We start from the raw sequence: 132,282 nt of genomic DNA, 5'->3' as shown, positions 1-132,282 counted from the left end.
GGAGGAGGCTGTAAAATAGTGGCATACGCAGACGATGTCGCTATCATCTTTAATGGTAAGTATCCACAAACGTTATGCGATCTTATGACCGCAAAACTAAAAACACTATCGGAATGGACTACAAAGAACGGACAAAGAACAAAATCCCAAAACTTAACCCACCCACTTTAAACAACCGGAGGACGGCTACTCAACCGACTCGTCGCTGAGAAGAGAGATGCGAGCGCTGGGACCAGCAATCGATGAAGTGGACCTGAGCGATTCGGAGGCCGACGTTACTGTGGTGGAGGTTGCAGCTGGGGATGTCGCTAAGACTCCTGCAGATCAACCTACATCACAGTAAAGCAGCGTCCGCTGCTCTTTTGCTTCGCCTGGCCAAAGGCGAAGCCGACGTGGTCTTAGTTCAGGAACCCTGGGTAGCAGGAGGCAGGGTTGCTGGACTAGGAACAAAAGATTACAAGCTTAAGCTTGACCCCAAACAAGGTAAAATTCGAACCTGCATTATAGCCAAACGGCATTTTAGTACATTTCTGCTTCGCAATTACAGCAACGGAGACAACACAGCAATAAGCCTGGAGCTGCAAAGCGGCTCTATTAGGATGCGCTAGTCAGAGGACTGGTACAGGAATGTGAAGAGCTTAAGAAAGGTTTGGTGATAGGATGCGATGCAAATGCCCACCATACTCAGTGGGGCTGCCCTATCAACAACGACAGAGGTGAGTCTTTATTTGATTTCATTCTAAATTCGAACTTATTTCTTTGTAACAGGGGCAATACCCCTACTTTTATAACAAAAACGTGCCAAACGATCATAGATCTAACCCTGGCATCAGATTCACTCATAAACACAGTCACAAACTGGGCTGTCTCCGACGAGCACTCATTTTCAGATCATAGGTTTATAGAGACAACTTTGTCCCTAGTGTCAGCTGCACCGGTCAGTTTTGCCAACCCCAGGCGGGCAAACTGGAATAAATACAAAGAAATTATATCGAGCTTCCTCCTAAGGGAGCCACCAGAAAGCACTCTTTGCACTCAGGAGCTAGAAAATATAGTAAACAAATTCACAGAACGCGGCATTTACAACTGCATGCCCGTTAGGGAAACCAAGAGGAAAGAAAAAATCCTCAGAGCCAAATGCAGAAACCTGTTCAACACAGCGAAAGCTACAAATGAGGACATAAACTGGCAAAGCTACAAAAAGGAACTAGCCACATACAAAAAGGCCATCAGAAAAGAGAAGAGAACTGCGTGGCAGAACTTCTGCTCGGATATTGAAAAGACAACTGATGCCGCAAGGGTCAGAAAAATACTTTCTAAGATAGCCGTATCCTTGGGCTATCTCCAAAAGGCTGACGGATCATGGTCGGACTCTAGTGAAGAATCCCTAAACCTACTCCTAGACGCTCACTTCCCAGGGAGCCTGCAAACAGGACATCCCCCAGGAAGACACACTGGAGAAGGAATAAAATTAAATCTCCTACTATCACTACCGTAATATAAACTGGTCCATTCATAGTTTTAAACCATACAAATCGCCGGGACCGGACAATATAACACCGGCACATATTCAGCAAGCAGGAGAGCTAGCTACAAACTGGCTGAGAAAAACTTCCCAGACCATTTTTGCAGTAGGTAGTTCTCCACCTACAGCATGGCGGGAAACGAAAGTCGTTTTCATCCCTAAGGCAGGGAAGGCCACCCATACTACAGCGAAGGATTTCAGACCGATAAGTCTGACATCATTCCTGCTAAAAATCCTAGAAAGACTGATAGGTCTACACATTAGAGACATCATTGACCCGACGCAGATATCAGAGGCGCAACACGCATACACCAAAGGTAAGTCGACCGAATCGGCGCTACACTTGGTAGTAAGCAACATCGAGAAATCACTCAGTATAGTACAAGAATACACCTTGATCGCCTTCCTTGACATAGAAGGAGCTTTCAACAACGTGCTTCCCACGGCAATAACAGAATCCCTCACTGAACTAGGGGTTGAGCCACCGCTGGTGGGGCTGATCCACAAATTGCTGATAAGCAGACTGGTCACGGCCACACTAGGGACCTCGACCCAGACTAGATTAGTGAATAGAGGCACTCCGCAAGGAGGTGTACTATCACCCCTCTTATGGAATATCGCGGTAAATAAACTACTGCGGATTCTTGAAGGAGGAGGCTGTAAAATAGTGGCATACGCAGACGATGTCGCTATCATCTTTAATGGTAAGTATCCACAAACGTTATGCGATCTTATGACCGCAAAACTAAAAACACTATCGGAATGGACTACAAAGAACGGACAAAGAACAAAATCCCAAAACTTAACCCACCCACTTTAAACAACTGTAATCTCTCTTTTAGCGGGCACGCAAGATACTTGGGGTTAGTATTAGATAAGCGTCTTAAATGGGGCTTAAACAACCAAGAGAGAACCAAGAAAGCGACCATTGCACTTTACTCTTGTAAAAAAGGAATCGGGCTAAGATGGGGTATGTCCCCTAAAATCGTCAATTGGATATACACAGCGGTAGTCAAGCCAATCCTACTATATGGAGTGGCTCTGTGGTGTACCGCTTTACACAAACAATGTATCTTAACTCCCCTTAACAAAGTGCAGCGCATGGCGGCTTTTTGTATTAGTGGAGCCCTTCGAACTACCCCAAACGAATCGCTGAATGCGATCTTGAACCTCCAGAGCCTGGACTTAGCAGGCATGGAAAGGGCGAAATCGGCAGCGATTCGACTAAGGGATACGGGGCAATGGAAAGCCCAACTGTATGGCACGCTAAGATTCTTCAGCATGACAAATTGATCCCGCCAAAAACGGATCTATGTAAAACCCGTGAATATAGTCACACGCCCTTCGAAGCTCTGATCCCAGGCAGGGAAGTATGGGATCGGGGCCGACCGGGCTCAATAGACGCAATCTGTTTATATACAGACGGCTCCAAACTAGACGGACACGTAGGTGGAGGCATATACTCCGAGCAATTAGAGATCAGGCAGTCATTCAGACTTCCCGACCACTGCAGTGTCTTCCAAGCGGAAGTGTATGCTATAATGGAAGCACTTGTCTTTTTAAGGGACTTAAACACCCAGAACAGACACATAAACATATATAGTGATAGCCAAGCGGCTATTAAATAAATCTACTCGACGAATACAAACTCCCGAACAATAGCAGACTGTCGCAAATCTCTCCACGAGATGGCTAGTCAGTTTACTGTCAGCCTTATATGGGTTCCGGGTCACCGGGATATCGTAGGCAACTGTATAGCAGACGAGCTAGCCAGGCAAGGCTACTTGCAAGCTAATTATTAAAAACCATTTCAGCAAATTAGCCAACACTCATTGGCAAAACACACCGCAATGCCGAATCTCTCACCAGACATGGCCTGCAATAAGCAATAAGAAAACATCAGAACTACTCAATTTCAGCCGCACTGAGAGCGGCATGCTAATTCGAGTACTCACAGGCCACTGGCTCGTTGGCGCACACGCCGGCAGGCTAAAAGCCCCAAAAAATGATTTTTGTAGAAGCTGCAGGGATGACGAAGAAGAGGGAACGGTGGAACACCTACTCTGTTCATGCCCAGCCCTATGCAGGCTTAGACTGAAACACTTAGGATATCCTTTCATAAATGACCTGACCGAAATATCGCAGATTAACCTGAAGAGTCTAAGCTCTTTTATTAAATCCTCCGGATGGGGGACTTGCTGATCGACCAACCTACAGGCTGACTCTTAACGGATAGGGGACCCAAAAATATAGAGATCATACGGTATCAAAATGGACCCATAGAGGTCTAAGTGTGCCAGGCTATAGTCTGGCAGCCGTCCTAACCTAACCTAACCTAACTTATATCAAGGGATCAGCTTGCTATACTACTGGAAGAACTTTAAAGCCAAAAGGAAGTCATCAAAGATCTTCAGCAACAGCTGAGCATCGCAAAAGCCAATTCAAACATCAATCCATTTGCGATAGAAGAGAACAACAACAATCAACACTTTCCTACTTTGGAATCATCCTTGAGCCATCCACAACTGAAGAAGACATCGATTTTCAAAATAATCTGAAAAACCTCCCAGTCATCGTCCTGTACAACGAAAGTCCTAAGAAAATTAAAGGTATTCTTTCTAACAAATATACTCTTAATTTAGTAAATAACAAGAGAGAACGCTATAATCGAGTGCCTCGACTATTAGATACCCGTTACTCAGCTAAACAACTTAATATAAATATGCCTTCTTGAATGTTTTTCGCCGCTCGAATAAGCTCCCGATTTTTATGTTAAAATCGGTACCCAGGGAACACCACGTGGAGGCCGTTGATTTGCAACGGGGTCTTTCAAACCAAAATAAAATTTGGGGACCTACGAGTCGACTTGAGTTGCCAAACATTATTCAAGTTTGGAATCTCCATGTTCCCCAAAATTTTGTTTATCCGTAAGATACGGAAGGCATACTTATGTACTTACTACTAATACCTTTTTGACCTTACTAATTAGTTTTTTTTTTTGGGTTTTTGCGTTTTTTTTTAATAAAAAAAAAAATTAGTTTTTTAAGTATATACATACTATACAAAAATTTTGCATTTAATTTTTTTTTTGGGGTTTTTTGTTTTATTTAATTTACTATAAAATTTAATTTAGTTACTTTAAAAAAAATTTAGCATGCAACTATTTATTTTTTTTTGTTTTTACTATACTATAAAAAAATTGTGCATGCAACTATTTAATTTTTTTGGGTCTTTTGTTTAATTTAAATATATTCATACTATAAATATAATATATACAATTTTCCCTACCTATTCAGCCTCCCTAACACTAACTAATATACCACTGTGGTAGCTATATGTGGTCTCAAATGTGCGCGCAGTGGCCCTACTATCGAAAATATTTGAAAACGCCCAATCAATATGCGTATTGCAATTGGTTGTCGACGAGTCCAAATCTAGCAACGAACTAAACCCTTTTACATCTGCTAGAAAATCGAAAACTCTCCTACAGCAGCCAGAGATGGAGTGAAGGCATAAATACAAATCTCCTAACACTAAACTATTACTATTTAAAAATGTGTGCCGCTGAAATAACTCCTTAAACTCTGTTTCAAACTTTAACAACGGATAGGTCGGATAGGTCACCTAAAGATGGCAAACTCGAACACTGGAGAGGCTAAATTTGAGGAATTAGCCAGAAAGCGACCACTTGAACAAAGACTGACATTCTCAAAGAGTTCGTTTCTAACGAATACGAGAATGCCTCTTTTTGGTCGAGCTCCGTTAGCTACTGACTGGCAATCTAGTCGCACTGCTGTGGCGAAGCTAGGAATGTCGTATGCTTCATTTAATTATGTGGAAGCCTCAACGAAGCACAGAATGGAAGACATAAGCATTAGCTGATCGGAACACACATCGCTAATGTGGCAGTGCAAGCTTTCCGTATTATGGAAAAAGACATGAAGTTTCGGACTATTGAGTAAACAATCGAAATGGGTACTCACTAACTTAGCGGAACGCAGTTCTCGGAGCTCTTCCTAGGAAGGCGATCCCTGGGCGGATCTTGGGGGGACGAAAGGTCCAATAATATAGAGACCTGCTGCACTTGTGGCTCTGCTACAGGCTACGTACAGCGCAGCTCTCTGCATGCTAGGACTAGTGTGAACCACCACTTTGCTGTACGTAGCGCCTTAACTTTTGTGAATAGTTATTGCTTCTGCAGGTACCACTGGAAACTGCTTTCGATCAATGGTTGTGGCCTGGTTAGAATTAATCTGAAAGCTTTTTATGATCTTAACTACTGGGGTCCATGAAGCCTCTTGGCGATGACTGCACTTTGATCGTGCAGCTACTCCTATACTATCTAAAAATTGTATCCAAAGAATGTTTGGAGAGTTGTACGTGTTGAAACCTATCTCCCTAAGGACACCAGTGGCTCCGTTTACGAGACCATCTGATGTGTCTACATTGACCGTCATCATGTATTTAGCAGTGGTTTTTAAAATGAGTGAGTTACACAAACCTTGTTTCTCAGATGTTTTTAATGCCCTAGCTTGTTCCAGACATCTGTTCCCCTGCTCTGAGCTAATATGTGCAGATTTTACAGAGTCAATGGCTTCCGAAATGAACTGATCAGTGGGAATCGAGTTGATCTTCTCCCTATTGTATCGGTCTGTGTCCTGATTGCTTGAAAAAAGGTGAATGGAGTCATTTGGAATCTGACTTTCTACGGAAGTGCGGCCTCTAAGTAGGACAATATCTTCAGACGACATTTGGCCGGAGGCCATGTTGTTGAGTGCTATTGCAAACGGCTGGTCATCTCGCTGTCGCATTATCTCTGTGAGCTCGAAAAACCTAAAAGGACTCCAGAGGTGGGATCCAAATATAGCGCTGTATGGATCATGCGACGGCGGCTGGAAAATCCAACGATCACAAACTGGCCGCAATTGCCTAAGATCGCCGAACACGATGACCGAAATGCCTCCGAAGGGAGTATCAACGTTAGAGAAAATTTGCTTAAGGCGAGAGTCCAGATGGGAAAACATGGTTGCGCCGGCCATAGAAATTTCGTCTATTATAAGAACTTTAAGATCAATAAATCTTGAACGCAGGGTATTTAACAGATCAGGGCTTAAACTCCTAAATGCAGACCCAGCCTGATTTACAGGGAGAGAGAACATGGAATGGAGAGTGGAGCCTCCGATTCCAAAAGCAGCTTTGCCTGTGGGAGCACACAGCAGTATTTTAACAGAAGTTGGGTCGCATCCTACTCTACCATTATACTCCTTTGAAAAAGACTGGAATAAGGTGGATATAAGTCTACTCTTGCCGACACCTGCTCCGCCTCCTACGAACTCATGGAAACTAGCATTTCTCCTTGCATTGTGCAAGACATGCGTAAGGAAAGTTTTTTGCTCTAAATTAAGAGACCTAACTAAGGTGGCTAAATTTTCAGGGGATCCGAGGGGAACTTTATTATGCGGAGATTGCTATCCGGATCTACTTCCTGAACACCGTCGTCTAAGTTTAAAACATTGATTTGAGAAGATATTTCTGGAAAAGCTAAGGCCCTAAACTCCTCATTAACTGCGGCCTCCTCATCTACATTTTGCTCGCTACTTTCCTCAGCCTCCATGGCCCTTCTGAGCGCGTCTTCTAAGCTGTCTATGGCATTGTACCTATCAAAGTTGGCTTTAATAGCCTCCTCGTGCTTATGATAAAAATCCTCACAATTTTTCTGAAACAATTCTACCTGTTCATCTCTCCATGGAGAATATAGCATACCTAATGTTCTAAAATAGTTGGGCCTATCAGAATTAATATTAAAGGGGCTATACCTAATGATACTCGGCTGGTTTCTTTCCCTAATAAATCCACTACCATCGCGAAGTGCGAAAAAAACTGTTCCTAAGACCTCATTTTCTTCTTGAGCCTCATTGTTACTATTTTCCCCTTGGTGTGCTCTACCACGGGTTTAAGAATACTCGTAATTTGCAGCAAAATCGGCTAAACACAGGCCGTCATGGGAATCTGGTCTTAGTTCGTATCTGTCCAGCAAACCTTTCTGAAAGATGTCAGTGGAATCCTGAGGCATATTTTGCAGGACACTTGTAGGTCTAAGCATACGAACTCGTTGTTCAGTGCCCGAAATAAACTTGTGACCGAGATACTGTAGCTTTTGACGAATGCTTGAGTTGCCTCTTCGAATGTCATTAGCTGATTTGCGCATTAACTTCGAAATACCCCTTTGGGACTTGTTAATGTAATTAATTATATAGCTACAGCACGCAAAAGGGTCAAAAATTAACTGGATATCCATATTTGCCCTTTGCATTGAAAGAATGCGTTTATTATAGGCGTTAACTTGAATTTCTGCAAATGTTCTCTTCAAAAAAAATCTGTGTTTTTTTCAAAGTAGACCTAATAGCATATATATAGTCCTCGTAACTGAGGCTCACCTCATCGTGAGAAAGAAAATTTTCGAATATGCTAAGATGGCTAATCAAATCCTCGGATTGATCCCGAAGTAAAAGACTGCGAATTTTCTGATAGTTTTCGTGATGAAGAGACAAATTGGGAGTTTCTTCGGGAAGTGGCTTCAATATTTCCGTGCGGGGCATTGGGGGGTATGGAATACCGAATCGACAAACGGATTCGCGCACCTTTTTAAGGCACGAATGCCCGTGCTTATGCTTTTGGTATTCAATGTACCGAGCCATAGAGTAAGAAACTATATAGAGGTTTCATTTGCTCTGCCCGGGCCTCTGCCAAAGCTCTGCTGAGAGCCATGTTCGAAGCTAACTTCTTCTAACTTCGGCTTCTCACCACTTCTAACATGTGCGAAGCACAAGCAATAGTATGGGGAGTTTTCGCACCAATCCTTAGCAATAAGAGCGACCAGTGCAGCACTAAGAATTCACCATGGGCATGGAATGAAGCTCGATTCGAACAAATGAAAAACTCTCTTTTTTTCCGTTTTTCCCCTACGTGGCATCACTGGCAAAGTCACTCGAGAGCGCGGGCAGAGCAAATGAAACCTCTATATAGTTTCTTACTCTATGACCGAGCCAAATCTGTGTTTGTAACATCCACAGTTACAAACTGATCAATGAAGGCTACTACACTAGCAATAGATTCTTCACTGTTGAAATCCACTTCCGGGGCGTCTTTCAGCCAAAACATGCCGTGAATGTGAGGGGAACCCCTCTGTTGAAACTCAACACTGGGTCAGTTCTGATCAGCCGCGCCTTTTCTCTAAACTGTAAGTTCAAAGCTTCCTCCTCACTAATGTCAATCCTATCTTCATTTCGCTTGAGCAGTACTAGCAGCTCTGGCCACATAGTTTCTGCGGCCGTCAGAGTTATAAAGAAAGTTGTCAAACCAAATTGGCGAATCATAGCCATGACTTTCTTCTTCTCATCTTCCCAGTGAGCAGGAGACGTGCTAATGTCCTTAAGAATTCGATATCCGTCATCATGGGAAAGTTTCCCATGAAAGCTTCATCGAGTACGTTGGCGGCAGTTATCGCGCTAGAAGCGCTCCGCTTACGTAGGCAAGTTGAAATATTGTTTCCAATTTTTAACAATTCCAACTTCTCATAATTGAAGAACAACTTGTCAGTTCTACAACCTCTTCTATCTACGTTCCTAAGCTCTGATCTAACTATGGTTGCATAACTTTCCGAAGATGGTCTCTTGACGCCAGCATAAATGCTTGGGAACGCCAATTCTTCGGAGTCGACATCGAGAATCACGTCGAGAGGCTTTTGGCCCTCACCTGGAGCCATTGTGATTCTCGGAATTCCTACATTGTGTGCCTGGTTATTCTCAAGCTGAGTTTCCTGTCCTCCAGGATTTATCTCTTCGGCATCTTCACTCTCTTCGGAATTTCCCGCCTCCAAGTTTACATCCTCCTGCTGGATGGCTAGTTGTCCCTCTACATAGGAAATCAGAGATCCACTGCTCGTTCACTGACACATTGTGCTTTCTGTAAAGCTCTATACTAACTAAGTACCTGATGGTGTCAGCAATTTTGGAAGGCCTAATGGTCTCTGCCGTAAAATCATGTCCGTACTCCATTCTTCGCTTGAGGTGGAGCTGTACAACCTCTGCCTCGTGGAAAGCTCGTGGAAGGGATGTCACGATGTTGCTAACCGGAATGGGGACATTTACAACAGCTCCTTTTATTGCACTCTGACGCTCATGACCTATCGACTTAATTATCATAAATGGAAGGCGAGGTGAAATCAGTCGCTCCTCCAAGGGAGTAAGCCCCCACAAGGAAGGAGGAATTTATGGGGAGGCCAGGCCGTTGGAAATGGCACCTTTGGGCTTTCTCCCGGCTTTTATATTGCCGTGGCATGTGCCACAGAACTAAAAGGATTCCCCAGTGAAAGCAAGCTGGCTTGCATTCTGGTAAATCTCTTCCTTAAACTCGCGATTTTCTTCCAAATAGGCTCTAGAAAGCTTACGTATTTGCTTGGGGAACCACAATCCTTTGCAGCAGAAGCAAATCTGATCATGGCCAAGTTTTACTAACCTATTGAATTTGGCTATGTGAGCATCCAATTCAAAAGGTATATTTCTAGGAGTCCTATTCACTGGGATAAATCAAGTCGAATCTCCAGACTTCGGTTCGCGTTCCGAAGGTTTTCTGCATCCCTATTGCCACTGAGGCTTCTATACTGACTAACTCTCTGACTAATATTTCGAATGGCATCGATAGTTGCTTGTCGAGCAGCTATACGAGCACTTCGTCGAGCCAGTGTATTTCTCGCCTGCTCGACGGCCATACGTTCCCTAAAACTCCTAGCCGTAGCTCTCCTAAACCTATCCTGCGCTCTTTGCAATAAGCGATCCTGAGTTGATCTTGCCTGCGCTCGTTGCAGGGTATTTGGTTCTTGCTCACCCGCACGATACGTAGCATCCAATCGCCTCAGAGAACGCCGCCGAGCATCGGCTGCTTGTTCACCCGCACGGAAATCAGGATCCAAGCGCCTTTCCGAACGGTCAGCAGTATTTCGGACCTGCTCTGTAGTTCGGACTGCTTGCTGACTCGCACGCAGAACGGGATCCAAGCGCCTTAACCGATGGTATGCCGTATTACTAACTTGCTCGGTAGCTCGGACTTCTCTAACTTGTCGCCTTATAGCGCGACGCCGAGTATCTGCTGCCTGTTGACTCGCACGGAAAGCGGGATCCAAGCGCCTTAACCGATGGTCAGCGGTATTAACAACCTGCTCTGTAGCTCTTTCATCGGTGTTTCTTCGCCCAATAAAGCGACGCCGAGTGTCGGCTGCTTGCTCTCCGGCACGAAGAACGGGATCCAAGCGAATTTCCCTACGTCTTGCAGTATCTGCTTCTTGCTCACCCGCCCGAAGAACGGGGTTCGAGCGAATTTCCCTACGTCTTGCAGTATTTGCTATCTGCTCACCCGCACGAGTGTGCGGATTCAAGCGTCTTGACCTACGAGACGCTGTATTTACACCCTGCTCTGAATTCCTGGCTACTGCATTTTCCCTTCTCCTACGCTGAGATTCAGAATTTTCTACCCTCTCCATCTCTTCATACTCTGGATTTTCCCTATTGGCCCTTTTTTTTCAACAATTGGTTCCTAGCCCGCTGCGATGCAGTGGGTCTATTCAAACGAGGCATTTTTGAAAATCTTAAATTTATATGACTACTACGATTATATACGCTGAGAAATATAAGAATAAGGCTTTAAAAAAGCTAAATTCTTATATTTATATAATATAAATTTTATAATATAATATAGTTAATATAAATTATATAAATAATAGAATTATAAGTGTAAGTCTTAAAAAAGACTTAGACTTATAGTACTATTACTAAGATAAATACGTAAATGTATAGAAATATAAGAATAAGCCTTAAAAAAGGCTGAATTATTTTCTTTATATACGGGTAAAGGGGCAGAGCGATTGAAAATGAATTACGTTAATAATTTGCAAAATTGTTTTTGCGCCATCTACCCCAAGACATTGGTACCACGGGCCATGAAAGGCGGAAATGTAGGCGCTAGCCATGCTTAAGCGTTTAATGGGTTTTTGGGCGTTAGAGTGGACGTGGCAAACTTTTATTAGGCCAATCGATAGGTATTGACGAAACAAATAAATATCAATTAAAATTTTCATAATAGCATCAAAACTGTGGCCACAGCTTGTGGCTTGTGGGCGTCAGAGGGGGCGTGGCACCATTTTGAAACAAACTTGCGCTGCGTAGGAACTCCTAAAATCTACATGCAAAATGACAATCTTCTAGCTTTTATAGTTTCCGAGATCTCAGCGTTCATACGGACGGACAGACAGACGGACAGATGGACATGGCTAAATCGACTCGGCTAATGATCCTGAACAATAATATATATACTTTATAGGGTCGGAAACGCTTCCTTCTACCTGTTACATACTTTTGCACGAATAAAATATACCCTTTTACTCTACGAGTAACGGGTATAAAATTGTAATGCACATTAAACTATACACGCTAGATCCCTTTCACACTAAAAATATTCTCATGCAAAATAAAATGTTATTCTTTACATACACCCCAAAACAACTAAAACCCCATAATATTATATTAAGAAAATACCACCCACAGCTTTTGATCAATCTGACCTAAAAACAGCTCTTACTGAGGCCGTCCCTGAGCTAGAAATCATATCTATCGAGCCATAAAAACCAAACACTGGCTAATAGTAATTAAAAAATCAACCCAAATTAAAAACATTTTTAAATTAAAGACGCTACTAAACTGTAGGATAGATGTGAAAGCTTTTAGGCCCCACCCAGGACATATAAAACAATGCCGTAAATGTCAACGTTTTCAGCACGTAGCATCTAACTGTAACATGCCATACCGTTGTGTAAAATGTACAGAAGAACACGCTCCTGGGAATTGCAAAATTAAGAAACCAGAAAACAACGATGAAAATCAACCAAACATCAATCAACCAAAGGTCCAAAGGACCTTCTAACCTGTTACGAAATAATGAAATCAATAGTAGAGAGGTACCCAGCTGTGAATAAAAGCGACCAAAAAACGAAACAAACTTTAATCCTGGATTTCCAAATAAAAATTGCGGTCAACTGAAGATGAAAATAGTTTTCCAAAATGTCAACGGAATCGTTCTTCTCAGAAAGAAAATCGAACTTAACCAATTTCTGAAAAAACACAAGCCAGAAATTTTAATTATTGCACAACATAACCTAAATAGCACACACGCTCCAATGTTGGATACACACCATTTTATAATCCAAACAACTATATCGGTGGCATCAGCCTTAAAAACTCAAAATAGAAAAAAAAGAATCGGGAAAACAAGTAGCCATTTGCCAAAAAAAACACCAATCCATCAGCCCAGCTGATGGCCTAGTCTACAACATAAGTCAATAAAAGAACATACATAAATACCTAAATCATAAACAATATCACGAAATCTCAATATAATTTAGTTGATCCACTCAACTTATATTCCTTGTACATATTCCCCACCTGTAAATATCCACTTTACCCTCACCCGTAGTATATAACAAAGATTTAAGTCTCAAACGAAACAATCAAAACTAATGAACTCAGGGTTTTTATAAAAAAACTTTTACCCGGAACATACCAAATCAAATGAAATTGAACTATTTTTAAGATACAATAATATACTCACATTAACAGAAATCATAAGATCAAGATTAAAAGACTAAAGACCAGATAAGCTTGAAGCGCAGGGTTAAACTTTAATTTTCTAAATAGTCATTAAGCACGAACCTTGTCAATCATGTTGTACTATTGCAGAGGCTTCTCGACTGGCCCACTACAACAAAGGGTCGACCATCACCAGTCGGGAAATCCAAACGTCTGTTCGCCAGCTTCGGCGCGGAGAGTTGGCCAAGCACGCCGTCAGTGAGGGAACCAAGGCTGTCACCAAGTACACCAGCTCCAAGTAAATTTTCAGATTCAGACATTTTTGATCACTTAAATCAAAGACCAATATAATCTCTAAGATGCGTAACGCCATACGATTTTTTTTGCACACGAATTTTTTGTGCTGGCTTTTCAACTGGCTTTTCGCTCTCCTGCCCAAAAGCAAGCGAGAGAACGCTCTAAAACCAGCCGCTCTCTTGCACGCATACTGCGACAGCCGACGACTGTATGTGTGCACATGTATTCACAAGCGGAGAAATTCGCTGCAGCGCGCTTTCGAAATATACTCCTTTTTTTAAAATTCTAACATTATTAAAAATACTTATTTTGTATTGCCTTTATATTTACTTTATTTATTAATTATTCGAATGTATAATATTTTTTAGTAATGACCAAATATATCTAAGTATAAAAAAAAACATAATTTATTTCATACATGACTTTACATTGGAATAATTGTCATTAGGGTATTCAGTATGCGACGTGTGAACGATTTTTAGGGGCCTCACAAATTTGGAAATGGCACCTTTGGGCTTTCTCCCGGCTTTTATATTGCCGTGGCATGTGCCACAGAACTTAAAGGATTCCCCAGTGAAAGCAAGCTGGCTTGCATTCTGGTAAATCTCTTCCTTAAACTCGCAATTTTCTTCCAAATAGGCTCTAGAAAGCTTACGTATTTGCTTGGGGAACCACAATCCTTTGCAGCAGAAGCAAATCTGATCATGGCCAAGTTTTACTAACCTATTGAATTTGGCTATGTGAGCATCCAATTCAAAAGGTATATTTCTAGGAGTCCTATTTCCCTGGGATAAATCAAGTCGAATCTCCAGACTTCGGTTCGCGTTCCGAAGGTTTTCTGCATCCCTATTGCCACTGAGGCTTCTATACTGACTAACTCTCTGACTAATATTTCGAATGGCATCGATAGTTGCTTGTCGAGCAGCTATACGAGCACTTCGTCGAGCCAGTGTATTTCTCGCCTGCTCGACGGCCATACGTTCCCTAAAACTCCTAGCCGTAGCTCTCCTAAACCTATCCTGCGCTCTTTGCAATAAGCGATCCTGAGTTGATCTTGCCTGCGCTCGTTGCAGGGTATTTGGTTCTTGCTCACCCGCACGATACGTAGCATCCAACCGCCTCAGAGAACGCCGCCGAGCATCGGCTGCTTGTTCACCCGCACGGAAATCAGGATCCAAGCGCCTTTCCGAACGGTCAGCAGTATTTCGGACCTGCTCTGTAGTTCGGACTGCTTGCTGACTCGCACGCAGAACGGGATCCAAGCGCCTTAACCGATGGTATGCCGTATTACTAACTTGCTCGGTAGCTCGGACTTCTCTAACTTGTCGCCTTATAGCGCGACGCCGAGTATCTGCTGCCTGTTGACTCGCACGGAAAGCGGGATCCAAGCGCCTTAACCGATGGTCAGCGGTATTAACAACCTGCTCTGTAGCTCTTTCATCGGTGTTTCTTCGCCCAATAAAGCGACGCCGAGTGTCGGCTGCTTGCTCTCCGGCACGAAGAACGGGATCCAAGCGAATTTCCCTACGTCTTGCAGTATCTGCTTCTTGCTCACCCGCCCGAAGAACGGGGTTCGAGCGAATTTCCCTACGTCTTGCAGTATTTGCTATCTGCTCACCCGCACGAGTGTGCGGATTCAAGCGTCTTGACCTACGAGACGCTGTATTTACACCCTGCTCTGAATTCCTGGCTACTGCATTTTCCCTTCTCCTACGCTGAGATTCAGAATTTTCTACCCTCTCCATCTCTTCATACTCTGGATTTTCCCTATTGGCCCTTTTTTTTCAACAATTGGTTCCTAGCCCGCTGCGATGCAGTGGGTCTATTCAAACGAGGCATTTTTGAAAATCTTAAATTTATATGACTACTACGATTATATACGCTGAGAAATATAAGAATAAGGCTTTAAAAAAGCTAAATTCTTATATTTATATAATATAAATTTTATAATATAATATAGTTAATATAAATTATATAAATAATAGAATTATAAGTGTAAGTCTTAAAAAAGACTTAGACTTATAGTACTATTACTAAGATAAATACGTAAATGTATAGAAATATAAGAATAAGCCTTAAAAAAGGCTGAATTATTTTCTTTATATACGGGTAAAGGGGCAGAGCGATTGAAAATGAATTACGTTAATAATTTGCAAAATTGTTTTTGCGCCATCTACCCCAAGACATTGGTACCACGGGCCATGAAAGGCGGAAATGTAGGCGCTAGCCATGCTTAAGCGTTTAATGGGTTTTTGGGCGTTAGAGTGGACGTGGCAAACTTTTATTAGGCCAATCGATAGGTATTGACGAAACAAATAAATATCAATTAAAATTTTCATAATAGCATCAAAACTGTGGCCACAGCTTGTGGCTTGTGGGCGTCAGAGGGGGCGTGGCACCATTTTGAAACAAACTTGCGCTGCGTAGGAACTCCTAAAATCTACATGCAAAATGACAATCTTCTAGCTTTTATAGTTTCCGAGATCTCAGCGTTCATACGGACGGACAGACAGACGGACAGATGGACATGGCTAAATCGACTCGGCTAATGATCCTGAACAATAATATATATACTTTATAGGGTCGGAAACGCTTCCTTCTACCTGTTACATACTTTTGCACGAATAAAATATACCCTTTTACTCTACGAGTAACGGGTATAAAATTGTAATGCACATTAAACTATACACGCTAGATCCCTTTCACACTAAAAATATTCTCATGCAAAATAAAATGTTATTCTTTACATACACCCCAAAACAACTAAAACCCCATAATATTATATTAAGAAAATACCACCCACAGCTTTTGATCAATCTGACCTAAAAACAGCTCTTACTGAGGCCGTCCCTGAGCTAGAAATCATATCTATCGAGCCATAAAAACCAAACACTGGCTAATAGTAATTAAAAAATCAACCCAAATTAAAAACATTTTTAAATTAAAGACGCTACTAAACTGTAGGATAGATGTGAAAGCTTTTAGGCCCCACCCAGGACATATAAAACAATGCCGTAAATGTCAACGTTTTCAGCACGTAGCATCTAACTGTAACATGCCATACCGTTGTGTAAAATGTACAGAAGAACACGCTCCTGGGGATTGCAAAATTAAGAAACCAGAAAACAACGATGAAAATCAACCAAACATCAATCAACCAAAGGTCCAAAGGACCTTCTAACCTGTTACGAAATAATGAAATCAATAGTAGAGAGGTACCCAGCTGTGAATAAAAGCGACCAAAAAACGAAACAAACTTTAATCCTGGATTTCCAAATAAAAATTGCGGTCAACTGAAGATGAAAATAGTTTTCCAAAATGTCAACGGAATCGTTCTTCTCAGAAAGAAAATCGAACTTAACCAATTTCTGAAAAAACACAAGCCAGAAATTTTAATTATTGCACAACATAACCTAAATAGCACACACGCTCCAATGTTGGATACACACCATTTTATAATCCAAACAACTATATCGGTGGCATCAGCCTTAAAAACTCAAAATAGAAAAAAAAGAATCGGGAAAACAAGTAGCCATTTGCCAAAAAAAACACCAATCCATCAGCCCAGCTGATGGCCTAGTCTACAACATAAGTCAATAAAAGAACATACATAAATACCTAAATCATAAACAATATCACGAAATCTCAATATAATTTAGTTGATCCACTCAACTTATATTCCTTGTACATATTCCCCACCTGTAAATATCCACTTTACCCTCACCCGTAGTATATAACAAAGATTTAAGTCTCAAACGAAACAATCAAAACTAATGAACTCAGGGTTTTTATAAAAAAACTTTTACCCGGAACATACCAAATCAAATGAAATTGAACTATTTTTAAGATACAATAATATACTCACATTAACAGAAATCATAAGATCAAGATTAAAAGACTAAAGACCAGATAAGCTTGAAGCGCAGGGTTAAACTTTAATTTTCTAAATAGTCATTAAGCACGAACCTTGTCAATCATGTTGTACTATTGCAGAGGCTTCTCGACTGGCCCACTACAACAAAGGGTCGACCATCACCAGTCGGGAAATCCAAACGGCTGTTCGCCTGCTTCGGCGCGGAGAGTTGGCCAAGCATGCCGTCAGTGAGGGAACCAAGGCTGTCACCAAGTACACCAGCTCCAAGTAAATTTTCAGATTCAGACATTTTTGATCACTTAAATCAAAGACCAATATAATCTCTAAGATGCGTAACGCCATACGATTTTTTTTGCACACGAATTTTTTGTGCTGGCTTTTCAACTGGCTTTTCGCTCTCCTGCCCAAAAGCAAGCGAGAGAACGCTCTAAAACCAGCCGCTCTCTTGCACGCATACTGCGACAGCCGACGACTGTATGTGTGCACATGTATTCACAAGCGGAGAAATTCGCTGCAGCGCGCTTTCGAAATATACTCCTTTTTTTAAAATTCTAACATTATTAAAAATACTTATTTTGTATTGCCTTTATATTTACTTTATTTATTAATTATTCGAATGTATAATATTTTTTAGTAATGACCAAATATATCTAAGTATAAAAAAAACATAATTTATTTCATACATGACTTTACATTGGAATAATTGTCATTAGGGTATTCAGTATGCGACGTGTGAACGATTTTTAGGGGCCTCACAAATTTAGCGATTGAACAGGATGAATATTTTTATATTTATTGTCTTTTAAATATATGGATTTAAAAATATTAAATTTTATTACAAATTTTATTATTAAATTTTACATTATACGTATTATAATAACATTATATAATATTATTATCTATGTTGGTTTCGTATCGACCTTGTAAAACAATAATTGTAGTGTTATTGAATTACTCGAGGTAGATAGCTGATGAGTCTGAGGTGACTTGCAGACGAAACTAGCTAGTCCTATCATAGTCGGGTTCACTCCCCAGGGAGTGTAAGTGTGATGAAAGTTAAGTGGAATAAATCGTTGTGTTATAGAAGAAATTAAAATATAACCAACGTATGACCTCGAGTAATTCAATAACACTACTAAAATTATTATCATAATATAAATTAAATTTATATAAGTATTTGTATATTAACTATTTTAGTTTTTTAGAAAAAAGAGAAACCCAAAGGGGAAACAAAAAGGTTTGCGCGCTTTTTTTTCCAAACATAGGCGCGCGCTTTTGGGTGAAAACTTTTTGTTTCTCCTTTGGGTTTCTCTTTTGCTTAAATAGTGAAACTTTAAGTTTGTTTAAGGGCTTATCCGGGTCTTGACACTTCAAAATATTAATTTTTTCAAACTTTTTTATATAATAGTACAAAGTTTCAGGAATGTTGTCTGAAAATTTCAAGTCGATCGAAGCAAAACTAGGAATGGGAGAAATATAAAGCCCAGCGCGTCGAATGAGTCACAACAGGCAATTCGGGCTCTGGCGTCGGGCAGATGCGGCACTTTAAACGCGTTTTTCTCAAAACCACTTTTTTGAAGTCGGTAGCTACGTTTTCTTAAAAACTATTGCACCGATCGACTTCTACTTTTGCACACTTCTTTTAGACATGTTTTTCTTGTCCTTAACGGAGGGATTTTTTTTATTTTCAATTACAACTCATTTTATAACCCAAAATATGGCCAAAATGTATGTAAAAAATTAAACTTTTTATGAAAAGAGCTACAAAAAATTGTAACGGCCAGAATTGGCCGCACAATTTAAATATCTAATATATAATATATAATCAACCACTTTAAATAAGCATAAGTTAAAACATAAGCACGATAGTTTAATGGCTCCTCTCTAGGAAGTGGGAGGGATAGAGACAATAAGTAGGTCGTTACAAGTGCGCAGTAGCAAAGGAAGCAAAGGAAGCGAAGCAGCGAGAATCAAGCCGGAGATGCAATGGAAATTTCCACCGAACACGTGAGAATCACCAGAAAGCGAGAGTACGCGACGGCAGCATCGGAGCAGAAGAGCGAGAGCGAGCTTACGCCAGCGTCACCAGCAATAGAACCCGACGTCGTGAGAGCAAGACAACTCGATCATGCAGAAAAACCGAAGCAGCGAGAAAGATGGAATGCCAAAGAACTTGGCTGCATGAGTTCTGGAGTGCGTATAAAAAGTCGAGTTCTGAACTGCGAAAGGGAGTCGAGTTCTGGATGGCGAACGGAAAAGTCGAGTGCGGGAGTAGACCTGGGATTATTTTAACTTCGCGAGCGGTAACCTTGCGGTAGTACCACGTGCACCAGCCGAGCCAGGACCTGCAGCCACACCCTCCAACGGATACCAACACCACGCTTGCCGGGATCCACTGAGTCTGTCCGAATGAGTAACGTTAAGACAAGGAGTGCGGTATAGGCAGGGAAAATCATTCACATGTAGAACCAGCATATTATTACTAAAAAGAAAACCCAAAACCCCTGTACACGAAACGATCCCACGTGCTTAAGTAGTATTTCCGTGCCTACAGTGTATTCGCCACAGCCAACCAAGCCCACCCCAAAGTTCCACCTACCCGATCCTCACGTGCATTTTCGGTGACTGCTGCAAGGTGCCCAGCCTCCGCTCCCGAATGGTACGATCACCCGCTCCCCACATGCATTTTCGGTGACTGCTGCAAGGCGCCCAGCCTCCGCTCCCGAATGGTACGATCACCCGCTCCCCACGTTCATTTTCGGTGACTGCTGCAAGGCGCCCAGCCTCCGCTCCACTTCAGAAAGCCACCTGGAAGGAATTTACGTGTGAGTTTCTGGATTTCTTTTTGCCGCCACGCTATTTTCAAACTCTAGAAGATGAGATCCACGCCAGGCTGCAGCGGCCAGGTGAAAGCTTCAAAGATTTCGCCCTCAACTTACGCTTGATGATGCGCCGAGCCCACTACGACGGGAACCAGGAATTGAATCGGATCTACGAAAATCTCCGCCCAGAGTACCAACTTTTCACGAGACGACATGAATTTGAGACGCTGACGCAATTGACCCAGCTGGTGACGAACTTCGAAGTTACCCGGGATCGGGGTCAACACAGATATGCCCAGCTGATGACGACATCGAGAGCCCGTCCCACTTTTCTGGCAAGGAACCCAACTGCCGCGAACCAGGCGTCAGACGACCAGCCCACCGAAAGGCCCAGGACATCCAACGCCCTGGTACCCATGTCACCCGAAGTCACCCATCGCTGCCTCGACGACTTGCCCAGAATCGACGTCAGAATTGCTTGCGGAAACTGCTCACAAGGTGGACATTTAAGCAGGGAATGCCGGAACCCACGGGTCTTGTTCTGCTGGGACTGCGGCCGTCAAGGGATACGAACTATCCACTGCTGCCGAGCCACGCCCTCGGGAAACGAAGAGCGCTTCCGCCCACCCAGGGAACGGACGGAGACAGCGCTCAATACCCCCGCCAGCAATAGAACCCACTCTTCGATGTGAAGGGAGCCGGATACTGGCGACGGTGTCCATCGAAGATCAGCCTCTCTGTGCTACCATCGACACCGGAGCCACGCGCACTTTCATCAGTGAAAGGGTCGCCGAGTTGGTCAGAACCGAGCAAAATCCGCGCGCAGTCATCACTCAACTCAGCCTCGCCGACGGAAGCAGAAGGGAAGTCACCCAAGCACTCAGCGTTACCATTCGTTTGGGAGGCCAGCAAGTAGTCATGTCAGTTCTGGTGTTACCCATTACAATCGATGACGTGCTCTTGGGAATGGATTTCCTCAGCAAGACAGAAGCCTCTCTGGAAATAAGCCAGGTGAGACTTAAGTTACGACAGGATCAACCAGCACTACAGGCGCAGCGGCGACCAGCCCCGCCAACCTCGTCGAATCCAACCCTGGCGAACCCAGCACTACAGGCGCAGCGGCGACCAGCCCCGCCAACCTTATCGAATCCAGCCCTGCAGGCGCAGCGGCGACCAGCCCCGCCAACCCTGCCGAATCCAGTCCAGCCGAGATACGAAGAACAGCAGAATCCCGCTGTGCACACCCGGACGGCCCCGCGTACCCGAACGCTACCATCGGATCCTGCAACAAGACCGGCGGAGGACTCCACTATACCAACACCAACCAGCGCCACCGAGGCACAGAGGACCAGCCCGAGAGATATTCTACCTGCACCATGCCCCGAAGCCATACGGCGTAACCCATTTCGACGATCTGCAGGAGCGGCAGCAGTGGCCATAGCCGCTACAGATGAACCATTAGACAGAGACACCTCAATCGTGGACGAGGCAGACCTGCAAACAGCTGAGACGGAGGTGCAAAAGTGCACCTGAATAACCAAGATGCTGACGAGGATAGCCGCGGAGCCCGCTAACTACCCAGAGTACGCCCAAGAGAACGACCAGCTGTATCGGCGATTCGGGAATCGCCCGGAAGAAGAAGACTATATTCCCTGGAAACTGTGCGTACCACACCACCTTCGAGGGCGTATCTTACAGGAGTGTCATGACCAACCCGCCGCCGGACACCTGGGAATCCGGAAAACGACCAAACGGATCATGCAGAGGTACTACTGGCCCGGACTCCGCGATGTCGTCAGGTACGTTCGCAAGTGCGAAACTTGCCAGAAATATAAGGCCAGCCAACTGAAGCCCCCGGGACAGATGCATACTCGGATCGTGGCGGAACCATTCGACACATTGTGTGCCGACTTCGTAGGACCGTTGCCCCGATCTACCCACGGCAATACTATGCTGCTGGTCTTCTTCGACTTGTTCAGTAAGTGGGTGGAACTCGTTCCGCTTCGCAAGGCGACAACGGCCCACCTATCTCGGTCGTTTCGCGAACGAATCTTGGCCAGATTCGGGGTGCCCAAGACTTTTGTATGCGATAATGGGACACAGTTTACTAGCCGGGCTTAGCCCCGCTTACCTCCTACAAGGTCGGAGGCGAGACTGCCGGGCTCACTTTATCACGAAGTCACCCTACACTCGGGCGGAGGACCCGTGACCCCCACCGCCAAGGCAACCCATCTCCAAGAGGTTTTCAAGGTAGCCTTGGAAAATATGCAACGGGCCAGCGAGAACCAAAGCAAGCACTACAATCTGAGAAGACGCACATGGCAGCCAGCCATTGGGGATCTGGTTCTCGTGATTTGCGGCCAAATTAGCTCCACGCTATGACGGGCCATTTAAGGTCCTAAACTTCGCCGCCCAAAACATCATCCGACTCCAAGACCCGAGCGCCGACGAACAGCTGGCCTGGCAGAGCTTTAGGCGTTCCATGAAGACGACATCAACAGTGAGTCCGAAGACGCCGATGGCATCTCAACAATTGAGGGTCTGGTAGAGTAGATATAATAGATTAACCTGAACATTGTAACCTTAGCCTGTAAGCTTAACCTGAACATTGTAAACCGCACTCCCAAGATAGCTAGGCAGGACTAGGTGGTAATTTTAATATTTCACAGTACCAGGAGCAGACATGCCAGGACACCACAGACGCCGCCGTTCCACCAGGAACGCTCGGCATACTCGACCTCGCACCCGCGAACGACTGGAGGACAGCGAGACGGAGGCAAACCCAATGGTGCCTGCCGTAGTAATACTCCCAGAGTCGCCCCTCACCATAAGCGACGAGCTCAGCCCTGCAACCATCGAGTATCTGGAGCACTATTTGGAGGGCTTCGATGACAATGGTGAACCATGGGCTCTAGAGGAGCAGGCGAACACTGGAGCCATGGACGTAGAGGAAGAGGAGGTACCACTTCGGACTGACAGGTTCCCACAGCTGAATATGCGCGCGATCAGCCCCATGCTAGAAGTGACCGAGCACACCCCAGTGGCCGGCCAGCTCGTGACCAGTGACGACAGAGCCACGCCTCCCCGCCAGCCGTATACGATCGAGGTGGTCGACATAAGCGACGACGACGAGCCATAGCCGCCACCAGTCACCGGACCTGCAGAGGAGGACGAAGACCCACCGCCAGCTTACGGGTCTTGGGAGGGCTTTCAGGAGCCCGCCACCTGGACAACCCCAGCAGCAACCTCAACGCCTGAGACTGGACCTTCGGGGGAAAATCGAGTGCCAGTAGGAGGGGCACGCATCGACAATTCGCTGGCCGGATGCATTGCCCAGGTGGTTTACGACTACGTGACACGAATGCCAGGTGGCGGAAGCACGCAGATGAGCGGCGGATGCGGTCCCCAGTTGGCAACACCTGTTGGCGAGCCGGTTCGCTGTTTCCACATGGACGTGGATATAGACGACGACTGCCCCAGCACCTCAGCCGACGCCCTGCGTCGTCAACAAAGCCACCAGTCACGGCAGGCCAACACCGCAGGCGGAACCCACGACGAGCGAGAGACAATAAGTAGGTCGTTACAAGTGCGCAGTAGCAAAGGAAGCAATGGAAATTTCCACCGAACACGTGAGGATCACCAGAAAGCGAGAGTACGCGACGGCAGTATCGGAGCAGAAGAGCGAGAGTACGCGACGGCAGCATCGGAGCAGAAGAGCGAGAGCGAGCTTACGCCAGCGTCACCAGCAATAGAACCCGACGTCGTGAGAGCAAGACAACTCGATCATGCAGAAAAACCGAAGCAGCGAGAAAGATGGAATGCCAAAGAACTTGGCTGCATGGGTTCTGGAGTGCGTATAAAAAGTCGAGTTCTGGACTGCGAAAGGGAATCGAGTTCTGGATGGAAACGGAAAAGTCGAGTGCGGGAGTAGACCTGGGATTATTTTAACTTCGCGACCGGTAACCTTGCGGTAGTACCACGTGCACCAGCCGACCCAGGACCTGCAGCCACACCCTCCAACGGAGTGAGTAACGTTAAGACAAGGAGTATAGGCAGGGAAAATCATTCACATGTAGAACCAGCATATTATTACTAAAAATAAAACCCAAAACCCCTGTACACGAAACGATCCCTCGTGCTTAAGGCAGGCTTGCACCTTGTTGGCGCCCAAAACCTGTTTTTTTTCTGGAATTTATTTCTTGGAAAGTATGGTAGGTGTGGGAATAAAATTTTAGCCAGTTGTAGGGTACAGTTTATTGAAGCTACACAATTTTTTTGAGTGCGATCCAAGCGAAGGGGGGAGGGGGAGTACCGAACAATGGCGGCATGTCCGCGAAAAACTCGTCCTCATGGCGAATTTTTTGGAATTCTAAGAAATAATCTGAAACGCAAAAAACGAATATATTCTTAATCTGTACACTTGCTCGCATGGCTTGAACTAGAATAATTGAAAAAACATAAAAAATGCAAAAATTATGAGCTTTTGAAAAAAAAATCGGTTTTTTCCTCATTTTTTCGTTACTCATTATTTTTTTAAATAAACAATTTTTAATATTTTCAAAAGATCCTAGTCTATACCATGCACATACTTCTGAGGAACATGTATAAAAAATTTCATGACGATTGCTCAATTTTTGCGGCTTGTACGACTTCCGCCCACTCGGAAAACATGGTTTCGAGAAAAACGCGTTTGAAAATTTTCACTATAATGGCAACGCGCTTGACACCGGTCCACCAAACGGCCGATAACTTTCGTAATTCAAGAAATTTCGACTTGAAATTTTAGGAAAGTAAAATTAAAACATGTATGTATCCGAAACTGCAAAAAAAAAAAATTTGATTTTTTTGACTTCACAAGGTGCAAGCCTGCCTTAAGTAGTACTTCCGTGCCTAAAGTGTATTCGCCACAGCCGACCAAGCCCACCCCAAAGTTCCACCGCCCAGCCTCCGCTCCCGAATGGTACGATCACCCGCTCCCCACGTGCATTAAGAATAAGAATGCATCATATAAATAATTTTGGAGAATATAATTTACAGAGTATTCTGCAAGGGTATATCAACTTCGGCTCCGCCCGAAGTTAGCTTTCCTTTCTTGTTTTCTCTGCCATAGCCATTCGAATTTGGCAATTAGAAATTTCTAGAGATAATATTTATATTGGAAAACAAACCTGTGAAAATAGCAGCACCAGCAGCACGTAAAATTCGCGCTCAAAATTACAAAACAATGTAAGCGATTTTAAATTTCTTTTTTTTCACTATTTTGCACAGCGTTTAAACTTTCAAAATAATTGCAAATGGACTGTGATAGCTGATAGACAAAAAAGGCAAGCTAAACTCAGTATTCTATCTCATAAGTAAAAGAACGACTAAAGCGATTTGTAAAAGATACAAATTATACCTTAATGTAAAAATTTAATCAATACAAATTAAGTAAGTAAATAGTAAATAAAATAAATAATACAAAACAAATGTAAGCAATTAAGCAATAGTTAGAAAACTAGCTTTTTTGGGGAACATGGAAATGTAGATTTAAATGCAGGTTGATAATATTAGATACGAATAACAGTATATAGTTTAAATATTTTAAGTCATTAGATAAAATTTTAATATATTTGAATAAAAATTAAATGTAATATTTCCATTTTAAAGTTAATAAAAAACAGCCATGGATTAAAAAATAAAGCGAAATATATATAATTAAATATCCTTTAAATATATTTGAAAAACTTTAATACTGTTTTGTATTAATAACGCGAAACTTGTGACTGCAGGGAAAAATTCGACTTTATTTTTTTGACGACAAAGCGACGAAAGGGAGTTTGCTTGATGAGGTTCATTTGACAATTGACTTTAATTTCAATATATATGTCATTAAAATCGCTTTGCACCAAGATCTTATTATAATTTACATAAAATACCCTATTATTACCGATCGTTGTAAAATTTACAATTCAAGATCCATTTCACATAAAGATGGAAAATTATTAATCGACAATCACGTCGCAAAATGTAAAAACAAGTATTATGTAATGTCTAATTTTAAGAAAGAATTGTTTAATAATTACTGCACAATAAATCCAGAAGGATCGTGTTTTACAAATTTATTAAATGGAGAAAAAACAAAATGTAAAAAAATCAGAGAAAACAAGAGAGAACGCTATAGTCGGGTGCCCCGACTATCAGATACCCGTTACTCAGGTAAAGGGAGTGCGAGGGAGATGGTGATAGAAACTTTGATCACGCATAACTTTTTAACGAATGGTCCGATTTGAAAAATTTCTTCTACATTTCGATAGGTATTGATAAACACAATAAAACTGCATTTTTACTTTTCCGAAATATTCAAATTTTTAAAATCGTATATAAGCGATTGTGGGCGTTAAAGGGGGCGTGGCACCAGTTTGAAACAAACTTGCGCTGCGTAGGAACTCCTAAAATCTACATGCAAAATGCCAATCTTCTAGCTTTTATAGTTTCCGAGATCTCAGCGTTCATACGGACGGACAGACAGACGGACAGACAGACGGACAGACGGACAGACGGACAGACGGACATGGCTATATCGACTCGGCTAGTGACCTTGATCAAGAATATATATACTTTATAGGGTCGGAAACGCTTCCTTCTAGCTGTTACATACTTTTGCACGAATACAATATACCCTTTTACTCTACGAGTAACGGGTATAAAAATAAAAATGTAGATGTAATCCAAGAAGGAGCCATTTTTGTAAATGGAAAAAATGTTATCAATGACACCCATTTAGAAGGGTCGTATTTAGTAACTTTTAATGGCACTTCTATAATTAATAATGTAACATCATCACATCAATACATCACTGCTCGTAAACATACCGATTTTTTAGTAACCGAATATATAATGTCAAATAATTCGGAACTTTCATTCGATAATATTAACATATTAAATCCTTTTATTCAAATCAAACAAACTCAAATACCAATTTCGTTAATATTGGTCATACTTACATTTATATATTTAATGATTATGCTTATAATTAAATACAGAAAATTTATAGTATTCCAATCACGGGAAATCCATATAGAAATTAATGAAGAAAATAATATACCCGAAAATGAAAATATCAATATTCCCGACAATGAAAACAGCCTAGAAGAAAATATCATTGTCGAACTGACTAATCAATTACAGTCAATATACCCTTCAGTTCCAATGAATGAATAACGATTCAATTTAGGATGGGGGGAGTTATATAACACATTACTTAGGGCCACTTACCCGTTTTATAAACAACTTTGAGCCCAGCCCAATTTCCAAATAATTCAAAATTGACTCCGAGATAAACCCGTAGTCAGCTATTTCATTCAACTACGCCTTCGACTACGCCTTCCTCAGCCGATATTCCAAACATCGGTGTTGCTGCTTATTTTCACAGGTTTGTTTTCCAATATAAATATTATCTCTAGAAATTTCTAATTGCCAAATTCGAATGGCTATGACAGAGAAAAAAAGACCAAAGATTAGTGGAAACAAGTTCTGCCTGTCCCACTGCCAAAAATCAAGGCGCGATTTTCCCGACCTTAAATTGTTTAAGTTTCCCGAAAAGGATCCAACAATTTTAAAGAAATGGGCGGAAAAGTGTCAATTTTTTTGTGGCGAATATGAAATGAAAGTAGTGATTACTCATTATGGTTCGATACGAATAATGAATGTTATGTGCATAAGATAGATCTCTTATGGGGTTATCCGGGTCTTAGAGCACGAAAAAAGCCTATTTTCGTGAATTTTTTTTTAAAGATCTTACGACAATTTCACAAATTGTTTATGGTTTGACCAACATTGTGTAAAAATTTGAACCAAAAATTTTAAAAATTGAGCCGTTGAGGCAGGCTTGAACTTGACCTCATAAAAAATTGTGTCCTTGCGCTAGGCAAAATATATCCTTCAATTTTTATCTGAAATCAAAAAACCAAAGTTATTCTGATAGTGTATGTGTCTGGCTTGTCCTCTACGAGCCATTTTTTTTAAAATTAAAAATGGAATTTTTTGTAGTTTTATCATAAAAAATTTAATTTTTTACGAAAATTTTGGCCATATTTTGCCTTATAAAATGAGTTGTAATTGAAAATAAAAAAATCCCTCCGTTAAGGACAAGAAAAACATGTCTAAAAGAAGTGTGCAAAAGTAGAAGTCGATCGGTGCAATAGTTTTTAAGAAAACGTAACTACCGACTTCAAAAAAGTGGTTTTGAGAAAAACGCGTTTAAAGTGCCGCATCTGCCCGACGCCAGAGCCCGAATTGCCTGTTGTGACTCATTCGACGCGCTGGGCTTTATATTTCTCCCATTCCTAGTTTTGCTTCGATCGACTTGAAATTTTCAGACAACATTCCTGAAACTTTCTACTATTATATAAAAAAGTTTGAAAAAAATTAATTTTTTGAAGTGTCAAGACTCGGATAAGCCCTTAAACAAACTTATTAAAGTTTCACTATTTAAGCAAAAGAGAAACCCAAAGGAGAAACAAAAAGTTTTCACCCAAAAGCGCTCGCCTATGTTTGGAAAAAAAAGCGCGCAAACCTTTTTGTTTCCCCTTTGGGTTTCTCTTTTTTTTAAAAAACTAAAATAGTTAATATACAAATACTTATATAAATTTAATTTATATTATGATAATAATTTTAGTAGTGTTATTGAATTACTCGAGGTCATACGTTGGTTATATTTTAATTTCTTCTATAACACAACGATTTATTCCACTTAACTTTCATCACACTTACACTCCCTGGGGAGTGAACCCGACTATGATAGGACTAGCTAGTTTCGTCTGCAAGTCACCTCAGACTCATCAGCTATCTACCTCGAGTAATTCAATAACACTACAATTATTGTTTTACAAGGTCGATACGAAACCAACATAGATAATAATATTATATAATGTTATTATAATACGTATAATGTAAAAACACCACATATTTTTAAATCCATATATTTAAAAGACAATAAATATAAAAATATCCATCCTGTTCAATCGCTAAATTTGTGAGGCCCCTAAAAATCGTTCACACGTCTCATGCTGAATACCCTAATGACAATTATTCCAATGTAAAGTCATGTATGAAATAAATTATGTTTTTTTTTTATACTTAGATATATTTGGTCATTACTAAAAAATATTATACATTCGAATAATTAATAAATAAAGTAAATATAAAGGCAATACAAAATAAGTATTTTTAATAATGTTAGAATTTAAAAAAAAGGAGTATATTTCGACAGCGCGCTGCAGCGAATTTCTTCGCTTGTGAATACATGTGCACACATACAGTCGTCGGCTGTCGCAGTATGCGTGCAAGAGAGCGGCTGGTTTTAGAGCGTTCTCTCGCTTGCTTTTGGGCAGGAGAGCGAAAAGCCAGTTGAAAAGCCAGCACAAAAAATTCGTGTGCAAAAAAATCGTATGGCGTTACGCATCTTAGAGATTATATTGGTCTTTGGTCTGACATCAGTCATTTGCTGTGCTGATGTCTGCTTGAAGTGCAAACTTATTTTCTTGTTTTTAGTGTTTAAGGCCTTTAATCGAAACAATGTTGTGATTCTATACGAACTTAAATGTTTCATGAAGCACTTTGCATTTATGAAAATGTAATATCTTGTTTCGTTGGGCTTTTATCGCTGAATAAACTTGAACATTGTCATTTGTAATTTGAGCAATTTATTTAAAAACCTATTTTAAAATTAGAAATCTAACAAATATTTGTACGATTCTTAATACAAAATGAAATTTGAACTTTTTACTTTAGGAAATATTGAAAATTTAATGCGTTTTCATTAATTAAGATATTTTATTACTTGTTCCAAGTTGATCCCAGTCGACATAAAAAGTTTGCTTCCAGGGTACATTCGGTTTAGTTTTCGAGATAAAAAAAATATAAAAGTTTTAAAATGTTATAGTTATTTAAGATTTTCTTAAACAAATCATTTGCATGCTTGGTCGACTTAATTTTTTAGTAATGTTTATGATAGTTTGTCTAAAATAGGCAAATTTGGCTTGACTATTCCCATACAATCTTGCTCCTATTACAAATCGTACCAAGTCCCAATCAAAAGAAAAATATAAATTGCATTGTTTTTATTTTGTTTAATAGTTATGGGATTCCCCAACACTGCTGACTTATTTTCAGAGTGTGTTTTATAGTTTTTCGATTTTTTAATGAGATTTGAATATGCCATGTGGGTTGGACTTGTCCCATACAACCTTGTGCCTGATAAAAGTCCCACCAAATACCAATCGAAAAAAAATACAAATTTGCTCTTTTTCGAGATAGGTTTAGTTTTGTTTGATAAATAAGGGATTCGTTATCGTTGCTAAACTATTTTCAAGTTGAGTTTAATAGTTTTTCGATTTTTTAATGAGATTTGAATGGCTTGGCTATTCCCTTACAATCTAGATTTTCAACATATTTGCAAACTTATTTTTAGAGTGTGTTTTGCAGTTTTTCTATTTTTCAAAGAGATTTAAATACGCCATGTGGGTTGTGCTTGTCCCCTACAACCTTGTGCCTGATAATAGTCCCACCAAATACCAATCGAAAAAAAATACGAATTCGAACTTTTTCGAGATAGGTTTAGTTTTATTTGATAAATAAGGGATTCGTTTTCGTTGCTAAACTATTTTAAAGTTGAGTTTAATAGTTTTTCGATTTTTTAATGAGATTTGAATGGCTTGGCTATTCCCTTAAAATCTAGCTCTTATTTAAAATCGTACCAAGTCCCAATCAAAAAAAAAATATAAATTGTATTGATTTTTGACATATTTTTGATTTGTTTAATAGTTAAGAGATTCCTAAACGTTGCCAACTTATTTTCAGAGTGTGTTTTGCAGTTTTTTCGATTTTTTAAACAGATTTGAATATGCCATGTGGGTTGTGCTTGTCCCAAACAACCTTGTGCCTAATAAAAGTCCCACCGAATACCAATCGAAAAAATACAAATTTGAACTTTTTCGAGATAGGTTTTGTTTATAGGTTACTTATGTTAAAGTTAAAGTGATATTCCCTTAAAACCTTGCACTTTGTTCACATCCCAATGCCATACCCCTAAAGCGAATTACGAGCCATTTTGGTACAAGCCATTTTCGATTTCTATGTTGATATTTATATTCACTGATGTTCACTTCGCGTTTGAAAACACAATAAACGGTTGCCGCGTTCGCTGCCTGCTTAGATAGCAAAATGTGGAGGATTGGAAAGAGAAAGAGGTAGAGGCCATCTCGTTTGACGAGCGAAGAGCGAGACGAATATATCGCTCGGATAGAGCTGCAAAAACATCGATGGTGGCACTATCGATAGTTTTGATTTTTTGCAGAGTAAAGCCTAGTATCCACTTCGACGTAAACCGTACGCCACTCATGAGAGAGAGCGAGAGGCAAACAGCTGGCGTTCACTTTTCGTCGGGCCTTTTTTTCACTTCGGTCTCCTGATTGACGAAAAAAATACCAGAAAATTCCATAGCGTTGCCAGTCTGCGGAAACGTGAACCCTAGCGAAAAGATTAAAAAATTTAATCTTTTGGCGAGCGCTTCTCACTGAACATTATAAGAAATGGAGTGAAAAACTCAAAAAACTCACAAAAGTCGATTGCAGGTGTTTATATGTGAGGACAAAATAACATTAATACTATCTGGGGTGCCTCTTGTCAGAGCAAAATGTTTTTTAGGTCCAGAATGTACGAAAAAACACAATAAAAGTGCAGCTATGAACTTTTGAGTTTTTCCCTCAATTTCTTATAATGTTCAGTGAGAAGCGCTCGCCAAAAGATTAAATTTTTTAATCTTTTCGCTAGGGTTCACCCAAAGTTTATTTCCGCAGACTGGCAACGCTATGGAATTTTCTGGTATTTTTCGTCGATCGATGGACCGACGTGAAAAAAGGCCCGACGAAAGTGAACGCCAGCTGTTGCCTCGCTCTCTCCATGACTGGCGTACGGTTTACGTCGAAGTGGATACTAGGCTTTAAAGCCTAGTATCCCTAGCGAACCCTAGGCTTTAAAGCCTAGTATCCACTTCCACGTAAACAGTACGCCAGTCATGAGAGAGAGCGAGAGGCAAACAGCTGGCGTTCACTTTTCGTCGGGCCTTTTTTTCACTTCGGTCTCCTGATCGACGAAAAAAATACCAGAAAATTCCATAGCGTTGCCAGTCTGCGGAAATAAACTTTGGGTGAACCCTAGCGAAAAGATTAAAAAATTTAATCTTTTGGCGTGCGCTTCTCACTGAACATTATAAGAAATGGAGGGAAAAACTCAAAAAACTCACAAAAGTCGATTGCAGGTGTTTACATGTGAGGACAAAATAACATTAATACTATCTGGGGTGCCTCTTGTCAGAGCAAAATGTTTTTTAGGTCCAGAATGTACGAAAAAACACAATAAAAGTGCAGCTATGAACTTTAAATTAGCAAATAATTATCAGTAAATTAAAAAAAAAGAACTGTTAATTTTAAATTGTATTGTTTTTTAATTTCTTTGTACAGCGGTAGACTTTTCTTGCCAAGGTATTTGATAATATCTTTTAAAGGCTCTTTCCCGCAAATACGATATTTGAATTTTAACTGCTTGTCAACAAACCCAGCTGATTGACAGTACGACCGTAGCACGCTTAAATCTGATGAACTCTCAAACTTTTGGTCACACTGGAAAGATTAAAGTTTTTACGGTAGCGTAATCGTTTGTCGATCTGGATACTAGGCTTAAGTCATGTCGACGGTCAAACATTGTGATCGATAGGTAGAATAAGTATTGTGAGAGAAATCTAGTATTTGTTAATTTATCCGAATTTGTATGGATTTCGTGGCCCTTGAAATGTGGGCTTACTAATCTCGGTAACATGGATGCCGCCATAAATTGTGCTTCTCATTGTCTTGTGAATTGTAGGAGGGCACACTGCGGTAAGCTTAAGTTAGTTTGAAATGTATAAGTCTGATTTGAATTGTTAACAGAATAAAACCCAGCGCCCCAGCGCAACGCCACACACAACATCGGCGCACGTCGCCTTCTGAAGTCACCCTCTCTTCGGACCTACGCGTGTGGGGTAGCCGTTAAAAAGGCAACTCCGTATGATGCAAGACAACTCCTTTTATTCGCAGTCCTAGGGAGACTGTGGAGGGCAACTTGCGCTGGAGGACGGCTTGACGACCAGCTAGAGAGTTGCCAGGAGCAATACCCGTACCAGTAGAGGAGTCGCAGACAGCGACATAGAGGGGCGCAGACAGCGCCGAACACTGGGTACGGAGGGAGACGCAGGCAGCGTCAGTTAAGGAGACCACAGGCAGCGGTCAGGAGGCGCAAGGAGCGCCAAGCATCGGCGACCGCAGACAGCGGTCAGGAGGCGCAAGGAGCGCCAAGCAACGGCAGCCGCAGCAGCGGCCAGAAGGCATAGGTGCCGCCATTTTGGAGAGCGCCATATTTGGACCTTGGGATGCAGCATTCCCCCAAGAGGAGTACGCGGCTGAAAGGAGGGGAAGCCACCCCTACAGCAGCGCGAGCGGATCAGCAGCCAGTGAGTAGTGGAGCAGAAAACCGGCCGCGAGTGAAAATAACCTCGGCGGCGGCCATTTCGAGCCCAGCCACTACGGTGACTACAGTCGCGTCCCAACCCGGAGGCACTGCTGTCACAGCTGCGGAGATGAGCCAGTCCCTCACGTCGGACCTGTTGAAGAGGATCGCGGCGTTGGAGGAGGAGCTGAAGCAGGTTAGAACCCTGAGCAGTACGAGCACCGCCAATTGCGCGCCAATCGCAGTTGGCCCAAGCGCAGACGGCGCCGACAGTGGAGCGTCGGAGCGGCCGCCATCTTGGAGCGGGCCGCCATTAGCCACATCTAACGGTGAGGCCCCAACTAACGGGGTCGGGCCGGTCCCACATAGCGGTGTCGGTGCGAGCAGTGCGGCCTGCACGCTGCCGCCATCTTGGAGTGGACCGCCATTGCTAACGACTAGCAGTCATCATGTGGAGCCACTGTGTGCTACGAGTGTTGCGCAGACAGCGCATGGATTCGTGCTACCGGGCGGGAGCATCCACAACGTGGCAACAGCATCGCCATTTGTCGGATCCTACGCCTCGATGACGCCGAATGGAATCCAAGGATCGTATGGGCCAAGGAGGCTCCCGGACCTGCCTGTATTTGGAGGGCAGCCCGAGGAGTGGCCGATTTTCAACTGTGCGTTTGTGGAGACGACCCAAGCATACAACTGCACAGACTTGGAGAACAACCAGAGGTTGTTGAAGGCGCTGAAGGATGAAGCACGCGAGACAGTGAAGTCGCTGCTAATTCACCCTGGGAACGTCAGCGCTGTAATGGAGCAGCTGCGCTTTAGGTTTGGCCGACCGGAGCAGCTTATACGCAGCCAGCTGAACAGTGTGCGAGAGGTGCCGCCGATTTCGGAGCAGCACCTGGCGAGGATCGTTCCCTTCGCCACCCGAGTGAGTAACCTCACGGCCTTCTTGCAGTCAGCGAAGGCGGAGCAGCGCCTGTGGAACCCAACGCTAATGGAGGAGCTTGTGGCAAAGCTACCTACGAGCAAGCGAGTGGACTGGGCCAGGCATGCTGCATCGATCGAGCCCTTTCCCACTGTAGCGCACTTCAGCGCGTGGCTACAGGAGTACGCAAACGTTGTGTGTACGGTTTTGGACGTCGAGGGAAAGGAGCCGAGGCGACGAGTTCTGCATGCGAGCGTCGACCATAACGGATGCGATCAACAGGATGATCGGCATGGAGGTTGTCCAATTTGTGGAGGGCAAGAGACATCGGCTCTGCTTCACATGCTTACAGAGCGGACATACGACCGGATCCTGCGATGCATATGGCGAGTGCCAGATCAACGGATGTCGTAGATTGCATCACCGTCTGCTACATGGCACAGACGAGGAGCGAAGATGGCCGGCGCGAGGTGGCTTTAGGCGCCACAACGGAGGAAACCAGCAGTCAGCAGTTTCCAGACGCGGCCCGGATAGGAGAGCTTCGCCACGAGGTGGTTACAGGGACCACGAAGGGAGCCAGCAGTCGGCTGTCCCTAGAAACAGCCTGGAGAGAAGGGCCCCGCAGCCAGCGAAGGCGCCTGTGCAGAGGAATTTAAGCTGCATTGACGCCGAAGGAGGCCGACTTTTGTTCCGTATACTGCCAGTAACGCTGTACGGAGCTGGTCGCCAGGTGGACACATACGCGCTCTTGGACGAGGGATCCTCCGTCACGATGATCGATGACGAGCTACGGAGGGATCTGGGAGTGCGAGGCGAGCGTCGACAGCTGAACATTCAATGGTTCGGAGGAAGGGCTAGTAGAGAGCCCAGTAACGTGGTGAGTCTAGAGATAAGTGGTGCTGGGAAGCCCACTCGCCACGCTTTGAGGAACGTGTACTCCGTTTCCAGCCTGAGTCTGCCGATGCAGACGTTAGGCCGACGAGATGTCCAAGGCGTGCATAAGGATGCGCGTCTGCCGATGAAGCCCTATACCAATGTGGTGCCCAAGTTGCTCATCGGACTGGATAATGGACATTTAGGATTGCCACTTAGGACGAGGCGGTTTGCCAGAGAGGGACCGTATGCGGCCGCAACCGAGCTGGGATGGGTTGTGTTTGGGCCAGTAAGTGGACAATCGACTACGCCGTCACCGAGGTCCTGCCTACTTGCCGTGTCAATGGACGACACGATGGAACAGATGGTGGAGGACTACTTCGAGATGGAAAGCTTTGGTGTGAAGCTCGCGCCACAGGTCGCAGGCAGCGATGACGCGCGGGCACAAAGGATCCTCGAAGACACCACGGTGAAAGTAGGGCGTCGCTACCAGACGGGATTACTCTGGAAGGATGACCACGCTGTGCTGCCACGGAGCTACGAGATGGCGCACAGACGGCTGATCAACGTCGAGAAGAAGTTGAAGCGCAACAGGCAGTTGGCGCTGGAATACGATCGCATCATCAGGGATTACGTAGCCAAAGGATATGCGAGGAAGCTGCAGCATGATGAGGTCGCGGTGAAGAGCGACCGGCTATGGTATTTGCCACATTTTGGTGTCGAAAACCCGAACAAGCCCGGTAAGGTCCGGCTTGTGTTCGATGCTGCAGCCAAGGTTGGAGGAACCTCTCTAAATTCGGCGCTGGACAAGGGGCCTCAGCATTACAAGCCCTTGCCAGCCGTGCTCTTCCACTTCAGGGAAGGAGCAGTCGGAGTCTGCGGTGACATCAAGGAGATGTTCCACCAGGTGCTGATCCGACCCGAGGACCGATGTTCCCAACGATTCCTTTGGAGAGATGGCAATGAAGATCGAGACCCGGATGTGTACGAGATGAACGTAATGACGTTTGGAGCAGCCTGCTCGCCGAGCGCTGCGCATTACGTGAAGACGGTGAATGCCCTGAAGTTTCGGGATTCAGATCCGAGGGCAGTTAAGGCCATCATCGACCACCATTACGTCGATGACTATGTGGACAGTTTCGCTACAGAGAGCGAAGCTATCAGTGTATCTACCCGAGTGAAAGAGATACATGCGGAGGCTGGATTCGAGTTATGCCAGTTTTCATACAGCTCACCCATCGTGGAAGCGGCGTTGGGACCACCTGGACGAGTCAAGAGCGTCGGATGGGGTGAGGCTGAGCAGAAGATCCTTGGAATGCGATGGCAGGTAGCCACGGACGACTTCAGGTTCAACGTGGAGTATCACCGAGTGCCAAGTAGCGTTCTAAGTGGAGATCGAGTCCCTACAAAGAGGGAGTATTTGAGCCTGCTGATGTCAACGTTCGACCCATTGGGATTCCTGTGCTGCCTGATGATTACAGCGAAGCTGCTGTTGAGAGAGATCTGGAGGCAGAAGATCCAGTGGGACGAACCACTACCAGAGGAAATAGGCAAAGCCTTTGCAGCCTGGCGCAGGGAGATGGACGCCGTGGGACAGTTCCGATGTCCACGCCAATATTTTGGTCATGGAGCGGTTCGGACCATCGAGTTGCACGTGTTCGTGGATGCAAGTCAATCTGCATTCGCGGCGGTGGCCTATTGGAGGGTCACGTACGAGGATGGAAACGTGCTGGTTAGCTTCGTGTGCGCAAAGACGAAGTGCGCGCCCATGAGGACGATGTCGATCCCAAGGCTAGAGCTGCAGGCAGCGGTTCTTGGAACCAGACTGATGAACACTGTCAAGGAGGAGCACAGTGTGGACACCAGCGAGACGGTGTTATGGACGGACTCAAAAACGGTGCTGAGATGGATCGGCAGCACCCACCGCCGGTACAAGCAGTTTGTTGGCAACCGAGTGGCGGAGATTTTGGAGTCGTCGAAGGTTTCCCAGTGGCGATGGGTACCTACAGCTGACAACGCAGCGGATGATGCGACGCGGTCGCAGAATAAGGCGGACCTTAGCCCGGAATCACGGTGGCTAAGGGGACCAGCATTTTTGAGGCAGCCTGAGAGCGGCTGGCCGGCGCCTGAGGAGGGAACTAAGGGTGTTCCAGATGCGCCTGATGAAGAGGAGATGCCCAGTGAGTTTGCACTGGTGGCCACAAATGAATTTGTCATTCCGTTTCAGAGATACTCGAGCTTCAGTCGCCTGGTGAGGACCACAGCCTGGGTCTTAAGGTTTGCGCGCTGGTGCCGCAAGCAGAGAAGCGAGCTCGAGGAGTACGGACTCACTGCAAAGGAGTGTGAGAACGCGGAGAACCTGTTAGTCAGACAGGCCCAATTGGAGTCGTTCCCCGACGAGATGAGGTCGGTGGAATGCGGAAAGAACGTCGCCAGCTCGAGTGAGATTCGAGGTCTGACGCCTTACGTGGATGAACACGGAGTTCTGCGAACTTATGGCAGAGTTGATGCCGCGCTGTGCATGCCGTACAGTGCGAGGAGGCCAGTAATACTGTCACACAGGCACAGTCTTACGGAATTAATTGTGAGGCATTTTCACGCCCAGATGAAGCATCAAAATGTGGATGCGACGATTGCTCAGATCCGGACGAGATTCTGGGTAACGAAGATGAGACGAGTGATGAAGGAAGTAATCTCGTCGTGCAACGAGTGCAAGTTGCAGCGAACGCGGCCGATGCCGCCGATAATGGGACCCCTTCCAGAGGATCGATTGGAAGCGGGGGTTGGCCATTCAAGTACACCGGATTGGACTACTTTGGACCACTGCTGGTGACTGTATCCCGTCACAGAGAGAAACGTTGGGTCGCCTTGTTTACGTGCCTGACGACAAGGGCGATTCATCTAGAGTTGGCGCATGACCTGTCGACGGATTCCTGCATAATAGCGATCAGGAACTTCGTCTGCCGTAGAGGACCAGTACAAAGACTGCGGAGTGATAACGGCAAGAACTTTGTGGGAGCTGACAGGGAGGCCAGACGATTTGGAGACGTGTTCGAGACGGAGAGGATACAGAGTGAGTTGTCCAGCAGAAGCATTGAATGGGTTTTCAATTGCCCATCGAACCCGTCTGCGGGCGGAGTATGGGAGCGGATGGTGCAGTGCGTCAAGCGAGTGCTGCGCCATACCCTGAAGGAAGTCGCGCCGAGGGATCATGTGTTGGAAAGTTTACTGATCGAGGCGGAGAATGTGGTCAACTCGCGCCCGCTCACCCACTTGCCGGTGGATGCGGACCAAGAGGCGCCGTTGACGCCAAACGACCTGCTCAAGGGAGCAGCTAATCTACCGAATACGCCTGGATTGGATGCGGAGCTACCCAAGGAGGGTTCTACACGAAAGCAGTGGAGGATTGCCCGCATGCTGCGAGACCGTTTCTGGAGGAGGTGGGTCTTGGAGTACCTGCCTACGCTTGTGCGCCGCGAGAAGTGGTGCCGAAGAACGGAGCCCATCCGCCAGGGCGATATGGTCTTCGTCTGCGATCCTGCCTTGCCCAGACGAGAGTGGCGCAAGGGCATCGTGGAGGAGATATACAGCGGAGCTGATGGAGTCGTCAGACGCGCTACAGTGCGCGTGAACGACAATGGCCTATCTCGGACAATGTTGCGGCCCGTCTCAAAACTCGCGGTTTTGGATTTGAGTGAAGCGGTTCTTCACGGGGTCGGGGATGTCGACGGTCAAACATTGTGATCGATAGGTAGAATAAGTATTGTGAGAGAAATCTAGTATTTGTTAATTTATCCGAATTTGTATGGATTTCGTGGCCCTTGAAATGTGGGCTTACTAATCTCGGTAACATGGATGCCGCCATAAATTGTGCTTCTCATTGTCTTGTGAATTGTAGGAGGGCACACTGCGGTAAGCTTAAGTTAGTTTGAAATGTATAAGTCTGATTTGAATTGTTAACAGAATAAAACCCAGCGCCCCAGCGCAACGCCACACACAACATCGGCGCACGTCGCCTTCTGAAGTCACCCTCTCTTCGGACCTACGCGTGTGGGGTAGCCGTTAAAAAGGCAACTCCGTATGATGCAAGACAAGTCATAAAACAATTAAATAGGGATGTCGAAAATATATCAAAATATCGATATATCGATGATATTTAAAAAAAAATATTATCATATTATATCATTATTTGTAAATGATATTTTGGTCCTTTCTAATGGTTGGTCACTTTAAAGCCTTAGCCCACGCCGACAAAACTTAAACTTCAACTCAAAACTCAAAATGAGCGCAAAAAAGTATTTCACTGAATTCAAATCAAACTCAGCAAAATTAATTAAAACAAGTGGAAACACAACTAACCTAGCATCGCACTTAAAAAATAGGCACATGGATGCTTTTCAAAAATGTTCAAAGGTAAGTAAATGCAAAAAGCCGGAATGAATAAAAGGCGACACACACAAACACGAATATAGCGGTTTAACTTTTTGTGGTACATGCACATGTGCCGGAAGTGCAACATTTTTTTATCAAGAATGTGAAAAATATTAATTGTATAATTTTGTATATTTTAGAGCACCACAAGAGGAGTACGTGAAAGTCAACCCAGTATTCAAGCTTCGTTCTTGGCAGAAAATCAGAAAGGTAAACAAATTTAAATATAAGTAATTTATTATATTCAATATTTTAACCAGCAAAAGAAAAAAACAAAACTGACTCCTTAATACAAATGATTTGTAAAGACAATATGCCTGTTAGAAGTGTTGAAAAAGAGGGCCTGAAAGGCATTGCTAAAACATGAGTTCCGAACTACAAACTACCAAGTCGATCGAAGGTATATAACCATATAACCGAGCGAGTCCTTTTAAAGTCATTAAGTACAGATTTCTTTTCCTAGCATTTCATATCATTTTATTTGTATTTTACTTAATATGCCTACTTTAAAAATGTATAATTAGATTTAAGTCGACGGCTTAATGAATGTTTATTTTACTTCAATTTCTTTATATTATTAGTTTAAAAGTACTTAAATAAAAGCTTAGTTCAAAAATTTCTGCTTCTCGTTTTCTTGAATTTCTTCACATTTTGTTTGCTAAAGCAAAATATTAAGGGTGCTGTGCGCTGTGAATTTTAAATGAGCAGCCTGTGATGTCCTCTCCCATTAAAATTTATATATTTTGAAAAAAATGAAATATAATCTATATATCGATATTTGAAAATATCAATTTATGATACTTTTTTAAAAACCAAATATCATCGATACGATATTTTTAAAAAATTCGACAACCCTACAATTAAATCACTAAACCCAAACTTACATACACAAGATCAACTGTCACCTGACATTGACCTTTCAAACGATGAAGCTACATCAATTGATATTGATCTCAATCTTAACAACTCTTGAGAAATAATATCAACTTTTGATAAGGTCATAAAAGAGACGATAAAACATTTTACAATAGCTTATATCTAAGGACCTTCTCCAAATACTCAAAACTAAAAAAAACTAACTAAAAATAATAAAAAAAACAAGAGAGAACGTTATAGTCGGGTGCCCCGACTATCAGATACCCGTTACTCAGGTAAAGGGAGTGCGAGGGAGATGGAGATAGAAACTTTGATCACGCATAACTTTTTAACGAATGGTCCGATTTGAAAAATTTCTTCTACATTTCGATAGGTATTGATAAACACAATAAAACTACATTTTTACTTTTCCGAAATATTTAAATTTTTAAAATCGTATATAAGCGATTGTGGGCGTTAAAGGGGGCGTGGCACCATTTTGAAACAAACTTGCGCTGCGTAGGAACTTCTAAAATCTACATGCAAAATGTCAATCTTCTAGCTTTTATAGTTTCCGAGATCTCAGCGTTCATACGGACAGACAGACGGACAGACGGACAGACAGACGGACAGACGGACATGCCTAGATCGACTCGGCTAGTGATCCTGATCATGAATATATATACTTTATAGGGTCGGAAACGCTTCCTTCTAGCTGTTACATACTTTTGCACGAATACAATATACCCTTTTACTCTACGATTAACGGGTATAACTATGGGCCCAGATGGCACAAGTAACTTTCAATTATAACATAGCAATTATATTTAATCACTGCCTCAATACAGGATATTTTCCATCTGAATGGAAACACAGCAAAGTCATCCTAATCCCAAAAACAAGCCTAACAGCTTGCGATCTTTTAGACCAATTGCAATACTATCCGCAATAAGTTTACTGTTAGAAAAAGTAATAGCATCAGAAATTAAACGACACCTGAATTCCAACAGAATATTAAAAGAAAATCAGTGCGGGTTCAAAGACGGACTATCAACTAATCAGGCATCTGCTGCAGCCAATGATTTCATTTACGGAAATCTGGCCTGCTGGACTCATCTACAAAATGAGCCAACATTTTAATTTTAGACCAGAAACCATTAAAATAATACAAAACAAGGACGGAAGCTAACTTCGGCAAGCCGAAGTTTTAATACCCTTGCAGACCTGTCGACGGACTGAAAAAGTAGCAAAAGGAATAAGGTATACATAAGTAAACTAGATTTGCATCGTTTCATGTCAATTGCTTTTATACTGCAACAATGTCATATAAAAATAGAAAATTTATGTCAGTAGCTTACACACTGCGCGAAATATTCTGATAATCATAAAATTTGGACCGATTTCACCCTATGGTTCCTATGGGAGCTATAAGATATAGACGTCCTGATCAACGTATGCATTAAAAAATACGATTTGGAATGATTCATGACAGTTGCTTATATACTGCGCGAAATATCCTAAAAATCATTAAATTTCAACCGATTTCATCCTATTGTTCCTATGGGAGCTATAGGATATAGACATCCGATGGGGGCGGTTTTAACTGATTTTAAGACGACTGTGAAAGTTTCAGATCGCTAGCTTTTAAACTGAGCTCGCAATCGGTATTGAAACAGACGGGCAGAACGTCTCCTTCACTGCGTTACAAACTTCTGACGAAATATCCGCAGGATATAAGTCGAGTGCACAGAATGACATTAATACATACCTAGACATGCTATGCAATTACTTTACCAAATTAAACTGAATGCTAAACAAGAGAGAACGCTATAGTCGGGTGCCCCGACTATCAGATACCCGTTACTCAAGTAAAGGGAGTGCGAGGGAGATGGAGATAGAAACTTTGATCACGCATAACTTTTTAACGAATGGTCCGATTTGAAAAATTTCTTCTACATTTCGATAGGTATATATAAACACAATAAAACTGCATTTTTACTTTTCCGAAATATTTAAATTTTTAAAATCGTATATAAGCGATTGTGGGCGTTAAAGAGGGCGTGGCACCTTTTTGAAACAAACTTGCGCTGCGTAGGAACTCCTAGAATCTGCATGCAAAATGCCAATCTTCTAGCTTTTATAGTTTCCGAGATCTCAGCGTTCATACGGACAGACAGACGGACAGACAGACGGACAGACGGACATTGCTATATCGACTCGGATAGTGACCCTGATCAAGAATATATATACTTTATAGGGCCGGAAACGCTTCCTTCTAGCTGTTACATACTTTTGCACGAATACAATATACCCTTTTACTCTACGAGAAACGGGTATAAAAATGCATAAGCTCCATTTTCAAAAGATCATGCCTCACTGGAATTTACAAAAACGATCGAAAATTTGTACCTAAAGTGTACATATACGGCAACCAAGAAGTAAAATATGACGAGGAACTGAAATACCTGGGAGTAATATACGATGAAAAAGTTAACTTTAAAAAACACTTAGAGTACTGCAAAAAGAATGCATACACTATATTAAATTTAATTAATCATATTTATAAGCCGTTTGCGACCGCACAAAGAAATGAAATAAACTCTATAATTAAATGTCCACACTTGCTTACAAAAAACTAATTTAACCAGTTCTCACTTATGGCTGTATTGCATGGATGAATATAAGCACCAATATAATGGAGGAACTTCGTCGCCTTGAACGTAAAATACTTCGAATATCTATTGGTCCTCAAAGCAGGGATATATTTACACATCACTATAAACCAAATAAAACCACACAATAACTAAAACTACAAGATTAGATAGACAAATGATTCTCATCTTAGATTAATTCATCATCACAAACAACATATCACAAACTCAAATCCCTCCATACTTACCAACTGAACTGAATCACCATACACCATAGAAATGATCTCATGGAAAAAGGAATTCTGTACGACGAGGTCGGAAATCTTATTTTCTACCATAGAGGCCTAGTCTACAAAATAAGTCAATAAAAGAACATACATAAATACCTAAATCATAAACAATATCATGAAATCTCAATATAATTTAGTTGATCCACCCACTTCCTTATACATATTCCCCACCTGTAAATATCCACTTTACCCTCACCCATAGTATATAACATAGATTTAAGTCTCAAACAAAACAATCAAAACTAATGTACTCAGGGCTTTTATAAAAAACTTTTTCCCGGAACATACCAAATCAAATGAAATTGAACTATTTTTAAGATACAATAATATACTCACATTAGCAGAAATCATAAGATCAAGATTAAAAGACTAAAGCCCAGATTAGCTTGAAGCGCAGGATTAAACTATAATTTTCTAAATAGTCAGTAAGCACGAACCTTGTCAATCATGTTGTACTATTGTTTAAGAATAACTGTATATCTGAACTAAAATTTTTACAATAAATGAATGAATGAAAATGCTCCGTTATGATCAGTGAATTGTGTTTGTGAAATTAAAAGTGAACTGAAATAATGCCGCCGAAAACTAGTGGAAAGGCAGCTTCTGAGAAAAGCTCAATTTCTTAGAATTTCGAAATTCTCAATAATACAGATAGTGACTGAAAAATATATAAAAGAAATAAGAAAAGTGAATCAAACGGACAAAAACAATATAACACCGACGGTTGCATATGCAGCACTGGCGTCGGTCACCCAAAAATGCAAAACCAATAAAAGCCCTCGTAAACTGAGAATCATGCCATATGACAAAAAAACAATCATCAGTGCCTTAATGGCAAAGAGTCCCGGTACATCATCCACGCAGTTAGTTCCTGAAGCAACAGCGAACATACCAACAAATATTACCAAAACAATAACAGAACCAACGGTAAAGCAAATACCTAATACACATGAAAGCAGCCTTAATTCCGATAACAATGAAATGGACTTCGAAAGCGAAAATAATAAGCGTAAATACACAACATCATCTGAAGAAGAATCTGAATCCAGCTTCGACGAATCCAATGAAGAAGAAGAAGAAGACGATGAAGATGAATCACCTTCGAAAATCACCAACGCAGAGCTCCATGGACTACTTCAGGAGCTACAAAAATTAAGAGAGCAGAACAAACTTCTCATGCTACAACAAAACATCAAAACCGCCGAAACACCAATTGTCGACAACTTTCCGCGTCCAACGAATGGAAATAACAACAAAGACGTCATGTTTCCGCCCCTGGAAGCATCTACAACGATTAAGAAAAACAAAGCTACAAAAGCTACAATTGCCAAGACAACTCCTACCCAGAAGACCGCAGGCTCAAAGGATTCGACTTCTGAACCAGACCTTAATATAAAGAACCTACCGGTCATAGTACTCTACAACGAAAATCCTTCAAAACTAAAAGGTATATTTAACTATAAGTTTAATTTAAACATCTTAAATAAAAATGTTACCCATATTAAGACTTTCTCCCTCGAAACTCTCGAAAAAACCAAAACAATACTGTCAAAAAATAATATGAATTTCTTTACATACACACCTAAACAAATAAAGCCACATAACATAATAATAAAAAAAATTCCTCCTTTATTATTTAATAAAGAGGAAGTAAAAAACGCACTCAAAGAGGCTGTTCCAGAATTGGAAATTATCTCACTAGAACCCTTTAAAATAAAACACTGGCACGCCGTGTTAAAAAAATCAAAAGACATTAAAAAAATTTTCAATATACGATATCTATTAAACTGTAAGGTAGACATAGAGACTTATAAGCCCCACCCAAAAGAAATCAAACAGTGCCACAAGTGCCAACGATTTCTACACGTCGCCTCGAACTGTAACATGCCATACCGTTGTGTAAAATGTACAGAAGAACACGCTCCTGGGAATTGCAAAATTAAAAAACCAGAAAACAACGATGAAAATCAACCAATCATGACACAATGCGTGAACTGCAAAGGACAACACACAGCCAACGCTAGAATATGCCCGGTACGCATAAAATATATAAAAAACATTACAGACAGACGCCAAATACAAGCTGCAAAACTCAATAAAAAAATAAACCCAATAAAATATTCCCAAAACCAAAAAACAAATCAAATAAAAGAAGGCTTAAGCTTTGCGGCCGCAGTTAAATCCAACAATACAGCAACAACAAGAAAACAGTACCAACCTCGAGGTAATAACCAGTCCCTATCTTTAGAAAAATTAGATAATGTTTCAATCGAAGCCTTTGGAAAGGACCTTCTAACCTGTTATGAAATAATGAAATCGGTAGTAGAGAGGTACCCAGCTGTGAATGAAAGCGACCAAAAAACGAAACAAACTTTAATCCTGGATTTCCTAATACAAATTGCGGTCAACTGAAGATGAAAATAGTTTTCCAAAATGTCAACGGAATCGTTCTTCTCAGAAAGAGAATCGAACTTAACCAATTCCTGAAAAAACACAAGCCAGAAATTTTAATTATTGCAGAACATAACCTAAATAGCTCACACGCTCCAATGTTGGATACACATCATTTTATAAACCAAACAACTATATCGGTGGCATCAGCCTTAAAAACTCAAAATAGAAAAAAAGAATCGGGAAAACAAGTAGCCATTTGCCTAAAAAACGGCTTAAAACACGAACATATTAATATTGAACAAATGGAGTTTATTGAAGCAGTAGGTATTAAAATACACTATACCGACATGAATAATAGACCCTTAACATGCGTGCTTATATCACTATATAAAAGACCCCAGCATGCACTTTTAAGCTCTGATCTAAATAAACTGATGAACTCAATATTAAAAATTAAAAATTACGATCAGATAATTATCGGATGCGACCTAAACGCCAAGCACCCTTCTTGGAACAAACCAAATCATAACAATCGCCATGTAAATCAGTCAGGAAAGGTTCTCGATCAATGGTTATCTGGCCAGCCTTCACTTACTATCATTCCCAGCCAAGAACCAACCCGCCCAAATCTAATACAAGACTCATCAATAGATTTTTTCATTACTTCCAACTCAATTAAAATAGACAACCACACATTTATGTACGGGTGCAAAGTAATAAAAGATTTTGCCTCAGACCATCACGGCATAGAACTAACAATAAACCAGAGGAGTAATCTCATCTATAACCAACCCAAAACAATATACAATTTTAATAAAATAAACAGCATTTCTTGGAACACATTAATTCTACAAAATTTGAGAAATATACCAAACAAAGAAAACATAAACTCTAACGAAATAGACAACCATGTTCAAATCCTAACAAATGCCATATCAACAGCCTTAAATTCTGAAAACGCCATTCCCAAAATAACAATAGACCCAACCAAACCTCACCAAAAAATTAATCTCAGCAATCAATGTATCAAATTAATTCAAATCAAAAGGAAACTAAGACGATCCCTTTTCCGCCACCGCCATAGCTTAACACAAACTCAACTAATACAAATCCAAAATACCATTAAAGAACTAAATATCCAAATTACAAACTACATAGAAATAACCAAAATCAAATCCATAACATTTAAACTCGGAAAATTCAACAATAACAAATTAAGTCATAAAACAATTAAATCACTAAACCCAAACTTACATACACAAGATCAACTGTCACCTGACATTTACCTTTCAAACGATGAAGCTACATCAATTGATATTGATCTCAATATTAACAACTCTCGAAAAATAACATCAACTTTTGAAAAGGTCAATGCTTTAGCATGGGCGTTCGAGAAAATTCATAAAAGAGACGACAAAACATTTTACAATAGCTTATATCTAAGGACGCACTCAAATAATATAAAACAAACCGCCAACCAAATAAGATCAATAGCATCAAACACAAATAGAATAACATTCGACAACCTACACACAGCTGATGGAAATTGGACAGGAGCCACAATTATGGGATTCACAAACGCAGAAGACCTTCTCCAAATACTCAAAACTAAAAATAATATATAAACTATGGGCCCAGATGGCACAAGTAACTTTCTTCTCAAAAACTGCAATAAACCAGTCCTGAACCACATAGCAATTATATTTAATCACTGCCTCAATATAGGATATTATCCATCTGAGTGGAAACACAGCAAAGTCATCCCAATCCCAAAAACAAACTGCAAGCCTAACAGCTTGCAATCTTTTAGACCAATTGCAATACTATCCGCAATAAGTTTACTGTTAGAAAAAGTAATAACATCAGAAATTAAACGCCATCTGAATTCCAACAGAATATTAAAAGAAAATCAGTACGGGTTCAAAGACGGACTATCAACTAATCACGCATTTGCTGCAGCCAATGATTTCATCTATGGAAATCTGGCCCACAGGCGTGCAACAATCGCCTGCGCTCTTGACTTCGAAAAGGCATTTGATACGGTCTGGATTGATGGACTCATCTACAAAATGAGCAAACATTTTAATTTTAGACCAGAAACCATTAAAATAATACAAAATTACCTATTAAATCGATCATTTCAAGTACATAGTCCCTCTGAAGACGAAATCTCAATAATAAGAACAGTTCCAGCAGGTGTTCCCCAAGGATCCCTACTAGCACCAATACTCTATAACATATATCTTGCAGATCTCCCCGACTATACACCGAATACAGCTACATCTACGCAAATAAAAACACTCATATATGCAGACGACATTCTATTACTCGCAACCGCAGGATATGTGTCGAGTGCACAGAATGACATTAATACATACCTAGACATGCTATGCAATTACTTTACCAAATGGCACATTAAACTAAATGCTAAAAAATGCATAAGCTCCATTTTCAAAGGACCGTGCCTCACTGGAATTTACAAAAACGCCCGAAAATTTGTACCTAAAGTGTACATATACGGCAAACAAGAACTAAAATATGACGACCAACTGAAATATCTTGGAGTAATCTACGATGAAAAACTTAACTTTAAGAAACACTTAGAGTACTGCAAAAAGAATGCCTATACTATATTAAATCTAATTAATCATATTTATAAGCCGTTAGCGACCGCACAAATAAATGAAATAAACTCTATTATTAAAATGTCCACACTTGCTTACAAAAAACTAATTCAACCAGTACTCACTTATGGCTGTATTGCTTGGATGAATATAAGCAGCAATATAATGGAGGAACTTCGTCGCCTTGAACGTGTTATGGAACTGCATTTGGTCCTGGGACGGCGCCGGCTAGCTCCCGAATCCCCAGGGCGGAGTATCCCCGATGTCCCTACAGATTCCACAACATAAACATCGATATACGCGCGTCTCACTTCACAAAAACTATCGCCATCACTAACAAACAAAACAAACCAAAATGTAAACAATGCAAACAATTAGGAGTGACGGGAAATATATGGTGTTTTGGTGGCTATTGGTGACCTAGCCAAGCACGCCCACCCAACCAAGGATGCCCCGGATAATTCTGAGGAGGCATCACCCATTATCAGCTGGTCGAAGTCACTCCTCGCGACTAGGACAGCTCCATCTCCCCCACAGCGACAACTCACTCGCACATTTCAGTCTTCATATACATTTAATATCCACAGTAAGTACTAAAGTTAACATAACTTGTTCTCCTAGTAATTAATTTATCATTCCTTAGCCTTTACGACCAAACTTGGCCGCCGTCTACAAATCTACGCGGTCAAAGCGGAAGATTACCTTCCTTTGGCAAAGGCTACAGGCGCCGCGGAAATAATGTTCCACCAGACATGTATTGGTGGAACTCGCAGTGGAACGGGGCGCAAAAAAGGGCACACACTAGGTATGTGTCGGGTCACCTAATCCTGAGGAGCTCCTAGGGAAAAGAAGGGACAGGCCAAACGGTAAGTATTACGCGCTGTAAACAATCCCGCCGAAAACTAATAATCGCGACCCTTTTTTACAGGCAACAACGAGGACAAGAATTGAGGTTTTCGGGTCTAAGTCCGGATAAATTTACAGGTCAACAGGTAAGTACAGAAATTTAATAAAGTGCACAGTTAAATTAACGTTAATAATTTCAGCCACTTCTGGGCTAGGCGCCGGGCTAAATATGTCCCGACTGCAGCGTACTCTGCCGGAGGCCAGCACCAATAAGGGCCTGGAACACCCGGGGGAACGGTGGTTAAGGAAGGGATAGATGGCGGTGCCTTTCAACGCCGCGCGAAATGGCCAGCCAGTTACTCCAAGGCGACTTAACAGCCAGGAACGGACTCACCGGCGTATTTTAGACAGCGTTGGCGGCGTCCGAGGATGGCGAGTTATTGTGGTCCAAAATGTATCGCTTGGTTGAAAGAAGGTGCGTAGAGGTATGGATGCCAATATCCAGATTATGTGTCCCGCTTTTATTTGAATTTATGCCTCCAATTTAAATAGTCCAATTCAATTATTCCAATTGGAATTTCCGGATTTAATTTCCTCCAATTTAAAATCACGATTTATTTCCTCCAATGTAACTTCCAATTTGAAATCCCGATGTAACTTCCAATTTAAATATCCCTGGGTAACTTCCAATTTAAATATCCCTGTGTAACTTCCAATTTAAATATCCCGGGGCCCTATGTATTGGGACCCCGGTTGCCCTACGAATAATTATTTATAAATAAAATGAACTATTAAACCTAACACAAATTTTTCTAACACTCACTTTTTATATATTTCGGCACAAACACTATTTTAACATTTTTATGTTCTGTCTGCTGGGACAATATGGCTGCGACTATATAGAAATTTGCCTATCATGCCTATATCTCGCCATATTCCCTTTGCCTCTCTCAAAATTGGGTCATTGGACATATCAAGGCCATCCTAGCCATACCCAGAGCGAACCGGGCTAGTTTAAATAGCTAGATAGCCAAGACATCAGCAGAAGGGGGCGCCACTCCAGTAGGGGTTGCCACCCTCCTACTTTATCGATAGCCCTACCAAAAACGAATACCTTCTTCCTAATTCCTCCAGCCGATTCCAACTTGAAATGCAACAAACGCAAAATACTTCGCATCTCTATTGGTCCTCAATGCAGGGATATATTTACACATCACTATATACCAAATAAAACCCTTTACACAATAACCAAAACTACGAGATTAGATAGACAAATGTTTCTCATCTTAGATAAATTCATCATCACAAACAACATATCACAAACTCAAATCCCTCCATACTTACCAACTGAACTAATCACCATACACCATAGAAATGATCTCATGGAAAAAGGAATTCTGTACGACGAGGTCGGAAATCTTATTTTCTACCATAGAAAACACCAATCCATCAGCCCAGCTGATGGCCTAGTCTACAACATAAGTCAATAAAAGAACATATATAAATATCTAAATCATAAACAATATTATGAAATCTCAATATAATTTAGTTGATCCACTCAACTTATATTCCTTGTACATATTCCCCACCTGTAAATATCCACTTTACCCTCACCCGTAGTATATAACATAGATTTAAGTCTCAAACAAAACAATCAAAACTAATGAACTCAGGGTTTTTTTAAAAAAAACTTTTTCCCGGAACATACCAAATGAAATGAAATTGAACTATTTTTAAGATACAATAATACACTCATATTAGCAGAAATCATAAGATCAATATTAAAAGACTAAAGCCCAGATAAGCTTGAAGCGCAGGGTTAAACTATAATTTTCTAAATAGTCAGTAAGCACGAACCTTGTCAATCATGTTGTACTATTGTTTAAGAATAACTGTATATCTGAACTAAAATTTTGACAATAAATGAATGAATGAATGCTCCGTTATGATCAGTGAATTGTGTTTGTGAAATTAAAAGTGAACTGAAATAATGCCGCCGAAAACTAGTGGAAAGGCAGCCAAGAAGGCTGGCAAGGCTCAGAAGAACATCACCAAGACCGACAAGAAGAAGAAGCGCAAGAGGAAGGAGAGCTATGCGATCTACATCTACAAGGTTCTGAAGCAGGTCCACCCTGACACCGGCATTTCGTCGAAGGCGATGAGCATCATGAACAGCTTTGTGAATGACATCTTCGAGCGTATTGCTGCAGAGGCTTCTCGTCTGGCCCACTACAACAAACGGTCGACCATCACCAGTCGGGAAATCCAAACGGCTGTTCGCCTGCTTCTGCCCGGAGAGTTGGCCAAGCACGCCGTTAGTGAGGGAACCAAGGCTGTCACCAAGTACACCAGCTCCAAGTAAATTTTCTGCGTTTGCGGAGGAAGATCCAAAACGGCCCTTTTTAGGGCCACAACATATTTTACCAAAGAAACTACATTTTCAATACCATTCGCAATACAATATAAAATAATCAAAATAGTCCAGTTTAAATAAATAAATAAATTTATTCGATTCTGAATGCTACATTATTTGCCGACTTAGCCGCGGTTGCGTGCGTCAAAAGAATTAAATAAACTATTTTCAAAGATGTAATTCCGCCGCTACAGTTCTTTCAAAAAAGCACAATCACTATATTCTTGCTTTATAAAATAATTTGAATGCTATATCGAAAGAATCTTTCTCTTGTTAACAAACATTGTAGCCCTGAAAAGGGCTGTATAAATCAATTTCAGATTTCGAAATCTTAAATTGCGACTGTGAGCGTCCAGGTACAGGTACTGTACTTTTTCACAGTTTACTTCTTGGCAGCGGTAGTCTTTGCTTTCGGCTTCTTAGCTGTAGCAGGGGCAGCTGCTTTCTTTACCGCCTTTTTCGGCTTAGCAGACGCCGCTGGCTTGGTTTTGGGTGCTTTAGCTGCCTTCGGCTTCGCTGCGGTCGACTTGGTCTTTGGTGCTGCTGGCTTTGCCTTCACGGTTCCAGTTTTCTTAGCATCCTTGGCCCTTGCCTTCTCGGTTTTTTTTTTTCTCGGCGGTCTTTTTGGTGGCCACAGCCTTCTTGATCTTGGGCTTTTTGTCGGCAGCCTTCTTGGCGGTGGCTCCGGTCTTCTTAACGGCTACCTTCCTGCTTTTGACTTTCTTCTCAGCAGACGCAACCTTTGGCTTGGGATCCTTCGCGGCAGACGCCGACAGTTTAAATGAACCAGACGCGCCCTTTCCCTTTGTTTGGATCAGTTTCCCATTGACGACGGCAGATTTCAAATACTTCTTAATGAATGGAGCCAATTTCTGGGCATCGCATTTGTAGGTGGCTGTGATATATTTCTTGATTGCCAGAAGCGATGAGCCGCCACGTTCCTTCAAATTCTTAATGAAAGCGTCCACCATTTGCTGAGTTGGCGGGTGCGATGGCGGTGCAGTGGGCTTCTTTGCCTTTGTGCCAGCGGATCCAGATGCCTTTTTGGCAGCCACCTTCTTCTCAACTGGCGCTGGTGGGGCAGCCACTGGGGACGCGGCCGTTGCAACTGCAGTTTCAGTCATTTTTGATCACTTAAATACACTTTGTTGTTTAGAAAATGGCGCGCGCACTTGCTGCCGACCTCCTTCATACGGGTGAGAATCGAGGAGGAGAGCACTTCTACTTTGGGTCTGACATCAGTCATTTGCTGTGCTGATGTCTGCTTGAAGTGCAAACTTATTTTCTGGTTTTTATTGTTTAAGACCTTTAATCGAAACAATGTTGTTGATTCTATACTAACTTAAATGTTTCATAAAGCACTTTGCATTTACGAAAATGTAATATCTTGTTTCGTTGGCCTTTTATCGCTGAATAAACTTGAACATTGTCATTTGTAATTTGAGCAATTTATTTAAAAACCTATTTTAAAATTAGAAATCTAACAAATATTTGTACGATTCTTAATACAAAATGAAATTTGAACTTTTTACTTTAGGAAATATTGAAAATTTAATCCGTTTTCATTAATTAAGATATTTTATTACTTGTTCCAAGTTGAGCCCAGTCGACATAAAAAGTTTGCTTTCAGGGTACATTCGGTCATAGTTTTCGAGATGAAAAAAATATAAAAGTTTCAAAATGTTATAGTTATTTAAGATTTTCTTAAACAAATCATTTGCATGTTTTGACCGACTTAATTTTTTAGTAATGTTTATGATAGTTTTAGCCAAAATAGGCAAATTTGGCTTGGCTATTCCCTTACAATCTTGCTCCTATTTAAAATCGTACCAAGTCCCAATCAAAAAAAAAATATAAATTGTATTGATTTTTGACATATTTTTGATTTGTTTAATAGTTAAGAGATTCCTAAACGTTGCTAACTTATTTTTAGAGTGTGTTTTGCAGTTTTTCGATTTTTTAAAGAGATTTGAATACGGCATGTGGGTTGTGCTTGTCCCAAACAACCTTGTGCCTGATAAAAGTCCCACCAAATACCAATCGAAAAAATACAAATTCGAACTTTTTCGAGATAGGTTTTGTTTTATTTGATAAATAAGGGATTCGTTATTGTTGCTAACTTATTTTAAAATTGAGTTTAATAGTTTTTCGGTTTTTTAATGACAGTTGAATGGTTAGTGCTATTCCCTTCAAACCTTGCACATTGTTCACATTCCAATTATTAAAATAAAATACATATTTATATATTTATTATAATTAGAAGACGCCAAAAGAAAAATTAATATCTCATCGAAAGTATTTTGTGGTCCTGAAAAGGACCGATTTGTACAAAGTATGCTGGCGCATTGGTCGCTAGTTGAGACCGTCTCAGCTTAAGCACGCTCACCGCGAATGCGACGGGCCAACTGGATGTCCTTGGGCATGATTGTTACACGCTTGGCATGAATGGCACACAAGTTGGTATCTTCAAAAAGGCCAACAAGATATGCTTCACTAGCTTCCTGAAGAGCCATCACTGCCGAGCTCTGGAACCGCAAATCAGTCTTGAAGTCCTGAGCGATCTCACGCACCAGACGCTGGAAAGGCAGTTTGCGAATCAGCAGCTCGGTACTCTTCTGGTAGCGACGGATCTCACGCAGGGCCACAGTTCCGGGGCGATAGCGATGGGGCTTCTTCACGCCTCCGGTGGCTGGGGCGCTCTTACGAGCGGCCTTGGTGGCCAGTTGTTTGCGTGGCGCCTTGCCACCAGTCGACTTGCGAGCGGTTTGCTTGGTACGAGCCATTTTCGATTTCTATGTTGATATTTATATTCACTGATGTTCACTTCGCGTCTGAAAACACAATAAACGGTTGCCGCGTTCGCTGCCTGCTTATATAGCAAAATGTAGAGGGTTGGAAAGAGAAAGAGGCAGAGGCCATCTCGTTTGACGAGCGAAGAGCGAGACGAATATATCGCTCGGACTCGCTCGGGTATCTATGGGTTTAGGTATAAATAGGGGCACGCCGAAAAATCGGAATTAGTTCTTCAGTGACTTTCGTGCAGTGTGTTAATATAGTAGAAAAGTGAAAAATGACTGGTCGTGGTAAAGGAGGCAAAGGCTTGGGAAAAGGTGGCGCCAAGCGTCATCGCAAAGTGCTGCGTGATAACATCCAGGGTATTACGAAGCCAGCCATACGCCGTTTGGCTCGTCGTGGCGGTGTGAAGCGCATCTCCGGATTAATTTACGAGGAAACACGTGGTGTTCTGAAGGTGTTCCTGGAGAACGTTATCCGTGATGCCGTCACCTACACCGAACACGCCAAGAGGAAGACTGTCACAGCCATGGATGTCGTGTACGCCCTGAAGAGGCAAGGCCGCACCCTGTACGGTTTCGGCGGTTAAAAACAAGTACAGCTTGTACTTCATTCAGCAATCGGTCCTTTTCAGGACCACCATTACATCTCCAAAGCAGACAAATTTTCAAAACATTTTACGCTTTTTTGTTTTATTGGCTGGGAACTCCAAATTGGGAGTGAACAAAATCGAAATATTTAGTTTTCACCGCGAGCATTCGTCCGTTTCTCAAACAGGTAGAAAAATGTGTTGTAAAACAATCACTTACAGACATGTATAAAAATGTTTTTTGTTCAGACTGTACTGTTTCAGATGCGAAAGCAGTCTGTCTGATAAAGTTATACAATAAAATTATTATTTAACTTCCCGAACATTTTTAAAACCCAAGATGATGTGTTCACTAGATACATATTTTTTATTTGAAATACTTTTTGATGCCTGATGTTCTATTTGAAAATATTAACAATTCTTTGGTAAAAACTTGGTCGTCCTGAAAAGGACGGTTGGGTATGTTTATGTACAAGTATGTAGTTGGCTCTGCTTTTGGAACGTTTAAGCCTTCTTCTCGGTCTTCTTGGGCAACAGAACAGCCTGGATATTGGGCAATACTCCACCCTGGGCAATGGTGACGCCGGAGAGCAGCTTGTTCAATTCTTCGTCGTTGCGAATGGCCAGCTGCAGATGACGCGGGATAATCCTAGTCTTCTTGTTGTCACGAGCAGCATTGCCAGCCAACTCGAGAACCTCGGCGGCCAGATATTCCATCACGGCAGCCAGGTAAACCGGAGCGCCGGCACCAACACGCTCGGCATAGTTGCCCTTGCGGAGCAGACGGTGAATACGGCCTACTGGGAACTGAAGACCAGCCCGGTTGGAGCGGGACTTTGCCTTTCCCTTCACTTTGCCACCTTTTCCACGACCAGACATTTTGCTTTATTTCACTTAGTTCACTTAACACACAAAAACGAATGCTCGAGAAAAATTGGTAGCCACATATTTATACTTTTTTGCCTGCCTGCGCGTTTAGTTAGGGTTTGGTGCCTTATACCTGAAAAGGTTGCTCGAAAAAAAGTATAAGGGTGAACGCGTTCCGGCTCCGTTATGATCAGTGAATTGTGTTTGTGAAATTAAAAGTGAACTGAAATAATGCCGCCGAAAACTAGTGGAAAGGCAGCCAAGAAGGCTGGCAAGGCTCAGAAGAACATCACCAAGACCGACAAGAAGAAGAAGCGCAAGAGGAAGGAGAGCTATGCGATCTACATCTACAAGGTTCTGAAGCAGGTCCACCCTGACACCGGCATTTCGTCGAAGGCGATGAGCATCATGAACAGCTTTGTGAATGACATCTTCGAGCGTATTGCTGCAGAGGCTTCTCGTCTGGCCCACTACAACAAACGGTCGACCATCACCAGTCGGGAAATCCAAACGGCTGTTCGCCTGCTTCTGCCCGGAGAGTTGGCCAAGCACGCCGTTAGTGAGGGAACCAAGGCTGTCACCAAGTACACCAGCTCCAAGTAAATTTTCTGCGTTTGCGGAGGAAGATCCAAAACGGCCCTTTTTAGGGCCACAACATATTTTACCAAAGAAACTAAATTTTCAATACCATTCGCAATACAATATAAAATAATCAAAATAGTCCAGTTTAAATAAATAAATAAATTTATTCGATTCTGAATGCTACATTATTTGCCGACTTAGCCGCGGTTGCGTGCGTCAAAAGAATTAAATAAACTATTTTCAAAGATGTAATTCCGCCGCTACAGTTCTTTCAAAAAAGCACAATCACTATATTCTTGCTTTATAAAATAATTTGAATGCTATATCGAAAGAATCTTTCTCTTGTTAACAAACATTGTAGCCCTGAAAAGGGCTGTATAAATCAATTTCAGATTTCGAAATCTTAAATTGCGACTGTGAGCGTCCAGGTACAGGTACTGTACTTTTTCACAGTTTACTTCTTGGCAGCGGTAGTCTTTGCTTTCGGCTTCTTAGCTGTAGCAGGGGCAGCTGCTTTCTTTACCGCCTTTTTCGGTTTAGCAGACGCCGCTGGCTTGGTTTTGGGTGCTTTAGCTGCCTTCGGCTTCGCTGCGGTCGACTTGGTCTTTGGTGCTGCTGGCTTTGCCTTCACGGTTCCAGTTTTCTTAGCATCCTTGGCCCTTGCCTTCTCGGTTTTCTTTTTCTCGGCGGTCTTTTTGGTGGCCACAGCCTTCTTGATCTTGGGCTTTTTGTCGGCAGCCTTCTTGGCGGTGGCTCCGGTCTTCTTAACGGCTACCTTCCTGCTTTTGACTTTCTTCTCAGCAGACGCAACCTTTGGCTTGGGATCCTTCGCGGCAGACGCCGACAGTTTAAATGAACCAGACGCGCCCTTTCCCTTTGTTTGGATCAGTTTCCCATTGACGACGGCAGATTTCAAATACTTCTTAATGAATGGAGCCAATTTCTGGGCATCGCATTTGTAGGTGGCTGTGATATATTTCTTGATTGCCAGAAGCGATGAGCCGCCACGTTCCTTCAAATTCTTAATGGAAGCGTCCACCATTTGCTGAGTTGGCGGGTGCGATGGCGGTGCAGTGGGCTTCTTTGCCTTTGTGCCAGCGGATCCAGATGCCTTTTTGGCAGCCACCTTCTTCTCAACTGGCGCTGGTGGGGCAGCCACTGGGGACGCGGCCGTTGCAACTGCAGATTCAGACATTTTTGATCACTTAAATACACTTTGTTGTTTAGAAAATGGCGCGCGCGCTTGCTGCCGACCTCCTTCATACGGGTGAGAATCGAGGAGGAGAGCACTTCTACTATGGGTCTGACATCAGTCATTTGCTGTGCTGATGTCTGCTTGAAGTGCAAACTTATTTTCTGGTTTTTATTGTTTAAGACCTTTAATCGAAACAATGTTGTTGATTCTATACTAACTTAAATGTTTCATAAAGCACTTTGCATTTACGAAAATGTAATATCTTGTTTCGTTGGCCTTTTATCGCTGAATAAACTTGAACATTGTCATTTGTAATTTGAGCAATTTATTTAAAAACCTATTTTAAAATTAGAAATCTAACAAATATTTGTACGATTCTTAATACAAAATGAAATTTGAACTTTTTACTTTAGGAAATATTGAAAATTTAATCCGTTTTCATTAATTAAGATATTTTATTACTTGTTCCAAGTTGAGCCCAGTCGACATAAAAAGTTTGCTTTCAGGGTACATTCGGTCATAGTTTTCGAGATGAAAAAAATATAAAAGTTTCAAAATGTTATAGTTATTTAAGATTTTCTTAAACAAATCATTTGCATGTTTTGACCGACTTAATTTTTTAGTAATGTTTATGATAGTTTTGGCCAAAATAGGCAAATTTGGCTTGGCTATTCCTTTTTTTTTTTTTTTTTTTTTTTTTTTTTTTTAAAAAAAAAAAAAAATTTTTTTTTTTTTTTTTTTTTTTTTTTTTTTTTTTTTTTTTTTTTTTTTTTTTTTTTTTTTTTTTTTTTTTAAATTTTTTTTCCCATAAACTTTTCCTGATAAAAGTCCCACTTTTTTTAATCTTGCTCCTATTTAAAATCGTACCAAGTCCCAATCAAAAAAAAAATATAAATTGTATTGATTTTTGACATATTTTTGATTTGTTTAATAGTTAAGAGATTCCTAAACGTTGCTAACTTATTTTTAGAGTGTGTTTTGCAGTTTTTCGATTTTTTAAAGAGATTTGAATACGGCATGTGGGTTGTGCTTGTCCCAAACAACCTTGTGCCTGATAAAAGTCCCACCAAATACCAATCGAAAAAATACAAATTCGAACTTTTTCGAGATAGGTTTTGTTTTATTTGATAAATAAGGGATTCGTTATTGTTGCTAACTTATTTTAAAATTGAGTTTAATAGTTTTTCGGTTTTTTAATGACAGTTGAATGGTTAGTGCTATTCCCTTCAAACCTTGCACATTGTTCACATTCCAATGCCACACCCCCCTAAAGCGAATTATTTATTAAAATAAAATACATATTTATATATTTATTATAATTAGAAGACGCCAAAAGAAAAATTAATATCTCATCGAAAGTATTTTGTGGTCCTGAAAAGGACCGATTTGTACAAAGTATGCTGGCGCATTGGTCGCTAGTTGAGACCGTCTCAGCTTAAGCACGCTCACCGCGAATGCGACGGGCCAACTGGATGTCCTTGGGCATGATTGTTACACGCTTGGCATGAATGGCACACAAGTTGGTATCTTCAAAAAGGCCAACAAGATATGCTTCGCTAGCTTCCTGAAGAGCCATCACTGCCGAGCTCTGGAACCGCAAATCAGTCTTGAAGTCCTGAGCGATCTCACGCACCAGACGCTGGAAAGGCAGTTTGCGAATCAGCAGCTCGGTACTCTTCTGGTAGCGACGGATCTCACGCAGGGCCACAGTTCCGGGGCGATAGCGATGGGGCTTCTTCACGCCTCCGGTGGCTGGGGCGCTCTTACGAGCGGCCTTGGTGGCCAGTTGTTTGCGTGGCGCCTTGCCACCAGTCGACTTGCGAGCGGTTTGCTTGGTACGAGCCATTTTCGATTTCTATGTTGATATTTATATTCACTGATGTTCACTTCGCGTCTGAAAACACAATAAACGGTTGCCGCGTTCGCTGCCTGCTTATATAGCAAAATGTGGAGGGTTGGAAAGAGAAAGAGGCAGAGGCCATCTCGTTTGACGAGCGAAGAGCGAGACGAATATATCGCTCGGACTCGCTCGGGTATCTATGGGTTTAGGTATAAATAGGGGCACGCCGAAAAATCGGAATTAGTTCTTCAGTGACTTTCGTGCAGTGTGTTAATATAGTAGAAAAGTGAAAAATGACTGGTCGTGGTAAAGGAGGCAAAGGCTTGGGAAAAGGTGGCGCCAAGCGTCATCGCAAAGTGCTGCGTGATAACATCCAGGGTATTACGAAGCCAGCCATACGCCGTTTGGCTCGTCGTGGCGGTGTGAAGCGCATCTCCGGATTAATTTACGAGGAAACACGTGGTGTTCTGAAGGTGTTCCTGGAGAACGTTATCCGTGATGCCGTCACCTACACCGAACACGCCAAGAGGAAGACTGTCACAGCCATGGATGTCGTGTACGCCCTGAAGAGGCAAGGCCGCACCCTGTACGGTTTCGGCGGTTAAAAACAAGTACAGCTTGTACTTCATTCAGCAATCGGTCCTTTTCAGGACCACCATTACATCTCCAAAGCAGACAAATTTTCAAAACATTTTACGCTTTTTTGTTTTATTGGCTGGGAACTCCAAATTGGGAGTGAACAAAATCGAAATATTTAGTTTTCACCGCGAGCATTCGTCCGTTTCTCAAACAGGTAGAAAAATGTGTTGTAAAACAATCACTTACAGACATGTATAAAAATGTTTTTTGTTCAGACTGTACTGTTTCAGATGCGAAAGCAGTCTGTCTGATAAAGTTATACAATAAAATTATTATTTAACTTCCCGAACATTTTTAAAACCCAAGATGATGTGTTCACTAGATACATATTTTTTATTTGAAATACTTTTTGATGCCTGATGTTCTATTAGAAAATATTAACAATTCTTTGGTAAAAACTTGGTCGTCCTGAAAAGGACGGTTGGGTATGTTTATGTACAAGTATGTAGTTGGCTCTGCTTTTGGAACGTTTAAGCCTTCTTCTCGGTCTTCTTGGGCAACAGAACAGCCTGGATATTGGGCAATACTCCACCCTGGGCAATGGTGACGCCGGAGAGCAGCTTGTTCAATTCTTCGTCGTTGCGAATGGCCAGCTGCAGATGACGCGGGATAATCCTAGTCTTCTTGTTGTCACGAGCAGCATTGCCAGCCAACTCGAGAACCTCGGCGGCCAGATATTCCATCACGGCAGCCAGGTAAACCGGAGCGCCGGCACCAACACGCTCGGCATAGTTGCCCTTGCGGAGCAGACGGTGAATACGGCCTACTGGGAACTGAAGACCAGCCCGGTTGGAGCGGGACTTTGCCTTTCCCTTCACTTTGCCACCTTTTCCACGACCAGACATTTTGCTTTATTTCACTTAGTTCACTTAACACACAAAAACGAATGCTCGAGAAAAATTGGTAGCCACATATTTATACTTTTTTGCCTGCCTGCGCGTTTAGTTAGGGTTGGGTGCCTTATACCTGAAAAGGTTGCTCGAAAAAAAGTATAAGGGTGAACGCGTTCCGGCTCCGTTATGATCAGTGAATTGTGTTTGTGAAATTAAAAGTGAACTGAAATAATGCCGCCGAAAACTAGTGGAAAGGCAGCCAAGAAGGCTGGCAAGGCTCAGAAGAACATCACCAAGACCGACAAGAAGAAGAAGCGCAAGAGGAAGGAGAGCTATGCGATCTACATCTACAAGGTTCTGAAGCAGGTCCACCCTGACACCGGCATTTCGTCGAAGGCGATGAGCATCATGAACAGCTTTGTGAATGACATCTTCGAGCGTATTGCTGCAGAGGCTTCTCGTCTGGCCCACTACAACAAACGGTCGACCATCACCAGTCGGGAAATCCAAACGGCTGTTCGCCTGCTTCTGCCCGGAGAGTTGGCCAAGCACGCCGTTAGTGAGGGAACCAAGGCTGTCACCAAGTACACCAGCTCCAAGTAAATTTTCTGCGTTTGCGGAGGAAGATCCAAAACGGCCCTTTTTAGGGCCACAACATATTTTACCAAAGAAACTAAATTTTCAATACCATTCGCAATACAATATAAAATAATCAAAATAGTCCAGTTTAAATAAATAAATAAATTTATTCGATTCTGAATGCTACATTATTTGCCGACTTAGCCGCGGTTGCGTGCGTCAAAAGAATTAAATAAACTATTTTCAAAGATGTAATTCCGCCGCTACAGTTCTTTCAAAAAAGCACAATCACTATATTCTTGCTTTATAAAATAATTTGAATGCTATATCGAAAGAATCTTTCTCTTGTTAACAAACATTGTAGCCCTGAAAAGGGCTGTATAAATCAATTTCAGATTTCGAAATCTTAAATTGCGACTGTGAGCGTCCAGGTACAGGTACTGTACTTTTTCACAGTTTACTTCTTGGCAGCGGTAGTCTTTGCTTTCGGCTTCTTAGCTGTAGCAGGGGCAGCTGCTTTCTTTACCGCCTTTTTCGGTTTAGCAGACGCCGCTGGCTTGGTTTTGGGTGCTTTAGCTGCCTTCGGCTTCGCTGCGGTCGACTTGGTCTTTGGTGCTGCTGGCTTTGCCTTCACGGTTCCAGTTTTCTTAGCATCCTTGGCCCTTGCCTTCTCGGTTTTCTTTTTCTCGGCGGTCTTTTTGGAGGCCACAGCCTTCTTGATCTTGGGCTTTTTGTCGGCAGCCTTCTTGGCGGTGGCTCCGGTCTTCTTAACGGCTACCTTCCTGCTTTTGACTTTCTTCTCAGCAGACGCAACCTTTGGCTTGGGATCCTTCGCGGCAGACGCCGACAGTTTAAATGAACCAGACGCGCCCTTTCCCTTTGTTTGGATCAGTTTCCCATTGACGACGGCAGATTTCAAATACTTCTTAATGAATGGAGCCAATTTCTGGGCATCGCATTTGTAGGTGGCTGTGATATATTTCTTGATTGCCAGAAGCGATGAGCCGCCACGTTCCTTCAAATTCTTAATGGAAGCGTCCACCATTTGCTGAGTTGGCGGGTGCGATGGCGGTGCAGTGGGCTTCTTTGCCTTTGTGCCAGCGGATCCAGATGCCTTTTTGGCAGCCACCTTCTTCTCAACTGGCGCTGGTGGGGCAGCCACTGGGGACGCGGCCGTTGCAACTGCAGATTCAGACATTTTTGATCACTTAAATACACTTTGTTGTTTAGAAAATGGCGCGCGCGCTTGCTGCCGACCTCCTTCATACGGGTGAGAATCGAGGAGGAGAGCACTTCTACTATGGGTCTGACATCAGTCATTTGCTGTGCTGATGTCTGCTTGAAGTGCAAACTTATTTTCTGGTTTTTATTGTTTAAGACCTTTAATCGAAACAATGTTGTTGATTCTATACTAACTTAAATGTTTCATAAAGCACTTTGCATTTACGAAAATGTAATATCTTGTTTCGTTGGCCTTTTATCGCTGAATAAACTTGAACATTGTCATTTGTAATTTGAGCAATTTATTTAAAAACCTATTTTAAAATTAGAAATCTAACAAATATTTGTACGATTCTTAATACAAAATGAAATTTGAACTTTTTACTTTAGGAAATATTGAAAATTTAATCCGTTTTCATTAATTAAGATATTTTATTACTTGTTCCAAGTTGAGCCCAGTCGACATAAAAAGTTTGCTTTCAGGGTACATTCGGTCATAGTTTTCGAGATGAAAAAAATATAAAAGTTTCAAAATGTTATAGTTATTTAAGATTTTCTTAAACAAATCATTTGCATGTTTTGACCGACTTAAATTTTTAGTAATGTTTATGATAGTTTTGGCCAAAATTAGGCAAATCATTTGCTCCTGTTAATTAAATCGTACCAAGTCCCAATCAAAAAAAAAATATAAATTGTATTGTTTTTGACATATTTTTTTTTTTTAATTTTTTTAAGTATTTGTTTCCCAGGTTCCCCAACACTGCTGACTTATTTTCAGAGTGTGTTTTGCAGTTTTTCGATTTTTTAAAGAGATTTGAATACGGCATGTGGGTTGTGCTTGTCCCATACAACTTTGTGCCTGATAAAAGTCCCACCAAATACCAACAGAAAAAATACGAATTCGAACACTTTTCGAGATAGATTTTGTTTAATATTTAATAAATAAGGGATTCGTTATCGTTGCTAAACTATTTTCAAGTTGAGTTTAATAGTTTTTCGATTTTTTAATGAGATTTGAATGGCTTGGCTATTCCCTTACAATCTTGCTCCTGTTTAAAATCGTACCAAGTCCCAATCAAAAAAAAATATAAATTGTATTGATTTTTGACATATTTTTTTGATTTGTTTAATAGTTAAGAGATTCCTAAACGTTGCTAACTTATTTTTAGAGTGTCTTTTGCAGTTTTTCGATTTTTTAAAGAGATTTGAATACGGCATGTGGGTTGTGCTTGTCCCATACAACCTTGTGCCTGATAAAAGTCCCACCAAATACCAATCGAAAAAAAATACGAATTCGAACTTTTTCGAGATAGATTTTGTTTTATTTAATAAATAAGGGATTCGTTATCGTTGCTAAACTATTTTCAAGTTGAGTTTAATAGTTTTTCCATTTTTTAATGAGATTTGAATGGCTTGGCTATTCCTTTACAATCTTGCTCCTTTTTAAAATCGCACCAAGTCCCAATCAAAAAAAAATATAAATTGTATTGATTTTTAACATATTTTTTATTTGTTTAATAGTTAAGAGATTCCTAAACGTTGCTAACTTATTTTTAGAGTGTGTTTTGCAGTTTTTCGATTTTTTAAAGAGATTTGAATACGGCATGTGGGTTGTGCTTGTCCCAAACAACCTTGTGCCTGATAAAAGTCCCACCAAATACCAATCGAAAAAATACAAATTCGAACTTTTTCGAGATAGGTTTTGTTTTATTTGATAAATAAGGGATTCGTTATTGTTGCTAACTTATTTTAAAATTGAGTTTAATAGTTTTTCGGTTTTTTAATGACAGTTGAATGGTTAGTGCTATTCCCTTCAAACCTTGCACATTGTTCACATCCCAATGCCACACCCCCCTAAAGCGAATTATTTATTAAAATAAAATACATATTTATATATTTATTATAATTAGAAGACGCCAAAAGAAAAATTAATATCTCATCGAAAGTATTTTGTGGTCCTGAAAAGGACCGATTTGTACAAAGTATGCTGGCGCATTGGTCGCTAGTTGAGACCGTCTCAGCTTAAGCACGCTCACCGCGAATGCGACGGGCCAACTGGATGTCCTTGGGCATGATTGTTACACGCTTGGCATGAATGGCACACAAGTTGGTATCTTCAAAAAGGCCAACAAGATATGCTTCGCTAGCTTCCTGAAGAGCCATCACTGCCGAGCTCTGGAACCGCAAATCAGTCTTGAAGTCCTGAGCGATCTCACGCACCAGACGCTGGAAAGGCAGTTTGCGAATCAGCAGCTCGGTACTCTTCTGGTAGCGACGGATCTCACGCAGGGCCACAGTTCCGGGGCGATAGCGATGGGGCTTCTTCACGCCTCCGGTGGCTGGGGCGCTCTTACGAGCGGCCTTGGTGGCCAGTTGTTTGCGTGGCGCCTTGCCACCAGTCGACTTGCGAGCGGTTTGCTTGGTACGAGCCATTTTCGATTTCTATGTTGATATTTATATTCACTGATGTTCACTTCGCGTCTGAAAACACAATAAACGGTTGCCGCGTTCGCTGCCTGCTTATATAGCAAAATGTGGAGGGTTGGAAAGAGAAAGAGGCAGAGGCCATCTCGTTTGACGAGCGAAGAGCGAGACGAATATATCGCTCGGACTCGCTCGGGTATCTATGGGTTTAGGTATAAATAGGGGCACGCCGAAAAATCGGAATTAGTTCTTCAGTGACTTTCGTGCAGTGTGTTAATATAGTAGAAAAGTGAAAAATGACTGGTCGTGGTAAAGGAGGCAAAGGCTTGGGAAAAGGTGGCGCCAAGCGTCATCGCAAAGTGCTGCGTGATAACATCCAGGGTATTACGAAGCCAGCCATACGCCGTTTGGCTCGTCGTGGCGGTGTGAAGCGCATCTCCGGATTAATTTACGAGGAAACACGTGGTGTTCTGAAGGTGTTCCTGGAGAACGTTATCCGTGATGCCGTCACCTACACCGAACACGCCAAGAGGAAGACTGTCACAGCCATGGATGTCGTGTACGCCCTGAAGAGGCAAGGCCGCACCCTGTACGGTTTCGGCGGTTAAAAACAAGTACAGCTTGTACTTCATTCAGCAATCGGTCCTTTTCAGGACCACCATTACATCTCCAAAGCAGACAAATTTTCAAAACATTTTACGCTTTTTTGTTTTATTGGCTGGGAACTCCAAATTGGGAGTGAACAAAATCGAAATATTTAGTTTTCACCGCGAGCATTCGTCCGTTTCTCAAACAGGTAGAAAAATGTGTTGTAAAACAATCACTTACAGACATGTATAAAAATGTTTTTTGTTCAGACTGTACTGTTTCAGATGCGAAAGCAGTCTGTCTGATAAAGTTATACAATAAAATTATTATTTAACTTCCCGAACATTTTTAAAACCCAAGATGATGTGTTCACTAGATACATATTTTTTATTTGAAATACTTTTTGATGCCTGATGTTCTATTAGAAAATATTAACAATTCTTTGGTAAAAACTTGGTCGTCCTGAAAAGGACGGTTGGGTATGTTTATGTACAAGTATGTAGTTGGCTCTGCTTTTGGAACGTTTAAGCCTTCTTCTCGGTCTTCTTGGGCAACAGAACAGCCTGGATATTGGGCAATACTCCACCCTGGGCAATGGTGACGCCGGAGAGCAGCTTGTTCAATTCTTCGTCGTTGCGAATGGCCAGCTGCAGATGACGCGGGATAATCCTAGTCTTCTTGTTGTCACGAGCAGCATTGCCAGCCAACTCGAGAACCTCGGCGGCCAGATATTCCATCACGGCAGCCAGGTAAACCGGAGCGCCGGCACCAACACGCTCGGCATAGTTGCCCTTGCGGAGCAGACGGTGAATACGGCCTACTGGGAACTGAAGACCAGCCCGGTTGGAGCGGGACTTTGCCTTTCCCTTCACTTTGCCACCTTTTCCACGACCAGACATTTTGCTTTATTTCACTTAGTTCACTTAACACACAAAAACGAATGCTCGAGAAAAATTGGTAGCCACATATTTATACTTTTTTGCCTGCCTGCGCGTTTAGTTAGGGGTGGGTGCCTTATACCTGAAAAGGTTGCTCGAAAAAAAGTATAAGGGTGAACGCGTTCCGGCTCCGTTATGATCAGTGAATTGTGTTTGTGAAACTAAAAGTGAACTGAAATAATGCCGCCGAAAACTAGTGGAAAGGCAGCCAAGAAGGCTGGCAAGGCTCAGAAGAACATCACCAAGACCGACAAGAAGAAGAAGCGCAAGAGGAAGGAGAGCTATGCGATCTACATCTACAAGGTTCTGAAGCAGGTCCACCCTGACACCGGCATTTCGTCGAAGGCGATGAGCATCATGAACAGCTTTGTGAATGACATCTTCGAGCGTATTGCTGCAGAGGCTTCTCGTCTGGCCCACTACAACAAACGGTCGACCATCACCAGTCGGGAAATCCAAACGGCTGTTCGCCTGCTTCTGCCCGGAGAGTTGGCCAAGCACGCCGTTAGTGAGGGAACCAAGGCTGTCACCAAGTACACCAGCTCCAAGTAAATTTGCTGCGTTTGCGGAGGAAGATCCAAAACGGCCCTTTTTAGGGCCACAACATATTTTACCAAAGAAACTAAATTTTCAATACCATTCGCAATACAATATAAAATAATCAAAATAGTCCAGTTTAAATAAATAAATAAATTTATTCGATTCTGAATGCTACATTATTTGCCGACTTAGCCGCGGTTGCGTGCGTCAAAAGAATTAAATAAACTATTTTCAAAGATGTAATTCCGCCGCTACAGTTCTTTCAAAAAAGCACAATCACTATATTCTTGCTTTATAAAATAATTTGAATGCTATATCGAAAGAATCTTTCTCTTGTTAACAAACATTGTAGCCCTGAAAAGGGCTGTATAAATCAATTTCAGATTTCGAAATCTTAAATTGCGACTGTGAGCGTCCAGGTACAGGTACTGTACTTTTTCACAGTTTACTTCTTGGCAGCGGTAGTCTTTGCTTTCGGCTTCTTAGCTGTAGCAGGGGCAGCTGCTTTCTTTACCGCCTTTTTCGGTTTAGCAGACGCCGCTGGCTTGGTTTTGGGTGCTTTAGCTGCCTTCGGCTTCGCTGCGGTCGACTTGGTCTTTGGTGCTGCTGGCTTTGCCTTCACGGTTCCAGTTTTCTTAGCATCCTTGGCCCTTGCCTTCTCGGTTTTCTTTTTCTCGGCGGTCTTTTTGGAGGCCACAGCCTTCTTGATCTTGGGCTTTTTGTCGGCAGCCTTCTTGGCGGTGGCTCCGGTCTTCTTAACGGCTACCTTCCTGCTTTTGACTTTCTTCTCAGCAGACGCAACCTTTGGCTTGGGATCCTTCGCGGCAGACGCCGACAGTTTAAATGAACCAGACGCGCCCTTTCCCTTTGTTTGGATCAGTTTCCCATTGACGACGGCAGATTTCAAATACTTCTTAATGAATGGAGCCAATTTCTGGGCATCGCATTTGTAGGTGGCTGTGATATATTTCTTGATTGCCAGAAGCGATGAGCCGCCACGTTCCTTCAAATTCTTAATGGAAGCGTCCACCATTTGCTGAGTTGGCGGGTGCGATGGCGGTGCAGTGGGCTTCTTTGCCTTTGTGCCAGCGGATCCAGATGCCTTTTTGGCAGCCACCTTCTTCTCAACTGGCGCTGGTGGGGCAGCCACTGGGGACGCGGCCGTTGCAACTGCAGATTCAGACATTTTTGATCACTTAAATACACTTTGTTGTTTAGAAAATGGCGCGCGCGCTTGCTGCCGACCTCCTTCATACGGGTGAGAATCGAGGAGGAGAGCACTTCTACTATGGGTCTGACATCAGTCATTTGCTGTGCTGATGTCTGCTTGAAGTGCAAACTTATTTTCTGGTTTTTATTGTTTAAGACCTTTAATCGAAACAATGTTGTTGATTCTATACTAACTTAAATGTTTCATAAAGCACTTTGCATTTACGAAAATGTAATATCTTGTTTCGTTGGCCTTTTATCGCTGAATAAACTTGAACATTGTCATTTGTAATTTGAGCAATTTATTTAAAAACCTATTTTAAAATTAGAAATCTAACAAATATTTGTACGATTCTTAATACAAAATGAAATTTGAACTTTTTACTTTAGGAAATATTGAAAATTTAATCCGTTTTCATTAATTAAGATATTTTATTACTTGTTCCAAGTTGAGCCCAGTCGACATAAAAAGTTTGCTTTCAGGGTACATTCGGTCATAGTTTTCGAGATGAAAAAAATATAAAAGTTTCAAAATGTTATAGTTATTTAAGATTTTCTTAAACAAATCATTTGCATGTTTTGACCGACTTAATTTTTTAGTTTTGGCCAAAATAGGCAAATTTGGCTTGGCTATTCCCATACAATCTTGCTCCTATTATAAATCGTACCAAGTCCCAATCAAAAGAAAAATATAAATTGTATTGTTTTTGACATATTTTTTATTTTGTTTAATAGTAATGGGATTCCCCAACACTGCTGACTTATTTTCAGAGTGTGTTTTGCAGTTTTTCGATTTTTTAAAGAGATTTGAATACGGCATGTGGGTTGTGCTTGTCCCATACAACTTTGTGCCTGATAAAAGTCCCACCAAATACCAATCGAAAAAAAATACGAATTCGAACTTTTTCGAGATAGATTTTGTTTTATTTAATAAATAAGGGATTCGTTATCGTTGCTAAACTATTTTCAAGTTGAGTTTAATAGTTTTTCGATTTTTTAATGAGATTTGAATGGCTTGGCTATTCCCTTACAATCTTGCTCCTGTTTAAAATCGTACCAAGTCCCAATCAAAAAAAAAATATAAATTGTATTGATTTTTGACATATTTTTGATTTGTTTAATAGTTAAGAGATTCCTAAACGTTGCTAACTTATTTTTAGAGTGTCTTTTGCAGTTTTTCGATTTTTTAAAGAGATTTGAATACGGCATGTGGGTTGTGCTTGTCCCATACAACCTTGTGCCTGATAAAAGTCCCACCAAATACCAATCGAAAAAAAATACGAATTCGAACTTTTTCGAGATAGATTTTGTTTTATTTAATAAATAAGGGATTCGTTATCGTTGCTAAACTATTTTCAAGTTGAGTTTAATAGTTTTTCCATTTTTTAATGAGATTTGAATGGCTTGGCTATTCCTTTACAATCTTGCTCCTTTTTAAAATCGCACCAAGTCCCAATCAAAAAAAAATATAAATTGTATTGATTTTTAACATATTTTTTATTTGTTTAATAGTTAAGAGATTCCTAAACGTTGCTAACTTATTTTTAGAGTGTGTTTTGCAGTTTTTCGATTTTTTAAAGAGATTTGAATACGGCATGTGGGTTGTGCTTGTCCCAAACAACCTTGTGCCTGATAAAAGTCCCACCAAATACCAATCGAAAAAATACAAATTCGAACTTTTTCGAGATAGGTTTTGTTTTATTTGATAAATAAGGGATTCGTTATTGTTGCTAACTTATTTTAAAATTGAGTTTAATAGTTTTTCGGTTTTTTAATGACAGTTGAATGGTTAGTGCTATTCCCTTCAAACCTTGCACATTGTTCACATCCCAATGCCACACCCCCCTAAAGCGAATTATTTATTAAAATAAAATACATATTTATATATTTATTATAATTAGAAGACGCCAAAAGAAAAATTAATATCTCATCGAAAGTATTTTGTGGTCCTGAAAAGGACCGATTTGTACAAAGTATGCTGGCGCATTGGTCGCTAGTTGAGACCGTCTCAGCTTAAGCACGCTCACCGCGAATGCGACGGGCCAACTGGATGTCCTTGGGCATGATTGTTACACGCTTGGCATGAATGGCACACAAGTTGGTATCTTCAAAAAGGCCAACAAGATATGCTTCGCTAGCTTCCTGAAGAGCCATCACTGCCGAGCTCTGGAACCGCAAATCAGTCTTGAAGTCCTGAGCGATCTCACGCACCAGACGCTGGAAAGGCAGTTTGCGAATCAGCAGCTCGGTACTCTTCTGGTAGCGACGGATCTCACGCAGGGCCACAGTTCCGGGGCGATAGCGATGGGGCTTCTTCACGCCTCCGGTGGCTGGGGCGCTCTTACGAGCGGCCTTGGTGGCCAGTTGTTTGCGTGGCGCCTTGCCACCAGTCGACTTGCGAGCGGTTTGCTTGGTACGAGCCATTTTCGATTTCTATGTTGATATTTATATTCACTGATGTTCACTTCGCGTCTGAAAACACAATAAACGGTTGCCGCGTTCGCTGCCTGCTTATATAGCAAAATGTGGAGGGTTGGAAAGAGAAAGAGGCAGAGGCCATCTCGTTTGACGAGCGAAGAGCGAGACGAATATATCGCTCGGACTCGCTCGGGTATCTATGGGTTTAGGTATAAATAGGGGCACGCCGAAAAATCGGAATTAGTTCTTCAGTGACTTTCGTGCAGTGTGTTAATATAGTAGAAAAGTGAAAAATGACTGGTCGTGGTAAAGGAGGCAAAGGCTTGGGAAAAGGTGGCGCCAAGCGTCATCGCAAAGTGCTGCGTGATAACATCCAGGGTATTACGAAGCCAGCCATACGCCGTTTGGCTCGTCGTGGCGGTGTGAAGCGCATCTCCGGATTAATTTACGAGGAAACACGTGGTGTTCTGAAGGTGTTCCTGGAGAACGTTATCCGTGATGCCGTCACCTACACCGAACACGCCAAGAGGAAGACTGTCACAGCCATGGATGTCGTGTACGCCCTGAAGAGGCAAGGCCGCACCCTGTACGGTTTCGGCGGTTAAAAACAAGTACAGCTTGTACTTCATTCAGCAATCGGTCCTTTTCAGGACCACCATTACATCTCCAAAGCAGACAAATTTTCAAAACATTTTACGCTTTTTTGTTTTATTGGCTGGGAACTCCAAATTGGGAGTGAACAAAATCGAAATATTTAGTTTTCACCGCGAGCATTCGTCCGTTTCTCAAACAGGTAGAAAAATGTGTTGTAAAACAATCACTTACAGACATGTATAAAAATGTTTTTTGTTCAGACTGTACTGTTTCAGATGCGAAAGCAGTCTGTCTGATAAAGTTATACAATAAAATTATTATTTAACTTCCCGAACATTTTTAAAACCCAAGATGATGTGTTCACTAGATACATATTTTTTATTTGAAATACTTTTTGATGCCTGATGTTCTATTAGAAAATATTAACAATTCTTTGGTAAAAACTTGGTCGTCCTGAAAAGGACGGTTGGGTATGTTTATGTACAAGTATGTAGTTGGCTCTGCTTTTGGAACGTTTAAGCCTTCTTCTCGGTCTTCTTGGGCAACAGAACAGCCTGGATATTGGGCAATACTCCACCCTGGGCAATGGTGACGCCGGAGAGCAGCTTGTTCAATTCTTCGTCGTTGCGAATGGCCAGCTGCAGATGACGCGGGATAATCCTAGTCTTCTTGTTGTCACGAGCAGCATTGCCAGCCAACTCGAGAACCTCGGCGGCCAGATATTCCATCACGGCAGCCAGGTAAACCGGAGCGCCGGCACCAACACGCTCGGCATAGTTGCCCTTGCGGAGCAGACGGTGAATACGGCCTACTGGGAACTGAAGACCAGCCCGGTTGGAGCGGGACTTTGCCTTTCCCTTCACTTTGCCACCTTTTCCACGACCAGACATTTTGCTTTATTTCACTTAGTTCACTTAACACACAAAAACGAATGCTCGAGAAAAATTGGTAGCCACATATTTATACTTTTTTGCCTGCCTGCGCGTTTAGTTAGGGGTGGGTGCCTTATACCTGAAAAGGTTGCTCGAAAAAAAGTATAAGGGTGAACGCGTTCCGGCTCCGTTATGATCAGTGAATTGTGTTTGTGAAACTAAAAGTGAACTGAAATAATGCCGCCGAAAACTAGTGGAAAGGCAGCCAAGAAGGCTGGCAAGGCTCAGAAGAACATCACCAAGACCGACAAGAAGAAGAAGCGCAAGAGGAAGGAGAGCTATGCGATCTACATCTACAAGGTTCTGAAGCAGGTCCACCCTGACACCGGCATTTCGTCGAAGGCGATGAGCATCATGAACAGCTTTGTGAATGACATCTTCGAGCGTATTGCTGCAGAGGCTTCTCGTCTGGCCCACTACAACAAACGGTCGACCATCACCAGTCGGGAAATCCAAACGGCTGTTCGCCTGCTTCTGCCCGGAGAGTTGGCCAAGCACGCCGTTAGTGAGGGAACCAAGGCTGTCACCAAGTACACCAGCTCCAAGTAAATTTTCTGCGTTTGCGGAGGAAGATCCAAAACGGCCCTTTTCAGGGCCACAACATATTTTACCAAAGAAACTAAATTTTCAATACCATTCGCAATACAATATAAAATAATCAAAATAGTCCAGTTTAAATAAATAAATAAATTTATTCGATTCTGAATGCTACATTATTTGCCGACTTAGCCGCGGTTGCGTGCGTCAAAAGAATTAAATAAACTATTTTCAAAGATGTAATTCCGCCGCTACAGTTCTTTCAAAAAAGCACAATCACTATATTCTTGCTTTATAAAATAATTTGAATGCTATATCGAAAGAATCTTTCTCTTGTTAACAAACATTGTAGCCCTGAAAAGGGCTGTATAAATCAATTTCAGATTTCGAAATCTTAAATTGCGACTGTGAGCGTCCAGGTACAGGTACTGTACTTTTTCACAGTTTACTTCTTGGCAGCGGTAGTCTTTGCTTTCGGCTTCTTAGCTGTAGCAGGGGCAGCTGCTTTCTTTACCGCCTTTTTCGGTTTAGCAGACGCCGCTGGCTTGGTTTTGGGTGCTTTAGCTGCCTTCGGCTTCGCTGCGGTCGACTTGGTCTTTGGTGCTGCTGGCTTTGCCTTCACGGTTCCAGTTTTCTTAGCATCCTTGGCCCTTGCCTTCTCGGTTTTCTTTTTCTCGGCGGTCTTTTTGGAGGCCACAGCCTTCTTGATCTTGGGCTTTTTGTCGGCAGCCTTCTTGGCGGTGGCTCCGGTCTTCTTAACGGCTACCTTCCTGCTTTTGACTTTCTTCTCAGCAGACGCAACCTTTGGCTTGGGATCCTTCGCGGCAGACGCCGACAGTTTAAATGAACCAGACGCGCCCTTTCCCTTTGTTTGGATCAGTTTCCCATTGACGACGGCAGATTTCAAATACTTCTTAATGAATGGAGCCAATTTCTGGGCATCGCATTTGTAGGTGGCTGTGATATATTTCTTGATTGCCAGAAGCGATGAGCCGCCACGTTCCTTCAAATTCTTAATGGAAGCGTCCACCATTTGCTGAGTTGGCGGGTGCGATGGCGGTGCAGTGGGCTTCTTTGCCTTTGTGCCAGCGGATCCAGATGCCTTTTTGGCAGCCACCTTCTTCTCAACTGGCGCTGGTGGGGCAGCCACTGGGGACGCGGCCGTTGCAACTGCAGATTCAGACATTTTTGATCACTTAAATACACTTTGTTGTTTAGAAAATGGCGCGCGCGCTTGCTGCCGACCTCCTTCATACGGGTGAGAATCGAGGAGGAGAGCACTTCTACTATGGGTCTGACATCAGTCATTTGCTGTGCTGATGTCTGCTTGAAGTGCAAACTTATTTTCTGGTTTTTATTGTTTAAGACCTTTAATCGAAACAATGTTGTTGATTCTATACTAACTTAAATGTTTCATAAAGCACTTTGCATTTACGAAAATGTAATATCTTGTTTCGTTGGCCTTTTATCGCTGAATAAACTTGAACATTGTCATTTGTAATTTGAGCAATTTATTTAAAAACCTATTTTAAAATTAGAAATCTAACAAATATTTGTACGATTCTTAATACAAAATGAAATTTGAACTTTTTACTTTAGGAAATATTGAAAATTTAATCCGTTTTCATTAATTAAGATATTTTATTACTTGTTCCAAGTTGAGCCCAGTCGACATAAAAAGTTTGCTTTCAGGGTACATTCGGTCATAGTTTTCGAGATGAAAAAAATATAAAAGTTTCAAAATGTTATAGTTATTTAAGATTTTCTTAAACAAATCATTTGCATGTTTTGACCGACTTAATTTTTTAGTAATGTTTATGATAGTTTTGGCCAAAATAGGCAAATTTGGCTTGGCTATTCCCATACAATCTTGCTCCTATTATAAATCGTACCAAGTCCCAATCAAAAGAAAAATATAAATTGTATTGTTTTTGACATATTTTTTATTTTGTTTAATAGTAATGGGATTCCCCAACACTGCTGACTTATTTTCAGAGTGTGTTTTGCAGTTTTTCGATTTTTTAAAGAGATTTGAATACGGCATGTGGGTTGTGCTTGTCCCATACAACTTTGTGCCTGATAAAAGTCCCACCAAATACCAATCGAAAAAAATACGAATTTGAAAACTTTTTCGAGATAGATTTTGTTTTATTTAATAAATAAGGGATTCGTTATCGTTGCTAAACTATTTTCAAGTTGAGTTTAATAGTTTTTCGATTTTTTAATGAGATTTGAATGGCTTGGCTATTCCCTTTTACACAATCTTGCTCCTGTTTAAAATCGTCAAATAAAAAAATCCCAATCCAAAAAAAAAAATATAAATTGTATTGATTTTTGACATAAATTTTTTATTTGTTTAATAGTTAAGAGATTCCTAAACGTTGCTAACTTATTTTCAGAGTGTGTTTTGCAGTTTTTCGATTTTTTAAAGAGATTTGAATACGGCATGTGGGTTGTGCTTGTCCCATACAACTTTGTGCCTGATAAAAGTCCCACCAAATACCAATCGAAAAAAATACAAATTCGAACTTTTTCGAGATAGGTTTTGTTTTATTTGATAAATAAGGGATTCGTTATTGTTGCTAACTTATTTTAAAATTGAGTTTAATAGTTTTTCGGTTTTTTAATGACAGTTGAATGGTTAGTGCTATTCCCTTCAAACCTTGCACATTGTTCACATCCCAATGCCACACCCCCTAAAGCGAATTATTTATTAAAATAAAATACATATTTATATATTTATTATAATTAGAAGACGCCAAAAGAAAAATTAATATCTCATCGAAAGTATTTTGTGGTCCTGAAAAGGACCGATTTGTACAAAGTATGCTGGCGCATTGGTCGCTAGTTGAGACCGTCTCAGCTTAAGCACGCTCACCGCGAATGCGACGGGCCAACTGGATGTCCTTGGGCATGATTGTTACACGCTTGGCATGAATGGCACACAAGTTGGTATCTTCAAAAAGGCCAACAAGATATGCTTCGCTAGCTTCCTGAAGAGCCATCACTGCCGAGCTCTGGAACCGCAAATCAGTCTTGAAGTCCTGAGCGATCTCACGCACCAGACGCTGGAAAGGCAGTTTGCGAATCAGCAGCTCGGTACTCTTCTGGTAGCGACGGATCTCACGCAGGGCCACAGTTCCGGGGCGATAGCGATGGGGCTTCTTCACGCCTCCGGTGGCTGGGGCGCTCTTACGAGCGGCCTTGGTGGCCAGTTGTTTGCGTGGCGCCTTGCCACCAGTCGACTTGCGAGCGGTTTGCTTGGTACGAGCCATTTTCGATTTCTATGTTGATATTTATATTCACTGATGTTCACTTCGCGTCTGAAAACACAATAAACGGTTGCCGCGTTCGCTGCCTGCTTATATAGCAAAATGTGGAGGGTTGGAAAGAGAAAGAGGCAGAGGCCATCTCGTTTGACGAGCGAAGAGCGAGACGAATATATCGCTCGGACTCGCTCGGGTATCTATGGGTTTAGGTATAAATAGGGGCACGCCGAAAAATCGGAATTAGTTCTTCAGTGACTTTCGTGCAGTGTGTTAATATAGTAGAAAAGTGAAAAATGACTGGTCGTGGTAAAGGAGGCAAAGGCTTGGGAAAAGGTGGCGCCAAGCGTCATCGCAAAGTGCTGCGTGATAACATCCAGGGTATTACGAAGCCAGCCATACGCCGTTTGGCTCGTCGTGGCGGTGTGAAGCGCATCTCCGGATTAATTTACGAGGAAACACGTGGTGTTCTGAAGGTGTTCCTGGAGAACGTTATCCGTGATGCCGTCACCTACACCGAACACGCCAAGAGGAAGACTGTCACAGCCATGGATGTCGTGTACGCCCTGAAGAGGCAAGGCCGCACCCTGTACGGTTTCGGCGGTTAAAAACAAGTACAGCTTGTACTTCATTCAGCAATCGGTCCTTTTCAGGACCACCATTACATCTCCAAAGCAGACAAATTTTCAAAACATTTTACGCTTTTTTGTTTTATTGGCTGGGAACTCCAAATTGGGAGTGAACAAAATCGAAATATTTAGTTTTCACCGCGAGCATTCGTCCGTTTCTCAAACAGGTAGAAAAATGTGTTGTAAAACAATCACTTACAGACATGTATAAAAATGTTTTTTGTTCAGACTGTACTGTTTCAGATGCGAAAGCAGTCTGTCTGATAAAGTTATACAATAAAATTATTATTTAACTTCCCGAACATTTTTAAAACCCAAGATGATGTGTTCACTAGATACATATTTTTTATTTGAAATACTTTTTGATGCCTGATGTTCTATTAGAAAATATTAACAATTCTTTGGTAAAAACTTGGTCGTCCTGAAAAGGACGGTTGGGTATGTTTATGTACAAGTATGTAGTTGGCTCTGCTTTTGGAACGTTTAAGCCTTCTTCTCGGTCTTCTTGGGCAACAGAACAGCCTGGATATTGGGCAATACTCCACCCTGGGCAATGGTGACGCCGGAGAGCAGCTTGTTCAATTCTTCGTCGTTGCGAATGGCCAGCTGCAGATGACGCGGGATAATCCTAGTCTTCTTGTTGTCACGAGCAGCATTGCCAGCCAACTCGAGAACCTCGGCGGCCAGATATTCCATCACGGCAGCCAGGTAAACCGGAGCGCCGGCACCAACACGCTCGGCATAGTTGCCCTTGCGGAGCAGACGGTGAATACGGCCTACTGGGAACTGAAGACCAGCCCGGTTGGAGCGGGACTTTGCCTTTCCCTTCACTTTGCCACCTTTTCCACGACCAGACATTTTGCTTTATTTCACTTAGTTCACTTAACACACAAAAACGAATGCTCGAGAAAAATTGGTAGCCACATATTTATACTTTTTTGCCTGCCTGCGCGTTTAGTTAGGGGTGGGTGCCTTATACCTGAAAAGGTTGCTCGAAAAAAAGTATAAGGGTGAACGCGTTCCGGCTCCGTTATGATCAGTGAATTGTGTTTGTGAAACTAAAAGTGAACTGAAATAATGCCGCCGAAAACTAGTGGAAAGGCAGCCAAGAAGGCTGGCAAGGCTCAGAAGAACATCACCAAGACCGACAAGAAGAAGAAGCGCAAGAGGAAGGAGAGCTATGCGATCTACATCTACAAGGTTCTGAAGCAGGTCCACCCTGACACCGGCATTTCGTCGAAGGCGATGAGCATCATGAACAGCTTTGTGAATGACATCTTCGAGCGTATTGCTGCAGAGGCTTCTCGTCTGGCCCACTACAACAAACGGTCGACCATCACCAGTCGGGAAATCCAAACGGCTGTTCGCCTGCTTCTGCCCGGAGAGTTGGCCAAGCACGCCGTTAGTGAGGGAACCAAGGCTGTCACCAAGTACACCAGCTCCAAGTAAATTTGCTGCGTTTGCGGAGGAAGATCCAAAACGGCCCTTTTTAGGGCCACAACATATTTTACCAAAGAAACTAAATTTTCAATACCATTCGCAATACAATATAAAATAATCAAAATAGTCCAGTTTAAATAAATAAATAAATTTATTCGATTCTGAATGCTACATTATTTGCCGACTTAGCCGCGGTTGCGTGCGTCAAAAGAATTAAATAAACTATTTTCAAAGATGTAATTCCGCCGCTACAGTTCTTTCAAAAAAGCACAATCACTATATTCTTGCTTTATAAAATAATTTGAATGCTATATCGAAAGAATCTTTCTCTTGTTAACAAACATTGTAGCCCTGAAAAGGGCTGTATAAATCAATTTCAGATTTCGAAATCTTAAATTGCGACTGTGAGCGTCCAGGTACAGGTACTGTACTTTTTCACAGTTTACTTCTTGGCAGCGGTAGTCTTTGCTTTCGGCTTCTTAGCTGTAGCAGGGGCAGCTGCTTTCTTTACCGCCTTTTTCGGTTTAGCAGACGCCGCTGGCTTGGTTTTGGGTGCTTTAGCTGCCTTCGGCTTCGCTGCGGTCGACTTGGTCTTTGGTGCTGCTGGCTTTGCCTTCACGGTTCCAGTTTTCTTAGCATCCTTGGCCCTTGCCTTCTCGGTTTTCTTTTTCTCGGCGGTCTTTTTGGAGGCCACAGCCTTCTTGATCTTGGGCTTTTTGTCGGCAGCCTTCTTGGCGGTGGCTCCGGTCTTCTTAACGGCTACCTTCCTGCTTTTGACTTTCTTCTCAGCAGACGCAACCTTTGGCTTGGGATCCTTCGCGGCAGACGCCGACAGTTTAAATGAACCAGACGCGCCCTTTCCCTTTGTTTGGATCAGTTTCCCATTGACGACGGCAGATTTCAAATACTTCTTAATGAATGGAGCCAATTTCTGGGCATCGCATTTGTAGGTGGCTGTGATATATTTCTTGATTGCCAGAAGCGATGAGCCGCCACGTTCCTTCAAATTCTTAATGGAAGCGTCCACCATTTGCTGAGTTGGCGGGTGCGATGGCGGTGCAGTGGGCTTCTTTGCCTTTGTGCCAGCGGATCCAGATGCCTTTTTGGCAGCCACCTTCTTCTCAACTGGCGCTGGTGGGGCAGCCACTGGGGACGCGGCCGTTGCAACTGCAGATTCAGACATTTTTGATCACTTAAATACACTTTGTTGTTTAGAAAATGGCGCGCGCGCTTGCTGCCGACCTCCTTCATACGGGTGAGAATCGAGGAGGAGAGCACTTCTACTATGGGTCTGACATCAGTCATTTGCTGTGCTGATGTCTGCTTGAAGTGCAAACTTATTTTCTGGTTTTTATTGTTTAAGACCTTTAATCGAAACAATGTTGTTGATTCTATACTAACTTAAATGTTTCATAAAGCACTTTGCATTTACGAAAATGTAATATCTTGTTTCGTTGGCCTTTTATCGCTGAATAAACTTGAACATTGTCATTTGTAATTTGAGCAATTTATTTAAAAACCTATTTTAAAATTAGAAATCTAACAAATATTTGTACGATTCTTAATACAAAATGAAATTTGAACTTTTTACTTTAGGAAATATTGAAAATTTAATCCGTTTTCATTAATTAAGATATTTTATTACTTGTTCCAAGTTGAGCCCAGTCGACATAAAAAGTTTGCTTTCAGGGTACATTCGGTCATAGTTTTCGAGATGAAAAAAATATAAAAGTTTCAAAATGTTATAGTTATTTAAGATTTTCTTAAACAAATCATTTGCATGTTTTGACCGACTTAATTTTTTAGTAATGTTTATGATAGTTTTGGCCAAAATAGGCAAATTTGGCTTGGCTATTCCCATACAATCTTGCTCCTATTATAAATCGTACCAAGTCCCAATCAAAAGAAAAATATAAATTGTATTGTTTTTGACATATTTTTTATTTTGTTTAATAGTAATGGGATTCCCCAACACTGCTGACTTATTTTCAGAGTGTGTTTTGCAGTTTTTCGATTTTTTAAAGAGATTTGAATACGGCATGTGGGTTGTGCTTGTCCCATACAACTTTGTGCCTGATAAAAGTCCCACCAAATACCAATCGAAAAAAAATACGAATTCGAACTTTTTCGAGATAGATTTTGTTTTATTTAATAAATAAGGGATTCGTTATCGTTGCTAAACTATTTTCAAGTTGAGTTTAATAGTTTTTCGATTTTTTAATGAGATTTGAATGGCTTGGCTATTCCCTTACAATCTTGCTCCTGTTTAAAATCGTACCAAGTCCCAATCAAAAAAAAATATAAATTGTATTGATTTTTGACATATTTTTTGATTTGTTTAATAGTTAAGAGATTCCTAAACGTTGCTAACTTATTTTTAGAGTGTCTTTTGCAGTTTTTCGATTTTTTAAAAGAGATTTGAATACGGCATGTGGGTTGTGCTTGTCCCATACAACCTTGTGCCTGATAAAAGTCCCACCAAATACCAATCGAAAAAAATACGAATTCGAACTTTTTCGAGATAGATTTTGTTTTATTTAATAAATAAGGGATTCGTTATCGTTGCTAAACTATTTTCAAGTTGAGTTTAATAGTTTTTCCATTTTTTAATGAGATTTGAATGGCTTGGCTATTCCTTTACAATCTTGCTCCTTTTTAAAATCGCACCAAGTCCCAATCAAAAAAAAATATAAATTGTATTGATTTTTAACATATTTTTTATTTGTTTAATAGTTAAGAGATCCCTAAACGTTGCTAACTTATTTTTAGAGTGTGTTTTGCAGTTTTTCGATTTTTTAAAGAGATTTGAATACGGCATGTGGGTTGTGCTTGTCCCATACAACCTTGTGCCTGATAAAAGTCCCACCAAATACCAATCGAAAAAAAATACGAATTCGAACTTTTTCGAGATAGATTTTGTTTTATTTAATAAATAAGGGATTCGTTATCGTTGCTAAGCTATTTTCAAGTTGAGTTTAATAGTTTTTCGATTTTTTAATGAGATTTGAATGGCTTGGCTATTCCCTTCACAATCTTGCTCCTATTTAAAATCGTACCAAGTCCCAATCAAAAAAAATATAAATTGTATTGATTTTTGACATATTTTTGATTTGTTTAATAGTTAAGAGATTCCTAAACGTTGCTAACTTATTTTTAGAGTGTCTTTTGCAGTTTTTCGATTTTTTAAAGAGATTTGAATACGGCATGTGGGTTGTGCTTGTCCCATACAACCTTGTGCCTGATAAAAGTCCCACCAAATACCAATCGAAAAAAAATACGAATTCGAACTTTTTCGAGATAGATTTTGTTTTATTTAATAAATAAGGGATTCGTTATCGTTGCTAAACTATTTGCAAGTTGAGTTTAATAGTTTTTCCATTTTTTAATGAGATTTGAATGGCTTGGCTATTCCTTTACAATCTTGCTCCTTTTTAAAATCGCACCAAGTCCCAATCAAAAAAAATATAAATTGTATTGATTTTTAACATATTTTTTATTTGTTTAATAGTTAAGAGATCCCTAAACGTTGCTAACTTATTTTTAGAGTGTGTTTTGCAGTTTTTCGATTTTTTAAAGAGATTTGAATACGGCATGTGGGTTGTGCTTGTCCCATACAACTTTGTGCCTGATAAAAGTCCCACCAAATACCAATCGAAAAAAATACGAATTCGAACTTTTTCGAGATAGATTTTGTTTTATTTAATAAATAAGGGATTCGTTATCGTTGCTAAACTATTTTCAAGTTGAGTTTAATAGTTTTTCGATTTTTTTAATGAGATTTGAATGGCTTGGCTATTCCTTTACAATCTTGCTCCTGTTTAAAATCCACCAAGTCCCAATCAAAAAAAAAAATAAATTGTATTGATTTTTGACATATTTTTGGTTTGTTTAATAGTTAAGAGATTCCTAAACGTTGCTAACTTATTTTTAGAGTGTCTTTTGCAGTTTTTCGATTTTTAAAGAGATTTGAATACGGCATGTGGGTTGTGCTTGTCCCATACAACCTTGTGCCTGATAAAATTCGAAATTTGAACTTTTCGAGATAGATTTTGTTTTATTTAATAAATAAGGGATTCGTTATCGTTGCTAAACTATTTTCAAGTTGAGTTTAAAAGTTTTTCGATTTTTAATGAGATTTGAATGGCTTGGCTATTCCCTTATAATCTTGCTCCTATTTAAAATCGTACCTAGTCCCAATCAAAAAAAAAATATAAATTGTATTGATTTTTGACATATTTTTTATTTGTTTAATAGTTAAGAGATTCCTAAACGTTGCTAACTTATTTTTAGAGTGTGTTTTGCAGTTTTTCGATTTTTAAAGAGATTTGAATACGGCATGTGGGTTGTGCTTGTCCCATACAACCTTGTGCCTGATAAAAGTCTTACCAAATACCAATCGAAAAAAATACGAATTCGAACTTTTCGAGATAGATTTTGTTTTATTTAATAAATAAGGGATTCGTTATCGTTGCTTAGCTATTTTCAAGTTGAGTTTAATAGTTTTTCGATTTTTTAATGAGATTTGAATGGCTTGGCTATTCCCTTACAATCTTGCTCCTATTTAAAATCGTACCAAGTCCCAATCAAAAAAAAATATAAATTGTATTGATTTTTGACATTTTTGATTTGTTTAATAGTTAAGAGATTCCTAAACGTTGCTAACTTATTTTTAGAGTGTCTTTTGCAGTTTTTATTTTTTAAAGAGATTTGAATACGGCATGTGGGTTGTGCTTGTCCCATACAACCTTGTGCCTGATAAAAGTCCCACCAAAAATCAAAAAAATACGAATTCGAACTTTTTGAGATAGATTTTGTTTTATTTAATAAATAAGGGATTCGTTATCGTTGCTAAACTATTTTCAAGTTGAGTTTAATAGTTTTCCATTTTTAATGAGATTTGAATGGCTTGGCTATTCCTTTACAATCTTGCTCCTTTTAAAATCGCACCAAGTCCCAATCAAAAAAAATATAAATTGTATTGATTTTTAAATTTTTTTATTTGTTTAATAGATAAGAGATCCCTAAACGTTGCTAACTTATTTTTAGAGTGTGTTTTGCAGTTTTCGATTTTTTAAAGAGATTTGAATACGGCATGTGGGTTGTGCTTGTCCCATACAACTTTGTGCCTGATAAAAGTCCCACCAAATACCAATCGAAAAAAATACGAATTCGAACTTTTTCGAGATAGATTTTGTTTTATTTAATAAATAAGGGATTCGTTATCGTTGCTAAACTATTTTCAAGTTGAGTTTAATAGTTTTTCGATTTTTTAATGAGATTTGAATGGCTTGGCTATTCCCTTACAATCTTGCTCCTGTTTAAAATCGTACCAAGTCCCAATCAAAAAAAAAATATAAATTGTATTGATTTTGACATATTTTTGATTTGTTTAATAGTTAAGAGATTCCTAAACGTTGCTAACTTATTTTTAGAGTGTGTTTTGCAGTTTTTCGATTTTTTAAAGAGATTTGAATACGGCATGTGGGTTGTGCTTGTCCCATACAACCTTGTGCCTGATAAAAGTCCCACCAAATACCAATCGAAAAAAAATACGAATTCGAACTTTTTCGAGATAGATTTTGTTTTATTTAATAAATAAGGGATTCGTTATCGTTGCTAAACTATTTTCAAGTTGAGTTTAATAGTTTTTCCATTTTTTAATGAGATTTGAATGGCTTGGCTATTCCTTTACAATCTTGCTCCTTTTTAAAATCGCACCAAGTCCCAATCAAAAAAAATATAAATTGTATTGATTTTTAACATATTTTTTATTTGTTTAATAGTTAAGAGATCCCTAAACGTTGCTAACTTATTTTTAGAGTGTGTTTTGCAGTTTTTCGATTTTTTAAAGAGATTTGAATACGGCATGTGGGTTGTGCTTGTCCCATACAACTTTGTGCCTGATAAAAGTCCCACCAAATACCAATCGAAAAAAATACGAATTCGAACTTTTTCGAGATAGATTTTGTTTTATTTAATAAATAAGGGATTCGTTATCGTTGCTAAACTATTTTCAAGTTGAGTTTAATAGTTTTTCGATTTTTTAATGAGATTTGAATGGCTTGGCTATTCCCTTACAATCTTGCTCCTATTTAAAATCGTACCAAGTCCCAATCAAAAAAAAATATAAATTGTATTGATTTTTGACATATTTTTTATTTGTTTAATAGTTAAGAGATTCCTAAACGTTGCTAACTTATTTTTAGAGTGTCTTTTGCAGTTTTTCGATTTTTTAAAGAGATTTGAATACGGCATGTGGGTTGTGCTTGTCCCATACAACCTTGTGCCTGATAAAAGTCCCACCAAATACCAATCGAAAAAAAATACGAATTCGAACTTTTTCGAGATAGATTTTGTTTTATTTAATAAATAAGGGATTCGTTATCGTTGCTAAACTATTTTCAAGTTGAGTTTAATAGTTTTTCCATTTTTTAATGAGATTTGAATGGCTTGGCTATTCCTTTACAATCTTGCTCCTTTTTAAAATCGCACCAAGTCCCAATAAAAAAAATATAAATTGTATTGATTTTTAACATATTTTTTATTTGTTTAATAGTTAAGAGATTCCTAAACGTTGCTAACTTATTTTTAGAGTGTGTTTTGCAGTTTTTCGATTTTTTAAAGAGATTTGAATACGGCATGTGGGTTGTGCTTGTCCCAAACAACCTTGTGCCTGATAAAAGTCCCACCAAATACCAATCGAAAAAATACAAATTCGAACTTTTTCGAGATAGGTTTTGTTTTATTTGATAAATAAGGGATTCGTTATTGTTGCTAACTTATTTTAAAATTGAGTTTAATAGTTTTTCGGTTTTTTAATGACAGTTGAATGGTTAGTGCTATTCCCTTCAAACCTTGCACATTGTTCACATCCCAATGCCACACCCCCTAAAGCGAATTATTTATTAAAATAAAATACATATTTATATATTTATTATAATTAGAAGACGCCAAAAGAAAAATTAATATCTCATCGAAAGTATTTTGTGGTCCTGAAAAGGACCGATTTGTACAAAGTATGCTGGCGCATTGGTCGCTAGTTGAGACCGTCTCAGCTTAAGCACGCTCACCGCGAATGCGACGGGCCAACTGGATGTCCTTGGGCATGATTGTTACACGCTTGGCATGAATGGCACACAAGTTGGTATCTTCAAAAAGGCCAACAAGATATGCTTCGCTAGCTTCCTGAAGAGCCATCACTGCCGAGCTCTGGAACCGCAAATCAGTCTTGAAGTCCTGAGCGATCTCACGCACCAGACGCTGGAAAGGCAGTTTGCGAATCAGCAGCTCGGTACTCTTCTGGTAGCGACGGATCTCACGCAGGGCCACAGTTCCGGGGCGATAGCGATGGGGCTTCTTCACGCCTCCGGTGGCTGGGGCGCTCTTACGAGCGGCCTTGGTGGCCAGTTGTTTGCGTGGCGCCTTGCCACCAGTCGACTTGCGAGCGGTTTGCTTGGTACGAGCCATTTTCGATTTCTATGTTGATATTTATATTCACTGATGTTCACTTCGCGTCTGAAAACACAATAAACGGTTGCCGCGTTCGCTGCCTGCTTATATAGCAAAATGTGGAGGGTTGGAAAGAGAAAGAGGCAGAGGCCATCTCGTTTGACGAGCGAAGAGCGAGACGAATATATCGCTCGGACTCGCTCGGGTATCTATGGGTTTAGGTATAAATAGGGGCACGCCGAAAAATCGGAATTAGTTCTTCAGTGACTTTCGTGCAGTGTGTTAATATAGTAGAAAAGTGAAAAATGACTGGTCGTGGTAAAGGAGGCAAAGGCTTGGGAAAAGGTGGCGCCAAGCGTCATCGCAAAGTGCTGCGTGATAACATCCAGGGTATTACGAAGCCAGCCATACGCCGTTTGGCTCGTCGTGGCGGTGTGAAGCGCATCTCCGGATTAATTTACGAGGAAACACGTGGTGTTCTGAAGGTGTTCCTGGAGAACGTTATCCGTGATGCCGTCACCTACACCGAACACGCCAAGAGGAAGACTGTCACAGCCATGGATGTCGTGTACGCCCTGAAGAGGCAAGGCCGCACCCTGTACGGTTTCGGCGGTTAAAAACAAGTACAGCTTGTACTTCATTCAGCAATCGGTCCTTTTCAGGACCACCATTACATCTCCAAAGCAGACAAATTTTCAAAACATTTTACGCTTTTTTGTTTTATTGGCTGGGAACTCCAAATTGGGAGTGAACAAAATCGAAATATTTAGTTTTCACCGCGAGCATTCGTCCGTTTCTCAAACAGGTAGAAAAATGTGTTGTAAAACAATCACTTACAGACATGTATAAAAATGTTTTTTGTTCAGACTGTACTGTTTCAGATGCGAAAGCAGTCTGTCTGATAAAGTTATACAATAAAATTATTATTTAACTTCCCGAACATTTTTAAAACCCAAGATGATGTGTTCACTAGATACATATTTTTTATTTGAAATACTTTTTGATGCCTGATGTTCTATTAGAAAATATTAACAATTCTTTGGTAAAAACTTGGTCGTCCTGAAAAGGACGGTTGGGTATGTTTATGTACAAGTATGTAGTTGGCTCTGCTTTTGGAACGTTTAAGCCTTCTTCTCGGTCTTCTTGGGCAACAGAACAGCCTGGATATTGGGCAATACTCCACCCTGGGCAATGGTGACGCCGGAGAGCAGCTTGTTCAATTCTTCGTCGTTGCGAATGGCCAGCTGCAGATGACGCGGGATAATCCTAGTCTTCTTGTTGTCACGAGCAGCATTGCCAGCCAACTCGAGAACCTCGGCGGCCAGATATTCCATCACGGCAGCCAGGTAAACCGGAGCGCCGGCACCAACACGCTCGGCATAGTTGCCCTTGCGGAGCAGACGGTGAATACGGCCTACTGGGAACTGAAGACCAGCCCGGTTGGAGCGGGACTTTGCCTTTCCCTTCACTTTGCCACCTTTTCCACGACCAGACATTTTGCTTTATTTCACTTAGTTCACTTAACACACAAAAACGAATGCTCGAGAAAAATTGGTAGCCACATATTTATACTTTTTTGCCTGCCTGCGCGTTTAGTTAGGGGTGGGTGCCTTATACCTGAAAAGGTTGCTCGAAAAAAAGTATAAGGGTGAACGCGTTCCGGCTCCGTTATGATCAGTGAATTGTGTTTGTGAAATTAAAAGTGAACTGAAATAATGCCGCCGAAAACTAGTGGAAAGGCAGCCAAGAAGGCTGGCAAGGCTCAGAAGAACATCACCAAGACCGACAAGAAGAAGAAGCGCAAGAGGAAGGAGAGCTATGCGATCTACATCTACAAGGTTCTGAAGCAGGTCCACCCTGACACCGGCATTTCGTCGAAGGCGATGAGCATCATGAACAGCTTTGTGAATGACATCTTCGAGCGTATTGCTGCAGAGGCTTCTCGTCTGGCCCACTACAACAAACGGTCGACCATCACCAGTCGGGAAATCCAAACGGCTGTTCGCCTGCTTCTGCCCGGAGAGTTGGCCAAGCACGCCGTTAGTGAGGGAACCAAGGCTGTCACCAAGTACACCAGCTCCAAGTAAATTTGCTGCGTTTGCGGAGGAAGATCCAAAACGGCCCTTTTTAGGGCCACAACATATTTTACCAAAGAAACTAAATTTTCAATACCATTCGCAATACAATATAAAATAATCAAAATAGTCCAGTTTAAATAAATAAATAAATTTATTCGATTCTGAATGCTACATTATTTGCCGACTTAGCCGCGGTTGCGTGCGTCAAAAGAATTAAATAAACTATTTTCAAAGATGTAATTCCGCCGCTACAGTTCTTTCAAAAAAGCACAATCACTATATTCTTGCTTTATAAAATAATTTGAATGCTATATCGAAAGAATCTTTCTCTTGTTAACAAACATTGTAGCCCTGAAAAGGGCTGTATAAATCAATTTCAGATTTCGAAATCTTAAATTGCGACTGTGAGCGTCCAGGTACAGGTACTGTACTTTTTCACAGTTTACTTCTTGGCAGCGGTAGTCTTTGCTTTCGGCTTCTTAGCTGTAGCAGGGGCAGCTGCTTTCTTTACCGCCTTTTTCGGCTTAGCAGACGCCGCTGGCTTGGTTTTGGGTGCTTTAGCTGCCTTCGGCTTCGCTGCGGTCGACTTGGTCTTTGGTGCTGCTGGCTTTGCCTTCACGGTTCCAGTTTTCTTAGCATCCTTGGCCCTTGCCTTCTCGGTTTTCTTTTTCTCGGCGGTCTTTTTGGTGGCCACAGCCTTCTTGATCTTGGGCTTTTTGTCGGCAGCCTTCTTGGCGGTGGCTCCGGTCTTCTTAACGGCTACCTTCCTGCTTTTGACTTTCTTCTCAGCAGACGCAACCTTTGGCTTGGGATCCTTCGCGGCAGACGCCGACAGTTTAAATGAACCAGACGCGCCCTTTCCCTTTGTTTGGATCAGTTTCCCATTGACGACGGCAGATTTCAAATACTTCTTAATGAATGGAGCCAATTTCTGGGCATCGCATTTGTAGGTGGCTGTGATATATTTCTTGATTGCCAGAAGCGATGAGCCGCCACGTTCCTTCAAATTCTTAATGGAAGCGTCCACCATTTGCTGAGTTGGCGGGTGCGATGGCGGTGCAGTGGGCTTCTTTGCCTTTGTGCCAGCGGATCCAGATGCCTTTTTGGCAGCCACCTTCTTCTCAACTGGCGCTGGTGGGGCAGCCACTGGGGACGCGGCCGTTGCAACTGCAGATTCAGACATTTTTGATCACTTAAATACACTTTGTTGTTTAGAAAATGGCGCGCGCGCTTGCTGCCGACCTCCTTCATACGGGTGAGAATCGAGGAGGAGAGCACTTCTACTATGGGTCTGACATCAGTCATTTGCTGTGCTGATGTCTGCTTGAAGTGCAAACTTATTTTCTGGTTTTTATTGTTTAAGACCTTTAATCGAAACAATGTTGTTGATTCTATACTAACTTAAATGTTTCATAAAGCACTTTGCATTTACGAAAATGTAATATCTTGTTTCGTTGGCCTTTTATCGCTGAATAAACTTGAACATTGTCATTTGTAATTTGAGCAATTTATTTAAAAACCTATTTTAAAATTAGAAATCTAACAAATATTTGTACGATTCTTAATACAAAATGAAATTTGAACTTTTTACTTTAGGAAATATTGAAAATTTAATCCGTTTTCATTAATTAAGATATTTTATTACTTGTTCCAAGTTGAGCCCAGTCGACATAAAAAGTTTGCTTTCAGGGTACATTCGGTCATAGTTTTCGAGATGAAAAAAATATAAAAGTTTCAAAATGTTATAGTTATTTAAGATTTTCTTAAACAAATCATTTGCATGTTTTGACCGACTTAATTTTTTAGTAATGTTTATGATAGTTTTGGCCAAAATAGGCAAATTTGGCTTGGCTATTCCCATACAATCTTGCTCCTATTATAAATCGTACCAAGTCCCAATCAAAAGAAAAATATAAATTGTATTGTTTTTGACATATTTTTTATTTTGTTTAATAGTAATGGGATTCCCCAACACTGCTGACTTATTTTCAGAGTGTGTTTTGCAGTTTTTCGATTTTTTAAAGAGATTTGAATACGGCATGTGGGTTGTGCTTGTCCCATACAACCTTGTGCCTGATAAAAGTCCCACCAAATACCAATCGAAAAAAAATACGAATTTGAACTTTTTCGAGATAGATTTTGTTTTATTTAATAAATAAGGGATTCGTTATCGTTGCTAAACTATTTTCAAGTTGAGTTTAAAAGTTTTTCGATTTTTTAATGAGATTTGAATGGCTTGGCTATTCCCTTATAATCTTGCTCCTATTTAAAATCGTACCAAGTCCCAATCAAAAAAAAATATAAATTGTATTGATTTTTGACATATTTTTATTTGTTTAATAGTTAAGAGATTCCTAAACGTTGCTAACTTATTTTTAGAGTGTCTTTTGCAGTTTTTCGATTTTTTAAAGAGATTTGAATACGGCATGTGGGTTGTGCTTGTCCCATACAACCTTGTGCCTGATAAAAGTCCCACCAAATACCAATCGAAAAAAAATACGAATTCGAACTTTTTCGAGATAGATTTTGTTTTATTTAATAAATAAGGGATTCGTTATCGTTGCTAAACTATTTTCAAGTTGAGTTTAAAAGTTTTTCGATTTTTTAATGAGATTTGAATGGCTTGGCTATTCCCTTACAATCTTGCTCCTGTTTAAAATCGTACCAAGTCCCAATCAAAAAAAATATAAATTGTATTGATTTTTGACATATTTTTGATTTGTTTAATAGTTAAGAGATTCCTAAACGTTGCTAACTTATTTTTAGAGTGTCTTTTGCAGTTTTTCGATTTTTAAAGAGATTTGAATACGGCATGTGGGTTGTGCTTGTCCCATACAACCTTGTGCCTGATAAAAGTCCCACCAAATACCAATCGAAAAAAAATACGAATTTGAACTTTTTCGAGATAGATTTTGTTTTATTTAATAAATAAGGGATTCGTTATCGTTGCTAAACTATTTTCAAGTTGAGTTTAAAAGTTTTTCGATTTTTTAATGAGATTTGAATGGCTTGGCTTATCCCTTATAATCTTGCTCCTATTTAAAATCGTACCAAGTCCCAATCAAAAAAAAAAATATAAATTGTATTGATTTTTGACATATTTTTTATTTGTTTAATAGTTAAGAGATTCCTAAACGTTGCTAACTTATTTTTAGAGTGTCTTTTGCAGTTTTTCGATTTTTTAAAGAGATTTGAATACGGCATGTGGGTTGTGCTTGTCCCATACAACCTTGTGCCTGATAAAAGTCCCACCAAATACCAATCGAAAAAAAATACGAATTCGAACTTTTTCGAGATAGATTTTGTTTTATTTAATAAATAAGGGATTCGTTATCGTTGCTAAACTATTTTCAAGTTGAGTTTAATAGTTTTTCCATTTTTTAATGAGATTTGAATGGCTTGGCTATTCCTTTACAATCTTGCTCCTTTTTAAAATCGCACCAAGTCCCAATCAAAAAAAAAATATAAATTGTATTGATTTTTAACATATTTTTTATTTGTTTAATAGTTAAGAGATTCCTAAACGTTGCTAACTTATTTTTAGAGTGTGTTTTGCAGTTTTTCGATTTTTTAAAGAGATTTGAATACGGCATGTGGGTTGTGCTTGTCCCAAACAACCTTGTGCCTGATAAAAGTCCCACCAAATACCAATCGAAAAAATACAAATTCGAACTTTTTCGAGATAGGTTTTGTTTTATTTGATAAATAAGGGATTCGTTATTGTTGCTAACTTATTTTAAAATTGAGTTTAATAGTTTTTCGGTTTTTTAATGACAGTTGAATGGTTAGTGCTATTCCCTTCAAACCTTGCACATTGTTCACATCCCAATGCCACACCCCCCTAAAGCGAATTATTTATTAAAATAAAATACATATTTATATATTTATTATAATTAGAAGACGCCAAAAGAAAAATTAATATCTCATCGAAAGTATTTTGTGGTCCTGAAAAGGACCGATTTGTACAAAGTATGCTGGCGCATTGGTCGCTAGTTGAGACCGTCTCAGCTTAAGCACGCTCACCGCGAATGCGACGGGCCAACTGGATGTCCTTGGGCATGATTGTTACACGCTTGGCATGAATGGCACACAAGTTGGTATCTTCAAAAAGGCCAACAAGATATGCTTCGCTAGCTTCCTGAAGAGCCATCACTGCCGAGCTCTGGAACCGCAAATCAGTCTTGAAGTCCTGAGCGATCTCACGCACCAGACGCTGGAAAGGCAGTTTGCGAATCAGCAGCTCGGTACTCTTCTGGTAGCGACGGATCTCACGCAGGGCCACAGTTCCGGGGCGATAGCGATGGGGCTTCTTCACGCCTCCGGTGGCTGGGGCGCTCTTACGAGCGGCCTTGGTGGCCAGTTGTTTGCGTGGCGCCTTGCCACCAGTCGACTTGCGAGCGGTTTGCTTGGTACGAGCCATTTTCGATTTCTATGTTGATATTTATATTCACTGATGTTCACTTCGCGTCTGAAAACACAATAAACGGTTGCCGCGTTCGCTGCCTGCTTATATAGCAAAATGTGGAGGGTTGGAAAGAGAAAGAGGCAGAGGCCATCTCGTTTGACGAGCGAAGAGCGAGACGAATATATCGCTCGGACTCGCTCGGGTATCTATGGGTTTAGGTATAAATAGGGGCACGCCGAAAAATCGGAATTAGTTCTTCAGTGACTTTCGTGCAGTGTGTTAATATAGTAGAAAAGTGAAAAATGACTGGTCGTGGTAAAGGAGGCAAAGGCTTGGGAAAAGGTGGCGCCAAGCGTCATCGCAAAGTGCTGCGTGATAACATCCAGGGTATTACGAAGCCAGCCATACGCCGTTTGGCTCGTCGTGGCGGTGTGAAGCGCATCTCCGGATTAATTTACGAGGAAACACGTGGTGTTCTGAAGGTGTTCCTGGAGAACGTTATCCGTGATGCCGTCACCTACACCGAACACGCCAAGAGGAAGACTGTCACAGCCATGGATGTCGTGTACGCCCTGAAGAGGCAAGGCCGCACCCTGTACGGTTTCGGCGGTTAAAAACAAGTACAGCTTGTACTTCATTCAGCAATCGGTCCTTTTCAGGACCACCATTACATCTCCAAAGCAGACAAATTTTCAAAACATTTTACGCTTTTTTGTTTTATTGGCTGGGAACTCCAAATTGGGAGTGAACAAAATCGAAATATTTAGTTTTCACCGCGAGCATTCGTCCGTTTCTCAAACAGGTAGAAAAATGTGTTGTAAAACAATCACTTACAGACATGTATAAAAATGTTTTTTGTTCAGACTGTACTGTTTCAGATGCGAAAGCAGTCTGTCTGATAAAGTTATACAATAAAATTATTATTTAACTTCCCGAACATTTTTAAAACCCAAGATGATGTGTTCACTAGATACATATTTTTTATTTGAAATACTTTTTGATGCCTGATGTTCTATTAGAAAATATTAACAATTCTTTGGTAAAAACTTGGTCGTCCTGAAAAGGACGGTTGGGTATGTTTATGTACAAGTATGTAGTTGGCTCTGCTTTTGGAACGTTTAAGCCTTCTTCTCGGTCTTCTTGGGCAACAGAACAGCCTGGATATTGGGCAATACTCCACCCTGGGCAATGGTGACGCCGGAGAGCAGCTTGTTCAATTCTTCGTCGTTGCGAATGGCCAGCTGCAGATGACGCGGGATAATCCTAGTCTTCTTGTTGTCACGAGCAGCATTGCCAGCCAACTCGAGAACCTCGGCGGCCAGATATTCCATCACGGCAGCCAGGTAAACCGGAGCGCCGGCACCAACACGCTCGGCATAGTTGCCCTTGCGGAGCAGACGGTGAATACGGCCTACTGGGAACTGAAGACCAGCCCGGTTGGAGCGGGACTTTGCCTTTCCCTTCACTTTGCCACCTTTTCCACGACCAGACATTTTGCTTTATTTCACTTAGTTCACTTAACACACAAAAACGAATGCTCGAGAAAAATTGGTAGCCACATATTTATACTTTTTTGCCTGCCTGCGCGTTTAGTTAGGGTGGGGTGCCTTATACCTGAAAAGGTTGCTCGAAAAAAAGTATAAGGGTGAACGCGTTCCGGCTCCGTTATGATCAGTGAATTGTGTTTGTGAAATTAAAAGTGAACTGAAATAATGCCGCCGAAAACTAGTGGAAAGGCAGCCAAGAAGGCTGGCAAGGCTCAGAAGAACATCACCAAGACCGACAAGAAGAAGAAGCGCAAGAGGAAGGAGAGCTATGCGATCTACATCTACAAGGTTCTGAAGCAGGTCCACCCTGACACCGGCATTTCGTCGAAGGCGATGAGCATCATGAACAGCTTTGTGAATGACATCTTCGAGCGTATTGCTGCAGAGGCTTCTCGTCTGGCCCACTACAACAAACGGTCGACCATCACCAGTCGGGAAATCCAAACGGCTGTTCGCCTGCTTCTGCCCGGAGAGTTGGCCAAGCACGCCGTTAGTGAGGGAACCAAGGCTGTCACCAAGTACACCAGCTCCAAGTAAATTTGCTGCGTTTGCGGAGGAAGATCCAAAACGGCCCTTTTCAGGGCCACAACATATTTTACCAAAGAAACTAAATTTTCAATACCATTCGCAATACAATATAAAATAATCAAAATAGTCCAGTTTAAATAAATAAATAAATTTATTCGATTCTGAATGCTACATTATTTGCCGACTTAGCCGCGGTTGCGTGCGTCAAAAGAATTAAATAAACTATTTTCAAAGATGTAATTCCGCCGCTACAGTTCTTTCAAAAAAGCACAATCACTATATTCTTGCTTTATAAAATAATTTGAATGCTATATCGAAAGAATCTTTCTCTTGTTAACAAACATTGTAGCCCTGAAAAGGGCTTGTATAAATCAATTTCAGATTTCGAAATCTTAAATTGCGACTGTGAGCGTCCAGGTACAGGTACTGTACTTTTTCACAGTTTACTTCTTGGCAGCGGTAGTCTTTGCTTTCGGCTTCTTAGCTGTAGCAGGGGCAGCTGCTTTCTTTACCGCCTTTTTCGGTTTAGCAGACGCCGCTGGCTTGGTTTTGGGTGCTTTAGCTGCCTTCGGCTTCGCTGCGGTCGACTTGGTCTTTGGTGCTGCTGGCTTTGCCTTCACGGTTCCAGTTTTCTTAGCATCCTTGGCCCTTGCCTTCTCGGTTTTCTTTTTCTCGGCGGTCTTTTTGGTGGCCACAGCCTTCTTGATCTTGGGCTTTTTGTCGGCAGCCTTCTTGGCGGTGGCTCCGGTCTTCTTAACGGCTACCTTCCTGCTTTTGACTTTCTTCTCAGCAGACGCAACCTTTGGCTTGGGATCCTTCGCGGCAGACGCCGACAGTTTAAATGAACCAGACGCGCCCTTTCCCTTTGTTTGGATCAGTTTCCCATTGACGACGGCAGATTTCAAATACTTCTTAATGAATGGAGCCAATTTCTGGGCATCGCATTTGTAGGTGGCTGTGATATATTTCTTGATTGCCAGAAGCGATGAGCCGCCACGTTCCTTCAAATTCTTAATGGAAGCGTCCACCATTTGCTGAGTTGGCGGGTGCGATGGCGGTGCAGTGGGCTTCTTTGCCTTTGTGCCAGCGGATCCAGATGCCTTTTTGGCAGCCACCTTCTTCTCAACTGGCGCTGGTGGGGCAGCCACTGGGGACGCGGCCGTTGCAACTGCAGATTCAGACATTTTTGATCACTTAAATACACTTTGTTGTTTAGAAAATGGCGCGCGCTCTTGCTGCCGACCTCCTTCATACGGGTGAGAATCGAGGAGGAGAGCACTTCTACTATGGGTCTGACATCAGTCATTTGCTGTGCTGATGTCTGCTTGAAGTGCAAACTTATTTTCTGGTTTTTATTGTTTAAGACCTTTAATCGAAACAATGTTGTTGATTCTATACTAACTTAAATGTTTCATAAAGCACTTTGCATTTACGAAAATGTAATATCTTGTTTCGTTGGCCTTTTATCGCTGAATAAACTTGAACATTGTCATTTGTAATTTGAGCAATTTATTTAAAAACCTATTTTAAAATTAGAAATCTAACAAATATTTGTACGATTCTTAATACAAAATGAAATTTGAACTTTTTACTTTAGGAAATATTGAAAATTTAATCCGTTTTCATTAATTAAGATATTTTATTACTTGTTCCAAGTTGAGCCCAGTCGACATAAAAAGTTTGCTTTCAGGGTACATTCGGTCATAGTTTTCGAGATGAAAAAAATATAAAAGTTTCAAAATGTTATAGTTATTTAAGATTTTCTTAAACAAATCATTTGCATGTTTTGACCGACTTAATTTTTTAGTAATGTTTATGATAGTTTTGGCCAAAATAGGCAAATTTGGCTTGGCTATTCCCATACAATCTTGCTCCTATTATAAATCGTACCAAGTCCCAATCAAAAGAAAAATATAAATTGTATTGTTTTTGACATATTTTTTATTTTGTTTAATAGTAATGGGATTCCCCAACACTGCTGACTTATTTTCAGAGTGTGTTTTGCAGTTTTTCGATTTTTTAAAGAGATTTGAATACGGCATGTGGGTTGTGCTTGTCCCATACAACTTTGTGCCTGATAAAAGTCCCACCAAATACCAATCGAAAAAAAATACGAATTCGAACTTTTTCGAGATAGATTTTGTTTTATTTAATAAATAAGGGATTCGTTATCGTTGCTAAACTATTTTCAAGTTGAGTTTAATAGTTTTTCGATTTTTTAATGAGATTTGAATGGCTTGGCTATTCCCTTACAATCTTGCTCCTGTTTAAAATCGTACCAAGTCCCAATCAAAAAAAAAATATAAATTGTATTGATTTTTGACATATTTTTGATTTGTTTAATAGTTAAGAGATTCCTAAACGTTGCTAACTTATTTTTAGAGTGTCTTTTGCAGTTTTTCGATTTTTTAAAGAGATTTGAATACGGCATGTGGGTTGTGCTTGTCCCATACAACCTTGTGCCTGATAAAAGTCCCACCAAATACCAATCGAAAAAAATACGAATTTGAACTTTTTCGAGATAGATTTTGTTTTATTTAATAAATAAGGGATTCGTTATCGTTGCTAAACTATTTTCAAGTTGAGTTTAAAAGTTTTTCGATTTTTTAATGAGATTTGAATGGCTTGGCTATTCCCTTATAATCTTGCTCCTATTTAAAATCGTACCAAGTCCCAATCAAAAAAAAAAATATAAATTGTATTGATTTTTGACATATTTTTTATTTGTTTAATAGTTAAGAGATTCCTAAACGTTGCTAACTTATTTTTAGAGTGTCTTTTGCAGTTTTTCGATTTTTTAAAGAGATTTGAATACGGCATGTGGGTTGTGCTTGTCCCATACAACCTTGTGCCTGATAAAAGTCCCACCAAATACCAATCGAAAAAAAATACGAATTCGAACTTTTTCGAGATAGATTTTGTTTTATTTAATAAATAAGGGATTCGTTATCGTTGCTAAACTATTTTCAAGTTGAGTTTAATAGTTTTTCGATTTTTTAATGAGATTTGAATGGCTTGGCTATTCCCTTACAATCTTGCTCCTATTTAAAATCGTACCAAGTCCCAATCAAAAAAAAAATATAAATTGTATTGATTTTGACATATTTTTGATTTGTTTAATAGTTAAGAGATTCCTAAACGTTGCTAACTTATTTTTAGAGTGTCTTTTGCAGTTTTCGATTTTTAAAGAGATTTGAATACGGCATGTGGGTTGTGCTTGTCCCATACAACCTTGTGCCTGATAAAAGTCCCACCAAATACCAATCGAAAAAAAATACGAATTTGAACTTTTCGAGATAGATTTTGTTTTATTTAATAAATAAGGGATTCGTTATCGTTGCTAAACTATTTTCAAGTTGAGTTTAAAAGTTTTTCGATTTTTTAATGAGATTTGAATGGCTTGGCTTATCCCTTATAATCTTGCTCCTATTTAAAATCGTACCAAGTCCCAATCAAAAAAAAAAATATAAATTGTATTGATTTTTGACATATTTTTTATTTGTTTAATAGTTAAGAGATTCCTAAACGTTGCTAACTTATTTTTAGAGTGTCTTTTGCAGTTTTTCGATTTTTTAAAGAGATTTGAATACGGCATGTGGGTTGTGCTTGTCCCATACAACCTTGTGCCTGATAAAAGTCCCACCAAATACCAATCGAAAAAAAAACGAATTCGAACTTTTTCGAGATAGATTTTGTTTTATTTAATAAATAAGGGATTCGTTATCGTTGCTAAACTATTTTCAAGTTGAGTTTAATAGTTTTTCCATTTTTTAATGAGATTTGAATGGCTTGGCTATTCCTTTACAATCTTGCTCCTTTTTAAAATCGCACCAAGTCCCAATCAAAAAAAAATATAAATTGTATTGATTTTTAACATATTTTTTATTTGTTTAATAGTTAAGAGATTCCTAAACGTTGCTAACTTATTTTTAGAGTGTGTTTTGCAGTTTTTCGATTTTTTAAAGAGATTTGAATACGGCATGTGGGTTGTGCTTGTCCCAAACAACCTTGTGCCTGATAAAAGTCCCACCAAATACCAATCGAAAAAATACAAATTCGAACTTTTTCGAGATAGGTTTTGTTTTATTTGATAAATAAGGGATTCGTTATTGTTGCTAACTTATTTTAAAATTGAGTTTAATAGTTTTTCGGTTTTTTAATGACAGTTGAATGGTTAGTGCTATTCCCTTCAAACCTTGCACATTGTTCACATCCCAATGCCACACCCCCTAAAGCGAATTATTTATTAAAATAAAATACATATTTATATATTTATTATAATTAGAAGACGCCAAAAGAAAAATTAATATCTCATCGAAAGTATTTTGTGGTCCTGAAAAGGACCGATTTGTACAAAGTATGCTGGCGCATTGGTCGCTAGTTGAGACCGTCTCAGCTTAAGCACGCTCACCGCGAATGCGACGGGCCAACTGGATGTCCTTGGGCATGATTGTTACACGCTTGGCATGAATGGCACACAAGTTGGTATCTTCAAAAAGGCCAACAAGATATGCTTCGCTAGCTTCCTGAAGAGCCATCACTGCCGAGCTCTGGAACCGCAAATCAGTCTTGAAGTCCTGAGCGATCTCACGCACCAGACGCTGGAAAGGCAGTTTGCGAATCAGCAGCTCGGTACTCTTCTGGTAGCGACGGATCTCACGCAGGGCCACAGTTCCGGGGCGATAGCGATGGGGCTTCTTCACGCCTCCGGTGGCTGGGGCGCTCTTACGAGCGGCCTTGGTGGCCAGTTGTTTGCGTGGCGCCTTGCCACCAGTCGACTTGCGAGCGGTTTGCTTGGTACGAGCCATTTTCGATTTCTATGTTGATATTTATATTCACTGATGTTCACTTCGCGTCTGAAAACACAATAAACGGTTGCCGCGTTCGCTGCCTGCTTATATAGCAAAATGTGGAGGGTTGGAAAGAGAAAGAGGCAGAGGCCATCTCGTTTGACGAGCGAAGAGCGAGACGAATATATCGCTCGGACTCGCTCGGGTATCTATGGGTTTAGGTATAAATAGGGGCACGCCGAAAAATCGGAATTAGTTCTTCAGTGACTTTCGTGCAGTGTGTTAATATAGTAGAAAAGTGAAAAATGACTGGTCGTGGTAAAGGAGGCAAAGGCTTGGGAAAAGGTGGCGCCAAGCGTCATCGCAAAGTGCTGCGTGATAACATCCAGGGTATTACGAAGCCAGCCATACGCCGTTTGGCTCGTCGTGGCGGTGTGAAGCGCATCTCCGGATTAATTTACGAGGAAACACGTGGTGTTCTGAAGGTGTTCCTGGAGAACGTTATCCGTGATGCCGTCACCTACACCGAACACGCCAAGAGGAAGACTGTCACAGCCATGGATGTCGTGTACGCCCTGAAGAGGCAAGGCCGCACCCTGTACGGTTTCGGCGGTTAAAAACAAGTACAGCTTGTACTTCATTCAGCAATCGGTCCTTTTCAGGACCACCATTACATCTCCAAAGCAGACAAATTTTCAAAACATTTTACGCTTTTTTGTTTTATTGGCTGGGAACTCCAAATTGGGAGTGAACAAAATCGAAATATTTAGTTTTCACCGCGAGCATTCGTCCGTTTCTCAAACAGGTAGAAAAATGTGTTGTAAAACAATCACTTACAGACATGTATAAAAATGTTTTTTGTTCAGACTGTACTGTTTCAGATGCGAAAGCAGTCTGTCTGATAAAGTTATACAATAAAATTATTATTTAACTTCCCGAACATTTTTAAAACCCAAGATGATGTGTTCACTAGATACATATTTTTTATTTGAAATACTTTTTGATGCCTGATGTTCTATTAGAAAATATTAACAATTCTTTGGTAAAAACTTGGTCGTCCTGAAAAGGACGGTTGGGTATGTTTATGTACAAGTATGTAGTTGGCTCTGCTTTTGGAACGTTTAAGCCTTCTTCTCGGTCTTCTTGGGCAACAGAACAGCCTGGATATTGGGCAATACTCCACCCTGGGCAATGGTGACGCCGGAGAGCAGCTTGTTCAATTCTTCGTCGTTGCGAATGGCCAGCTGCAGATGACGCGGGATAATCCTAGTCTTCTTGTTGTCACGAGCAGCATTGCCAGCCAACTCGAGAACCTCGGCGGCCAGATATTCCATCACGGCAGCCAGGTAAACCGGAGCGCCGGCACCAACACGCTCGGCATAGTTGCCCTTGCGGAGCAGACGGTGAATACGGCCTACTGGGAACTGAAGACCAGCCCGGTTGGAGCGGGACTTTGCCTTTCCCTTCACTTTGCCACCTTTTCCACGACCAGACATTTTGCTTTATTTCACTTAGTTCACTTAACACACAAAAACGAATGCTCGAGAAAAATTGGTAGCCACATATTTATACTTTTTTGCCTGCCTGCGCGTTTAGTTAGGGGTGGGTGCCTTATACCTGAAAAGGTTGCTCGAAAAAAAGTATAAGGGTGAACGCGTTCCGGCTCCGTTATGATCAGTGAATTGTGTTTGTGAAATTAAAAGTGAACTGAAATAATGCCGCCGAAAACTAGTGGAAAGGCAGCCAAGAAGGCTGGCAAGGCTCAGAAGAACATCACCAAGACCGACAAGAAGAAGAAGCGCAAGAGGAAGGAGAGCTATGCGATCTACATCTACAAGGTTCTGAAGCAGGTCCACCCTGACACCGGCATTTCGTCGAAGGCGATGAGCATCATGAACAGCTTTGTGAATGACATCTTCGAGCGTATTGCTGCAGAGGCTTCTCGTCTGGCCCACTACAACAAACGGTCGACCATCACCAGTCGGGAAATCCAAACGGCTGTTCGCCTGCTTCTGCCCGGAGAGTTGGCCAAGCACGCCGTTAGTGAGGGAACCAAGGCTGTCACCAAGTACACCAGCTCCAAGTAAATTTGCTGCGTTTGCGGAGGAAGATCCAAAACGGCCCTTTTCAGGGCCACAACATATTTTACCAAAGAAACTAAATTTTCAATACCATTCGCAATACAATATAAAATAATCAAAATAGTCCAGTTTAAATAAATAAATAAATTTATTCGATTCTGAATGCTACATTATTTGCCGACTTAGCCGCGGTTGCGTGCGTCAAAAGAATTAAATAAACTATTTTCAAAGATGTAATTCCGCCGCTACAGTTCTTTCAAAAAAGCACAATCACTATATTCTTGCTTTATAAAATAATTTGAATGCTATATCGAAAGAATCTTTCTCTTGTTAACAAACATTGTAGCCCTGAAAAGGGCTGTATAAATCAATTTCAGATTTCGAAATCTTAAATTGCGACTGTGAGCGTCCAGGTACAGGTACTGTACTTTTTCACAGTTTACTTCTTGGCAGCGGTAGTCTTTGCTTTCGGCTTCTTAGCTGTAGCAGGGGCAGCTGCTTTCTTTACCGCCTTTTTCGGTTTAGCAGACGCCGCTGGCTTGGTTTTGGGTGCTTTAGCTGCCTTCGGCTTCGCTGCGGTCGACTTGGTCTTTGGTGCTGCTGGCTTTGCCTTCACGGTTCCAGTTTTCTTAGCATCCTTGGCCCTTGCCTTCTCGGTTTTCTTTTTCTCGGCGGTCTTTTTGGAGGCCACAGCCTTCTTGATCTTGGGCTTTTTGTCGGCAGCCTTCTTGGCGGTGGCTCCGGTCTTCTTAACGGCTACCTTCCTGCTTTTGACTTTCTTCTCAGCAGACGCAACCTTTGGCTTGGGATCCTTCGCGGCAGACGCCGACAGTTTAAATGAACCAGACGCGCCCTTTCCCTTTGTTTGGATCAGTTTCCCATTGACGACGGCAGATTTCAAATACTTCTTAATGAATGGAGCCAATTTCTGGGCATCGCATTTGTAGGTGGCTGTGATATATTTCTTGATTGCCAGAAGCGATGAGCCGCCACGTTCCTTCAAATTCTTAATGGAAGCGTCCACCATTTGCTGAGTTGGCGGGTGCGATGGCGGTGCAGTGGGCTTCTTTGCCTTTGTGCCAGCGGATCCAGATGCCTTTTTGGCAGCCACCTTCTTCTCAACTGGCGCTGGTGGGGCAGCCACTGGGGACGCGGCCGTTGCAACTGCAGATTCAGACATTTTTGATCACTTAAATACACTTTGTTGTTTAGAAAATGGCGCGCGCGCTTGCTGCCGACCTCCTTCATACGGGTGAGAATCGAGGAGGAGAGCACTTCTACTATGGGTCTGACATCAGTCATTTGCTGTGCTGATGTCTGCTTGAAGTGCAAACTTATTTTCTGGTTTTTATTGTTTAAGACCTTTAATCGAAACAATGTTGTTGATTCTATACTAACTTAAATGTTTCATAAAGCACTTTGCATTTACGAAAATGTAATATCTTGTTTCGTTGGCCTTTTATCGCTGAATAAACTTGAACATTGTCATTTGTAATTTGAGCAATTTATTTAAAAACCTATTTTAAAATTAGAAATCTAACAAATATTTGTACGATTCTTAATACAAAATGAAATTTGAACTTTTTACTTTAGGAAATATTGAAAATTTAATCCGTTTTCATTAATTAAGATATTTTATTACTTGTTCCAAGTTGAGCCCAGTCGACATAAAAAGTTTGCTTTCAGGGTACATTCGGTCATAGTTTTCGAGATGAAAAAAATATAAAAGTTTCAAAATGTTATAGTTATTTAAGATTTTCTTAAACAAATCATTTGCATGTTTTGACCGACTTAATTTTTTAGTAATGTTTATGATAGTTTTGGCCAAAATAGGCAAATTTGGCTTGGCTATTCCCATACAATCTTGCTCCTATTATAAATCGTACCAAGTCCCAATCAAAAGAAAAATATAAATTGTATTGTTTTTGACATATTTTTTATTTTGTTTAATAGTAATGGGATTCCCCAACACTGCTGACTTATTTTCAGAGTGTGTTTTGCAGTTTTTCGATTTTTTAAAGAGATTTGAATACGGCATGTGGGTTGTGCTTGTCCCATACAACTTTGTGCCTGATAAAAGTCCCACCAAATACCAATCGAAAAAAAATACGAATTCGAACTTTTTCGAGATAGATTTTGTTTTATTTAATAAATAAGGGATTCGTTATCGTTGCTAAACTATTTTCAAGTTGAGTTTAATAGTTTTTCCATTTTTTAATGAGATTTGAATGGCTTGGCTATTCCTTTACAATCTTGCTCCTTTTTAAAATCGCACCAAGTCCCAATCAAAAAAAAATATAAATTGTATTGATTTTTAACATATTTTTTATTTGTTTAATAGTTAAGAGATTCCTAAACGTTGCTAACTTATTTTTAGAGTGTGTTTTGCAGTTTTTCGATTTTTTAAAGAGATTTGAATACGGCATGTGGGTTGTGCTTGTCCCAAACAACCTTGTGCCTGATAAAAGTCCCACCAAATACCAATCGAAAAAATACAAATTCGAACTTTTTCGAGATAGGTTTTGTTTTATTTGATAAATAAGGGATTCGTTATTGTTGCTAACTTATTTTAAAATTGAGTTTAATAGTTTTTCGGTTTTTTAATGACAGTTGAATGGTTAGTGCTATTCCCTTCAAACCTTGCACATTGTTCACATCCCAATGCCACACCCCCTAAAGCGAATTATTTATTAAAATAAAATACATATTTATATATTTATTATAATTAGAAGACGCCAAAAGAAAAATTAATATCTCATCGAAAGTATTTTGTGGTCCTGAAAAGGACCGATTTGTACAAAGTATGCTGGCGCATTGGTCGCTAGTTGAGACCGTCTCAGCTTAAGCACGCTCACCGCGAATGCGACGGGCCAACTGGATGTCCTTGGGCATGATTGTTACACGCTTGGCATGAATGGCACACAAGTTGGTATCTTCAAAAAGGCCAACAAGATATGCTTCGCTAGCTTCCTGAAGAGCCATCACTGCCGAGCTCTGGAACCGCAAATCAGTCTTGAAGTCCTGAGCGATCTCACGCACCAGACGCTGGAAAGGCAGTTTGCGAATCAGCAGCTCGGTACTCTTCTGGTAGCGACGGATCTCACGCAGGGCCACAGTTCCGGGGCGATAGCGATGGGGCTTCTTCACGCCTCCGGTGGCTGGGGCGCTCTTACGAGCGGCCTTGGTGGCCAGTTGTTTGCGTGGCGCCTTGCCACCAGTCGACTTGCGAGCGGTTTGCTTGGTACGAGCCATTTTCGATTTCTATGTTGATATTTATATTCACTGATGTTCACTTCGCGTCTGAAAACACAATAAACGGTTGCCGCGTTCGCTGCCTGCTTATATAGCAAAATGTGGAGGGTTGGAAAGAGAAAGAGGCAGAGGCCATCTCGTTTGACGAGCGAAGAGCGAGACGAATATATCGCTCGGACTCGCTCGGGTATCTATGGGTTTAGGTATAAATAGGGGCACGCCGAAAAATCGGAATTAGTTCTTCAGTGACTTTCGTGCAGTGTGTTAATATAGTAGAAAAGTGAAAAATGACTGGTCGTGGTAAAGGAGGCAAAGGCTTGGGAAAAGGTGGCGCCAAGCGTCATCGCAAAGTGCTGCGTGATAACATCCAGGGTATTACGAAGCCAGCCATACGCCGTTTGGCTCGTCGTGGCGGTGTGAAGCGCATCTCCGGATTAATTTACGAGGAAACACGTGGTGTTCTGAAGGTGTTCCTGGAGAACGTTATCCGTGATGCCGTCACCTACACCGAACACGCCAAGAGGAAGACTGTCACAGCCATGGATGTCGTGTACGCCCTGAAGAGGCAAGGCCGCACCCTGTACGGTTTCGGCGGTTAAAAACAAGTACAGCTTGTACTTCATTCAGCAATCGGTCCTTTTCAGGACCACCATTACATCTCCAAAGCAGACAAATTTTCAAAACATTTTACGCTTTTTTGTTTTATTGGCTGGGAACTCCAAATTGGGAGTGAACAAAATCGAAATATTTAGTTTTCACCGCGAGCATTCGTCCGTTTCTCAAACAGGTAGAAAAATGTGTTGTAAAACAATCACTTACAGACATGTATAAAAATGTTTTTTGTTCAGACTGTACTGTTTCAGATGCGAAAGCAGTCTGTCTGATAAAGTTATACAATAAAATTATTATTTAACTTCCCGAACATTTTTAAAACCCAAGATGATGTGTTCACTAGATACATATTTTTTATTTGAAATACTTTTTGATGCCTGATGTTCTATTAGAAAATATTAACAATTCTTTGGTAAAAACTTGGTCGTCCTGAAAAGGACGGTTGGGTATGTTTATGTACAAGTATGTAGTTGGCTCTGCTTTTGGAACGTTTAAGCCTTCTTCTCGGTCTTCTTGGGCAACAGAACAGCCTGGATATTGGGCAATACTCCACCCTGGGCAATGGTGACGCCGGAGAGCAGCTTGTTCAATTCTTCGTCGTTGCGAATGGCCAGCTGCAGATGACGCGGGATAATCCTAGTCTTCTTGTTGTCACGAGCAGCATTGCCAGCCAACTCGAGAACCTCGGCGGCCAGATATTCCATCACGGCAGCCAGGTAAACCGGAGCGCCGGCACCAACACGCTCGGCATAGTTGCCCTTGCGGAGCAGACGGTGAATACGGCCTACTGGGAACTGAAGACCAGCCCGGTTGGAGCGGGACTTTGCCTTTCCCTTCACTTTGCCACCTTTTCCACGACCAGACATTTTGCTTTATTTCACTTAGTTCACTTAACACACAAAAACGAATGCTCGAGAAAAATTGGTAGCCACATATTTATACTTTTTTGCCTGCCTGCGCGTTTAGTTAGGGGTGGGTGCCTTATACCTGAAAAGGTTGCTCGAAAAAAAGTATAAGGGTGAACGCGTTCCGGCTCCGTTATGATCAGTGAATTGTGTTTGTGAAATTAAAAGTGAACTGAAATAATGCCGCCGAAAACTAGTGGAAAGGCAGCCAAGAAGGCTGGCAAGGCTCAGAAGAACATCACCAAGACCGACAAGAAGAAGAAGCGCAAGAGGAAGGAGAGCTATGCGATCTACATCTACAAGGTTCTGAAGCAGGTCCACCCTGACACCGGCATTTCGTCGAAGGCGATGAGCATCATGAACAGCTTTGTGAATGACATCTTCGAGCGTATTGCTGCAGAGGCTTCTCGTCTGGCCCACTACAACAAACGGTCGACCATCACCAGTCGGGAAATCCAAACGGCTGTTCGCCTGCTTCTGCCCGGAGAGTTGGCCAAGCACGCCGTTAGTGAGGGAACCAAGGCTGTCACCAAGTACACCAGCTCCAAGTAAATTTGCTGCGTTTGCGGAGGAAGATCCAAAACGGCCCTTTTTAGGGCCACAACATATTTTACCAAAGAAACTAAATTTTCAATACCATTCGCAATACAATATAAAATAATCAAAATAGTCCAGTTTAAATAAATAAATAAATTTATTCGATTCTGAATGCTACATTATTTGCCGACTTAGCCGCGGTTGCGTGCGTCAAAAGAATTAAATAAACTATTTTCAAAGATGTAATTCCGCCGCTACAGTTCTTTCAAAAAAGCACAATCACTATATTCTTGCTTTATAAAATAATTTGAATGCTATATCGAAAGAATCTTTCTCTTGTTAACAAACATTGTAGCCCTGAAAAGGGCTGTATAAATCAATTTCAGATTTCGAAATCTTAAATTGCGACTGTGAGCGTCCAGGTACAGGTACTGTACTTTTTCACAGTTTACTTCTTGGCAGCGGTAGTCTTTGCTTTCGGCTTCTTAGCTGTAGCAGGGGCAGCTGCTTTCTTTACCGCCTTTTTCGGCTTAGCAGACGCCGCTGGCTTGGTTTTGGGTGCTTTAGCTGCCTTCGGCTTCGCTGCGGTCGACTTGGTCTTTGGTGCTGCTGGCTTTGCCTTCACGGTTCCAGTTTTCTTAGCATCCTTGGCCCTTGCCTTCTCGGTTTTCTTTTTCTCGGCGGTCTTTTTGGAGGCCACAGCCTTCTTGATCTTGGGCTTTTTGTCGGCAGCCTTCTTGGCGGTGGCTCCGGTCTTCTTAACGGCTACCTTCCTGCTTTTGACTTTCTTCTCAGCAGACGCAACCTTTGGCTTGGGATCCTTCGCGGCAGACGCCGACAGTTTAAATGAACCAGACGCGCCCTTTCCCTTTGTTTGGATCAGTTTCCCATTGACGACGGCAGATTTCAAATACTTCTTAATGAATGGAGCCAATTTCTGGGCATCGCATTTGTAGGTGGCTGTGATATATTTCTTGATTGCCAGAAGCGATGAGCCGCCACGTTCCTTCAAATTCTTAATGGAAGCGTCCACCATTTGCTGAGTTGGCGGGTGCGATGGCGGTGCAGTGGGCTTCTTTGCCTTTGTGCCAGCGGATCCAGATGCCTTTTTGGCAGCCACCTTCTTCTCAACTGGCGCTGGTGGGGCAGCCACTGGGGACGCGGCCGTTGCAACTGCAGATTCAGACATTTTTGATCACTTAAATACACTTTGTTGTTTAGAAAATGGCGCGCGCGCTTGCTGCCGACCTCCTTCATACGGGTGAGAATCGAGGAGGAGAGCACTTCTACTATGGGTCTGACATCAGTCATTTGCTGTGCTGATGTCTGCTTGAAGTGCAAACTTATTTTCTGGTTTTTATTGTTTAAGACCTTTAATCGAAACAATGTTGTTGATTCTATACTAACTTAAATGTTTCATAAAGCACTTTGCATTTACGAAAATGTAATATCTTGTTTCGTTGGCCTTTTATCGCTGAATAAACTTGAACATTGTCATTTGTAATTTGAGCAATTTATTTAAAAACCTATTTTAAAATTAGAAATCTAACAAATATTTGTACGATTCTTAATACAAAATGAAATTTGAACTTTTTACTTTAGGAAATATTGAAAATTTAATCCGTTTTCATTAATTAAGATATTTTATTACTTGTTCCAAGTTGAGCCCAGTCGACATAAAAAGTTTGCTTTCAGGGTACATTCGGTCATAGTTTTCGAGATGAAAAAAATATAAAAGTTTCAAAATGTTATAGTTATTTAAGATTTTCTTAAACAAATCATTTGCATGTTTTGACCGACTTAATTTTTTAGTAATGTTTATGATAGTTTTGGCCAAAATAGGCAAATTTGGCTTGGCTATTCCCATACAATCTTGCTCCTATTATAAATCGTACCAAGTCCCAATCAAAAGAAAAATATAAATTGTATTGTTTTTGACATATTTTTTATTTTGTTTAATAGTAATGGGATTCCCCAACACTGCTGACTTATTTTCAGAGTGTGTTTTGCAGTTTTTCGATTTTTTAAAGAGATTTGAATACGGCATGTGGGTTGTGCTTGTCCCATACAACCTTGTGCCTGATAAAAGTCCCACCAAATACCAATCGAAAAAAAATACGAATTCAAACTTTTTCGAGATAGATTTTGTTTTATTTAATAAATAAGGGATTCGTTATCGTTGCTTAGCTATTTTCAAGTTGAGTTTAATAGTTTTTCGATTTTTTAATGAGATTTGAATGGCTTGGCTATTCCCTTACAATCTTGCTCCTATTTAAAATCGTACCAAGTCCCAATCAAAAAAAAAATATAAATTGTATTGATTTTTGACATTTTTTTGATTTGTTTAATAGTTAAGAGATTCCTAAACGTTGCTAACATATTTTTAGAGTGTCTTTTGCAGTTTTTCGATTTTTTAAAGAGATTTGAATACGGCATGTGGGTTGTGCTTGTCCCATACAACCTTGTGCCTGATAAAAGTCCCACCAAATACCAATCGAAAAAAAACGAATTCGAACTTTTTTCGAGATAGATTTTGTTTTATTTAATAAATAAGGGATTCGTTATCGTTGCTAAACTATTTTCAAGTTGAGTTTAATAGTTTTTCCATTTTTTAATGAGATTTGAATGGCTTGGCTATTCCTTTACAATCTTGCTCCTTTTTAAAATCGCACCAAGTCCCAATCAAAAAAAAAATAAATTGTATTGATTTTCAACATATTTTTTATTTGTTTAATAGTTAAGAGATCCCTAAACGTTGCTAACTTATTTTTAGAGTGTGTTTTGCAGTTTTTCGATTTTTTAAAGAGATTTGAATAGGGCATGTGGGTTGTGCTTGTCCCATACAACTTTGTGCCTGATAAAAGTCCCACCAAATACCAATCGAAAAAAAATACGAATTCGAACTTTTTCGAGATAGATTTTGTTTTATTTAATAAATAAGGGATTCGTTATCGTTGCTTAGCTATTTTCAAGTTGAGTTTAATAGTTTTTCGATTTTTTAATGAGATTTGAATGGCTTGGCTATTCCCTTACAATCTTGCTCCTATTTAAAATCGTACCAAGTCCCAATCAAAAAAAAAATATAAATTGTATTGATTTTTGACATTTTTTTGATTTGTTTAATAGTTAAGAGATTCCTAAACGTTGCTAACTTATTTTTAGAGTGTCTTTTGCAGTTTTTCGATTTTTTAAAGAGATTTGAATACGGCATGTGGGTTGTGCTTGTCCCATACAACCTTGTGCCTGATAAAAGTCCCACCAAATACCAATCGAAAAAAATACGAATTCGAACTTTTTTGAGATAGATTTTGTTTTATTTAATAAATAAGGGATTCGTTATCGTTGCTAAACTATTTGCAAGTTGAGTTTAATAGTTTTTCCATTTTTTAATGAGATTTGAATGGCTTGGCTATTCCTTTACAATCTTGCTCCTTTTTAAAATCGCACCAAGTCCCAATCAAAAAAAATATAAATTGTATTGATTTTTAACATATTTTTTATTTGTTTAATAGTTAAGAGATCCCTAAACGTTGCTAACTTATTTTTAGAGTGTGTTTTGCATTTTTCGATTTTTTAAAGAGATTTGAATACGGCATGTGGGTTGTGCTTGTCCCATACAACCTTGTGCCTGATAAAAGTCCCACCAAATACCAATCGAAAAAAATACGAATTCGAACTTTTTTGAGATAGATTTTGTTTTATTTAATAAATAAGGGATTCGTTATCGTTGCTAAACTATTTTCAAGTTGAGTTTAATAGTTTTTCGATTTTTTAATGAGATTTGAATGGCTTGGCTATTCCCTTACAATCTTGCTCCTGTTTAAAATCCTACCAAGTCCCAATCAAAAAAAAAAAAATAAATTGTATTGATTTTTGACATATTTTTGGTTTGTTTAATAGTTAAGAGATTCCTAAACGTTGCTAACTTATTTTTAGAGTGTCTTTTGCAGTTTTTCGATTTTTTAAAGAGATTTGAATACGGCATGTGGGTTGTGCTTGTCCCATACAACCTTGTGCCTGATAAAATTCGAAATTTGAACTTTTTCGAGATAGATTTTGTTTTATTTAATAAATAAGGGATTCGTTATCGTTGCTAAACTATTTTCAAGTTGAGTTTAAAAGTTTTTCGATTTTTTAATGAGATTTGAATGGCTTGGCTATTCCCTTATAATCTTGCTCCTATTTAAAATCGTACCTAGTCCCAATCAAAAAAAAAATATAAATTGTATTGATTTTTGACATATTTTTTATTTGTTTAATAGTTAAGAGATTCCTAAACGTTGCTAACTTATTTTTAGAGTGTGTTTTGCAGTTTTTCGATTTTTTAAAGAGATTTGAATACGGCATGTGGGTTGTGCTTGTCCCATACAACCTTGTGCCTGATAAAAGTCTTACCAAATACCAATCGAAAAAAAATACGAATTCGAACTTTTTCGAGATAGATTTTGTTTTATTTAATAAATAAGGGATTCGTTATCGTTGCTTAGCTATTTTCAAGTTGAGTTTAATAGTTTTTCGATTTTTTAATGAGATTTGAATGGCTTGGCTATTCCCTTACAATCTTGCTCCTATTTAAAATCGTACCAAGTCCCAATCAAAAAAAAATATAAATTGTATTGATTTTTGACATTTTTTTGATTTGTTTAATAGTTAAGAGATTCCTAAACGTTGCTAACTTATTTTTAGAGTGTCTTTTGCAGTTTTTCGATTTTTTAAAGAGATTTGAATACGGCATGTGGGTTGTGCTTGTCCCATACAACCTTGTGCCTGATAAAAGTCCCACCAAATACCAATCGAAAAAAATACGAATTCGAACTTTTTGAGATAGATTTTGTTTTATTTAATAAATAAGGGATTCGTTATCGTTGCTAAACTATTTTCAAGTTGAGTTTAATAGTTTTTCCATTTTTTAATGAGATTTGAATGGCTTGGCTATTCCTTTACAATCTTGCTCCTTTTTAAAATCGCACCAAGTCCCAATCAAAAAAAAATAAATTGTATTGATTTTTAACATATTTTTTTTTGTGTTTAATAGATAAGAGATCCCTAAACGTTGCTAACTTATTTTTAGAGTGTGTTTTGCAGTTTTTCGATTTTTTAAAGAGATTTGAATACGGCATGTGGGTTGTGCTTGTCCCATACAACTTTGTGCCTGATAAAAGTCCCACCAAATACCAATCGAAAAAAATACGAATTCGAACTTTTTCGAGATAGATTTTGTTTTATTTAATAAATAAGGGATTCGTTATCGTTGCTAAACTATTTTCAAGTTGAGTTTAATAGTTTTTCGATTTTTTAATGAGATTTGAATGGCTTGGCTATTCCCTTACAATCTTGCTCCTGTTTAAAATCGTACCAAGTCCCAATCAAAAAAATATAAATTGTATTGATTTTGACATATTTTTGATTTGTTTAATAGTTAAGAGATTCCTAAACGTTGTTAACTTATTTTTAGAGTGTCTTTTGCAGTTTTTCGATTTTTTAAAGAGATTTGAATACGGCATGTGGGTTGTGCTTGTCCCATACAACCTTGTGCCTGATAAAAGTCCCACCAAATACCAATCGAAAAAAATACGAATTTGAACTTTTCGAGATAGATTTTGTTTTATTTAATAAATAAGGGATTCGTTATCGTTGCTAAACTATTTTCAAGTTGAGTTTAATAGTTTTTCGATTTTTTAATGAGATTTGAATGGCTTGGCTATTCCCTTACAATCTTGCTCCTGTTTAAAATCGTACCAAGTCCCAATCAAAAAAAATATATAAATTGTATTGATTTTTGACATATTTTTGATTTGTTTAATAGTTAAGAGATTCCTAAACGTTGCTAACTTATTTTTAGAGTGTCTTTTGCAGTTTTTCGATTTTTTAAAGAGATTTGAATACGGCATGTGGGTTGTGCTTGTCCCATACAACCTTGTGCCTGATAAAAGTCCCACCAAATACCAATCGAAAAAATACAAATTCGAACTTTTTCGAGATAGGTTTTGTTTTATTTAATAAATAAGGGATTCGTTATCGTTGCTAAACTATTTTCAAGTTGAGTTTAATAGTTTTTCCATTTTTTAATGAGATTTGAATGGCTTGGCTATTCCTTTACAATCTTGCTCCTTTTTAAAATCGCACCAAGTCCCAATCAAAAAAAAATATAAATTGTATTGATTTTTAACATATTTTTTATTTGTTTAATAGTTAAGAGATCCCTAAACGTTGCTAACTTATTTTTAGAGTGTGTTTTGCAGTTTTTCGATTTTTTAAAGAGATTTGAATACGGCATGTGGGTTGTGCTTGTCCCATACAACTTTGTGCCTGATAAAAGTCCCACCAAATACCAATCGAAAAAAAATACGAATTCGAACTTTTTCGAGATAGATTTTGTTTTATTTAATAAATAAGGGATTCGTTATCGTTGCTAAACTATTTTCAAGTTGAGTTTAATAGTTTTTCGATTTTTTAATGAGATTTGAATGGCTTGGCTATTCCCTTACAATCTTGCTCCTGTTTAAAATCGTACCAAGTCCCAATCAAAAAAAAAAATATAAATTGTATTGATTTTTAACATATTTTTGATTTGTTTAATAGTTAAGAGATTCCTAAACGTTGCTAACTTATTTTTAGAGTGTCTTTTGCAGTTTTTCGATTTTTTAAAGAGATTTGAATACGGCATGTGGGTTGTGCTTGTCCCATACAACCTTGTGCCTGATAAAAGTCCCACCAAATACCAATCGAAAAAAAATACGAATTTGAACTTTTTCGAGATAGATTTTGTTTTATTTAATAAATAAGGGATTCGTTATCGTTGCTAAACTATTTTCAAGTTGAGTTTAAAAGTTTTTCGATTTTTTAATGAGATTTGAATGGCTTGGCTATTCCCTTATAATCTTGCTCCTATTTAAAATCGTACCTAGTCCCAATCAAAAAAAAAATATAAATTGTATTGATTTTTGACATATTTTTTATTTGTTTAATAGTTAAGAGATTCCTAAACGTTGCTAACTTATTTTTAGAGTGTGTTTTGCAGTTTTTCGATTTTTTAAAGAGATTTGAATACGGCATGTGGGTTGTGCTTGTCCCATACAACCTTGTGCCTGATAAAAGTCTTACCAAATACCAATCGAAAAAAATACGAATTCGAACTTTTCGAGATAGATTTTGTTTTATTTAATAAATAAGGGATTCGTTATCGTTGCTTAGCTATTTTCAAGTTGAGTTTAATAGTTTTTCGATTTTTTAATGAGATTTGAATGGCTTGGCTATTCCCTTACAATCTTGCTCCTATTTAAAATCGTACCAAGTCCCAATCAAAAAAAAAATATAAATTGTATTGATTTTTGACATTTTTTTGATTTGTTTAATAGTTAAGAGATTCCTAAACGTTGCTAACTTATTTTTAGAGTGTCTTTTGCAGTTTTTCGATTTTTTAAAGAGATTTGAATACGGCATGTGGGTTGTGCTTGTCCCATACAACCTTGTGCCTGATAAAAGTCCCACCAAATACCAATCGAAAAAAAATACGAATTCGAACTTTTTTGAGATAGATTTTGTTTTATTTAATAAATAAGGGATTCGTTATCGTTGCTAAACTATTTTCAAGTTGAGTCTAATAGTTTTTCCATTTTTTAATGAGATTTGAATGGCTTGGCTATTCCTTTACAATCTTGCTCCTTTTTAAAATCGCACCAAGTCCCAATCAAAAAAAAATATAAATTGTATTGATTTTTAACATATTTTTTATTTGTTTAATAGATAAGAGATCCCTAAACGTTGCTAACTTATTTTTAGAGTGTGTTTTGCAGTTTTTCGATTTTTTAAAGAGATTTGAATACGGCATGTGGGTTGTGCTTGTCCCATACAACTTTGTGCCTGATAAAAGTCCCACCAAATACCAATCGAAAAAAAAAAATATTCGAACTTTTTTGAGATAGATTTTGTTTTATTTAATAAATAAGGGATTCGTTATCGTTGCTAAACTATTTTCAAGTTGAGTTTAATAGTTTTTCTATTTTTTAATGAGATTTGAATGGCTTGGCTATTCCCTTACAATCTTGCTCCTGTTTAAAATCGTACCAAGTCCCAATCAAAAAAAAATATAAATTGTATTGATTTTGACATATTTTTGATTTGTTTAATAGTTAAGAGATTCCTAAACGTTGCTAACTTATTTTTAGAGTGTCTTTTGCAGTTTTTCGATTTTTTAAAGAGATTTGAATACGGCATGTGGGTTGTGCTTGTCCCATACAACCTTGTGCCTGATAAAAGTCCCACCAAATACCAATCGAAAAAAATACGAATTTGAACTTTTTCGAGATAGATTTTGTTTTATTTAATAAATAAGGGATTCGTTATCGTTGCTAAACTATTTTCAAGTTGAGTTTAATAGTTTTTCGATTTTTTAATGAGATTTGAATGGCTTGGCTATTCCCTTACAATCTTGCTCCTGTTTAAAATCGTACCAAGTCCCAATCAAAAAAAAATATAAATTGTATTGATTTTTGACATATTTTTGATTTGTTTAATAGTTAAGAGATTCCTAAACGTTGCTAACTTATTTTTAGAGTGTCTTTTGCAGTTTTTCGATTTTTTAAAGAGATTTGAATACGGCATGTGGGTTGTGCTTGTCCCATACAACCTTGTGCCTGATAAAAGTCCCACCAAATACCAATCGAAAAAAATACGAATTCGAACTTTTTCGAGATAGATTTTGTTTTATTTAATAAATAAGGGATTCGTTATCGTTGCTAAACTATTTTCAAGTTGAGTTTAATAGTTTTTCCATTTTTTAATGAGATTTGAATGGCTTGGCTATTCCTTTACAATCTTGCTCCTTTTTAAAATCGCACCAAGTCCCAATCAAAAAAAATATAAATTGTATTGATTTTTAACATATTTTTTATTTGTTTAATAGTTAAGAGATCCCTAAACGTTGCTAACTTATTTTTAGAGTGTGTTTTGCAGTTTTTCGATTTTTTAAAGAGATTTGAATACGGCATGTGGGTTGTGCTTGTCCCATACAACTTTGTGCCTGATAAAAGTCCCACCAAATACCAATCGAAAAAAATACGAATTCGAACTTTTTCGAGATAGATTTTGTTTTATTTAATAAATAAGGGATTCGTTATCGTTGCTAAACTATTTTCAAGTTGAGTTTAATAGTTTTTCGATTTTTTAATGAGATTTGAATGGCTTGGCTATTCCCTTACAATCTTGCTCCTGTTTAAAATCGTACCAAGTCCCAATCAAAAAAAAAAAAATAAATTGTATTGATTTTTGACATATTTTTGATTTGTTTAATAGTTAAGAGATTCCTAAACGTTGCTAACTTATTTTTAGAGTGTCTTTTGCAGTTTTTCGATTTTTTAAAGAGATTTGAATACGGCATGTGGGTTGTGCTTGTCCCATACAACCTTGTGCCTGATAAAAGTCCCACCAAATACCAATCGAAAAAAAATACGAATTTGAACTTTTTCGAGATAGATTTTGTTTTATTTAATAAATAAGGGATTCGTTATCGTTGCTAAACTATTTTCAAGTTGAGTTTAAAAGTTTTTCGATTTTTTAATGAGATTTGAATGGCTTGGCTATTCCCTTATAATCTTGCTCCTTTTTAAAATCGCACCAAGTCCCAATCAAAAAAAAATATAAATTGTATTGATTTTTAACATATTTTTTATTTGTTTAATAGTTAAGAGATTCCTAAACGTTGCTAACTTATTTTTAGAGTGTCTTTTGCAGTTTTTCGATTTTTTAAAGAGATTTGAATACGGCATGTGGGTTGTGCTTGTCCCATACAACCTTGTGCCTGATAAAAGTCCCACCAAATACCAATCGAAAAAAATACGAATTCGAACTTTTTCGAGATAGATTTTGTTTTATTTAATAAATAAGGGATTCGTTATCGTTGCTAAACTATTTTCAAGTTGAGTTTAATAGTTTTTCCATTTTTTAATGAGATTTGAATGGCTTGGCTATTCCTTTACAATCTTGCTCCTTTTTAAAATCGCACCAAGTCCCAATCAAAAAAAAATATAAATTGTATTGATTTTTAACATATTTTTTATTTGTTTAATAGTTAAGAGATTCCTAAACGTTGCTAACTTATTTTTAGAGTGTGTTTTGCAGTTTTTCGATTTTTTAAAGAGATTTGAATACGGCATGTGGGTTGTGCTTGTCCCAAACAACCTTGTGCCTGATAAAAGTCCCACCAAATACCAATCGAAAAAATACAAATTCGAACTTTTTCGAGATAGGTTTTGTTTTATTTGATAAATAAGGGATTCGTTATTGTTGCTAACTTATTTTAAAATTGAGTTTAATAGTTTTTCGGTTTTTTAATGACAGTTGAATGGTTAGTGCTATTCCCTTCAAACCTTGCACATTGTTCACATCCCAATGCCACACCCCCTAAAGCGAATTATTTATTAAAATAAAATACATATTTATATATTTATTATAATTAGAAGACGCCAAAAGAAAAATTAATATCTCATCGAAAGTATTTTGTGGTCCTGAAAAGGACCGATTTGTACAAAGTATGCTGGCGCATTGGTCGCTAGTTGAGACCGTCTCAGCTTAAGCACGCTCACCGCGAATGCGACGGGCCAACTGGATGTCCTTGGGCATGATTGTTACACGCTTGGCATGAATGGCACACAAGTTGGTATCTTCAAAAAGGCCAACAAGATATGCTTCGCTAGCTTCCTGAAGAGCCATCACTGCCGAGCTCTGGAACCGCAAATCAGTCTTGAAGTCCTGAGCGATCTCACGCACCAGACGCTGGAAAGGCAGTTTGCGAATCAGCAGCTCGGTACTCTTCTGGTAGCGACGGATCTCACGCAGGGCCACAGTTCCGGGGCGATAGCGATGGGGCTTCTTCACGCCTCCGGTGGCTGGGGCGCTCTTACGAGCGGCCTTGGTGGCCAGTTGTTTGCGTGGCGCCTTGCCACCAGTCGACTTGCGAGCGGTTTGCTTGGTACGAGCCATTTTCGATTTCTATGTTGATATTTATATTCACTGATGTTCACTTCGCGTCTGAAAACACAATAAACGGTTGCCGCGTTCGCTGCCTGCTTATATAGCAAAATGTGGAGGGTTGGAAAGAGAAAGAGGCAGAGGCCATCTCGTTTGACGAGCGAAGAGCGAGACGAATATATCGCTCGGACTCGCTCGGGTATCTATGGGTTTAGGTATAAATAGGGGCACGCCGAAAAATCGGAATTAGTTCTTCAGTGACTTTCGTGCAGTGTGTTAATATAGTAGAAAAGTGAAAAATGACTGGTCGTGGTAAAGGAGGCAAAGGCTTGGGAAAAGGTGGCGCCAAGCGTCATCGCAAAGTGCTGCGTGATAACATCCAGGGTATTACGAAGCCAGCCATACGCCGTTTGGCTCGTCGTGGCGGTGTGAAGCGCATCTCCGGATTAATTTACGAGGAAACACGTGGTGTTCTGAAGGTGTTCCTGGAGAACGTTATCCGTGATGCCGTCACCTACACCGAACACGCCAAGAGGAAGACTGTCACAGCCATGGATGTCGTGTACGCCCTGAAGAGGCAAGGCCGCACCCTGTACGGTTTCGGCGGTTAAAAACAAGTACAGCTTGTACTTCATTCAGCAATCGGTCCTTTTCAGGACCACCATTACATCTCCAAAGCAGACAAATTTTCAAAACATTTTACGCTTTTTTGTTTTATTGGCTGGGAACTCCAAATTGGGAGTGAACAAAATCGAAATATTTAGTTTTCACCGCGAGCATTCGTCCGTTTCTCAAACAGGTAGAAAAATGTGTTGTAAAACAATCACTTACAGACATGTATAAAAATGTTTTTTGTTCAGACTGTACTGTTTCAGATGCGAAAGCAGTCTGTCTGATAAAGTTATACAATAAAATTATTATTTAACTTCCCGAACATTTTTAAAACCCAAGATGATGTGTTCACTAGATACATATTTTTTATTTGAAATACTTTTTGATGCCTGATGTTCTATTAGAAAATATTAACAATTCTTTGGTAAAAACTTGGTCGTCCTGAAAAGGACGGTTGGGTATGTTTATGTACAAGTATGTAGTTGGCTCTGCTTTTGGAACGTTTAAGCCTTCTTCTCGGTCTTCTTGGGCAACAGAACAGCCTGGATATTGGGCAATACTCCACCCTGGGCAATGGTGACGCCGGAGAGCAGCTTGTTCAATTCTTCGTCGTTGCGAATGGCCAGCTGCAGATGACGCGGGATAATCCTAGTCTTCTTGTTGTCACGAGCAGCATTGCCAGCCAACTCGAGAACCTCGGCGGCCAGATATTCCATCACGGCAGCCAGGTAAACCGGAGCGCCGGCACCAACACGCTCGGCATAGTTGCCCTTGCGGAGCAGACGGTGAATACGGCCTACTGGGAACTGAAGACCAGCCCGGTTGGAGCGGGACTTTGCCTTTCCCTTCACTTTGCCACCTTTTCCACGACCAGACATTTTGCTTTATTTCACTTAGTTCACTTAACACACAAAAACGAATGCTCGAGAAAAATTGGTAGCCACATATTTATACTTTTTTGCCTGCCTGCGCGTTTAGTTAGGGGTGGGTGCCTTATACCTGAAAAGGTTGCTCGAAAAAAAGTATAAGGGTGAACGCGTTCCGGCTCCGTTATGATCAGTGAATTGTGTTTGTGAAATTAAAAGTGAACTGAAATAATGCCGCCGAAAACTAGTGGAAAGGCAGCCAAGAAGGCTGGCAAGGCTCAGAAGAACATCACCAAGACCGACAAGAAGAAGAAGCGCAAGAGGAAGGAGAGCTATGCGATCTACATCTACAAGGTTCTGAAGCAGGTCCACCCTGACACCGGCATTTCGTCGAAGGCGATGAGCATCATGAACAGCTTTGTGAATGACATCTTCGAGCGTATTGCTGCAGAGGCTTCTCGTCTGGCCCACTACAACAAACGGTCGACCATCACCAGTCGGGAAATCCAAACGGCTGTTCGCCTGCTTCTGCCCGGAGAGTTGGCCAAGCACGCCGTTAGTGAGGGAACCAAGGCTGTCACCAAGTACACCAGCTCCAAGTAAATTTGCTGCGTTTGCGGAGGAAGATCCAAAACGGCCCTTTTCAGGGCCACAACATATTTTACCAAAGAAACTAAATTTTCAATACCATTCGCAATACAATATAAAATAATCAAAATAGTCCAGTTTAAATAAATAAATAAATTTATTCGATTCTGAATGCTACATTATTTGCCGACTTAGCCGCGGTTGCGTGCGTCAAAAGAATTAAATAAACTATTTTCAAAGATGTAATTCCGCCGCTACAGTTCTTTCAAAAAAGCACAATCACTATATTCTTGCTTTATAAAATAATTTGAATGCTATATCGAAAGAATCTTTCTCTTGTTAACAAACATTGTAGCCCTGAAAAGGGCTTGTATAAATCAATTTCAGATTTCGAAATCTTAAATTGCGACTGTGAGCGTCCAGGTACAGGTACTGTACTTTTTCACAGTTTACTTCTTGGCAGCGGTAGTCTTTGCTTTCGGCTTCTTAGCTGTAGCAGGGGCAGCTGCTTTCTTTACCGCCTTTTTCGGCTTAGCAGACGCCGCTGGCTTGGTTTTGGGTGCTTTAGCTGCCTTCGGCTTCGCTGCGGTCGACTTGGTCTTTGGTGCTGCTGGCTTTGCCTTCACGGTTCCAGTTTTCTTAGCATCCTTGGCCCTTGCCTTCTCGGTTTTCTTTTTCTCGGCGGTCTTTTTGGTGGCCACAGCCTTCTTGATCTTGGGCTTTTTGTCGGCAGCCTTCTTGGCGGTGGCTCCGGTCTTCTTAACGGCTACCTTCCTGCTTTTGACTTTCTTCTCAGCAGACGCAACCTTTGGCTTGGGATCCTTCGCGGCAGACGCCGACAGTTTAAATGAACCAGACGCGCCCTTTCCCTTTGTTTGGATCAGTTTCCCATTGACGACGGCAGATTTCAAATACTTCTTAATGAATGGAGCCAATTTCTGGGCATCGCATTTGTAGGTGGCTGTGATATATTTCTTGATTGCCAGAAGCGATGAGCCGCCACGTTCCTTCAAATTCTTAATGGAAGCGTCCACCATTTGCTGAGTTGGCGGGTGCGATGGCGGTGCAGTGGGCTTCTTTGCCTTTGTGCCAGCGGATCCAGATGCCTTTTTGGCAGCCACCTTCTTCTCAACTGGCGCTGGTGGGGCAGCCACTGGGGACGCGGCCGTTGCAACTGCAGATTCAGACATTTTTGATCACTTAAATACACTTTGTTGTTTAGAAAATGGCGCGCGCGCTTGCTGCCGACCTCCTTCATACGGGTGAGAATCGAGGAGGAGAGCACTTCTACTATGGGTCTGACATCAGTCATTTGCTGTGCTGATGTCTGCTTGAAGTGCAAACTTATTTTCTGGTTTTTATTGTTTAAGACCTTTAATCGAAACAATGTTGTTGATTCTATACTAACTTAAATGTTTCATAAAGCACTTTGCATTTACGAAAATGTAATATCTTGTTTCGTTGGCCTTTTATCGCTGAATAAACTTGAACATTGTCATTTGTAATTTGAGCAATTTATTTAAAAACCTATTTTAAAATTAGAAATCTAACAAATATTTGTACGATTCTTAATACAAAATGAAATTTGAACTTTTTACTTTAGGAAATATTGAAAATTTAATCCGTTTTCATTAATTAAGATATTTTATTACTTGTTCCAAGTTGAGCCCAGTCGACATAAAAAGTTTGCTTTCAGGGTACATTCGGTCATAGTTTTCGAGATGAAAAAAATATAAAAGTTTCAAAATGTTATAGTTATTTAAGATTTTCTTAAACAAATCATTTGCATGTTTTGACCGACTTAATTTTTTAGTAATGTTTATGATAGTTTTGGCCAAAATAGGCAAATTTGGCTTGGCTATTCCCATACAATCTTGCTCCTATTATAAATCGTACCAAGTCCCAATCAAAAGAAAAATATAAATTGTATTGTTTTTGACATATTTTTTATTTTGTTTAATAGTAATGGGATTCCCCAACACTGCTGACTTATTTTCAGAGTGTGTTTTGCAGTTTTTCGATTTTTTAAAGAGATTTGAATACGGCATGTGGGTTGTGCTTGTCCCATACAACTTTGTGCCTGATAAAAGTCCCACCAAATACCAATCGAAAAAAAATACGAATTCGAACTTTTTCGAGATAGATTTTGTTTTATTTAATAAATAAGGGATTCGTTATCGTTGCTAAACTATTTTCAAGTTGAGTTTAATAGTTTTTCGATTTTTTAATGAGATTTGAATGGCTTGGCTATTCCCTTACAATCTTGCTCCTGTTTAAAATCGTACCAAGTCCCAATCAAAAAAAAATATAAATTGTATTGATTTTTGACATATTTTTGATTTGTTTAATAGTTAAGAGATTCCTAAACGTTGCTAACTTATTTTTAGAGTGTCTTTTGCAGTTTTTCGATTTTTTAAAGAGATTTGAATACGGCATGTGGGTTGTGCTTGTCCCATACAACCTTGTGCCTGATAAAAGTCCCACCAAATACCAATCGAAAAAAAATACGAATTTGAACTTTTTCGAGATAGATTTTGTTTTATTTAATAAATAAGGGATTCGTTATCGTTGCTAAACTATTTTCAAGTTGAGTTTAAAAGTTTTTCGATTTTTTAATGAGATTTGAATGGCTTGGCTTATCCCTTATAATCTTGCTCCTATTTAAAATCGTACCAAGTCCCAATCAAAAAAAAAAATATAAATTGTATTGATTTTTGACATATTTTTTATTTGTTTAATAGTTAAGAGATTCCTAAACGTTGCTAACTTATTTTTAGAGTGTCTTTTGCAGTTTTTCGATTTTTTAAAGAGATTTGAATACGGCATGTGGGTTGTGCTTGTCCCATACAACCTTGTGCCTGATAAAAGTCCCACCAAATACCAATCGAAAAAAAATACGAATTCGAACTTTTTCGAGATAGATTTTGTTTTATTTAATAAATAAGGGATTCGTTATCGTTGCTAAACTATTTTCAAGTTGAGTTTAATAGTTTTTCGATTTTTTAATGAGATTTGAATGGCTTGGCTATTCCCTTACAATCTTGCTCCTGTTTAAAATCGTACCAAGTCCCAATCAAAAAAAAAATATAAATTGTATTGATTTTTGACATATTTTTGATTTGTTTAATAGTTAAGAGATTCCTAAACGTTGCTAACTTATTTTTAGAGTGTCTTTTGCAGTTTTTCGATTTTTTAAAGAGATTTGAATACGGCATGTGGGTTGTGCTTGTCCCATACAACCTTGTGCCTGATAAAAGTCCCACCAAATACCAATCGAAAAAAAATACGAATTTGAACTTTTTCGAGATAGATTTTGTTTTATTTAATAAATAAGGGATTCGTTATCGTTGCTAAACTATTTTCAAGTTGAGTTTAAAAGTTTTTCGATTTTTTAATGAGATTTGAATGGCTTGGCTATTCCCTTATAATCTTGCTCCTATTTAAAATCGTACCAAGTCCCAATCAAAAAAAAATATAAATTGTATTGATTTTTGACATATTTTTTATTTGTTTAATAGTTAAGAGATTCCTAAACGTTGCTAACTTATTTTTATGTGTGTTTTGCAGTTTTTCGATTTTTTAAAGAGATTTGAATACGGCATGTGGGTTGTGCTTGTCCCATACAACCTTGTGCCTGATAAAAGTCCCACCAAATACCAATCGAAAAAAATACGAATTCGAACTTTTTCGAGATAGATTTTGTTTTATTTAATAAATAAGGGATTCGTTATCGTTGCTAAACTATTTTCAAGTTGAGTTTAATAGTTTTTCGATTTTTTAATGAGATTTGAATGGCTTGGCTATTCCCTTACAATCTTGCTCCTGTTTAAAATCGGACCAAGTCCCAATCAAAAAAAAATATAAATTGTATTGATTTTTGACATATTTTTGATTTGTTTAATAGTTAAGAGATTCCTAAACGTTGCTAACTTATTTTTAGAGTGTCTTTTGCAGTTTTTCGATTTTTTAAAGAGATTTGAATACGGCATGTGGGTTGTGCTTGTCCCATACAACCTTGTGCCTGATAAAAGTCCCACCAAATACCAATCGAAAAAAAATACGAATTCGAACTTTTTCGAGATAGATTTTGTTTTATTTAATAAATAAGGGATTCGTTATCGTTGCTAAACTATTTTCAAGTTGAGTTTAATAGTTTTTCCATTTTTTAATGAGATTTGAATGGCTTGGCTATTCCTTTACAATCTTGCTCCTTTTTAAAATCGTACCAAGTCCCAATCAAAAAAAAATATAAATTGTATTGATTTTTAACATATTTTTTATTTGTTTAATAGTTAAGAGATTCCTAAACGTTGCTAACTTATTTTTAGAGTGTGTTTTGCAGTTTTTCGATTTTTTAAAGAGATTTGAATACGGCATGTGGGTTGTGCTTGTCCCATACAACCTTGTGCCTGATAAAAGTCCCACCAAATACCAATCGAAAAAAAATACGAATTCGAACTTTTTCGAGATAGATTTTGTTTTATTTAATAAATAAGGGATTCGTTATCGTTGCTAAACTATTTTCAAGTTGAGTTTAATAGTTTTTCGATTTTTTAATGAGATTTGAATGGCTTGGCTATTCCTTTACAATCTTGCTCCTGTTTAAAATCGACCAAGAGTCCCAATCAAAAAAAAATATAAATTGTATTGATTTTTGACATATTTTTTTTTTGTTTAATAGTTAAGAGATCCCTAAACGTTGCTAACTTATTTTTAGAGTGTCTTTTGCAGTTTTTCGATTTTTTAAAGAGATTTGAATACGGCATGTGGGTTGTGCTTGTCCCATACAACCTTGTGCCTGATAAAAGTCCCACCAAATACCAATCGAAAAAAAATACGAATTTGAACTTTTTCGAGATAGATTTTGTTTTATTTAATAAATAAGGGATTCGTTATCGTTGCTAAACTATTTTCAAGTTGAGTTTAAAAGTTTTTCGATTTTTTAATGAGATTTGAATGGCTTGGCTATTCCCTTATAATCTTGCTCCTTTTAATAAAAAATCGTACCAAAATAAAAAAAAAATATAAATTGTATTGATTTTTGACATATTTTTTATTTGTTTAATAGTTAAGAGATTCCTAAACGTTGCTAACTTATTTTTAGAGTGTCTTTTGCAGTTTTTCGATTTTTTAAAGAGATTTGAATACGGCATGTGGGTTGTGCTTGTCCCATACAACCTTGTGCCTGATAAAAGTCCCACCAAATACCAATCGAAAAAAAATACGAATTCGAACTTTTTCGAGATAGATTTTGTTTTATTTAATAAATAAGGGATTCGTTATCGTTGCTAAACTATTTTCAAGTTGAGTTTAATAGTTTTTCCATTTTTTAATGAGATTTGAATGGCTTGGCTATTCCTTTACAATCTTGCTCCTTTTTAAAATCGCACCAAGTCCCAATCAAAAAAAAATATAAATTGTATTGATTTTTAACATATTTTTTATTTGTTTAATAGTTAAGAGATTCCTAAACGTTGCTAACTTATTTTTAGAGTGTGTTTTGCAGTTTTTCGATTTTTTAAAGAGATTTGAATACGGCATGTGGGTTGTGCTTGTCCCAAACAACCTTGTGCCTGATAAAAGTCCCACCAAATACCAATCGAAAAAATACAAATTCGAACTTTTTCGAGATAGGTTTTGTTTTATTTGATAAATAAGGGATTCGTTATTGTTGCTAACTTATTTTAAAATTGAGTTTAATAGTTTTTCGGTTTTTTAATGACAGTTGAATGGTTAGTGCTATTCCCTTCAAACCTTGCACATTGTTCACATCCCAATGCCACACCCCCCTAAAGCGAATTATTTATTAAAATAAAATACATATTTATATATTTATTATAATTAGAAGACGCCAAAAGAAAAATTAATATCTCATCGAAAGTATTTTGTGGTCCTGAAAAGGACCGATTTGTACAAAGTATGCTGGCGCATTGGTCGCTAGTTGAGACCGTCTCAGCTTAAGCACGCTCACCGCGAATGCGACGGGCCAACTGGATGTCCTTGGGCATGATTGTTACACGCTTGGCATGAATGGCACACAAGTTGGTATCTTCAAAAAGGCCAACAAGATATGCTTCGCTAGCTTCCTGAAGAGCCATCACTGCCGAGCTCTGGAACCGCAAATCAGTCTTGAAGTCCTGAGCGATCTCACGCACCAGACGCTGGAAAGGCAGTTTGCGAATCAGCAGCTCGGTACTCTTCTGGTAGCGACGGATCTCACGCAGGGCCACAGTTCCGGGGCGATAGCGATGGGGCTTCTTCACGCCTCCGGTGGCTGGGGCGCTCTTACGAGCGGCCTTGGTGGCCAGTTGTTTGCGTGGCGCCTTGCCACCAGTCGACTTGCGAGCGGTTTGCTTGGTACGAGCCATTTTCGATTTCTATGTTGATATTTATATTCACTGATGTTCACTTCGCGTCTGAAAACACAATAAACGGTTGCCGCGTTCGCTGCCTGCTTATATAGCAAAATGTGGAGGGTTGGAAAGAGAAAGAGGCAGAGGCCATCTCGTTTGACGAGCGAAGAGCGAGACGAATATATCGCTCGGACTCGCTCGGGTATCTATGGGTTTAGGTATAAATAGGGGCACGCCGAAAAATCGGAATTAGTTCTTCAGTGACTTTCGTGCAGTGTGTTAATATAGTAGAAAAGTGAAAAATGACTGGTCGTGGTAAAGGAGGCAAAGGCTTGGGAAAAGGTGGCGCCAAGCGTCATCGCAAAGTGCTGCGTGATAACATCCAGGGTATTACGAAGCCAGCCATACGCCGTTTGGCTCGTCGTGGCGGTGTGAAGCGCATCTCCGGATTAATTTACGAGGAAACACGTGGTGTTCTGAAGGTGTTCCTGGAGAACGTTATCCGTGATGCCGTCACCTACACCGAACACGCCAAGAGGAAGACTGTCACAGCCATGGATGTCGTGTACGCCCTGAAGAGGCAAGGCCGCACCCTGTACGGTTTCGGCGGTTAAAAACAAGTACAGCTTGTACTTCATTCAGCAATCGGTCCTTTTCAGGACCACCATTACATCTCCAAAGCAGACAAATTTTCAAAACATTTTACGCTTTTTTGTTTTATTGGCTGGGAACTCCAAATTGGGAGTGAACAAAATCGAAATATTTAGTTTTCACCGCGAGCATTCGTCCGTTTCTCAAACAGGTAGAAAAATGTGTTGTAAAACAATCACTTACAGACATGTATAAAAATGTTTTTTGTTCAGACTGTACTGTTTCAGATGCGAAAGCAGTCTGTCTGATAAAGTTATACAATAAAATTATTATTTAACTTCCCGAACATTTTTAAAACCCAAGATGATGTGTTCACTAGATACATATTTTTTATTTGAAATACTTTTTGATGCCTGATGTTCTATTAGAAAATATTAACAATTCTTTGGTAAAAACTTGGTCGTCCTGAAAAGGACGGTTGGGTATGTTTATGTACAAGTATGTAGTTGGCTCTGCTTTTGGAACGTTTAAGCCTTCTTCTCGGTCTTCTTGGGCAACAGAACAGCCTGGATATTGGGCAATACTCCACCCTGGGCAATGGTGACGCCGGAGAGCAGCTTGTTCAATTCTTCGTCGTTGCGAATGGCCAGCTGCAGATGACGCGGGATAATCCTAGTCTTCTTGTTGTCACGAGCAGCATTGCCAGCCAACTCGAGAACCTCGGCGGCCAGATATTCCATCACGGCAGCCAGGTAAACCGGAGCGCCGGCACCAACACGCTCGGCATAGTTGCCCTTGCGGAGCAGACGGTGAATACGGCCTACTGGGAACTGAAGACCAGCCCGGTTGGAGCGGGACTTTGCCTTTCCCTTCACTTTGCCACCTTTTCCACGACCAGACATTTTGCTTTATTTCACTTAGTTCACTTAACACACAAAAACGAATGCTCGAGAAAAATTGGTAGCCACATATTTATACTTTTTTGCCTGCCTGCGCGTTTAGTTAGGGGTGGGTGCCTTATACCTGAAAAGGTTGCTCGAAAAAAAGTATAAGGGTGAACGCGTTCCGGCTCCGTTATGATCAGTGAATTGTGTTTGTGAAATTAAAAGTGAACTGAAATAATGCCGCCGAAAACTAGTGGAAAGGCAGCCAAGAAGGCTGGCAAGGCTCAGAAGAACATCACCAAGACCGACAAGAAGAAGAAGCGCAAGAGGAAGGAGAGCTATGCGATCTACATCTACAAGGTTCTGAAGCAGGTCCACCCTGACACCGGCATTTCGTCGAAGGCGATGAGCATCATGAACAGCTTTGTGAATGACATCTTCGAGCGTATTGCTGCAGAGGCTTCTCGTCTGGCCCACTACAACAAACGGTCGACCATCACCAGTCGGGAAATCCAAACGGCTGTTCGCCTGCTTCTGCCCGGAGAGTTGGCCAAGCACGCCGTTAGTGAGGGAACCAAGGCTGTCACCAAGTACACCAGCTCCAAGTAAATTTTCTGCGTTTGCGGAGGAAGATCCAAAACGGCCCTTTTCAGGGCCACAACATATTTTACCAAAGAAACTAAATTTTCAATACCATTCGCAATACAATATAAAATAATCAAAATAGTCCAGTTTAAATAAATAAATAAATTTATTCGATTCTGAATGCTACATTATTTGCCGACTTAGCCGCGGTTGCGTGCGTCAAAAGAATTAAATAAACTATTTTCAAAGATGTAATTCCGCCGCTACAGTTCTTTCAAAAAAGCACAATCACTATATTCTTGCTTTATAAAATAATTTGAATGCTATATCGAAAGAATCTTTCTCTTGTTAACAAACATTGTAGCCCTGAAAAGGGCTTGTATAAATCAATTTCAGATTTCGAAATCTTAAATTGCGACTGTGAGCGTCCAGGTACAGGTACTGTACTTTTTCACAGTTTACTTCTTGGCAGCGGTAGTCTTTGCTTTCGGCTTCTTAGCTGTAGCAGGGGCAGCTGCTTTCTTTACCGCCTTTTTCGGCTTAGCAGACGCCGCTGGCTTGGTTTTGGGTGCTTTAGCTGCCTTCGGCTTCGCTGCGGTCGACTTGGTCTTTGGTGCTGCTGGCTTTGCCTTCACGGTTCCAGTTTTCTTAGCATCCTTGGCCCTTGCCTTCTCGGTTTTCTTTTTCTCGGCGGTCTTTTTGGTGGCCACAGCCTTCTTGATCTTGGGCTTTTTGTCGGCAGCCTTCTTGGCGGTGGCTCCGGTCTTCTTAACGGCTACCTTCCTGCTTTTGACTTTCTTCTCAGCAGACGCAACCTTTGGCTTGGGATCCTTCGCGGCAGACGCCGACAGTTTAAATGAACCAGACGCGCCCTTTCCCTTTGTTTGGATCAGTTTCCCATTGACGACGGCAGATTTCAAATACTTCTTAATGAATGGAGCCAATTTCTGGGCATCGCATTTGTAGGTGGCTGTGATATATTTCTTGATTGCCAGAAGCGATGAGCCGCCACGTTCCTTCAAATTCTTAATGGAAGCGTCCACCATTTGCTGAGTTGGCGGGTGCGATGGCGGTGCAGTGGGCTTCTTTGCCTTTGTGCCAGCGGATCCAGATGCCTTTTTGGCAGCCACCTTCTTCTCAACTGGCGCTGGTGGGGCAGCCACTGGGGACGCGGCCGTTGCAACTGCAGATTCAGACATTTTTGATCACTTAAATACACTTTGTTGTTTAGAAAATGGCGCGCGCGCTTGCTGCCGACCTCCTTCATACGGGTGAGAATCGAGGAGGAGAGCACTTCTACTATGGGTCTGACATCAGTCATTTGCTGTGCTGATGTCTGCTTGAAGTGCAAACTTATTTTCTGGTTTTTATTGTTTAAGACCTTTAATCGAAACAATGTTGTTGATTCTATACTAACTTAAATGTTTCATAAAGCACTTTGCATTTACGAAAATGTAATATCTTGTTTCGTTGGCCTTTTATCGCTGAATAAACTTGAACATTGTCATTTGTAATTTGAGCAATTTATTTAAAAACCTATTTTAAAATTAGAAATCTAACAAATATTTGTACGATTCTTAATACAAAATGAAATTTGAACTTTTTACTTTAGGAAATATTGAAAATTTAATCCGTTTTCATTAATTAAGATATTTTATTACTTGTTCCAAGTTGAGCCCAGTCGACATAAAAAGTTTGCTTTCAGGGTACATTCGGTCATAGTTTTCGAGATGAAAAAAATATAAAAGTTTCAAAATGTTATAGTTATTTAAGATTTTCTTAAACAAATCATTTGCATGTTTTGACCGACTTAATTTTTTAGTAATGTTTATGATAGTTTTGGCCAAAATAGGCAAATTTGGCTTGGCTATTCCCATACAATCTTGCTCCTATTATAAATCGTACCAAGTCCCAATCAAAAGAAAAATATAAATTGTATTGTTTTTGACATATTTTTTATTTTGTTTAATAGTAATGGGATTCCCCAACACTGCTGACTTATTTTCAGAGTGTGTTTTGCAGTTTTTCGATTTTTTAAAGAGATTTGAATACGGCATGTGGGTTGTGCTTGTCCCATACAACTTTGTGCCTGATAAAAGTCCCACCAAATACCAATCGAAAAAAAATACGAATTCGAACTTTTTCGAGATAGATTTTGTTTTATTTAATAAATAAGGGATTCGTTATCGTTGCTAAACTATTTTCAAGTTGAGTTTAATAGTTTTTCGATTTTTTAATGAGATTTGAATGGCTTGGCTATTCCCTTACAATCTTGCTCCTATTTAAAATCGTACCAAGTCCCAATCAAAAAAAAATATAAATTGTATTGATTTTTGACATATTTTTGATTTGTTTAATAGTTAAGAGATTCCTAAACGTTGCTAACTTATTTTTAGAGTGTCTTTTGCAGTTTTTCGATTTTTTAAAGAGATTTGAATACGGCATGTGGGTTGTGCTTGTCCCATACAACCTTGTGCCTGATAAAAGTCCCACCAAATACCAATCGAAAAAAATACGAATTCGAACTTTTTCGAGATAGATTTTGTTTTATTTAATAAATAAGGGATTCGTTATCGTTGCTAAACTATTTTCAAGTTGAGTTTAATAGTTTTTCGATTTTTTAATGAGATTTGAATGGCTTGGCTATTCCCTTACAATCTTGCTCCTGTTTAAAATCGTACCAAGTCCCAATCAAAAAAAAATATAAATTGTATTGATTTTTGACATATTTTTGATTTGTTTAATAGTTAAGAGATTCCTAAACGTTGCTAACTTATTTTTAGAGTGTCTTTTGCAGTTTTTCGATTTTTTAAAGAGATTTGAATACGGCATGTGGGTTGTGCTTGTCCCATACAACCTTGTGCCTGATAAAAGTCCCACCAAATACCAATCGAAAAAAAATACGAATTTGAACTTTTTCGAGATAGATTTTGTTTTATTTAATAAATAAGGGATTCGTTATCGTTGCTAAACTATTTTCAAGTTGAGTTTAAAAGTTTTTCGATTTTTTAATGAGATTTGAATGGCTTGGCTATTCCCTTATAATCTTGCTCCTATTTAAAATCGTACCAAGTCCCAATCAAAAAAAAAATATAAATTGTATTGATTTTTGACATATTTTTTATTTGTTTAATAGTTAAGAGATTCCTAAACGTTGCTAACTTATTTTTAGAGTGTCTTTTGCAGTTTTTCGATTTTTTAAAGAGATTTGAATACGGCATGTGGGTTGTGCTTGTCCCATACAACCTTGTGCCTGATAAAAGTCCCACCAAATACCAATCGAAAAAAATACGAATTCGAACTTTTTCGAGATAGATTTTGTTTTATTTAATAAATAAGGGATTCGTTATCGTTGCTAAACTATTTTCAAGTTGAGTTTAATAGTTTTTCCATTTTTTAATGAGATTTGAATGGCTTGGCTATTCCTTTACAATCTTGCTCCTTTTTAAAATCGCACCAAGTCCCAATCAAAAAAAAATATAAATTGTATTGATTTTTAACATATTTTTTATTTGTTTAATAGTTAAGAGATTCCTAAACGTTGCTAACTTATTTTTAGAGTGTGTTTTGCAGTTTTTCGATTTTTTAAAGAGATTTGAATACGGCATGTGGGTTGTGCTTGTCCCAAACAACCTTGTGCCTGATAAAAGTCCCACCAAATACCAATCGAAAAAATACAAATTCGAACTTTTTCGAGATAGGTTTTGTTTTATTTGATAAATAAGGGATTCGTTATTGTTGCTAACTTATTTTAAAATTGAGTTTAATAGTTTTTCGGTTTTTTAATGACAGTTGAATGGTTAGTGCTATTCCCTTCAAACCTTGCACATTGTTCACATCCCAATGCCACACCCCCTAAAGCGAATTATTTATTAAAATAAAATACATATTTATATATTTATTATAATTAGAAGACGCCAAAAGAAAAATTAATATCTCATCGAAAGTATTTTGTGGTCCTGAAAAGGACCGATTTGTACAAAGTATGCTGGCGCATTGGTCGCTAGTTGAGACCGTCTCT

At 40.1% G+C, this 132,282-nt stretch overlaps 48 protein-coding genes and 1 pseudogene across 48 annotated transcripts; 25 read left to right on the top strand and 24 right to left on the bottom strand.

Moving 5' to 3' along the window:
* The first annotated feature begins 33,601 nt into the window (after nt 1-33,601).
* On the top strand, nt 33,602-39,473 carry LOC123037801. The gene is made up of 4 exons (XM_044460271.1): nt 33,602-34,782; nt 34,883-38,004; nt 38,079-39,385; nt 39,437-39,473. Exons 1-3 carry the CDS (start codon nt 33,602-33,604, stop codon nt 39,215-39,217), a joined length of 5,442 nt encoding a protein of 1,813 aa, XP_044316206.1. The 3' UTR covers nt 39,218-39,385; nt 39,437-39,473.
* Nucleotides 39,474-39,586: 113 nt separating this feature from the next.
* On the top strand, nt 39,587-40,511 carry LOC123037734. Its single transcript, XM_044459743.1, has 3 exons — nt 39,587-39,886; nt 40,045-40,114; nt 40,165-40,511. The coding sequence occupies exons 1-3, from the start codon at nt 39,755-39,757 to the stop codon at nt 40,269-40,271; spliced, it is 309 nt and encodes a 102-aa protein (XP_044315678.1). The 5' UTR covers nt 39,587-39,754; the 3' UTR covers nt 40,272-40,511.
* An 11,007-nt stretch (nt 40,512-51,518) lies between these two features.
* LOC123037725 (histone H2B) lies at nt 51,519-51,971 on the top strand. Its single transcript, XM_044459531.1, has one exon. The coding sequence runs from the start codon at nt 51,555-51,557 to the stop codon at nt 51,924-51,926; it is 372 nt and encodes a 123-aa protein (XP_044315466.1). The 5' UTR covers nt 51,519-51,554; the 3' UTR covers nt 51,927-51,971.
* A 298-nt stretch (nt 51,972-52,269) lies between these two features.
* LOC123037724 lies at nt 52,270-53,111 on the bottom strand (annotated as a pseudogene).
* Nucleotides 53,112-54,988: 1,877 nt separating this feature from the next.
* Nucleotides 54,989-55,406, top strand: LOC123037721 (histone H4). The gene has a single exon (XM_044459501.1). It carries the CDS (start codon nt 55,048-55,050, stop codon nt 55,357-55,359), a length of 312 nt encoding a protein of 103 aa, XP_044315436.1. The 5' UTR covers nt 54,989-55,047; the 3' UTR covers nt 55,360-55,406.
* A 393-nt stretch (nt 55,407-55,799) lies between these two features.
* LOC123037711 (histone H2A) lies at nt 55,800-56,283 on the bottom strand. Its single transcript, XM_044459491.1, has one exon. The coding sequence runs from the start codon at nt 56,236-56,238 to the stop codon at nt 55,864-55,866; it is 375 nt and encodes a 124-aa protein (XP_044315426.1). The 5' UTR covers nt 56,239-56,283; the 3' UTR covers nt 55,800-55,863.
* Nucleotides 56,284-56,402: 119 nt separating this feature from the next.
* Nucleotides 56,403-56,979, top strand: LOC123037713 (histone H2B). The gene has a single exon (XM_044459493.1). The coding sequence runs from the start codon at nt 56,458-56,460 to the stop codon at nt 56,827-56,829; it is 372 nt and encodes a 123-aa protein (XP_044315428.1). The 5' UTR covers nt 56,403-56,457; the 3' UTR covers nt 56,830-56,979.
* Nucleotides 56,980-57,172: 193 nt separating this feature from the next.
* On the bottom strand, nt 57,173-58,046 carry LOC123037705 (histone H1-like). The gene has a single exon (XM_044459485.1). The coding sequence runs from the start codon at nt 58,001-58,003 to the stop codon at nt 57,263-57,265; it is 741 nt and encodes a 246-aa protein (XP_044315420.1). The 5' UTR covers nt 58,004-58,046; the 3' UTR covers nt 57,173-57,262.
* Nucleotides 58,047-60,076: 2,030 nt separating this feature from the next.
* On the top strand, nt 60,077-60,495 carry LOC123037718 (histone H4). The gene has a single exon (XM_044459498.1). The coding sequence runs from the start codon at nt 60,137-60,139 to the stop codon at nt 60,446-60,448; it is 312 nt and encodes a 103-aa protein (XP_044315433.1). The 5' UTR covers nt 60,077-60,136; the 3' UTR covers nt 60,449-60,495.
* A 393-nt stretch (nt 60,496-60,888) lies between these two features.
* Nucleotides 60,889-61,372, bottom strand: LOC123037710 (histone H2A). The gene has a single exon (XM_044459490.1). It carries the CDS (start codon nt 61,325-61,327, stop codon nt 60,953-60,955), a length of 375 nt encoding a protein of 124 aa, XP_044315425.1. The 5' UTR covers nt 61,328-61,372; the 3' UTR covers nt 60,889-60,952.
* Nucleotides 61,373-61,491: 119 nt separating this feature from the next.
* On the top strand, nt 61,492-62,068 carry LOC123037712 (histone H2B). The gene has a single exon (XM_044459492.1). It carries the CDS (start codon nt 61,547-61,549, stop codon nt 61,916-61,918), a length of 372 nt encoding a protein of 123 aa, XP_044315427.1. The 5' UTR covers nt 61,492-61,546; the 3' UTR covers nt 61,919-62,068.
* Nucleotides 62,069-62,261: 193 nt separating this feature from the next.
* On the bottom strand, nt 62,262-63,133 carry LOC123037702 (histone H1-like). The gene has a single exon (XM_044459482.1). It carries the CDS (start codon nt 63,090-63,092, stop codon nt 62,352-62,354), a length of 741 nt encoding a protein of 246 aa, XP_044315417.1. The 5' UTR covers nt 63,093-63,133; the 3' UTR covers nt 62,262-62,351.
* Nucleotides 63,134-65,073: 1,940 nt separating this feature from the next.
* Nucleotides 65,074-65,623, bottom strand: LOC123037706 (histone H3). The gene has a single exon (XM_044459486.1). The coding sequence runs from the start codon at nt 65,546-65,548 to the stop codon at nt 65,138-65,140; it is 411 nt and encodes a 136-aa protein (XP_044315421.1). The 5' UTR covers nt 65,549-65,623; the 3' UTR covers nt 65,074-65,137.
* A 152-nt stretch (nt 65,624-65,775) lies between these two features.
* LOC123037719 (histone H4) lies at nt 65,776-66,194 on the top strand. The gene has a single exon (XM_044459499.1). It carries the CDS (start codon nt 65,836-65,838, stop codon nt 66,145-66,147), a length of 312 nt encoding a protein of 103 aa, XP_044315434.1. The 5' UTR covers nt 65,776-65,835; the 3' UTR covers nt 66,148-66,194.
* A 393-nt stretch (nt 66,195-66,587) lies between these two features.
* LOC123037708 (histone H2A) lies at nt 66,588-67,071 on the bottom strand. Its single transcript, XM_044459488.1, has one exon. It carries the CDS (start codon nt 67,024-67,026, stop codon nt 66,652-66,654), a length of 375 nt encoding a protein of 124 aa, XP_044315423.1. The 5' UTR covers nt 67,027-67,071; the 3' UTR covers nt 66,588-66,651.
* A 124-nt stretch (nt 67,072-67,195) lies between these two features.
* On the top strand, nt 67,196-67,669 carry LOC123037714 (histone H2B). The gene has a single exon (XM_044459494.1). It carries the CDS (start codon nt 67,246-67,248, stop codon nt 67,615-67,617), a length of 372 nt encoding a protein of 123 aa, XP_044315429.1. The 5' UTR covers nt 67,196-67,245; the 3' UTR covers nt 67,618-67,669.
* A 291-nt stretch (nt 67,670-67,960) lies between these two features.
* Nucleotides 67,961-68,832, bottom strand: LOC123037704 (histone H1-like). The gene has a single exon (XM_044459484.1). The coding sequence runs from the start codon at nt 68,789-68,791 to the stop codon at nt 68,051-68,053; it is 741 nt and encodes a 246-aa protein (XP_044315419.1). The 5' UTR covers nt 68,792-68,832; the 3' UTR covers nt 67,961-68,050.
* A 2,633-nt stretch (nt 68,833-71,465) lies between these two features.
* Nucleotides 71,466-71,884, top strand: LOC123037717 (histone H4). The gene has a single exon (XM_044459497.1). It carries the CDS (start codon nt 71,526-71,528, stop codon nt 71,835-71,837), a length of 312 nt encoding a protein of 103 aa, XP_044315432.1. The 5' UTR covers nt 71,466-71,525; the 3' UTR covers nt 71,838-71,884.
* A 393-nt stretch (nt 71,885-72,277) lies between these two features.
* On the bottom strand, nt 72,278-72,761 carry LOC123037707 (histone H2A). The gene has a single exon (XM_044459487.1). It carries the CDS (start codon nt 72,714-72,716, stop codon nt 72,342-72,344), a length of 375 nt encoding a protein of 124 aa, XP_044315422.1. The 5' UTR covers nt 72,717-72,761; the 3' UTR covers nt 72,278-72,341.
* Nucleotides 72,762-72,884: 123 nt separating this feature from the next.
* Nucleotides 72,885-73,457, top strand: LOC123037716 (histone H2B). Its single transcript, XM_044459496.1, has one exon. It carries the CDS (start codon nt 72,936-72,938, stop codon nt 73,305-73,307), a length of 372 nt encoding a protein of 123 aa, XP_044315431.1. The 5' UTR covers nt 72,885-72,935; the 3' UTR covers nt 73,308-73,457.
* A 193-nt stretch (nt 73,458-73,650) lies between these two features.
* LOC123037701 (histone H1-like) lies at nt 73,651-74,522 on the bottom strand. The gene has a single exon (XM_044459481.1). The coding sequence runs from the start codon at nt 74,479-74,481 to the stop codon at nt 73,741-73,743; it is 741 nt and encodes a 246-aa protein (XP_044315416.1). The 5' UTR covers nt 74,482-74,522; the 3' UTR covers nt 73,651-73,740.
* Nucleotides 74,523-76,797: 2,275 nt separating this feature from the next.
* Nucleotides 76,798-77,216, top strand: LOC123037720 (histone H4). The gene has a single exon (XM_044459500.1). The coding sequence runs from the start codon at nt 76,858-76,860 to the stop codon at nt 77,167-77,169; it is 312 nt and encodes a 103-aa protein (XP_044315435.1). The 5' UTR covers nt 76,798-76,857; the 3' UTR covers nt 77,170-77,216.
* Nucleotides 77,217-77,609: 393 nt separating this feature from the next.
* LOC123037709 (histone H2A) lies at nt 77,610-78,093 on the bottom strand. The gene has a single exon (XM_044459489.1). The coding sequence runs from the start codon at nt 78,046-78,048 to the stop codon at nt 77,674-77,676; it is 375 nt and encodes a 124-aa protein (XP_044315424.1). The 5' UTR covers nt 78,049-78,093; the 3' UTR covers nt 77,610-77,673.
* Nucleotides 78,094-78,217: 124 nt separating this feature from the next.
* LOC123037715 (histone H2B) lies at nt 78,218-78,691 on the top strand. Its single transcript, XM_044459495.1, has one exon. The coding sequence runs from the start codon at nt 78,268-78,270 to the stop codon at nt 78,637-78,639; it is 372 nt and encodes a 123-aa protein (XP_044315430.1). The 5' UTR covers nt 78,218-78,267; the 3' UTR covers nt 78,640-78,691.
* A 291-nt stretch (nt 78,692-78,982) lies between these two features.
* On the bottom strand, nt 78,983-79,854 carry LOC123037703 (histone H1-like). Its single transcript, XM_044459483.1, has one exon. The coding sequence runs from the start codon at nt 79,811-79,813 to the stop codon at nt 79,073-79,075; it is 741 nt and encodes a 246-aa protein (XP_044315418.1). The 5' UTR covers nt 79,814-79,854; the 3' UTR covers nt 78,983-79,072.
* Nucleotides 79,855-86,324: 6,470 nt separating this feature from the next.
* On the top strand, nt 86,325-86,743 carry LOC123037765 (histone H4). Its single transcript, XM_044460109.1, has one exon. The coding sequence runs from the start codon at nt 86,385-86,387 to the stop codon at nt 86,694-86,696; it is 312 nt and encodes a 103-aa protein (XP_044316044.1). The 5' UTR covers nt 86,325-86,384; the 3' UTR covers nt 86,697-86,743.
* A 393-nt stretch (nt 86,744-87,136) lies between these two features.
* LOC123037761 (histone H2A) lies at nt 87,137-87,620 on the bottom strand. Its single transcript, XM_044460105.1, has one exon. The coding sequence runs from the start codon at nt 87,573-87,575 to the stop codon at nt 87,201-87,203; it is 375 nt and encodes a 124-aa protein (XP_044316040.1). The 5' UTR covers nt 87,576-87,620; the 3' UTR covers nt 87,137-87,200.
* Nucleotides 87,621-87,739: 119 nt separating this feature from the next.
* Nucleotides 87,740-88,218, top strand: LOC123037763 (histone H2B). Its single transcript, XM_044460107.1, has one exon. The coding sequence runs from the start codon at nt 87,795-87,797 to the stop codon at nt 88,164-88,166; it is 372 nt and encodes a 123-aa protein (XP_044316042.1). The 5' UTR covers nt 87,740-87,794; the 3' UTR covers nt 88,167-88,218.
* A 291-nt stretch (nt 88,219-88,509) lies between these two features.
* On the bottom strand, nt 88,510-89,384 carry LOC123037759 (histone H1-like). Its single transcript, XM_044460103.1, has one exon. It carries the CDS (start codon nt 89,338-89,340, stop codon nt 88,600-88,602), a length of 741 nt encoding a protein of 246 aa, XP_044316038.1. The 5' UTR covers nt 89,341-89,384; the 3' UTR covers nt 88,510-88,599.
* A 3,420-nt stretch (nt 89,385-92,804) lies between these two features.
* LOC123037766 (histone H4) lies at nt 92,805-93,223 on the top strand. The gene has a single exon (XM_044460110.1). It carries the CDS (start codon nt 92,865-92,867, stop codon nt 93,174-93,176), a length of 312 nt encoding a protein of 103 aa, XP_044316045.1. The 5' UTR covers nt 92,805-92,864; the 3' UTR covers nt 93,177-93,223.
* Nucleotides 93,224-93,616: 393 nt separating this feature from the next.
* On the bottom strand, nt 93,617-94,100 carry LOC123037762 (histone H2A). Its single transcript, XM_044460106.1, has one exon. The coding sequence runs from the start codon at nt 94,053-94,055 to the stop codon at nt 93,681-93,683; it is 375 nt and encodes a 124-aa protein (XP_044316041.1). The 5' UTR covers nt 94,056-94,100; the 3' UTR covers nt 93,617-93,680.
* Nucleotides 94,101-94,219: 119 nt separating this feature from the next.
* Nucleotides 94,220-94,796, top strand: LOC123037764 (histone H2B). Its single transcript, XM_044460108.1, has one exon. It carries the CDS (start codon nt 94,275-94,277, stop codon nt 94,644-94,646), a length of 372 nt encoding a protein of 123 aa, XP_044316043.1. The 5' UTR covers nt 94,220-94,274; the 3' UTR covers nt 94,647-94,796.
* On the bottom strand, nt 94,765-95,855 carry LOC123037760 (histone H1-like). The gene has a single exon (XM_044460104.1). The coding sequence runs from the start codon at nt 95,819-95,821 to the stop codon at nt 95,081-95,083; it is 741 nt and encodes a 246-aa protein (XP_044316039.1). The 5' UTR covers nt 95,822-95,855; the 3' UTR covers nt 94,765-95,080.
* Nucleotides 95,856-99,672: 3,817 nt separating this feature from the next.
* LOC123037772 (histone H4) lies at nt 99,673-100,091 on the top strand. Its single transcript, XM_044460129.1, has one exon. The coding sequence runs from the start codon at nt 99,733-99,735 to the stop codon at nt 100,042-100,044; it is 312 nt and encodes a 103-aa protein (XP_044316064.1). The 5' UTR covers nt 99,673-99,732; the 3' UTR covers nt 100,045-100,091.
* A 393-nt stretch (nt 100,092-100,484) lies between these two features.
* Nucleotides 100,485-100,968, bottom strand: LOC123037768 (histone H2A). The gene has a single exon (XM_044460125.1). The coding sequence runs from the start codon at nt 100,921-100,923 to the stop codon at nt 100,549-100,551; it is 375 nt and encodes a 124-aa protein (XP_044316060.1). The 5' UTR covers nt 100,924-100,968; the 3' UTR covers nt 100,485-100,548.
* A 119-nt stretch (nt 100,969-101,087) lies between these two features.
* Nucleotides 101,088-101,664, top strand: LOC123037771 (histone H2B). The gene has a single exon (XM_044460128.1). The coding sequence runs from the start codon at nt 101,143-101,145 to the stop codon at nt 101,512-101,514; it is 372 nt and encodes a 123-aa protein (XP_044316063.1). The 5' UTR covers nt 101,088-101,142; the 3' UTR covers nt 101,515-101,664.
* Nucleotides 101,665-101,857: 193 nt separating this feature from the next.
* On the bottom strand, nt 101,858-102,729 carry LOC123037767 (histone H1-like). The gene has a single exon (XM_044460124.1). It carries the CDS (start codon nt 102,686-102,688, stop codon nt 101,948-101,950), a length of 741 nt encoding a protein of 246 aa, XP_044316059.1. The 5' UTR covers nt 102,689-102,729; the 3' UTR covers nt 101,858-101,947.
* Nucleotides 102,730-104,987: 2,258 nt separating this feature from the next.
* On the top strand, nt 104,988-105,406 carry LOC123037773 (histone H4). Its single transcript, XM_044460130.1, has one exon. The coding sequence runs from the start codon at nt 105,048-105,050 to the stop codon at nt 105,357-105,359; it is 312 nt and encodes a 103-aa protein (XP_044316065.1). The 5' UTR covers nt 104,988-105,047; the 3' UTR covers nt 105,360-105,406.
* A 393-nt stretch (nt 105,407-105,799) lies between these two features.
* Nucleotides 105,800-106,283, bottom strand: LOC123037769 (histone H2A). The gene has a single exon (XM_044460126.1). The coding sequence runs from the start codon at nt 106,236-106,238 to the stop codon at nt 105,864-105,866; it is 375 nt and encodes a 124-aa protein (XP_044316061.1). The 5' UTR covers nt 106,239-106,283; the 3' UTR covers nt 105,800-105,863.
* Nucleotides 106,284-106,402: 119 nt separating this feature from the next.
* On the top strand, nt 106,403-106,881 carry LOC123037770 (histone H2B). The gene has a single exon (XM_044460127.1). The coding sequence runs from the start codon at nt 106,458-106,460 to the stop codon at nt 106,827-106,829; it is 372 nt and encodes a 123-aa protein (XP_044316062.1). The 5' UTR covers nt 106,403-106,457; the 3' UTR covers nt 106,830-106,881.
* Nucleotides 106,882-107,172: 291 nt separating this feature from the next.
* On the bottom strand, nt 107,173-108,045 carry LOC108038671 (histone H1-like). The gene has a single exon (XM_017115500.2). The coding sequence runs from the start codon at nt 108,001-108,003 to the stop codon at nt 107,263-107,265; it is 741 nt and encodes a 246-aa protein (XP_016970989.2). The 5' UTR covers nt 108,004-108,045; the 3' UTR covers nt 107,173-107,262.
* Nucleotides 108,046-118,021: 9,976 nt separating this feature from the next.
* LOC123037781 (histone H4) lies at nt 118,022-118,440 on the top strand. Its single transcript, XM_044460148.1, has one exon. The coding sequence runs from the start codon at nt 118,082-118,084 to the stop codon at nt 118,391-118,393; it is 312 nt and encodes a 103-aa protein (XP_044316083.1). The 5' UTR covers nt 118,022-118,081; the 3' UTR covers nt 118,394-118,440.
* Nucleotides 118,441-118,833: 393 nt separating this feature from the next.
* Nucleotides 118,834-119,317, bottom strand: LOC123037778 (histone H2A). The gene has a single exon (XM_044460144.1). The coding sequence runs from the start codon at nt 119,270-119,272 to the stop codon at nt 118,898-118,900; it is 375 nt and encodes a 124-aa protein (XP_044316079.1). The 5' UTR covers nt 119,273-119,317; the 3' UTR covers nt 118,834-118,897.
* A 119-nt stretch (nt 119,318-119,436) lies between these two features.
* On the top strand, nt 119,437-120,013 carry LOC123037779 (histone H2B). The gene has a single exon (XM_044460146.1). The coding sequence runs from the start codon at nt 119,492-119,494 to the stop codon at nt 119,861-119,863; it is 372 nt and encodes a 123-aa protein (XP_044316081.1). The 5' UTR covers nt 119,437-119,491; the 3' UTR covers nt 119,864-120,013.
* LOC123037777 (histone H1-like) lies at nt 119,982-121,082 on the bottom strand. Its single transcript, XM_044460143.1, has one exon. The coding sequence runs from the start codon at nt 121,036-121,038 to the stop codon at nt 120,298-120,300; it is 741 nt and encodes a 246-aa protein (XP_044316078.1). The 5' UTR covers nt 121,039-121,082; the 3' UTR covers nt 119,982-120,297.
* A 5,361-nt stretch (nt 121,083-126,443) lies between these two features.
* On the top strand, nt 126,444-126,862 carry LOC108039249 (histone H4). The gene has a single exon (XM_044460149.1). The coding sequence runs from the start codon at nt 126,504-126,506 to the stop codon at nt 126,813-126,815; it is 312 nt and encodes a 103-aa protein (XP_044316084.1). The 5' UTR covers nt 126,444-126,503; the 3' UTR covers nt 126,816-126,862.
* Nucleotides 126,863-127,255: 393 nt separating this feature from the next.
* Nucleotides 127,256-127,739, bottom strand: LOC108039238 (histone H2A). The gene has a single exon (XM_044460145.1). It carries the CDS (start codon nt 127,692-127,694, stop codon nt 127,320-127,322), a length of 375 nt encoding a protein of 124 aa, XP_044316080.1. The 5' UTR covers nt 127,695-127,739; the 3' UTR covers nt 127,256-127,319.
* A 125-nt stretch (nt 127,740-127,864) lies between these two features.
* LOC123037780 (histone H2B) lies at nt 127,865-128,329 on the top strand. The gene has a single exon (XM_044460147.1). The coding sequence runs from the start codon at nt 127,914-127,916 to the stop codon at nt 128,283-128,285; it is 372 nt and encodes a 123-aa protein (XP_044316082.1). The 5' UTR covers nt 127,865-127,913; the 3' UTR covers nt 128,286-128,329.
* Nucleotides 128,330-128,403: 74 nt separating this feature from the next.
* LOC108038764 (histone H1-like) lies at nt 128,404-129,504 on the bottom strand. The gene has a single exon (XM_044460142.1). It carries the CDS (start codon nt 129,458-129,460, stop codon nt 128,720-128,722), a length of 741 nt encoding a protein of 246 aa, XP_044316077.1. The 5' UTR covers nt 129,461-129,504; the 3' UTR covers nt 128,404-128,719.
* Nucleotides 129,505-132,282: the final 2,778 nt, after the last annotated feature.

Source organism: Drosophila rhopaloa, unplaced genomic scaffold (assembly GCF_018152115.1).
Source record: "Drosophila rhopaloa isolate 14029-0021.01 unplaced genomic scaffold, ASM1815211v1 contig_2, whole genome shotgun sequence".
In the NCBI taxonomy this organism is placed as follows: domain Eukaryota; kingdom Metazoa; phylum Arthropoda; class Insecta; order Diptera; family Drosophilidae; genus Drosophila; species Drosophila rhopaloa.
Note: the sequence above shows the minus strand (reverse complement) of the source record. Positions and strands in the feature narration are given on the sequence as shown.

Bases quoted from the DNA above. Each gene is read 5' to 3' on its own strand.
- LOC123037801 (XM_044460271.1), top strand. From the start codon at position 33,602: ATGCAGCATTCCCCCAAGAGGAGTACGCGGCTGAAAGGAGGGGAAGCC. The intron at 34,783-34,882 runs GTACGCAAACGT...TGCGATCAACAG, and splicing joins TTCAGCGCGTGGCTACAGGA to GATGATCGGCATGGAGGTTG. The intron at 38,005-38,078 runs GTGCGAGGAGGC...TTTCACGCCCAG, and splicing joins CGCGCTGTGCATGCCGTACA to ATGAAGCATCAAAATGTGGA.
- LOC123037734 (XM_044459743.1), top strand. From the start codon at position 39,755: ATGAGCGCAAAAAAGTATTTCACTGAATTCAAATCAAACTCAGCAAAA. The intron at 39,887-40,044 runs GTAAGTAAATGC...TGTATATTTTAG, and splicing joins CTTTTCAAAAATGTTCAAAG to AGCACCACAAGAGGAGTACG. The intron at 40,115-40,164 runs GTAAACAAATTT...TATTTTAACCAG, and splicing joins CTTGGCAGAAAATCAGAAAG to CAAAAGAAAAAAACAAAACT.
- LOC123037725 (XM_044459531.1), top strand. From the start codon at position 51,555: ATGCCGCCGAAAACTAGTGGAAAGGCAGCCAAGAAGGCTGGCAAGGCT.
- LOC123037721 (XM_044459501.1), top strand. From the start codon at position 55,048: ATGACTGGTCGTGGTAAAGGAGGCAAAGGCTTGGGAAAAGGTGGCGCC.
- LOC123037711 (XM_044459491.1), bottom strand. From the start codon at position 56,238: ATGTCTGGTCGTGGAAAAGGTGGCAAAGTGAAGGGAAAGGCAAAGTCC.
- LOC123037713 (XM_044459493.1), top strand. From the start codon at position 56,458: ATGCCGCCGAAAACTAGTGGAAAGGCAGCCAAGAAGGCTGGCAAGGCT.
- LOC123037705 (XM_044459485.1), bottom strand. From the start codon at position 58,003: ATGTCTGAATCTGCAGTTGCAACGGCCGCGTCCCCAGTGGCTGCCCCA.
- LOC123037718 (XM_044459498.1), top strand. From the start codon at position 60,137: ATGACTGGTCGTGGTAAAGGAGGCAAAGGCTTGGGAAAAGGTGGCGCC.
- LOC123037710 (XM_044459490.1), bottom strand. From the start codon at position 61,327: ATGTCTGGTCGTGGAAAAGGTGGCAAAGTGAAGGGAAAGGCAAAGTCC.
- LOC123037712 (XM_044459492.1), top strand. From the start codon at position 61,547: ATGCCGCCGAAAACTAGTGGAAAGGCAGCCAAGAAGGCTGGCAAGGCT.
- LOC123037702 (XM_044459482.1), bottom strand. From the start codon at position 63,092: ATGTCTGAATCTGCAGTTGCAACGGCCGCGTCCCCAGTGGCTGCCCCA.
- LOC123037706 (XM_044459486.1), bottom strand. From the start codon at position 65,548: ATGGCTCGTACCAAGCAAACCGCTCGCAAGTCGACTGGTGGCAAGGCG.
- LOC123037719 (XM_044459499.1), top strand. From the start codon at position 65,836: ATGACTGGTCGTGGTAAAGGAGGCAAAGGCTTGGGAAAAGGTGGCGCC.
- LOC123037708 (XM_044459488.1), bottom strand. From the start codon at position 67,026: ATGTCTGGTCGTGGAAAAGGTGGCAAAGTGAAGGGAAAGGCAAAGTCC.
- LOC123037714 (XM_044459494.1), top strand. From the start codon at position 67,246: ATGCCGCCGAAAACTAGTGGAAAGGCAGCCAAGAAGGCTGGCAAGGCT.
- LOC123037704 (XM_044459484.1), bottom strand. From the start codon at position 68,791: ATGTCTGAATCTGCAGTTGCAACGGCCGCGTCCCCAGTGGCTGCCCCA.
- LOC123037717 (XM_044459497.1), top strand. From the start codon at position 71,526: ATGACTGGTCGTGGTAAAGGAGGCAAAGGCTTGGGAAAAGGTGGCGCC.
- LOC123037707 (XM_044459487.1), bottom strand. From the start codon at position 72,716: ATGTCTGGTCGTGGAAAAGGTGGCAAAGTGAAGGGAAAGGCAAAGTCC.
- LOC123037716 (XM_044459496.1), top strand. From the start codon at position 72,936: ATGCCGCCGAAAACTAGTGGAAAGGCAGCCAAGAAGGCTGGCAAGGCT.
- LOC123037701 (XM_044459481.1), bottom strand. From the start codon at position 74,481: ATGTCTGAATCTGCAGTTGCAACGGCCGCGTCCCCAGTGGCTGCCCCA.
- LOC123037720 (XM_044459500.1), top strand. From the start codon at position 76,858: ATGACTGGTCGTGGTAAAGGAGGCAAAGGCTTGGGAAAAGGTGGCGCC.
- LOC123037709 (XM_044459489.1), bottom strand. From the start codon at position 78,048: ATGTCTGGTCGTGGAAAAGGTGGCAAAGTGAAGGGAAAGGCAAAGTCC.
- LOC123037715 (XM_044459495.1), top strand. From the start codon at position 78,268: ATGCCGCCGAAAACTAGTGGAAAGGCAGCCAAGAAGGCTGGCAAGGCT.
- LOC123037703 (XM_044459483.1), bottom strand. From the start codon at position 79,813: ATGTCTGAATCTGCAGTTGCAACGGCCGCGTCCCCAGTGGCTGCCCCA.
- LOC123037765 (XM_044460109.1), top strand. From the start codon at position 86,385: ATGACTGGTCGTGGTAAAGGAGGCAAAGGCTTGGGAAAAGGTGGCGCC.
- LOC123037761 (XM_044460105.1), bottom strand. From the start codon at position 87,575: ATGTCTGGTCGTGGAAAAGGTGGCAAAGTGAAGGGAAAGGCAAAGTCC.
- LOC123037763 (XM_044460107.1), top strand. From the start codon at position 87,795: ATGCCGCCGAAAACTAGTGGAAAGGCAGCCAAGAAGGCTGGCAAGGCT.
- LOC123037759 (XM_044460103.1), bottom strand. From the start codon at position 89,340: ATGTCTGAATCTGCAGTTGCAACGGCCGCGTCCCCAGTGGCTGCCCCA.
- LOC123037766 (XM_044460110.1), top strand. From the start codon at position 92,865: ATGACTGGTCGTGGTAAAGGAGGCAAAGGCTTGGGAAAAGGTGGCGCC.
- LOC123037762 (XM_044460106.1), bottom strand. From the start codon at position 94,055: ATGTCTGGTCGTGGAAAAGGTGGCAAAGTGAAGGGAAAGGCAAAGTCC.
- LOC123037764 (XM_044460108.1), top strand. From the start codon at position 94,275: ATGCCGCCGAAAACTAGTGGAAAGGCAGCCAAGAAGGCTGGCAAGGCT.
- LOC123037760 (XM_044460104.1), bottom strand. From the start codon at position 95,821: ATGTCTGAATCTGCAGTTGCAACGGCCGCGTCCCCAGTGGCTGCCCCA.
- LOC123037772 (XM_044460129.1), top strand. From the start codon at position 99,733: ATGACTGGTCGTGGTAAAGGAGGCAAAGGCTTGGGAAAAGGTGGCGCC.
- LOC123037768 (XM_044460125.1), bottom strand. From the start codon at position 100,923: ATGTCTGGTCGTGGAAAAGGTGGCAAAGTGAAGGGAAAGGCAAAGTCC.
- LOC123037771 (XM_044460128.1), top strand. From the start codon at position 101,143: ATGCCGCCGAAAACTAGTGGAAAGGCAGCCAAGAAGGCTGGCAAGGCT.
- LOC123037767 (XM_044460124.1), bottom strand. From the start codon at position 102,688: ATGTCTGAATCTGCAGTTGCAACGGCCGCGTCCCCAGTGGCTGCCCCA.
- LOC123037773 (XM_044460130.1), top strand. From the start codon at position 105,048: ATGACTGGTCGTGGTAAAGGAGGCAAAGGCTTGGGAAAAGGTGGCGCC.
- LOC123037769 (XM_044460126.1), bottom strand. From the start codon at position 106,238: ATGTCTGGTCGTGGAAAAGGTGGCAAAGTGAAGGGAAAGGCAAAGTCC.
- LOC123037770 (XM_044460127.1), top strand. From the start codon at position 106,458: ATGCCGCCGAAAACTAGTGGAAAGGCAGCCAAGAAGGCTGGCAAGGCT.
- LOC108038671 (XM_017115500.2), bottom strand. From the start codon at position 108,003: ATGTCTGAATCTGCAGTTGCAACGGCCGCGTCCCCAGTGGCTGCCCCA.
- LOC123037781 (XM_044460148.1), top strand. From the start codon at position 118,082: ATGACTGGTCGTGGTAAAGGAGGCAAAGGCTTGGGAAAAGGTGGCGCC.
- LOC123037778 (XM_044460144.1), bottom strand. From the start codon at position 119,272: ATGTCTGGTCGTGGAAAAGGTGGCAAAGTGAAGGGAAAGGCAAAGTCC.
- LOC123037779 (XM_044460146.1), top strand. From the start codon at position 119,492: ATGCCGCCGAAAACTAGTGGAAAGGCAGCCAAGAAGGCTGGCAAGGCT.
- LOC123037777 (XM_044460143.1), bottom strand. From the start codon at position 121,038: ATGTCTGAATCTGCAGTTGCAACGGCCGCGTCCCCAGTGGCTGCCCCA.
- LOC108039249 (XM_044460149.1), top strand. From the start codon at position 126,504: ATGACTGGTCGTGGTAAAGGAGGCAAAGGCTTGGGAAAAGGTGGCGCC.
- LOC108039238 (XM_044460145.1), bottom strand. From the start codon at position 127,694: ATGTCTGGTCGTGGAAAAGGTGGCAAAGTGAAGGGAAAGGCAAAGTCC.
- LOC123037780 (XM_044460147.1), top strand. From the start codon at position 127,914: ATGCCGCCGAAAACTAGTGGAAAGGCAGCCAAGAAGGCTGGCAAGGCT.
- LOC108038764 (XM_044460142.1), bottom strand. From the start codon at position 129,460: ATGTCTGAATCTGCAGTTGCAACGGCCGCGTCCCCAGTGGCTGCCCCA.